At 45.2% G+C, this 111,199-nt stretch overlaps 4 protein-coding genes across 6 annotated transcripts; all 4 read right to left on the reverse strand.

Annotated features, from left to right (window-relative positions):
• Positions 1-11,611: 11,611 nt before the first annotated feature.
• dhx58 (DEXH (Asp-Glu-X-His) box polypeptide 58) lies at positions 11,612-19,395 on the reverse strand. 2 transcript variants are annotated; one of them, XM_084072761.1, is made up of 12 exons: positions 19,293-19,395; positions 18,442-18,632; positions 17,560-17,764; positions 17,112-17,302; positions 16,791-16,904; positions 16,153-16,285; positions 15,056-15,241; positions 14,697-14,947; positions 14,035-14,346; positions 13,510-13,700; positions 13,322-13,421; positions 11,612-13,080 (listed from the first exon to the last, which is right to left on the reverse strand). In XM_084072761.1, the coding sequence occupies exons 2-12, from the start codon at positions 18,616-18,618 to the stop codon at positions 12,889-12,891; spliced, it is 2,052 nt and encodes a 683-aa protein (XP_083928887.1). In that variant the 5' UTR covers positions 18,619-18,632; positions 19,293-19,395; the 3' UTR covers positions 11,612-12,888. The 2 variants fall into 2 exon arrangements, with proteins under 2 accessions (XP_083928887.1, XP_083928886.1); XM_084072760.1 differs by having other exon boundaries at positions 18,442-18,629; positions 19,289-19,393.
• Positions 19,396-19,985: 590 nt separating this feature from the next.
• Positions 19,986-34,868, reverse strand: kat2a (K(lysine) acetyltransferase 2A). The gene is made up of 18 exons (XM_084072749.1): positions 34,548-34,868; positions 33,663-33,786; positions 32,881-33,026; positions 32,660-32,749; positions 31,621-31,802; positions 31,281-31,472; positions 28,898-29,004; positions 27,423-27,527; positions 27,133-27,269; positions 26,799-27,007; positions 26,576-26,702; positions 26,375-26,485; positions 26,105-26,248; positions 25,433-25,547; positions 25,279-25,315; positions 24,480-24,543; positions 23,341-23,425; positions 19,986-21,812 (listed from the first exon to the last, which is right to left on the reverse strand). The coding sequence occupies exons 1-18, from the start codon at positions 34,815-34,817 to the stop codon at positions 21,619-21,621; spliced, it is 2,439 nt and encodes an 812-aa protein (XP_083928875.1). The 5' UTR covers positions 34,818-34,868; the 3' UTR covers positions 19,986-21,618.
• A 1,964-nt stretch (positions 34,869-36,832) lies between these two features.
• rab5c (RAB5C, member RAS oncogene family) lies at positions 36,833-53,898 on the reverse strand. Of its 2 annotated transcripts, none has more exons than XM_084071534.1 (6): positions 53,777-53,898; positions 43,411-43,730; positions 39,190-39,341; positions 38,456-38,578; positions 38,156-38,249; positions 36,833-38,015 (listed from the first exon to the last, which is right to left on the reverse strand). In XM_084071534.1, the coding sequence occupies exons 2-6, from the start codon at positions 43,574-43,576 to the stop codon at positions 37,885-37,887; spliced, it is 666 nt and encodes a 221-aa protein (XP_083927660.1). In that variant the 5' UTR covers positions 43,577-43,730; positions 53,777-53,898; the 3' UTR covers positions 36,833-37,884. The 2 variants fall into 2 exon arrangements, with proteins under 2 accessions (XP_083927660.1, XP_083927661.1); XM_084071535.1 differs by having other exon boundaries at positions 53,787-53,859.
• A 1,824-nt stretch (positions 53,899-55,722) lies between these two features.
• On the reverse strand, positions 55,723-78,903 carry kcnh4a (potassium voltage-gated channel, subfamily H (eag-related), member 4a; the record flags this gene model as incomplete). Its single annotated transcript, XM_084071991.1, has 16 exons — positions 55,723-55,860; positions 56,136-56,960; positions 57,402-57,478; positions 58,045-58,124; positions 58,213-58,580; positions 59,925-60,139; positions 60,244-60,493; positions 61,971-62,170; positions 63,212-63,406; positions 64,991-65,198; positions 65,696-65,853; positions 67,393-67,642; positions 69,162-69,295; positions 69,966-70,100; positions 70,487-70,720; positions 78,828-78,903. The coding sequence occupies 16 exons, from the start codon at positions 78,901-78,903 to the stop codon at positions 55,723-55,725; spliced, it is 3,543 nt and encodes a 1,180-aa protein (XP_083928117.1).
• Positions 78,904-111,199: the final 32,296 nt, after the last annotated feature.

Raw genomic sequence — 111,199 nt, forward strand, 5'->3', positions numbered from 1 at the left:
TGATTCTTAATGGAGTAAAGTGATTTCTTTAATTAGAATAGGGTTTCTGGTGACATATTGGTTGAAAACTGCCAGTATACTTTGAAAATAAATAATACTGTGCATGTGGTAAGGCTTGGTGCATCACAAAGTTGTCTTGCATATATAGGTGTAGAATACCAATTTAGGAGGTCAGATGTCCCTGGGGTAGAAAGCAAAAAAATCTAAAACCAGTTCACTTGCTGATATCAAAGCAAAAACGTTGTCAACACGTCTGTGCTGTTAATACGTGATTTAATAAAAGCCGCAAATGTTTCAGTCCTCGATTTCATAATCAAGGCCTGAAACATGCACTAATCTCAGTATGTGGTCTGGTTTTGTAGGCTTTCTAGCCATTGAAACTAGCCATAGCGTAATTGTGCGCTTGCACATGTGCCCATGTCATAGGTGCGTGGGTTATGTTGTCACATTTATAAATGTATGTTGGTGTACTGTTAATCAGATGTGGGTTTGACATGAATGGTGTAATTTGCTGTGTCTCTCTCCCTCTCTCTCTCTCTCGGTGACGAATTATAAAACAGTCAATAGTGCTGCGATTTGGTGTCAGGTTACTCAAGACTCTCTCGGTTGCTATCGCTCCCTCTCTCATCATCTCTCTTTTTGTCTGTCATGCAAGTGCGTCTAGGCACAGAAGAGACAGATGTAGCAATCTTTATAACCACTATCAATGGGACCAACAGTACTTCACCACAAAAATGTATATTTTTTTTACATGTATCGATAGCCATGGCATTTCAGTGTGGAGCTGACTTGTGCTGGAAGGACAAGTCCATTGTAATTCTGAAATTGGTTAAATGCACTCCATAGCCTTGCGGACACATAATATCTGAGGTTATGTAAAGATTACAGTTGTCGTTTTGAATATTTGGGAATTGAGTTCCTTGATCCACTGGCAGCGTGCACAAGAAATATGTCGCTGATTAATCTACTACTTTGTAAGATCAGCTGAGGAGAGACAAACAGACAGAATGGAGAAGACATACTGTAATTAACCTCATTGGCGTGTTTTTACATTCCCCCCATACAGCCCCCATGTCTGTCCAAAATGACAACAATAATAAAGCATTTAGAGCAGGCAGCCAAAGCACGGCAACCAGCTTATCAGTCAATCTATGAAAGGAAATCAAAGTGTGATAGCCCTGATGCGAGTTGTGGGTTGCAACTGTCGGAACTCGAGGAAGCAGCAGGAAATAGCATTTCTAAGACATATGGTTAAACTTTCTCTCTTGCGGCGCAAGTAGTACCAGCCCTGGCATTGACTGATATAAGCTCAAATTGGCATTTTGTCTTGCAGGGGGCCTCTGTCTGTGCAACAGACAAGCATCAATTTGTCCCATCACTTTGAGATGCCTTTTTATTCTAGCAAGACACTGGCATTACTTCATTGACATTTGTTTTTATGTCGCTCAATATCCAACATACCAAATATGCACTACTATAGGGATTTGCAAGTTCAAATGTATGTCTACAAGGAAGTTAATCACAATTATGATTATAATACTATGTTGGACATCATGATTTCTATGGGCCAGGCACAAAGACGGTAGGAAACTTCAACTGAGTTGCTTGAAGCTTATGCACTGGGTGAGCAAGTGTAATTGAAATGAATAGGCGGCCATTGCCCATACACCATACCTCATCCAGTTCATCATCCCTGGGGCTGACTCTGCATTCTTTGGCTTGGGAATCCTGGTGATCTTCATAAAGGAACCTCCCATGTGGGAAGCCAGTCCTTGCGTCCTTATTGCTGCTCTAGTGTCCCCTACTGGTTGGTTGGTTGCCAGATCAATGTAGAAGGCAACTGGGAGAGATGGCCTGGTGAGCATTGGGCTCTCCTCACTGTCAGGTCAGGTGAAAAGAAAGAACTGTTAATCCATGTGTATCGAAGGAAGCACATGGTTGTTTACACCAGTGGCTCTCAAACTTTTCATGTCAAGGACCCCCAAATTGACACTTATTAGCCCGCGGACCCCCATTTGAAAAGATATGCCAGGGACCCCCATAAGAGAAGATTTTTACGGCTCTAGCAGTGATTCTCAACCATTTTAATTTCAAGGACCCCCAGTTTGACATGCATTAGGGCTACGGACCCCCATTTAATGGCATTTATATCTCTGGGACCCCAATTCATATTGTAAAATCAATGTTAATTTAACTCTGATAGTGTACAAATGGAACCAAATGGACCCGTTAGGGTCACTTTCAGAGTTACAGACCCATATGGGTCCATTTGGTTCCTAACTATCCATCATTTAGCTGGGGACCCCCTGGAACCCCCTCAAGTACCCCTGGGGGTCCCCGGACCCCACTTTGAGAACCAATGGTTTACACCCTCCCTAGACCAACAGAGGAGAGTGACAGGGACTACAATACACACGGGAGAACATTTAAATAATGTAAACAGTAAAGAAATCAAATAAAAAGTTCCTCCTGAACTTAAATTGTCTCTGTCAAGATGCGCATCAGAAGAGGACCAATATGCAGAACCACACAGATCAAGTCCAGTAAAGATTTATTAAACAGAAACTTACTTTGCAGTGAAATTGGCAAACATAGCAGGGAATACAAAGGCAGGAAAACACAGTAACAACATCTCCAAACTGGCAAGGGAACACTAAACACAGAGAGTATTGTTTGAATAGGCCTAAATCAGGACTAACTAGACACAAGAACATAACTACAATCAACACATGATAGGTTAGAACTACACAAGACAAAGGTGAACAACATTTACCAATTACAAGACAGGTGAAACAACACAGGTAGCAGCAAAACAGCGAAACACTAGGACATGACTACAAAATAAAAGTACACAAGCAGTAAAGTAAAACCCTACATACACCACAGAAAACAGGAAACATAAAATATCACTACAAAATAAAACACAGCGACAGTATCCTGCAAGTTTCCATAACTCCATAAAAGTAAATGTAATACAACAAAACCAACACCTAACCCCTCCATCCCCTCACCCCAGCATTAACATGTACACACAGAAAAACACATTATGGTAAGCTAAATGCACACACTCACAGGCAAACAATCAGGTTAATTTAACTTGGTGTACTCTGCACTGTTCCTTTCTGAGAAATAAATGTGGCAAGGCTGCGGTCACTCCATACTACTCTGCTGTGACAGACAATGGCTTTCGACAGCTTGATCGAATTAATTGGCTTGATGTTGGGTGGAAGGGGGATAGATGTACCATTAGCTATTGAAAAGCAAAAAGACTGACAAGTACAGCATTTTTCTCGGAAATAATTGAGAGGGAGGACTGCGGATAGTAGGAGAGTGATTGGTACAAAGGAGAAGGGCTTCAGATGTGGACAAAGAGATATATTTTGTGAAGAAAATGAGACTGCTTTGTTTCCCCTTCCATAGCCAGTGTCAGATGTTCTGCTGTGCTCCGTCTTGTGAAGCGTGACTCCCTTTTCTCCTTTAGACACAAAACCTATCATTTGGACATTTATGGATAGAACAGAGAAAACAGCTTTGCACAGGGACAGGAATAGACCGGTGAAGGATGTGAAGTGTGGGGGTGTGGTGACGGCATGAAAAAGTGTTCAGAATCGGAAACGGAGGACATTTGTCCCAGGGGAAAAGTGTACTGTACTGCTAGGTACATATAAAAAGTCACTGGATGTATAATTGTTATTATAACATACCTTGCCAGGCTGAAACGGAGGGAAAGTGACGCTATGGTGAAGATGGAGAAGGGAGCAGCATGCAAACTGAATATCTTGGGCAGACCACAGGTCTGAAGAATGCTCCATAGAGGTCAAGGCTAAGGACAGAAGGCAAGAGGACGGAGGGCATTCTAATTGGATCTGTCAGATCTCAGTTAATGTAGTGCTTCTATTAAGCAGACCTGCATCTCAAGGCTTGCACAGCCAGAGCCTCCTGCAGCTCGCCAGCCCTGATCGATGGCTTTGTTTTGCTGCTTTGCTGTTGGTATTAATGACTGATGATGGCTGCATTGTTGTCTCTAACCATATCCTCCATTTCTGAATGACCACGCAAATATGAACTTGCTTTAGTGGCCGCAGCTCACTAAAGCTGTGGTCACTAAATAACCTAATAAAGTATTCAATCAGTCTATATTACGCTCCGCCAGAGTCCTACAAATCAATCTGTTGATGGCATTTGACTTCTCTTAACATATCTCTGGTTCCATGCACCGCCCAAGTGGGTTGTGAGATCAGCGGGCCCGTCGAGACCGCTTTGTCATTGTCCATCTCCCGCAGCATCATGTCTCCGTGAGCTTGTCCTGTCCGGACAAGGTCACAGATGACGCATGACATCAGCCAAAACAGCCCTCATAATAAGTCTTTCTCATTCAGCATAATGCTTCTCTTCCTCATTTTCTCTCTCTTTTTCATTCACTCTCTCACCCTTAATCCCCCACTCCTCCTTATAAGCTTCTGCCAAGTCTCTTGATTATTCAACCCTTTTCTCTATTCACCTACCCTACCACTCACTCTTTCCTCATTTCCATCTTTTCCGTCATAATTTTCCCAAATAATTTTCATGGCAGGTATTTTGCAACGTTTTCCTTTCACTTTTGTTTTGTTTGGTCTGTGTGAAAATAATATGCAGCCTCTGACATGCATTTCAGAGGCAGTCCTTTTCAGTGTAGTGATGGCAGGATGTTTTAGTTGCATTATAATGTTGCCTCAGTGCCAGTCTTAGATACTTTTATAGGTTATTTTTCCTTGTTCGCTATTTCACCCCACACAGCCTTGCTTTGAACATCAATCCTCCCACATAGGGAATGGTCCATCCGTGTCTCTCTCTCTCACATGAAACAGTATATAATATACAAACCAAAAAAAACATGTCATTATTACCAATACAACAGGCTATCAAATCATTGAGATGAGTCCACAATAATCCCTGTAAACCTGACTGACTCAACATTTTAACGGATTAATAACAGGGATTAAAGAGACAGAGCTGCAGTCGACGGCAGTATCATTAGATTGGAAGAAATACTTTTTTCAGTATATGAACGAACCACCCACCCACTACGAACATACACACAAACTCATCACACGCATTTATGTGCGCACACACTCACATGTCCCACATTCAAAAAAGTCTGAAATAAAATGATATATAAGATTTTATAGTATTTTGCCCTTTTGATTTTACCTAGCAATCAAAGGTACTATATTGGATTTACGTATATTCAGGTTTGCTTTGGCATTGTCGGGTGAATAAATGGCAGTCAAATATTGCATTACTGTGAAATGAACCAGTAAAGTTAACTTCAAAAACCTGATTACTGTAATTTAATGTAATGAGTTAATCTGTTTCCCACATTAAAGACACAACTCTAATCAAACAAGTGCTCAGTCCAAACAGTGTCAGAGGAAAGGGACCAGAAAGCTAGTGGCAGACAAATGCAAAGTCCCAAAGTGGCAGAGGAAAAAAACTGACAGACATGCTCCTCTTTCATCTGCTCCATTATAGAGCATGAAATAGGCTGGTTAACGCTTGACTCTGGCTCCACACCAACACTGCAGTCGGCTTCACAGAACTACATAGTCAATCAAATAAGACTTGAGAGAACAAAGCTGGACTATAATCACTTTTATGGTACCCTGAAAATAAACATGGAATGAGAGAAAATGTGTTTTCAAGCATGCTTTCTTGATCTATTCTGAAATTGTTTTGTTTGGGGTTTATTTTAAGGAAAAGGCCTGTAACCTTCAGCATTTTCTGTGTTGTGTGCTTGGAGATTTCTGATAACAGACACCGGTTTGGCAGCATGACAAATCAGGATATTTTCTATTTGTATGTTTTTTTTAGATAGGCTACTGATTGAGGTCATGTTGTGTTAGGAAAGAGATATCAAAGACACCCACCCCCTCCCCAGTCCCCTCTTATCCCTATAAACTCCACACCTCCATACATAGATAACTTGAACACTGCACGTCCTCGCGGCCTTGTCGCGTGAGCTGGCAAATCACTTTGAACTAGATGAACACGACAATGGTAATGTCATCAGCTATCTTGACAATGATGGTAACTAGATCCACTGCGGCTGCTGTAAAGAGAAAGACGTACAAGTGCCATCACCTGCCTCCGTCTGCAGGAAGACTGGCCTGAGCCAGTTTACTGCCAGAGAACACCGGCACTGTGCTCAGACAGCATGGGCAGCTGGCTGACAAGTAGGCCTATTCCCTGAGGCACATATATCCCAATGACCGACACAGTTTACACACAAATTGTACAAGGTATTCGTTTGTGTGCGCACGCGCATGTTGAATGAGAGAGAGAGACAGAGAGTGTGTTCCTGTGTTTGGGTCCCAGTGAGAGAATAATGTGAACACTGGTTGAGCAAGTGAATCTGCAGACCGCATGAGACTCTGTGCACGCTGTGTTGTGCGAGACTGGTCTGTCACTCACTGATGTCAGTGTCACATGGGTAACTTGCAGCCTGCAGCCAAGAATTCTAGCTTGCAATGTTATATGCTGTTCTATATAATACCCACTCCCAGTCCCCAGTTTGATCTCTAACCACTTTCATTTCAGTTCTATGTACAGAAATACTATATCGACCGGTGGGTTTCTGCAAGTAGTCATGACAACTTTTGATAGTAGATATTGTTTATTTAGAATTGTCAACGGCAAGGTTGCATGGAGCAAGTGAGAAGAACATTGATATGTGGTCTAACGTTGCAGATAAGATTAAAGACTTGGTTTAAATGATGTATAACAGTGTTATGACCTTGCACAGGTATATGCATAGTGTTTGATCCTTACATTTTGAGACATTGTTGGTCCGGGGAGGGGTGGGTGGGTTTATTTTTATTTTTATTATTATTGTTTCTGTTTTAAGTTGTTTGTATCTTGTTTTTGTTGTTGTTGAAAAATGTATTCATTTAAAAATGTGATTATACTTTTGATATAATAAAAAATATTGATAAAAAAAAAAAAAACTTTTGATAGAAACACTCTTTTATTTGTAATACAATCATAAACTCGTCTCAATCCAACTCACTCTCCCTATGGAGAACTGAAGGGTGGGGCTGCCTGCTTGAAATATCCCTATTGCTAAAGGTGTTAATCACAAAAACAATAAATAAATGGTACCATAAAGCAACATAACACATCAATTCTCCCCATCGCATTACCTTATCAAACAAAACAATAAAACCATACATACCATACATTGTCGAGGTACCAGGACCCTCTTGATCAATTGCTTGGAAGTGGTAGGGGCGTTGACTCAAAACTGATGATAGAGAAACGGTTTTGGGCCGAACCTTGGGCCTTGGGCCTTAACTTGCTGTGGAGGTCCAACATGTTTAACCAGCTGGAGCCTGGTGATGTTGTCAAGGGCGTCATTGATGCAAGGCAGCGTATAGTCTTTGTGGGTCTCCGCTTTCGGCTGCCAGTGATCCACGCAGAACCACTCTTGAGCTGCACAGGCACCTTCTGGCCAGTACGAGGGCCAGTATCTTTGGCAGATCTGGTACCATCACCCGACAGTGAGTGTCTGCTTGCTTGCCTTCAACTACAGTAGCTTTAGCTCAGCCTCTTCGCCAAGACACTGGAGGGCAGTGATTTAATACATCTCATCCAGCTCGGTCATCCCACTCCTGCCACCAATGTAATGACCAGTGGCTTTCTGTTGAGGAAGTAGGCATGACAACAACTTGTTTGTAATCCAATCATAAACTGTCTCCACACAGCTCACTCTCCCTATGAATAACTGAAGGGATGAGGGGTGTTCCTTGTAAACAACCCTGTCATTCAAACACCCCTATCATACAAGAGCAACATGAGGAAGGTAGTGCACGCACATCCGTGGTCCAGGTGGCAGTAAAGCAGCAGTATCACAAAAGAAAGTAGAGGACATCTTCAACAGAACATATATACATGGAGCAACATAACACATTTCTCCCAATGCATTACTACAGCAAACAGCAACTTATTAAAACGACAATACAATCATGCAGAGCCTTGTATTAGAGAGTTGCGCCAATGAGGGGGCAAAAACAGCGCCGGTCAAGTGGTTAATGTAAACTGGAAATAGTGACAAGGAGCCGTAGACTTCAATGCATTCCATGGACTTCCGGTTTAGGGCTTTGTCACTATTCGCCAATAGATGGCTATGTAGAAGACCTGGCCCGAAGAAGTGAACGCTAGTGTCAGAACTCTCTCTCTCTATGGGTCTGAAATCATGTACAAAGTGTGTGTGCCCTGAGGCATGCTGGGAAGTCTGTCCAATGCACATTACCTGAGATGCTACAATACATTGACTCCTCAGTAGCTGTCACATTTTTTGTGTTTAAGTGGCTCGGTGTTGAACCACTTAAACCCTCTATACTTAGTAAACTAATACTTTGTTAACCAGGGTCAACTCTGTACTTGGTGCGATCCTTTTTCCTTCCACACCAAATCTCTTGAGCTTGAAGATCTGCTATTTTCAGCGAATGTTGCCCCAGATTGGGGATGCTATAGGGTTCAAGTGGTTAAGTGGTTTCCCTTGAGGTGGGTACAGTCCTCCTGATAGCCTAACAGACTGAAGAGGTAGGACACTGTTAAGTGAATACAAAATGGGAAAAAAAATAGTAGTTATGGAAAACAATATACGCAATAAAATAATATACATAATGTGAGGTCTGGTGTTACACTTGCTTAAACGGTTAGCATACATGTTTTCAGCCTTACAGAAAAACAGATGTGTGCTGTGCCGCAACACAGATCTGCACATTATGCACACATGCGTGTGCACTCACACACACCCACAGTATGCAGTAGGCTATGCACAGACACACACATCACTTCAACACATACATCACATTCAAGTCTCACACAGAGTGGTTGCTAAACTACTCCAGGCAGCTTTAATTAGCACAGAGCTAATTACAATTAGCATGCACAGAGTGTTCAGCTACACACTAAAAGGAAGTAATCAGCAGTGATTATAGAGCCTGATCACAGTAAATCACACACTGTATGGCCTCCATCCTCTGTCGCTCTCTGAATCTGCAGAAAAGCATGACACCAGAATTACATCCCTTTATACATCCCTCACAGTCACAGCCATTCTGTCTCAGCTCTCTGCTACATTTGAAAGGCTTTAACCATTAAAACCTAAATCTTAACAGTTTTCTGAAAGACCTATGTTTCTATGTCAGTGGTTCAGTGGTTCTCAAACTTCTTCATGTCAAGGACCCCCAAAAGTATATGTATTTGGCCGCGGACCCCCAGGGACCCCCCAGAAGCAAATATTTGAGTTAAAAAGGTTCACTTTAAAAAAAAATATATATATATATATATATTCAAAGATGTGCACACATTTTCACGATTTTTCAAAAATAGCAGTTCTACAAGCTCATGAGCTTGCATATCTGCTATTTTTGAATAGGCAACCAATGTGCTATATTTATATAGCTAAAATCTAAAATGGCACAGATGCTTTCCCGATTTTAATGGGTTAAAAAAAGAGAGAATTAAATCAAAGTGAAACATACCAATAACAACTATGAACATCAAGGGACAAATACAGAATTATTGACAGATTTGAAAGATTATTGGGCCAAAAAGGCCTGTGAATAAAGAATGTCTTTAACCTAGATGTAAAAATGGTGATGGAGGGAGCACACCTAATATCTAAAGCCTGATTTATACTTAGTTGTACGCAACTGCGTTTAAAACAAACATAATGGCAGCAGAAGTTATGCAAAAAGGCTCTGTCACCTTTCAGTTTTGTGAGTGGCTGTCTGACTGAAGATATACACAGGAAGATGTCTGGTAGGTCAGTGACTGAGTCCACCCAACACAGAGAACATTGCCCAACCTGAAATGAACGGTTTCTATGCCAGTTGCCCCTATTTCATAACTTGGGTTTGTTTTGGAAAGTGCTCATTATAGCTGTAGCAAAACTATATTCAGCTTGATTCATGTATGAAAACACACCAGCAGAAATGAAACTGTAAACAGTTTGAGCAAAGCCAAGACCGTGTGTTCTGTAATTAGTTGTCTAAATCTATCCTTTGGGAATTGTTAAAGACCAAACATGTTTATTGTGTGGTTGTAAAGTAGGTTCTAGAAAAGTTATGCAATTGAACAGATTTTTGTTCAAATACATTTTAATAACATAAGCTAGCATGTAGTGTATTAGGGTGTAACCTAATTGTAAGTATTAATACATTATTCATACATAATTGTTGTACAACATTCACTATGATTTAAAAAAAAAATGTTTATGTTGATACTAAATAATTAATTCTTAAGAAATGTTGGTTTCAGTGGCCTAAACATTTATGTAGGGAAAAGGCATGGAGAGCTACACCCATATACAGGTAATTCTTAATGTAGTAGGTTAATTGTGTTGCATGGTCTCCATTTCCATACCATAATATTATCATTAACACCTCGGCAGCAGCAGCAGCACCACCCTGTCTCTCAATCTACTTCTATTATAGACAGAGTAAGGACTGTGACCGTATCCATAACAGAGCAGATAAGCAGAGGAAGAATAATACAAGAGGGGACATTATGATTAAGTGAAATCCCCTTGGTGTGAGCACATATATAGTAAACTACATAGTAGAACCAACAGTGACATCTAGTGGTGTAGTATTTAAGGGCAAGCAAAACAAAAGATCACTTTTGACCACATCCTGTCAACTGCTCCAGTGGAGCTGCTCAGTGGCCAACAGTATAAGACTGTGGTTGTACTGGTCAGCTCCCAGGTTTTAATATATGTCTGTCTGTGTCTGTCTGTCTCTGTGTGTGTCTAATATGTGCAGGCCAGGGCTGAAAATGAGCACTTGTGCTCAGCTACTACCCTGGGTAAATAAAGAACTAAAAAAATACTTGTTGTCTCCGCCAGGCTGATACTGTTTTCGGCCCTGTCCGTCCGTGTGTCAGTGTGTGTGTTCGGCCCTGTCAGTCCGTCCGTGTGTCAGTGTGTGTGCGTGTGTGTGTGTAGCTAATCTCCGGCACCGTTGGACCGATTGGCGGGAAACTTTGCACCCATACTCCTTGGAGGCCAAGTAAAAACCTTTCTCACATCGCCCTGTTATAGCACTACCAGAAGGCAGATCTTTTTTCCCAAACACATATTTTGATAATTCTCCAACATATTTTGTCCAAACATCACCCACATTGGTACGCATAACCTCTATGGTCGTGTCAGTAAGACTTATCTCTCAGATTTTTCATACTCCATCCCGATTGGCTAAGATTGGCTTCCAAACTTTGCAGGAGTGGCTCGTTTTGAACAAAATGCCTCAAATCATGAACGCAGCATCCGAATGCCTTGTAACATTGCTGGCCCACAATAACCTACCTGCCCTGTGTTCTGTTTCTGTGCTTATCTTAGATGGAGCAAAAATGAAAGCCTGCAAAAATGGAGAGAAGCCCTTGGGCATAAACAAATGTGTCATGCTAATTCTAACCCTGATGGAATTGCAATGGTGTTCAGCCTGCCTCTAAATCACTGGCAGCACACAGAAGTGATAGCAACATTTACCACAACAAAAGAAAACTCAACAAATCAAAAATACTATATAAGAATTTATAGAATTTCATTTAGACACTTCAGCTCAGAATTAACCATTTACTGCAATGATATTGCATTCAGTTTGGCGGCGTGACTCTGCTCATGTGATATTACAGATTACCTGCGCAAGCATGACACAGAAGCTGAGATCACAAACCCCCAGGAGCAGAGATACAGCTAATACATGAACATAACATTGAACCTTCAATTGCATAATTAAACAACCACATATCATAGTACAATCCATAGAACCACAGTACAATCCACAGAATCATCCGATCAACAATATGAACTAAGTGCCACAGGGAGGAGGCCTAGGAGGTGGAGGAAATGTGAAAACTGAGAAAGCTGAGACAGCGAAGCACGTAGAATGAACAGTGAACAGAGACTGCTTAAATGAACTGCCCGAGATGCACTGTGGGTATGAGGGCGTGTGTGAGTTAGCTTGTGGCGAACGAGAATGAAGAGAGGTTGAACGTGGAGAGACAGACTGATTTGTAGGTGTATGAATTCATTATCTTATTAGCGAATGAATGGGGGGGGGGGGGGGGGGTGTCCGGGGAGTGAGCTAGCAGCATGTAAACCTCTTGCCTTCCGTGCCTTCATGAACTATCGCTACGCTGAATTAAAGTATAAGGTAAAACATTTGGGAAAATGACAGCAATAAAAAAGACCAAAATGTACTTTCATACTGTATGTCTCTGTGCAGCATAAATTCATAATTTCTTTTTTACTTGTACACATTATGGTGCAAGAGGATAAAGCCTATTTTTATGTAAACTTGGTCGTACAACCATGTTGCTCACCGAAGGTTTTCTCACTGGAAAATCCATCAGTTTTGACAAGCAACATGGACGTACCAGGTGCGATTCATTGGTGTGATTTATTTGCACCTCAATCTTATTTTTAAAACTTATACCCAGAATAAAACACAGTATATACATTACATTTACTTATTTTAGAACAATTACGACTACATTTACCACAGTTAATTAGTCCTCAACATAGGACATGCCGAGGGTATGTGCAAATGTATGTGGTAATAAATACACTTAATCTAACTTAAGAAATGGTTATTATAGTGAAGAATGACTGACTTAGCACTAGAATACAAAGAATGTGTTATTTTTGTTTAGTTTTTTAGGCCTACATAAGGCCCTAGACCAGTGGTTCTCAAAGTGTGGTCCCAGGACCCTCAGGCTTCCTTGAGGGTGTTCTAAATGGACCTTTACAGGTTGGTAACTGAGAGTATACAAATGGGACCAATTCCATTTGTATACCAGTTATGGGAGTGCTTGAAATTAAAAAGTTTGAGAATCACTGCCCTAAATACTGTCGCCAAACAGATCTGGGAACTTGTCTTTGACGTAATCACTTAAGCTAAACTCATCCACAGTGAATGGGACATCCTTCCATTTCTTAGCTGTGATCCTGCCCTCTGGTGTCTCCAGGGCAAAGTTTTTGATGGACATATTGGGCAATATGGCACCCTTCATCTTCATCTCAAATCCCCAGTCCTGTGGAAGCACATATACAAACAATGATGGCCTGATTATCTAAAAGAATCTTACAGTGTCACAACCATCACCATTTATTTTTAAAATATATCTATGGGTCTTTTTCTGAGCCTTTATTTGGTAGGTACAGCGTAGACACAGGAAACACGGAGATAGAGTAGGGGAGTGACATGCAGCAAATGGTCTGGCCAGCTGGGAATCAATCATAGAGTCTATGTGGTATGTGCCATAGGTACCTTACCTTGTTGCAGCTTCTATTATTACAGCTGATCACACGCCCAGGTTGCCAGCTTTCAAAACTCCTTTCTAGGACCACCTGACCACCAGCCTTATAGTACTTTCTGAAAACAAATACAAAGGATAGAAGGTTCTGTTTTTAAAGGCTCTGGATATATTTCTGTTTTGGATCGCTAAAGGAGCACAACTTACTCAAAGTTAGGATTGATGTTGACATAGTGTGCATTTTCAACAAGTTTAATGTCATTTCCATAGGCGACAGGCTCAAAACAGTTTCTGCACAGGAGCTGAATATTGGCAGCGCTGTAGCGACTCTTCTTCTGACTCTTCTTCTGTGCCGCAAGGCGGCTACTTAGCACAGCCTCAAGATGAAGCTCAGTTATCTGGAGAAACAGAAGAGTGTTGGGGTGGGGGGTGGAGGTTGTGTCAGGCAATATGGTAGCAGATCTTCAAAACATTGAACCAGGAACAGGGCTGGCAGGAAGTAGGACTCGACGATATGGACAAAATCAAATTAAATTGTATGTTTTACTACGGTAAGTACCTCAATTAGATTATTGTGATAATAATTTCATATTGTGACATAATACCACATTTTAGAGTTTTTTCCCCAAAATATGATCCCAGATGATATGTATTCTCATATGACGATATCAATATAATAATGATATACTGTATTGCCCAGCCCTGGGATGAAGCTGTGCAGTGCAATCTCACCTTACTGCTGAACTTTTTGGGATCCATGCTTTGGACCTCACTGATGGCTTTGCCAGTCAACTCCTCCAAGTACTCATTAGTGAGTTCCCTTTGCACCTCACGTCCCCCTGCCTGGGCGACCACTGAATAGACACTGTCGCGAGCACGGGCACGCCCACTGGCCTGCTGCTGAGCAATCTCATTTGTAAGCAGCCCATAGCGCACCACCAGGTTGCATTCCGGGATATCGAGGCCTTCTTCGGCCACACTGGTGGAAATCAGGAGGTTGAGATCACCTTCTCGGAATTTGTGGATTGCGCCTCTTTGCTCAGTCTGCAAGCATCCATATAACACAAAGACAGAAATCCATCAGCATTACTAAGACTACACAACATAAACATTTAGGGAAAATTTTCGCAACTCACTTTTTTTTTTACAGCTACAAACATTAGCATTCAGTGTTTTGAACCGTATCGAAACACAGTGAATGATAAAGTTTGAAGCAGTAAAAACTTGAGTTTTTCCTAAATTAATTTACTGTCCTTACAATTTGGTTCAGCACCAAGACAGTGGGATGTACATTGAGCTGAACTTGAATACACAACAAACACCCATAGAGAGAGGTCAAACTGTAAGAATTGTGATAATTGAACATTGAGGATGAACATTAACCTGAAACGTACCTGAGTCATGTGGCTGATGCCATTACCTGCACCAATCAGGATGGCTGACTTGATCCCAGCTTTCTCTAAGGCTGGGTTTTTTTGGACCCAGTCATGCAGGCAATTGGTACTTGTACGTGTTTTAGAGAAGATGATACCCCTGGAATTCTCTGTGGGCCCAAACTGTTCCAGCAGAGTTCTCTGGAGTCGGCCCATTTTGGGGTTCTCAAAGCGAGCATCTCTCGCCAGTCTATTCAGCTCACTCTTGTTTTCTGAATAAAGGGAATGACAAAAACTGTGATTACTTGCGTATAAATCTCGCTCATTTAATAGGTATGAACAGACAGATAGACGATCAAAGAACACTTCAGTGTTCTTACTTTGGAACATCCCCACCAGGAAGACGTCTGTTGCGTCAATGGCTGTGGCATCCTTGGTACTGTAGAAGGCCTCCAGGGAGTGATAGGCATCGCTCATTCGTAAAGTGTCATTGATGAGCAGAGCATCATTGTATTGCCTAAGGTGGAGTGCGCACTGTGCAAGCAGTCTGTTGCGGGCAGTTACACCTAATACCGAAAAAATAAAACATGAAAGTTAGTGACTGGCTGTGAACATTTGTTATTTTTCAAACAGATGGACCCATTGGCTCCCTCTACAGTTTTTTTCAAGCAGCCTTAACCACCAGCCTAGGCCCCATTTTACACTTCAACATACAACAGTGTTGCGTGGCGAAAATATCCAATCTTCAAGCTCACAACGCATCGTGAGTTGTGTTCTTTCAGTTATTTTCGCAAAAAAAGAATATATACTGTACATATTTGAAAAGTAATTGTGACAATTTGTGCAAGTGCACTGGCCTATACCGGCCTATAGTCTTATTGACTGATTCTCTAGTTTGTTATATTCTCAAGGAAGGCATTGGATTTAATTATTTCAGTATAACATGTAAATCAACTTGCTTGAGATAGGTAATCCAAAACAGTGAAGTTATCGTTGTTTTAGTGTATATTAAAGCGCAGATTGATTTGAAATGTCTGGCCAAAAATAGTGCATGGAGGAAAGACTACGTTTACTAAAGAGCTGTGGAGACGGGGAGACCCCTGTTACTGAACAAACACTCTATAGCAATGATTGCCATCAGAATATAAAGCTAGAACACTAATTGTAACTAAAGAAAATAATTTACTGCACATTTAACACCTCTGCTATGCTATACAGTCACAGGATATAGTTTGTGATATGTACTTGTCTCTTTTATGTTGTGACTGTTCTGTGTTTTTTAGAGGACCACAATGGAAATAAGCCTTAGGGCTTTATTGTGTTTTTATCCTCAGTGACATTGTGTTTGCTGTATGTGAGGAAGTGCTGATATGCTCTTTCCTTTTATCACCAAATAAATTCAATCAATCAATCAATATATATGACTGCTGAAGTCTCGATCTTTAATTGCGTGATTAAGAAGAAATGACCCACGGACCCTTCTTCTCTAGTTCAACCACATCTGCCTCGTACTCCTGAGTGCCCATTTCCCTGAGCTCAAAGTCTGGCGGTAACGTCAGGAACTCATGGATCTTTCTCATCATCCGCTTCAGGTGATCTCCAAACGGATCCTGTGGAGATAAACAATGGTGAGTGGTGGACAAAGTATATACTCAAGTAAATACTCAAGTATTCAAATGTACAAATCAAGAAGCACAGTTTATTTCTTTTTTAAATCAATGCACTGCTGTATTGACATTTAGAACCTTTAAAAAAAACAATAATAAAGAAATTGAGAAAAAAGCTCAACGCGTTGTGAGCTTGTAGATCGGCTGTTTTCACCATATTTGAAATAGGGTTCAAGTCAAGTGGTTAATTCATAACTTATTTATGTAAGTTTGGGTCCCAAGAGTCCCTTCCTAGAAATGTAGCGGAGTGAAAGTCATGTTCTTGCACAAAAACCTAAATACTCAAAAAACGTACTTAAGTACAGTACTCAAGTAAATGTCCACCACTGACAATGGTCATACAATGGTGTTGTGTGCTGCAAAGCTGGCAGCCAACAAGGTATAAATGAGGCTCAGTGTCACATCTCCTAATATCAACATCATTATACTTACAACAAAAATGTCTCACCTTAGGTCTTTTGTCCACAATGTCAAACTTTTTGATGGGTCTAGGTACTTTCTTCTTCAGCTCAGGGGCATAGATTTTAGATGAAACAATGGCAGAGTCCAAGTTGGCACAAATCTGAAGGTGACAGAGACAGGGCTGAGGTGGTATACGGACAAATTTGGATGGAGTGTAATGTTACATGTTACGCCACAAAAAAAAGTCATATTTTCAACTGAAAAGGTGTTGATATGAGGCTTTACATTGCGGCCCCACCCCCCACCATGGTTGTGGTTCAAGTTGTCGTTAGGAATTCCACAGATGCAAATAAAAGTAGATACTGACCTGCAGTACGTGTTCCACGGCCTTTTTCAGGGTCCTTCCACCCCCTGTTCCAGGAGATGCAGTGAGGCCCAGGATTTGTGGCAGCGGCCCTTCCTTTTTTAGCTTCTTCTCTATGTACTGCCTCATTATTTTGTTGTAGACACCCTCCTTGTTGGTGTGGTGACACTCATCAAATATTAGCAAAGTGATATCTGTGGTGAACAGACACACACATACTGTATAAGGGATGCGTACACCCGCCAAGCATGATTGACTAGAGGGACGTCTCAGCACACAGTAAAATCCTCAGTGTTCATTTATAGATTATCGATCGTGTACATACAATGTACACTCATTTTATACACTCTCAGAGTTAAATTAACTCTCACGATTTTACAGTGTTGTAATGGGATGCAGAGTGGAAAAGAGAGAATAATGACTTGTCTAGATGCACAAATGTGGTTCAAACCTGAGAGCTCAACATGTTTGCCGTCCTCTTTGTTATTTAAGGCGTTCTCTAATATTTGGGCCGTGCAGATGACCACGTCAGAGTCCTTCACCACTTTGCCAAAGAAGTCCTTCTCGTCACACTCCCCACTGACAAGAACCACCTTGTACTCCCGACCCAGGTGAGGCTGGAACTCGTTTTTGTAATGTTGCTCCACCAGATGAACCTAGAAGACATGACCGCAGGTGATTGGCATCTACACCTCTGTGCCAAACTCACACCACTCAACTACATTTGGCATAATATGCAAGGCAGAGGTGGTGTGAAGCAAGTCATGGCGCAGTGGTGGAAAAAGTACTCAAATGTTTTAAAAGTATCAATACTGCAATGTAGAAGTACTCTGTTACAAGTAAAAGTCCGGAAATCAAAATTTACTTGAGTAAAAGTACATAAGTACAAAAGTATTGGTATCAAAATGTACTTAAAGTACCAAAAGTAAAAGTACTAAAATGTTTGAAAATAGCAGATCTACAAGCTCACAACGCGTCGCGATGCGACGTGTTGTGAGCTTGTAGATCGGCTATTTTCAAATAGCCGAGGTTTAAAATAGGGCTAAATGGGTTGTATGTTTTATAATGTAATCATTTATATCTGCAAAGTAACTAGTAACTAAAGTTTTCAAATTCTTGTAGTGGAGTAAAAGTACAATATTTCCCTCTGAGATGTAGTGGAGTAGAAGTAAAAGTATTGGAAATTGGAAATACTCAAGTAAAGTACAAATACCTCAAAATTGTACTTAAGTGCAGTACTTAAGTAAATGTACTCAGTAACTTTCCACCACTGCATGGCAGTTGATCTGACCTCGTATCTGTGCTATGCCAGGTATCGTGTCTATATCTCTACCTTGTTGACCAGTACCACCACTTTGGCCTTGCGGGTGGTCTCCAGGTGTCTCTTGCTCACATAGACGGCAGCGCGTGTCTTTCCACCTCCGGTGGGCAGCCAAATGATGGTGTTCTCACCCTGTAGAGCACGTTGTACCACTTCCTCCTGGTACTCATAGAGACCCATGTCTGACATCCTGCACTTCACTCCTGTTTTAGACAGAAAACACTCAGATTTACATGAATAGAAGTGACCATCAGGTCTGGTAGAAATATTTCAATGCTCTGGAATTTACCATGCAGGACTGGCTGGAGAGGGAGAAGGTAAATGATTGGGGTAAGACTTTATATTAAGGTCGGTCTATAATTCATTATAACCACATTCATAATGCATTATAATGCACTTATAAGGAATTATAACAATTATGCATAGCAACTTATAACAATTTTATGAAGTATGATAACTTATAATATAATGTATAAGTGCTGATCATAATGCATTATAAACTCAGTGGAATAGCACATTATAATTACCAGGTAACACTTTACTTAAGTCAGGTCTATAATGCATTATGATCACATTCATGATGCATTATATTGCACTTATAAGGCTTCATAACACTCATAATAAATGTTAATGTGTTTATAACTGAGCTTATAATACATTATAACCAGAACTTATGTTATAAATGTTTTAAGTTTATATAAATTATTAACATTTGTAACGAGTCACAAATGGTATGCCTTATAAGCACATTATAATCCATTATAAATGCAATTATAATGCATTATAGACCCGACCTTTAAGTAAAGTGTTTCCTTTCCTTAACAACTGTCATCTAGAATAATCATCAGCCCTTTTCAACTCACCCGACTGGTCCGATGGAGAACGGTGAAGTATCAGCTGAAACGGCTTGTCACTGTTTTGGGAAATGCAGGCTGTGGAGCTTTTAACTTCTGTTTTGATCAGCTGTCGCACACCAAGAAAGGAAAACGAAAGAAAACCTTTGCTCTCTGCCAGAGAAATGGTCCCACCTAGGGAGGCTTTGGAGGGACAACATTGCATTATCCAACGACAGAGTGAGCCTGTTTTGTGCACATAACTGAAAATAACTACTGGCAATGGCCCATTGCAAGTCTTTAAGAACACACCTCTGGTCCATTGCACTTGTGGTTTCAACTTATGTTATGATGGGTCAGTTTTTGTGGCTTAGCAGGGAGAAACAGGCATTGCTTTATGCTTTTCAGTTAGCCTTTGCAGTGCCCTAAAGGGGCCCTATGGTTCTGTTAAACTGGGAAAATGAAACCTACAGCTTGCTGAAGGTTTCATTTGCTTGCTGGGAACACCCTTAAGGCACATCGACAGACTTATCTTGAATGAATAAACCAACTTCATTTACTGTATATGAAATGTACCTAAAAGTAAAAACAGTTTGCAAGAGTTTTTTCTATACATTTTTGCGTATTTACCCATAAGGCAACTCTGGATATATTATATGTAACTGGATAATTAATTGTATAAATATATATTTTGGAAACCTAGAATGAAAACAATTGTTAAAAAAAAAAAAAAAGATTTATTGTAATGAACAGTGTTACCGTTACAGTAAATTGCAATATACCATAATTAGAGACAGTAGCAGACCTCCTATAGTTGAAAGTTTCACTCAGATAGTCCTTACAAGAGAATTTGAAATGCAGCATAGGTAGATTAAGGGAGACATTATGTAAGGGACAACCCTGAATAATGTAACACTGACATCACTTCAGTTAATCAAAGCTAGTCATAAAAAAAGAAAAGAAAAAACACACATACAGAAAACTCAATGGAATACTTAACTAGCAGGCTCAACCACAAATAAATTGCTTCCAGAAATGCCTTAAAAATAAGACTGGAGTTAAGGGCATTGCAGGTACACTTAGGAATCAATCACACACTGACCATCATACAAGGAGTCACTGTTGTCCAACAGTGGAAGTTTGAATACAAGTTTGAGTTTGAGTGTTGTGTAATTTTTTTTATGAATAGGATTCCTATACAGTGTCATGCAACGACAACCATTATAGGTCATGACTCATGGGTATGGAATAAATAGAACAATAAACTACCTATTATTGTGTTATACAGCATGTATCCAACAGAACTAGCAGAGCCACTAGATTTGACTCCTGGTCAGTTTTCCACAAGTTAAAACAGGGCTGGCAAGCTAACAAGTGGAAATGACTGACAGGGTCTATAGACACAACAGAACACAATGTCACCAACTGTCACCTGTCACATCATCGAAAGCAAAGCTACTACACGGCAGCATTGTAACTGGTCCAGAATAAAGACAAGCAGCAAATGACTCCCCATCTATTAAGCTGTCAAAATGTTTCTCATAGGCAAACTTCTCAACTTTAGTTCCCATCTCTTGGGTAACAATTTTGTTTTTCACACGACAGTTGGAAATCTTTGCTGCCCAGTCCAACAATCCAGCCTGGTACCGTCCTGAACTACGAGGAGTCAAGCTGCTGCCTGACTTGTAATGAATGTGAAGAGTAAAAATAAAAATAAAAGACTCTCCCGCTCAAACATAACATCGTTTTTAAATCCTTCAAAGCTGATTGGCATGTTCAAGTGTATTTCAGTAACGGAAGGCAACGGTGGCTAAGGTCCCATGGTCCAGTCTCTAGTGAGAGAACTCAAAGAATATTCACATCAGTTGGTGTGATGAGTTAGGGTCAAGGAGATTGGACTAACAAAAAACATCACTACATGTGACAAAATTGGGTTGGTTACTCTATAATATTAACATGGATGAAACGTGACTGAAACTTCTAAAAGGATAAAGTGATTTTCACTGGGACCTAACACTTTGGTACACTGAATGCAAAAGGTATTATATTTCTTATTATGCAAGTTTGAGTACTGGAAAAGGTGAATGACTGGCCCCTTAGCATTGTCCAAAATCTTAACCATAACTTCCTTAGGCCAAAAATTACTGTCTCTAATTAGTCACTCGCACGCGCGCACACACACACACACACACACACACACACACACACACACACACACACACACACACGTACGAAAATAGCTAGCAATGATTTCCTGGTGACATCTGTTGTTCAGTGTTTGTGTGTAACCACGAATGCCACTTGTCCCTCTGTAAATAAGTCTATTAAAGTCTATCACCATAGTCAATGGCCCATTTCACTTCTCAATCAGGCCGCCGTCCTTCAGCTTGAAGTAGAAGAACTTCTCCAGTGTGTTGGCACATTTGCAGTACTCGCTGTCTGGAGGGTTGTACTCGCGGCAGTTGGTGATAATGCGCTGCAGGTCGGCAATGAAAAGTTTCTTGGTCACATAATATCTATTCTTCAACCTCTCAGTCATTGTCTTCAGGTCTGTGGGAGCAAAGACAGACAAGGCATTGCCGCAGTGCTCAAGTGAAAGTGAATTCCTCAAGTTATGATAAAGGCCACTTCATGTTCTTAATCAAATGATAAGCATGTCTGTGTCACTAGCTCATTAAAGAGCAAAGCACATTACATCACATTCATTTCTAGGCTAAACAAAGTCTGACAATTAAAAGCTATGCACAAATGTTTTTTTTTGTCAGACATTAATATAATAAATACAAGAAATACAAGTTCATCTTTTGTCCATAGAGCTTAAGCACAAACTGATCTGTCAAAGTTATACATTTTGAGTTAGATTTTCTGCATTTATTTCATATCAGTTCTTAGATACCTTTGCTTGCTATTACTATTTTTCTGTTGTAATAGCAATATAACAAATAATCAAGGTGTGTGGCTTTCAAAGACAGTGTGTGTGTGTGTGTGTGTGTGTGTGTGTGTGTGTGTGTGTGTGTGTGTGTGTGTGTGTGTGTGTGTGTACGTACTGTATATTAGTGTGCGTGCAAGATTATAGACACGTGGAGGAGGAAAGTAATAAAAGCGACACTGAAAGTTGAAACTGAAATCTTTTTCAGAGAGACAAGCAAACATCATATTAAACAAAGATCTTTAAATGGAACTGGATAATGGACAATATCGCTGTGCGTAACCGCAAATAATACAATCTAGCAAAGGAGATAGTATGAAATGTATACTATCTGTGTTAGCCTTTTTATATAATGTGACCAATTTCATTTAAAGCAAAACCATGTTTTCTCCTCTTTGCCAAAATAGGGTGAAGAAATATTTGTATTGTCTTTATTGTCGCTGCTGGTGCTTTGAGACTTTTCTTTTTTTTTATATCAGTGGTACGGAATGAGACAGCATGAATTAATGTATGCTGTATTTCTTTGCATTTCATTTTGTGTGACGGAGATGTGCAGCTGATCAGACAAACGTTGAAAACAAGTGAAAAAATCACACCCTGTGTGAAGGTAGCGGCGCCTTTGATACATTTTGTCATCGATATGTGTTTATAATGTGTTTATAGCCATGTGTCACGTGAAGCTTGACCAATCACTTTGTTGACGGGTCTGACCAATCAGAACGTTGACGGGTCTGACCAATCAGAACGTTGACGGTGAACACGGACAAAGTCAGGTATAGAGCAGGATCCGCTCTATACCAAAAGGTATAGAGGGGTCTGACCAATCAGAACGTTGACGGGTCTGACCAATCAGAACGTTGACGGGTCTGACCAATCAGAACGTTGACGGTGAACACGGACAAAGTCAGGTATAGAGCAGGATCCGCTCTATACCTAAAGGTATAGAGCGGCTAGTGCCGCTAAAAAGACGAGTGAGATGAGTTTAAAGAAGCAGCCTATGTGAAGAACACAGCCTTATTCTGTGTATACAACAGCTCCATTCCTCACAGATTGTAAAATGCTTCATAAGGCAACACAAGGCCATGTGAAAAGTGTTGAGTGCAGCAACAGTCAAGGCAGTGGATATAGTTATGTGGTAGGAGTGCTCACCGATGGGGAAACGGATGATCTCATAATAATCTGGAGCCTCTGATTTCTTCACAGGTTCCATGAAGGGCCAGGCGTCTGGATGAGTCTGGTGGAGAGAGACAAATGGTTACTCATCCCTATTGGAACCCCTGCGACATTGTGTATGTATAGCCTGCCCACTCATGAGGGGTGAAAAAGGTGACATGTTCTGAAACTAAACTCCTTCAGGGTGGACCAGGGGCATGACATGATCTACCCTGGCAAATGTAAAGTAACCTATCAGAAGTTAAGTTATTTAATAACAGCAATCTATGAGCCTATTTATCTACATCACGCAAACATCTTGCTAAGTTTTCAGAACTGTCCCGAAACACTTCCTCTTCGGTGTCATGACTTTGCACAGTACCTACAGTACTTGCTGCCCGTCTCTAGGTGTACTCATTTAAGGATGGCTGATATTGTCCCAGTCAGGTCGTGCCATGTGGCTTTTGGTTTGATTGAGAAGGCTGCTTCTTCCTAGTAAGAATCTTACTAAAAAGCAAGCAATAGGCAAGGCGCAGACCCCCACCCTGCCCCAAAGTGATGACATATTTTGAATTGAAAAATAAAATGGAGTCCGCACACTGTAGAAAAAGTAGCTCCCAGTAATTCAAATTTCAACCAAACACAAGGTCTTCTTCAGAATGAAGTTAGACCGTGTGTTTGAATGAGAGCCCTTGTGTTTGGTCAAAACATTATTCAAAACTTATTCAACAGTGTGCACTGTGCAGGCTATTAGTTTATAGTAGAGCAAGCCATCTTTCTTTTTAACATATTTTGAATTCAAAATGGAAATCTTTGCCGAAAAGCAACGTGTATGCAGGTCTGTGTACTTCTTCACTAGATTGATAGGAAACAAATAATTACCAACCAACAAGCCAATCACAGCGTGACTGTCCCTCCAGGTTATGAGACCTGTACGTCCTCAATCAACAATCAATGCCTCAAGCAACAATCAACGGCCATCGACAGAGAGGCAACAAAAAACGGACAAAACTAAATGTCTTTCGCTTGCCTTGCAGATGCTTAAATCACAATGAATGTTCACAGTGATTTATAATATATACATTATAATCGCCCATCCCTGATATGAATACAGTCTGATCATGGGAGTTCCTCACCTTAACCTGAGCCAGGAGGTTCTTCAGCATGTTGTACAAAAGATCAGGGTCCTTCACCTCCTTCCTACAAATAGTTCATAGTTGAACATTATCAAGGAGTCGACACTCCCATACACTGCATAATTAAGGTTGTTGAAAAGATCACCAGCACTCACTTAAAAGTCCTTTTAGGAACCCTTATTTATCAAATGATGGCCCAGCAGCATCAATGACCAACAAACATTTCAGCTCAAAGCCTTCCTCAGTGTGACAATTCATTTATCATGACACAAGATCCTATAAGGACTTTAAGTGCTGGTGAGCTTTTCAGCAACTTGATTCTTTTCGGAGCCGTGCATCCAATAAGAGAACTTAGAGGAGGTCAAACATTCAAGCCAAGTACTGCATATTTTGCATTGACAAACAATACAGCATTCTGAAATCACTTAAAACAATACAGGGTTAATAACAGCGTGGGGTCTCTGTGGATCTCTGATGTCATGATGATGATGTCACATTGATGACCTCAGTCTTGCCCAAATATGGAGGGGCGGCGGGTCTGAGATTATAACTTCACAAAATATGGATTGAAATATTTAACTTTAATGAAATATTTAACTGTAGAATATAAGTTAATGGGGCTCTGATGGGGATGAAACCGTCAAGGTTGTCATACATAATGGATATGTCAGACTGTCAGACAACATCACAGGGTGTCACTTCACAGGCTGTCTGAGATCCACATTGGACCCATGCCCTTCCTTTGTGGATCCTGTGATTCAGTTTTTCATATCATCAGACTAGCGTGCTGAGTGCTTACCCCTTCTCCTTGATACTGGGTTTCCAGCCCGTCTCCCCTGAAAAGAAAAGTAAACCACAACATTTTAAGAAATTGTCTCGAAATTGTCTTAAATAATACAGACCATTGTGATTTTACAATATGATCTTTCCCCAGCCAAAAGCCAAGCACTTACTGATGCCTGGAATGCTCTCCACAGGGATCTGGCGCACGCCCTCTTTGAAGCAAGTGAGACCTGGGTACACCTTCCTGATCTGGGTCTGCTTCCTCTCAATTAGCTTCTTGATGATCTGATATGCCAGCGGAAGACAAATTACTATTATACACACTACACAGACACTAAGAGTGTTACGTATACTTATTTGTACCAAACTGAAAAAAAGGGCGAGGAACTTCAGTCCTGAGTTCCCACACAGACATATTAAGCAATTGCACCATAGATGTTTGTTTTCCCCAGGAGGGATGGGGCAGGAGAGGGCTTGTTGTTGTTACCTAAACATCCTTAAAGCGCTTGACAGGTCAAGGTGGGCAGACAAGGCAGGGATGCAGCCGACACTGCGGCCTTGAGGCTCGCAAGCGGCGTCATAGCGATAAGCAAGCGAACTATTACAGTACGCGGTACATACCGGACGCAGCTGCCTTTGACTTTTTAACAGCCGTTCGCCGGCAATTCAGATAGTGCCAACACAATAACCGCCATTGCCATTTTTATAGCAGCGCATCTACAACCATAGTCTGTTGTTGAGAACACAGGATTTAAACATGCTGAAGGTGAGTCAACATGTGTGACACCAAATCGCCTTTGAGATTTCGTTTTTCGACAAGCGTTTTAGCGACCATCCCATACCTCCTTCTGTCTCTTGATAATGTGGGAGAGCTCCGTGTAGGGGATCCTGGGGTTCAGCTCGCACTCCATGAGTGTCGCACCCTCATAATCCTTGATGTAACCAAGGTAACGACTCTTCGGCACTTTGATGTCTTTGGAAAAGCCCTGGGAAGGAAAATGGGGTGGGGGAAAATAATCAAGTTTACCAGAAAGACTAGACCTGAAGAGGTGTAGGTCAGTTGGATGAAGGAAATGGAATTGGGAGTCTTGGGAGATCATCTTTGCGGGTACCTGCTTCTTGAAGTAGCCAATGGCATATTCGTCGGCGTAGGTGAGAAAATAGAGGATGCTGTGTTTGATGTGGTACTCCTTTAGGTGGTTCATCAGATGGGTTCCGTAGCCCTTATATCAACAAGGACAGTAACGTGACAATCTGGCAGACAGTGCTTTAACACAGACTCTGCTCTTAATGCTTACAGTAACATACTGTACCTTGACTTGCTCGTTGGAAGTGACGGCACAGAAGACGATCTCTGTGAAGCCCTGAGTGGGAAACATCCTAAAACAGATGCCTCCAATGACGCGGCCATCTTTAATGAGGGCTAAGGTCTTGTGCTTCCTGTGTAGGAAGGAGAATTTCAATACTCAAGAAGGCTCTGACCAAGTATTATGTAAGGCATCTCATAGATCTGTGGTGTGAGAAACGTCTACCTACGGGTCAAACACTAGCCGTGTAATGTACTCTTTGGGCATGCGAGGTAACTGATGAGAGAAGACGTTCTGCAGGCCCACCAGCCACATCAGAATCTTTTTGTTAGACTTCTGGGAAAGGGAGTTCCCAATGACATGGAACTCTATGATGCCTCGTCTCTCTTCTAATCGAGCCGTTTCATCACGGGCAGCATTTGGCGTCAGCAAGTTTGTCTAGTGAAATAAAATTAAGAATAGGCACCATGTCAATTGCAAATATTTTATACATTGAACTAAGTACCCAGATCTGATATCTCAAACTGACCAAATGACATGAAATGGCAACTGTCTGTGCTCACCTCCGGCCCCAGCATAGCAGCAGGGTCAGTAATGGTCATCATCACCTCATTGACCAGTTCCATGGGAATGTCTCCCATCACTCTGATCCGCTTGGCATCTTCCAGGGTCAGCGCCTCTGGAAGTTTACGCTTCTCTCCTGGCAACACAGCAAAACACAAATCACTGTGTGTCACAATTTTACCAGACACATTTTGTGAGTGCCCCAAAAATGTTATTTCTCCAAAGAGGTGTACGAGACTCCACTAGCGCGGTATTTGACAAATAAAGAGAGACAGCATTGCTCAAAGACCTGTGATGGGCTCTGATCCCCCGGTGTCCATACTGCCCATTGATGAAACACTGGTGATGCCCTTTGGGAAAGAGGGGGACCTCGACACAGCAGCAGGACTAATCACTGCAATGAGAACAAACACCACAGTCATCAACTAACATGTTACAAACTTGAAACTTACAAGTGAATTGCATTTAAAAAAAATGTTTTTTATGAAAATGTAAATATTGTAAGCTTTACATAGTTTTATTTAAATATCTTGGTATGTACTGGTGTTAATGATCATGTTTTTCACATAAAGAAATTCTACATGCAGTACCATATAATTCCAATGGAGGGCAGAAGGGTGAAAATGATGTATGAATAAATCCCATGCATTTTGAAATATGCCAGGTTCGGTCTTTTCTTTTTTTTCACAAATTCTTAATACTTCGACTTATTAGATGTATATTATATTGTAATCAAAGAAAACTTAGGGTTTAAATCAAATCATGTCTTTATAATTGAATGGTCGATCTCAACAGGCTTTTTGGTCAAACGCAGAGCAATTTCAAAACCCATAGAAAAACAGCCATTCAGACCGTCCGGTCCGCCACAGTCAAGTCTGCTGGTTTTGAATGTGAACCCCAACGAATCATATCAGCAGAGTTGTGCCACACAATCTAACATAGGAATGGCCGTTGCAGCATATCAATGGTCCAGGTATGTAACCCGGTGTTAGTAATCCACAGTTAATGACACGAGACAATGCCCACACAGAACGGGAAGATACTTTTTTGTCATGTTGAATAGAAAATGTAATCGTCTCATCTGTCAAAACTGCGTAGCAATGGTGAAGAAAGGGAACTTGGAACAGCATTTTCTGTAAACCACTAATCATTTGACAAAACCGTTCCAGTCTACAGTGAACTGAGTAAAAGAAAGGTTAAGGAACTGAAATCTCAACACAGTAGTCTGTTGTCACGAAGCCATTTGGTATCCTTAACCTTCAGCTAGGGATAAGTGGATATATATTTTATTATGATAAAAACATTAAAGATAATTTTATCATGAATTTCAATTATTGGGATAAGATTATCCTCACGCTGGAATCCAATTGACAGAAATACAATATATCGTGTTGACTGAAAACCTGAATCCCTGTAAAACGGACTGCTGGGACACCCTACCAATATTTAAAGACTGAATTGTGTCCTAGTATACTTTATAGGAGGGTCACTACAGACGATTGACAAAAATAAAAATGTAATGTAGAATTTAGCTTGTTAAGTTTTCATTTAGTGAAGAAATGCTTTAATAATTCTTTACACATAATTTAACATGGTCATGTGAGCTGATCAATCATTTAAGACACCTGCTGTGTGAACACAAGGTAAACAACAAACATCTTCAACTGAGCAACAACCAATGAGAAAATTCTAAACGTGCATTAGGTGCTTGCCCGCACCCCAACAGCTGCTACAGAAAGAACCACAAGGACACGTTCCCCTGACCTGTTTGGTGTCCAAGCTGTGCTCCATCAGATGCAGGCATGGTGAAGTCAGCCTCCCAGATGGGAGAATTCTCCCCATAGATTTCCTCTTCGAGCATCGACAAGAACCTGCAACATGTACATACATACACTATGACATATCAACAAATACCTTTGATTTTGCAGTGTCCTATTTCAGTGCCAATCCTCCATAGAGGTTGATATGAACAGACAGATGGTGGGCCTGTCGCAATAAGCACAATACTGAAATATTGCGCTATTAATAAGCCAACAACAGGGAATGGAAAACAATCACCACACCTATGTTGTTATGTTCAAATTTGTTCTTTTTTTTCTTTCGTCATGAGGCTAGGGCCCTTCTTGTTTTACACTTCAATGCATGTGTATATTGAATGACATTGTTTGTCAAAAAAATCTGAATATTCTATTATTCACTTAAGGTAGGGTAAGTGATATTTTTTGGTTAAAACAAAAAGCATTTTGTTAAAAGGTTAAAGCACTATATTCTGATAGTAATCATTGCTATAGAGTGTTTGTTCAGTAACCGGAGTCTCCCAGTCTCTCCAGCTCTTTAATAAACACAAAATACATTTTCCGGTAGGTGTCAAAATCTCAGCCAATCAGGAGAAAGTACCCATTTTTAAGCTTCATTTTTATAGAGTTCCTGTTCCAATTTTGCCTGCTCATTTCTTAGTGTCATCACTTCCAATTTCACTTGTTTAATCTACATATATCCTGATTGAGTTCTCTGTCCTGATTGGATAAACTTGGAAATTAAACTGAAATGAAAATGCATTTTCTGTTTTATAAAGAGCTGGAGAGACAAGGAGACTCCTTTTACTGAACAAACACTCTATAGCAATGAGTACTATCAGAATATAGAGCTATTTAACACTTATTTTAACCAAAGAAAATCCCTACCCTACCTTTAAACACCATAACAGAAATTGCTGTTTAAATATGTAACTAATGCATCAAGGAAAAATGTAAATTAAACTACAGCAATGTTTTCTTAACCAAAATATGACTTCCAGTTTGGAAACATCTTTCAACTGAATAGCCCAACAATAAAGCGTATTAATATAGCAGTAAAATCAGGACAAATAGAGTATACAAAAAGAAAACGCACATGAGCAAATACAAAAAATGTGTACTCCTGCATGAATTGCATGTATGTAAAAGCATGTGTAACGTGCGTTTGTCTTTGTTAGTGATGTTTCATGTTAAAGCAGCACTATGTAGTTTGGGGTATCAGTGGCCACTTTGGACACAAATAACATGGCAGCCTTTGACTTCATTACCCAAGAGTCTCTGCAGGCATGTCCGGCGAGGACATGCTGTGATTGGCCAGTCTTCGCTTTGACTGGCAGTTCTGCCTTGGTAAATGCCAGGATGAAACTCATTGTCTCCCCTATACATAGTAATACAGTCAAGCCCCTAGCAGGGACCCTCTTGAGTCTATACATTTATGGAAGGATGATTGTTATAGCTTAAACAAATGTAACTTTGTAATTTTGTGGGACACAATATGCTATATAGTTGTTAAAAAGTTACATAGTGCTGCTTTAATGCATGTGGTAGGTAAAAGCATACACATCTTTTACAAGGTTATTACACTTATTTTATAGCCAGCATATCTGGAAAATGAATCACCCCAACTCGGTTATTTTTAATCAAAGCTATATTCTTTTCTATTTGCTTTTTCCTTTTACTGAGCTTTTTTTTAATATAATTTCTGTTTTATTTTGTGTTTCTTTTGCACTCTTTTAGTGCTGTGCCTTGTTGTTGAAATGTCCTATACAGATAAGACTAAAACACACAGAATGGCCGCAATTATTTGTATATAAAGTATTGGCCTACACACGTGCTGTAATTAATAAAGGGATCTGTAGAATACCGTTTGAACTTAACCCATTTAGACCTGAGGCGGATTCTAAAAACACCTTCTAAATCCTGACCTAGGTTTTCTGAAAAACTTCAAATATGTATTAAAAAATTACAACAAATGTATGTTGCTATATACTGTACATAGCAACAAGAACCCCAAAAGGGGTTCCCATCCTGAAAGGTATAGTTACAAATAGGGGTTCCCGCCCAAAATGGGTTTATAGGTATCGGTTTCAGTGTCAGACCAACCTAAGACCTGATGACAGATAGCGGGTTCAATCTTGGAACTGATGTAACAAATGCAGGGCAGTTGCGGAACCAGAACACAGATCTGTATAGGACTCTACCGCATATGTAGAAATATACAGTATCAGTGCCTAAAGCAATACATTGGTTATGCTTTAGTTTAGATCCTCCTCTTCATAAACTTGACATACATAATTACATATATAACACTACACACACACACACACACATTTCTATGTGGTTGCACTTACTTGGGAAAGTGTGTGAGGATGAGCGTGCGCTTTTCTGGTAAAAGTTTATCCTTCTCTACTCTGAACTTCTCCAGAAGCTGACGACGTGTTACTGTGAAGATTGACTTGAGCAAGCTACGGCCAAAAACCTGAGTGGTTTCATAGCGTGGTAGGCTGTCGTTACTCTGTGGGACATGGCAGTAGCACAACCATCTGAAAATCAAGAGAATCAAATATTCAGCACTTAGAAATACTGCCATTGTGGTGACAATTTGTTTTTACACACACACACCCACACACAGTTATAAAAATCCCACTGGAATTATAAATGTTCTTAAAAAGGTTGAATAAGAACACAGACCTAGTATAGTCCACTTTGTATGCTGTTCCATCATCTTTCTGGGAGCGCTGGCGGAATTGTGAGGGTGTCTCCAACTTCCAGTAGTTCAGGCACAAGAGGAACATCTTTGAAAGTTCAAACATGGTTTGCCTCTCCTTCGGTGCCAGGTGGCTAAACTTGTACTGAACAAAATTCAACACCCCCTGTGGAACAAATAAAAAATAAAATAAAGACTTTAAATATTTCTTGTATAAGTAGGGCAGTGGTTGCCATGTTAAAATGCACCATGGACAACCAGTCAAACCTTCATTTTGTGCGTGTGGGAAGATTTAGCAGGATGGGTAATGATATATTCATCTTCTCCAAAGGGACAACCAATAGGCTTAAGTCTAAAACAGCAGTTAAGTACAGTATGGACACTATCTCACCTGCTGTCTTCTTCTGTCCTACACTATGCAAGCACTGTAGAGGGTGTAGTGTTGTATATTGTATATTTTGGCACATATTGATGGAGTTGCATTGAATGTGATGAATTTTACCCTGCTGCATCTAACTGTATCTTCTTAAATGCTGTGCTGCCTTTATGCGACTGAATTACTCCCGCGAGAATCAATCAATCTTATCTTCAATCAGGAGCCTGTCTCAGACACATTCAATCTTTGGAAAGCATGGAGGTTTAGCTAGACATCACTATAGGAGTAGGCCTATCACAATTATTACATAATCACCTAATCAAAATGATTTGATACTCGTAATTATTCTGCATAATCATGATCGTCATAATCATTTCTATGTTGAAACATTTTCATACATTTTTAAAATATAGCGGATGTGGCAAATCTACAAGCTCACGTGGGCTAATTCCACTATTTTTAAGTTATTAAATGATGTCAGTTATTTCTTACAAAGCCTAACAGAAATATATTTTTTATTTCCATGTTCCAAAGTTTGAATGTTCAAGGCCAAAAGCTCAATTAAATCGTTAATCACAATTATTTGTATGACAGTTGATCGTCAAGCAAAATGTTGTCGTGACAGCCCTAGATGGGAGTTTGTTCACCTGCTCAATGTTGGGCTTTTCAAACGGTGGGCTCCCCAGGGATCCCTCTACGATTGGCTGGCTCATCTGCAGGATACATTTTCTCAGCAGCTACAATAGTAAACCACAAAAGCAAAAGGTCCATGTCGGTGTGTTATTATAACACAGGGAATATATCTGTGATATCTAGGCACAGTGTGTATATGAGTTATTTATATTGATATGAGTTATTGCTTGGTCACCTTGAAGAGGTAGAAGTAGACCTGCTTGGTATCCGTGTCCTCCTCTTTGTGCACAGACATGAAGAGGTTCTCCACATCCACCACCATCCCCAACAGCCTGTTAATCTCCTCTTCTGACACATTCTCCAGGTGGGACACATGGTCAGCTATAATAATAAGTTATAAACAAAATGTTTTGGTTTGGAGTTTTTTGTTTTCCATAAGGAATGCATACTATTGTCTATCTTTAAAGAGATGCCACTGGACTTTGGACTTCCATGCCAGGGATATGAAGGACATAAGGAATACAAATAATAACAGTCTGCTACACCAGGGGTCTTCAACAGGGGGTCCTCAGAGCTACTACAGGGGGGCAACCAAATCTGTGCGATAGGATGTTTTTCTTTTTGATTAACCACTTGAACCCTAGCATCCCTATTCTGAGGAGAACTTTAGCCAAAAACAGCAGATCTACAAGATCTACAAAGCCTTGTGCTGCGAGGTGTTGTGAGCTTGTAGATCACTATTTTTGGTAAAGAGGTTTGGTGTGTGTGTCTAATGTCTAAAAATGCACATGAACATGAATCAACACAACACTGATGGCAGTGCTGTCAAAACAAGCAACGAAACGATGAATAAGCAATCTGCAACACAATTTGATACAATATGTTGTGTGGGGGGGTCCCTGCTTCATCTCTTTCTCAGATAGGGGGTCCTCGGGCTGGAAAAACGTTGAAGACCCCTGCATTAAGAGGGTGTGTGAGCTACGTTAAATTATGTGACATAAAGTTGCTGGTTTGTACCCAGGGCATGTCCACAGCTGCGACAGGGCTCAGTCAGGCTGGCGGCTTGCGGCTGCAGGTCCATACGAGTGGCTGTGGGTGGATTGGGGTTTTTCCAGCCATTGCACTTGCATGTGTCACTTGCCTAAGAAAAGGCACAATGTGCACATTACATTGCTATACATTTTCATTTAATGTATGGCAATACATGTTTTGGACCACTGGCTAGCTAGCTAATTGTAAATCCGTGTTGCAATATTTCACAGTACGTATCGTTGCCTTTAACTTTACATAGCAAGCTGCAAACATGAGCTCATAGGGTTTTCAGTTTTCTGGCTTTTGTTTTGTTTGTGTGCACCGTACGCAGTGTGATAACATTCATTAGCGAATGATTCTAGCGTTAATAACAGTGCTTTGTTGTGCTAAACTTTTAGCTAGCGGAGCCAGTGTTGCCACATTGTGCGAGAGAAATGAGCAACCAGGTCTATGAAAACAAGCCCAAAAGAAGCGACTATATGGGCCACTTGAGCATAAAGCTACTGTATATTCAGCCATTTGAAAATAGCCAATCTACAAGCTCACAACGCGTAGCTATGCAACGCGTTGCAAGCTTGTAGATCGGCTATTTTCAAACAAATCTTGCAAAAAAAAAAGCACAACATAGTTTATTAGATGTAGGGGGTCTGTGGACAAATACATAATAGGGTCCTTGACATGAAAATATTTGAGAAACACTAGTTTAAACTAGATTTAGGAAACAATCCCCAAATAAGCAACTACACTTTAGAAACAAGCCCCAAAAAACACCACTAATCATTTACAAGCAACTTTACAGAATAAACTAAACCCAAAGTGCGCTTATAAATAACCCGGACATGGCAACGCCGAGCGGAGCTATCGAGCTACCTTGCACGCGGAGAATACGCCAAGTTTCTCGAGCTTCTTGGCTCGAGGGAAAGCCCGGACCTGGGCTTTCTTCTGGCTGGCTCTCTGCTGCTGGCTGAGCCCCGGCCTGGCCGGGTCGCTGCTCCCCGAACCGGAGCCTGTCGAGGCAGCAGCGGCGGTGGCGGTGGTGGTGGTGGTGGTCGAACCAGCAGACCCACCACCACTACTACTAGACTGGGCTGCTTGGACAAGCCGGGGTTGTAAGGCCTGCTGCGCCGCCGGGTCCGACATAATATCCTATCCACGCTCGCCGAAACTCTTCTTCCTCTTCGTCTCTTCCCGTTCCCGTGTGTTGGTTCTGGTTGGAGGTACGCGTTGGCTCCTTCAGCGTTGCCAGGTTCGGCGAGAGAAACACGCAACCAGGTCTACGAAAACAAGCCCGAAAGAAGAGACCATAGGCTACGGGCTATTTCAGAAATAAGAAGAACAAATGTTGGAGAGAAAAAAGGTGATTTTGGAATATTTTGTAAACATTTTTAACACAAATCTTGCATGGGGGTCCCACTCCCCGCCTGGCACAACATATTTTCATCTGGGGGTCCTTAACATGAACATGTTTCAGAACCAATGTTTTAAACCACATTAGGAAACAAGGCCAAATAAGCAACTACACTTTAGAAACAAGCCCAAGCCACCCAACTGCAAGCCGCAAATACTAATATTTTACAAGCGACTTTACAGAAAAACAAGACCAACGTCGCTTATAATAAGCGGACATGGCAACCCTGAGCTCCTTCCCCCACCCTTCGCCAGTGAAGTGCATTGTGGGCGCTGTAGTGCAGGGGGTCTCAACGTTGGGTTGGGGGACTCCCAGTAGTCCTCAACGGTGTTCCAGACAGGCCAGGTCAGGGAGAGATCATAGCTTCCCTCTTTCCACTGTGACTATCATGCTAATGCTCTAAATCTAATCTAGACCTATATGAAAACCCTGTCCTAACCTAATAGGCTACATGGACATGAGTGAGAACCACTGCTGTAGGAATAGTGTACTGTTGGCAAGACCCTATAAATGGATCTAACTCAGACTGATGGGGAATTGTATTGATCATTGTGCTGGACCATATCTAATTTCTATAATAGACCCAGTGCAGCCAAGCAAGCTTGATGGGTTTGTTTTAGCATTTTGGCTGCATATTTAGGGCCTCTCTGTACATACATGTCCCTGGACACACCTGGCATTTTAGCTGTTTAAAAACCTAAACCACTAATGGATTTCAAGTCTACAGAGCTGCAAACCCAGTTATACAATGTGTTCATTTCAGTGCCCAACAAAGTGAGACCTCAGACAGACTGACTGGTGAGACCCCGTCGGCCTTGAAATACTGTCACGTGTTAAAGGGTGCCTGGCCTTCTAAATCCTCTAGGATGGGAAAGAAACTGGAGAAGGAATTTATGGAACAGAGCCAGTCCAATGAGACAAATATGCATTGGCACCAGCCATCAACTTTGATTCACAGATCAAACAAATATGTTCATGACATCTCTTGGTTGGTTTAAAATTGTAGAAGATATTGAGGCTGATGCAATGAGAAGCGATTTTCTGTTAAATCCAATCTCTGTGGGACTCTTAACAATATTACATCCAAATGGAAATTGGCCTAGAAGAAAGCCATTGTGTCAACACAATCATTAGGCTTCATCCTGGGATATCTTGTGTGAAGAGATGATATTTTGGCCTGAGGGTGACAATAATACCGGTATAATGTCGATGTTATGATCACTCAAAACACACACACACACACACACACACACACACACACACACACACACAGACAGTATATGAATCAGCTGTCAAGCACATTGACAATATTCTATGTCAATATTTGAGTAAAGTTAAATGACCAGACTTGCAAGCAGCAGCCAATACCTTCCCCTTGTTTATTGGTAAAATTACAATTTATTTTTTCTTTTCTTTTTTTGCATTTTATACCACATGACCCCACCCTCCCCCATATCCCCTGCCTCACAGCAGTGGCTGCTGTGAAGGTACTGTTGTGCTAGTTGTTGATGTCATAACAGAGGATGACAACACTGGTCAAAGCGATCCCTCCCTGATATGAAAAGTAAAAATAAGAGAAAAAAAAAAAGTAAGCATAAAAAGGTAGTTTGAGATAACATCTGAATTCACAAAGATGACAAGACAGAGCCAGTGCACTTAATACCATAGATCAGAGGGAAAAAAGAAAAAAAGAATCGGAAGACAAAAAAAATAACTGAGGATGAGGAAACATCATGTAGAGATTGGGAAGATATTGTACTGACAATAACTATTGATTGGTTACACGTTTGCAAAAAAGGATAATACAAAGACAGCAACATGTTTTCAATACACATTTGTGATTTTGGTCAAGAATACAAATCTTGCTTTACGCATTTGTCATTGTACATGGATGATTCAAAGAACATTACATTAATGCTAAATTGACTTATTGGTGACAATGTTAATAATGCACTATTTACTGTATATTGTTGGATTAATTATAAAGCCTTAGGTGTCCCTATGCTTTGAAATCATACTGAATAACTTGTCAAAAAAGTCAAAGTAATAACAATAGTGATAACAATGTAATAAATCAGTTCATCTATACAGCCGCTATCTAGAAGGAAATAGCTGTCCAGCCCCCCTCTCCTTTTTGGAACCCTCGCTCTTCACTTCTTCCAGGAAGCCGATGGGGAACAAGAAGGAAAAGTGAAGGAACGCTGCATGCACCTTCCACCAAACTAACAGTGACATCAGCTTATGATCAAAATACTGGAGTAATTTATGGTACATAGAAAAACAGTAAGTAGGAAAGAAAGGTGAGGGCCAACAAGCCTGTTTAATTATTTTTTAATTCCCTCCAGATGCGTTTGATTTGATTATTTTTTTCCTTTACAGAAATACAGAGAACCAAAGATGAGTAGATTGCTCCATTAAGTGCGATTGGTACTGATTGATATTTTTTTCTCCTTCCATCAGTAGGGCCTTTTTTTGGTGGTTGTTGTCAAATGTCCATTGTCAATCGAGAGATCTTGAGTTGGTATGTCTTGGGGTGGGGGCTTTTAAACTTCATTCTGTAAATTAGTGCGTTGGTCTATTTCTTTTGTCTGTCGATCGGTTCATCAGTTGTGTCTGGCAGTCTACTGGCCAATAGTACTGGTCTGCCAGACGGTTGGTTGGTTGGTAGGTGCCAGGTGTGTAGAGTAGCTGGTCTGTCCATGGATTGGTTTGACCAATGGGATGTTTGTCAGCTGGTTGATATCTGGTCAGGTTGGTTGATACTGTAGGTCGCTTGGATCAATTGACTCAGTACTTTAATTAGTTTCCACCCCCACAGCACTGGCCACTTCGACCCTGTGGTGCGGCTTCCTGCAGGTCTACACCGCCTCTGGCACGTCCGCCAGAACTACTTGCACCCCCCTGGGGCTCATTCTTCGGAAGCTTCTTGGCTATTTTAAGAGCAAAGACCAGGTAGGAGATGTATGAAAAATTAACATTTATGTACTTCCGAAATATAACATGATGGATCAATGTACGATAGAAATATAACATGATAGATCAATGTCCGATAGTAATGGAAGGCTCTTACCTATGGCCATAAAAATCTCATTGACATTCATAGCAGTCTTGGCTGAGGTCTCCATGAAGAGCAAACTGTTGTCATCTGCGTACGATTGTGCTTCCTAAAACAATGAGGATGCAGATACATTTGGAAACCGATATCAGGCAATTTGAAGACCTTATTGTATAAGAATTTCATTAAAGAAAATGTAGGCCTACGCTTCAGTAGCATTACTATTGCCTGTTAATAGGCATTTCCCAAAACAACTATAGTGTAATGAACATTCTAATTAGATAGCAAATACTGTATGTGGTACGGTTTATGTACCTGGAAATCTACAGCTCTTTTGTTGGCCAAGTCTGCTTTGTTCCCTGCCAATGCAATGACAATATTAGGACTGGCTTGTCGCTGGAGCTCCTTCACCCAGTTCTTTGCACGTGTGAATGTATCCTAAAAAAAAAAAAGGGACAAAAAGCACAACACAAAACACACTCAATACGCATAAACATAAAACTTTGTAGTTTCACATTTAACTTTTGTCACAATTACATGAGCAAAGGTCCTTTGCTCTCTGTATTATTCTGTAATCATCAACCCAAGCTGAAAACCAAGGGTACATTCACAGCTGACAGCTGTTCTTATGTGCGCTAGTCCAGTGGTTCTCAAAGTGGGGTCCAGGGACCCCGGGTGTCCTTTGGGGGGGTTCTAGGGGGTCCCCAGCAAAATGAGTGAATATACGTAGCATCAACATCAGTTAAAACACTTTCAGCCCTATTTTATCTTAGGATATTCGAAAATATCCAATCTACAAGATTCAAAAAGGCAGATTTTCAAGCTCACAATGCATAGCGTCGCATTGTGAGCTTGAAAATCTGTCTTTTTGAATAACAAATTGTTCACAATTTGGAATATTTTTGACAATTTCTAACAAATATTCTCTTATGGGGTCTCTAAAAACATTTCAGACGGGTGTCCAAATAAATATCAATTTAGGTGCCCTTGACATGAAAATGTTTGAAAACCACTGTGTTGGTCAATATGCTACATGCCAGGTAACTTACTGTGTTGGTAATGTCGTAGACCACAATTGCAGCCTGGGCTCCTCTGTAGTACATGGGAGCCAGGCTGTGATACCGCTCCTGTCCTGCTGTGTCCCAGATCTCAAACTTAACTGTTGTGTCATCCAAACATACCGTCTGCGTGAGGAAGGCAGCTGCAGAAAAAGACAATACAAAAACACGGAGTTTAACATGCAATGCAGTCTAGTCTCACAAATAATGTTTCAGGCATTTACGGTAGCTGTTCCTGTAATGTAAACTGATTTACAAGTGAAAGTGCAACTACAGTCAGTAATTATCGATTTCCCTTTTCACCAATGCTAGAAACTACTGAAAGTAAGGTGCACAAGGATCTGGACCAGGAGAATATTCTGTTGATGGTGATTCATATAGGAGAGAAGAACCAGGGCAAAAACACAGGGCACGAGAGCTAAGAAGAGTAGCAGCAAGAGATGTACAACTCGAATTGACCACTAAAGCACATTGTACCTTATTTTACCTGAAGTTCTACCAATTTACCCATAGCAATGCAATGCCCACACAATCGTAATTTTCTTTCGGGTACTTTTGTCTACCTGACAAATCTCTCCAGCTCTTTAATAAAGACTAAATACATTTTCAGGTCAGGATAACACAAACACACATGAAATTGGAAGTGATAAAACATTTGGAACTATATCAAATTGAAGCTGATAAATGGGTTCCAATTCCTGATTGGATGAAATTGATGACCCACCATTCAATGTATTTTCTTTTGATAAAAGAGATGGGGAGACCCCCGTTACTGAACACACACTCTATAGCAATGACTGCTATCAAAATATAGAGCTTTAACCTGGTGAATTGTGTACAATGGACCACAATGGAAACAAGCCCCTGCGTTATCCTTTTAACATACCATTTGACTGTACTACCTGTACTGTTAATGATCATGTTAATAAAGTATTCAATCAATCAAATATTTTGTTTTAAACAAACAAATCACTTACAGCACTTTGAAATGAAATGATTGACATTTGTAATTTAACCTTTTGAATTTAAAAAGCTAGATCATAAATGAGTCCTCCAGGCTGGAAAGGGGAAGAAGAGTCAATGTAATATGTAAACAAGATAATTGCAGATACAGACATGACAAAAACAAAAAACAGAACAGACCTAAGCCAGAGAAAGGAAACATGGTCAGTGTTCCCACTAGCAATGGAATTTGTGGAGTATCACTTTGAGAAGGTGTAGCCTATTCCAGATAGGAGTAACTCATAAAGACATGGAGTAAATACATTTTATTATCTACTTAGCTACTTTACCCCAGAACCATCAATATGGTTTAATACAGAATTTATTTACAATGTAAGAGAAAAAAATGTAAAAATGTCTCAAAGCCAATATCCCTATTCCCTATGAGTGAATTTACCTTTGTATGTGATGAAAATAATAATTTGTGTTTTGGAGGAAAAGGTGTAGCTGACAATCAGCTACACCCTGTTTGTAGCGTAAACAAATGTGTCACTTCTAAACTTTTCTGGGCAGACAAACAGCAGAAACACACCAGAATCAAATCAGTTTGTGGAGTGTATGAAAATGTTATGTGAACACCCCCCCCCCCCCCCCCGCTCCCCATTAAAAAAAGAAGCCCATGAAAATCAGGCTGAGAATGAAAACAGATTGCATAAGAGACAGGCGAGACCACTCCACTGCAGACACTACATGCTTATTCAGCCTGCTGGGTCACATGATAGAGGAAAATGTGAGCTCATTGTACATACTTTAGAGCTTTGTGACCTTTGACCGAGCAGGCAGCTGACCACAAGTTAACTAGAGGAAAGAAATGCTGACTTGTTTCAAGTCTTTGGCTAGTGTAAGCACCAAGCATCCTGCCCCACATCCTCACACCACTATTATTCAAAGATTGTATGATATGGGATTCTAGAGAGAGAGAAAATGTTAGCACAGGTCTCCGCCAGGTTAGGTGGGTTATTGTGGGCTAGCAATGTTCAAAATTCGCCAATCAGGATGGAATATGAAAAATCAGACAGATACGTCTTGATCACATGACTATAGAGGTAATGTGTACCGATTTGCGTGATTTTTTGACAAAATATGTGGGAGTAATATTTAAAAAATTGTTAAGCAAAAATCACCCTACTGGTGGCGCTATAACAGGACAATGTTTAAAGGGTGGCATGTCTTCCTCGCCTAGTGGGAATGTGCGTGCAACGTTTCACTGCAATCGGATGCTGCGTTTATGATTTGAGGCATTTTGTACAAAACAATCTACTCCTGCAAACTTTACATGCCAATCTTAGCCAATCAGGATGGATTATGATAAATCGGACATATCCGTCTTGATCACATAACTATAGAGATATTGTGTACCGATTCGCGTGATGTTTGGACAAAATCTGTAAGAGTAATATCAAGAAATGGGTTTAGCAAAAATCCACTTCCTGGTGGCGCTATAAAAGGCAGGGCAAAATGCAGGGCAAAGGTTTTTCCTTGGCCTCTAGGGAGTGTGAGTACAAAGTTTCAAGCTGATCAGTCCAGTTATAGGTAAAAACACAAATCGGTTATAGTGCCACCATAAGGCTAATTTGAAAAATGTAGGGTGGCATTTCTTCCTTGACCTAGTGGCAATGTGCGTGCAAGGTTTCATGGCAATCCCATGCTGCGTTCATCATTTTGTTCAAAACGGACCACAAAGGTTTTTAGGTCTGCTATTTTTGATGAAATGGAGCGTAAGTTAGGCTAATTTTAACCAGGTAAGTTAACTAGGGACACATTCTTGGAAAGACCACCAGCCTTTTGGGATATCAGTGGGAAATATCAGGGAAAAGAAAAGGGCTAATGCTAATCAATGCCTGGGTCTGCCGCCAGCTTGAGGCCATGACTGATTTGGCATTGGCAACACAAATTGCCCTGTAGCATTGCTGACTTAGTAGTTGTAGGCACTTTGCACAAATGTTATTAATTCAACTCCCCATGAATATGAACTACAAACATAAGGCTACCTTTGCCAGAACGGGATGATTATAGAGAATACTTCCTTTTCGGGTAAAAAAGGAAATTTCTTTGGCCGTCACCACCTAGGCACACAGTTTCACTGGTATACACCAGGTCCAGGAAACCCCCATTGTTATCTCCTTCCTTCCTGTTTGAAGTAACCTCATTCACCACTGCCTTCAAAAGGTAACTTACTAATAACAATCTAAACTTGCACGGTCATTTTATTTTCCAGATTCTTGTGTGAAAAAACAAATACAAAATTCTTGTTTATGCCAATCGGACCAAAACTTTGTTCTGCAGCATCAATTATGATAACATAGGGCCATGCACATACATTACTAAAGGGCACTCACCCCAGCAACATAAAATGTATTATTCCCATGATGTTACCATACCCTATGTGCATAACATGGGACCTGTTTAAATTCAACTGAAACACATTATTTCATCAAGAAAACACATATTTGACATGTTTTCATTAAATGAATGCAGTCAATCAGTGTTCAGTTGTTTAGCCCAATTCAATCTCATTAGAACAGTTGTTTATTTGAGAAACAAAGTTAGGAAGGATGCAATTTAATGTAATTAAAACACTATTTCAAAACCTGTGTAGGCCTACTCTTTTTCTCACACTGAAAATGGATCAGGAATCAATAATGCTAATGACATTGGTGGCATCAATACAATGATCAATTTTCATCCCCAACCGTAACTGAACTAGGGCTGGGGGATGCAGCACTTTTCATGACAAGATGGATTCAGAATGTCAGAAGATGCAACGCTGAATGATTGGAGACAAACCCATTCAGTATGGGGTTGGTTGGAGAGCGGAATACTTAAATGTAATATATACATGAATAATACTATATATTTCCATCTTTACCGTATATTTGATAACATTTCAATAAAAATGTATACAATTAATACCATCCAAAAAGAAAACATTTGACTCAGAGTCAGGCAAAAGGGCCCATCTTGGCCTCCATCTATACACATGCCAGAGAGAGAGGATTTAGCTTGTGAGCTGCTAGTTGCCACTCTGCTTCCATCAAAGGCACTGGTTGTTCTGCTTTAATGCAACCATCACTCATGCAGTGTTCTTTCCTGATTTTGCTTAGAAATTGAGAGATGATGTTAAAGAGGCAAAAAAAAAAAAAAAGCATTAACAGAGAGCAGAGACAGCATTGGCAGGAAGAAGGCACAATAAATTGGGAAGGCGCTCACCTCCGATGGTGCTCTCCTGGTACTCATGGAACTGGCCCTTGACGAAGCGCAGAACCAAGCTTGACTTGCCTACTGCCGACTCTCCCAACAGCACTAGCTTGAACTGGCAGATCTTGTTGCTTGCTGCTGTGCCGTTGGTCCGTGCCTGTCCTCCTCGCCCTGCCATAGTGCTGTGCTTAGAGCTTCACTGGAGGAAGAGAATGGAAGTCCAGTTGACTCTAGGCTAAGGCTTAGTACAGGGGCTGACAAAGCCTGGCTGGTTGAGCTAGGCAAGGCCAGGTATAGTCCAGGCTGCAAACCAGATGCCTCACCGATGAAAGCTGGAAGAAAGAGTACATGAATAAGAGTCCTGTACTCAGCATTCTAACATTGGGCCTCATACACAGATTAGCTTATCCTACTGTGTTATACACTCTGTCATGCGCTCTCAAAGTTTTCTATCTAAAGAAATTTGTGACAATGAGAAAAATCTCTGGCGAGGATGTGCTTAAAAAAGGAGCACATACCTGTGTGGATTTATAATTTGCAAGCAGTGCTTTGGCATCACAGTACCACAAGGGAACACTCTACAACACCCTAAAAGCACCTCTAACGTCACCATGAATTCCAAAATGATTTAGCAATGAACTATAGCACAAAAAAATACATCGCAATACCCCAGCTGCCAGACCACAAGCCTTAATAACGCAAATGTACATTACAGTGCATCACCATATGCATCAAGTTCTTAAAGGCATAAAGAGATTAAAAGCAATCACCCATCACTTTGGATAAAGATATGGCTCTAACACATTTAGGGCGGGAACCCCTATTTGTAACTATACCTTTCAAGAAGGGAACCCCTTTTGGGGTTGATGTTGCTATGTAGAGTAATATAGCAACATATATTTTTTTAAATATTTAAAAACATATTTGACGTTTTCAGAAAACTTCGGTCAGGATTTAGAAGGCGTTATTAGAATCGGCCTCAAGTCTAAATGGGCTAATCAACACCATTCAAAAGGAGGGGTTTAAGATCTTAATAAAACCTAATTATACTCCATAGTAAGTGCCGCTCATCAAAAAGAACAGATCTACAAGCTGACTAGGCTTCACATCGCAACGCCATGTCAGCTTGCAGTGATGTTGCTAGGTTTTCAATGCAATGGGTCCTGGGATGCAAGGGTGGTCTTTTAGATGGGTCCCAGGGACATTTTATGGGTCCCACAAAAATGCACAGCGTTTAACTCGTGTTTCATCTTATATGGTTATATTCATGTAGAACATGTATCTGAAAGAAAAGTACACAATTCCAAATCCGACAACTAGTACTTGTAGTACTTGTAGTACTTGATTTTTTTTTTACATTAACCACTTGAATCCTAGTATCCCTTTTCTGAGGAGAACTTTAGCCAAAAATAGCAGATCTACAAGCTCACACTTGTGAGCTTGTAGATCGGCTATTTTTGGAGTTATAGGTGTGTAAAGGGAAAAAAGAGCAGCAAAAGTTTATCTGAAACACAATTTTATACAATATAGAGGGGGTCCCTGCTTCATCTCTCTCTCAACTAGGGGGTCCTTGGCCTGAAAACACTGAAGACCCCTGCTCTACAGGGAATTATTTGATATCTGGCTGCACGGAAAGACACAAGAATCACAGCTGCCATTAATTAGTGCTGTTCAGTGTTGATTGCCTAGTGGTCAAATTGGGGTCAACGAGCCATCGTTAACTTGCTTAGAAGTTGGGCTGTAAGTTGCGCAGCACTTTCACTCTCTCCCTCTAGCAGCAGCTCGCAATGCCCTGAGACAGAGAGAGAATACTTCTCCATACGGCGGTGTTTTACCGAGATTTTTCTTGTTTCCTGCACTATGCCTTGTAATCCGCGGACGGCTTTGAAATCCACGGATGGCCTTCAAATCCGCGGTAATTTCCGCTAAATTGTAGTGCGTCCCATGGACGCAACGAGGGTGCCGTGAATGCGTCCTTTTTCAATATGGTGCGTCAGAGACGCAGGACGCAGGCCTATGAGCATCTCTGAGCTTGTACATGTTATATTTGGCAAATGAGTCCCTAATATGATGGATGTGTATCAGCTTAAATTGTGTGAGTGAGTAAAGAATTGCTCTCATGTGTTAATAAGAAAAAATGTCTCCCAAAGTTTAAGCAGTAACATCAAATGAATGCTGGAATGCAGTAACGATGCTATCCAATATCAGAGGAGGAAATGCGTCCTTTGCATGAACAATAAACATATCCTAACTATTCTATCTGCTGTCCTGCATTGGGAATGGACAGAGATGTTATCCAGTGTGCATCTTCATCAGATGTTAATATTATGAATGTAGGCCATTGTGTGGTGTTCATGGCATCAAAAAGTGTCATAATCAACTATTAAAGATTGCCAACTACCGAGTTTCAGCATAGAGATGAAGGCTCTATGCCAAAAACCTTAAGTATTGCGTTTTATCTTTTGGAGTGCCGCTATATCAATTCATCTGGTGTTTTTTTATCTGATGACTAATTGACTATCACAGCCTCAGTCAAAACCCAACTCATGAGTCACGATTGGGTCTAGTCGGTAATCCAGAAACCTGACAAACCTTCAAAAGTAGTTCCTCATTCCTTCTTACAAGTAATCCAACACCAAAAGAGTAGAGTACAATATGATAATTATAATCAGTATGTGACAAACCCTGAGCTATCATTTAGCCTACAAATATCTCTTTTTCTAAGCATGGTGGCTGAAACAGATAATTAAACATTTCATCTCTTGAAATGGTATTGACTTAGAAACCTACATTGCAATGCACAAGGGTTAAGTACAGAAGATAAGATGGAGTTATCATTTAATCGTTATTTACTTTGGCAAAGTGTTGCAGCAAAAAGCCACCGCTTGTTTGAAACGGCATGCAGTATAATTGAAACCTTGTCCTCTAGTCACCATCCAATGGTATGGTTATGTGGTGATAGACAAAAAATAAATATCCATCTTGTGAGATCAAGGTTAGCTATATTAGCCCTGGACAAACCCAGAGACTCGCCTCCTACAGAGCCACGTCGTAAATATGTGCATCTTGTATTTGGGAATATTAGACAATGGCAAACCGCTCGGCAAGGAAGATGCTCTACTCACAACCACACAGAGGGTGGTTAAAACAGCACAGCACATCACCAGGATTAGGCTGCTAGCCTGGGACCTTTACAACCAGACGGTAGCGGAGTAAGATTTTGTCATGCTGGCTTTCTCAATCACCATCAACAAAGGTCAGCAACAAGAGAATGATCTTTTCATTCATAGTTGACGTCTACCTGCTTCATAGCCAGCTCTACACTTCCTTATCCAGGGAAAGAGAACCAACAGCGTGAATGTACTTATTGTGGGTGAGGAGGAGGGAAAATGTGATTCATATACACACACATTTGTAATAAGTTTGTTTTGATAATGAAATCACATTCCGCATTCCAGACAAATTCTCTAATGACTTCTGCTTTTCAGAAATGAAACTACATGCTGCCTACATGTATACAATATAGATGATCAATATACCTACATAAGACGAAAAGGTGACAGGGATAGCTGGGAGGAGGGCTGGTAGTGTCAGGGGATACAGATCGGGGGCCCCTTCCTTCACCTTCAGGTAGAAGGGGGCAAAACGCCCTGGACGGCACTTTTTAGTTGCAATGTGTGGTTGTCAAAGATTCAAGAAAGACTGCTCTAGTAGTCTACCACCCAGATTGGTCAAAATAAAATAAAAAAGCAAGGATTTCTGCTTTAAAATCTTGCCCAACTCCATTTCAGTTGAGTGATGCACATGAAGTCCATCAGCTTCTGCTTGGTCAGAGAGACAGGAAACCCGGCTCAGTTCATATCAGGAAGTGAAGATTGCAGAACACATTAGTTGCCTCAACATTTTCACTGGAAAAATAAAATGCAGGCCGATGGCAGATCATGGCACAGAGAGACAATACAATAATCTATGTAAGTGACTAGAAGTAACATCGTAAGTATAAAACAGGTGTCATTACACTTGATCTACACTTTGTTGTACAACGGAGTATAACTTATGTATAACATCAGCTATTCGCAAGGAGGAAATTACAGAGAATGAGAATCAGAGTAAAGATGTCATTACATGCAGGCTAGGTCATAGACATTCAGACCTGAGTTGACTCGCTCTGGGCTTTATCTCAGCCCCATGGCTGGGCTGGGCCTAATCTTTAGCATGTGACAGGAGAGCAAAGCCATGTTTGAAATTACAAAAAAATGCTAAATGTCAGTGTCTACTTTGGGCAAAAATGTATAGTAATTTAGGCTTGATTTATTAACATTTTACAACGTTTAGTTAGTATATTATAATATTAGTAATTTCAGAGTGACTATTTCATAATTCTCTGCTCTGTATCTTTCTGTTTAGTGTAGGGGTAAACTTTAGAAAATATAATCTTGGAGTGACCTGATGGCCGACTAGTTAGGGCGCCTACCACATGAGCGCAAAATGCCTTCTTCAGCATGCCCAGGTTCGACCCCGGGCCGGTACTATTTGTTGTGTCACTGCCCTGCTCTGTGTCCGCTTTTCTCACCGTGGTTATCGAAATACAGCAAATAATCTTCAAAAAAAGAAATATATATATATGATTTTTTGAGAGACAGTAACCACTGAAAGGCTTGGAATATACAGACAGGCAAACACACACACGCACGGTTCAGAGGGAATGCTGACAGAGTTTTTCACACACCACCATAGAGGCAGAAATGAAGAGCAAATAAAGCTATTCTATTTACCGGGTCAACAAACTGCTCATCTGAATGCGAAAGCAGAGCAGACAACATTCTATGGAGGAAGCAAACATGGAAGGAGAGAAACTGTTGTTATTTCCTAATTTCCATAGGGTAGAAAACACTACCCAGGGATTTTCTTAGTTGAATCGAGATCGTTTAGGGAACAAATACGATGGACAGTTGGACAAATTATTATTATTATTAATAATAATAATTGATAATACTAAATAATAATAAAATCAATGTACCTACTACTTCTCACTTGTTTTAGCCAAAAAGACCTGAACAACACTGTGACACTTTTCTGTCATCAAACAGTACTGCTAGCCTTGTGGCCTAGGAGATTTGCCAAACCTGGGTTCTTTTTAAGATAAACTGAAGTCAGCATGTTCACTTTTATGGCTTTAGTTGTGCTCCAGTAGACGTGTAGAAAAACATTTCTGTGCATAGAAATCTGTGAAGACCCATGGATTTACAAATTGTGCGATCATCAAACAGGGATCAATAAATGATCACAGCAATGGGCTGATCACATTACGTCACAGCATTTAATGCAACAGGGAAAAGCAATGAAGGAGCAGCTCTGCGATATATCCAAGCAGTCTCATTCAGATGCACTCATATCGCATTCCAAAATTGTATACCACAAAATAACAAACCGGCATGTCATCAATTTGTTGCAATGTTGCTCAAAATGGTAAAAGCTCGAGACTTTTAGCTGATTATGTTTGTAAAGGTTGAAGGCGATAGAAAGCCAGCAACATGCTTCTTAATTTCTTAGCTTTGTTTTTAAACATGCATTTTGATGCACACATACTATACGTATCTGCATTACACACGCATGGGTATTAATCATGACCATTCCATTTTACACGTCGGCCGGACAACTAAATGGCTAGCAGAAACCCTGGCATAGACACAGTCCACACAGATGATTACTACATCACTGGCTGCTGATAGTGTCTACTAGTGCTCCTCAGCCAATGGCAAGAATGCAAGCGTAGGCCAAGAGCCAAGTCCCTCCATCAGTAGTGTGGAAAAAATAAAGCGGACGCTTACTACAGTCAGCAGGCGAGGGTTCCCTCTAACACAGAGAGAGACAGGCCTGCATGCATCTCAAGCAGCCTGTGACGGACGCTTAATGGTATCCTAATGGGCTCTAGAGCCCTCCACAGGGAAGTGGGTCAGAGAGACAGAGGAGGACATGGATCAGTCACTGAAAGGGGGAGGAAGAGGCAAGATCAAGGAGCCAAAAGCAGGAGTAGACTGAAATATTCATAGAGGCATCGTGTGAGCTCTGTTTTCAGCATAATATCTACTGTAAGCACTTGGCAAGATGTAATGAATTTAAGGCTGTTTATGCTGCAGATAAAATACAAATATAGAAATAAGAGAGAATAACGTCCTCCTCAAATTGTCACAAGCAGAGCTACCTTCATATAAAAAGAAAGTAGAACATATGGGAAAAGACTCAAAATCTCAAGCAAACATTGATTCAGGGACCATTGATTCAGGGACCAGTCCATTATAATAATTATTATAATTTTATATTAATAATAAATGTGGATATCAATATTAAACCAAATGCAAATATTGTCCCAATACATCTGCAGACGATCAGTAAAAAACAAACTTTACATTTTAACAATTCTATACTATCATCTACTGAATGAATGGCTGCGTTTTTTGAATGAATATCAAGTTACTGTTATCACTTGAACCCTAGTGTCCCTATTTTGGGGGCAAGGTAAGAATTCGTTGAAAATAGCAGACCCACAACGCATTGTGTATTTGTAGACCGGCTGTTTTCGACGAAGAGATATGGTGTAGAGGGAAAAAGGAGGACCCCTGGAGGACTCCGGTCAACAATGTATATGGGGTTTTAAGTGGTTAATGCACGCACAGCCTAACTTATCACCTCACTGATAGACCCGCAAAATGTCAATGAATCTGACAGTGACAAACAAATCTACCAATATTGTCAATCCAACAGGATACATTGATTTAACTCACATCAAATATAAATGAGGTGACTCCTTCTGGCCTTCAATAGAAAGTTATTTAGAGTAGGTAAGTTGGTTGACTAAGAACAGTAGGCATAAATTAGCAAAGTTAAGTTATGATTCCTGAACAGGGTGTGTGTCTGTGTGATGTCATAGTGTATTTGAGGACATACATTATTTCCTATATAAGCAAGTAGAGTTGTTCAATACAGCACACGTTCAAACTATGCACAGGCAAAGAACAACAACTACACCCACTTCAGATTCCCTTGTATCACAGTATTTCATTTTTCACACCACATTTCACTCTATATATTTTTTGGGAATCACTTAATAAATTAAGGCTTTGCCTGGCCCATTTTGTCAAGTCTACTGCAACATTTCAAGTCCATGGAGTACAATGCCATATTAATGTGACAACTTGTATTAGTCATCAATGTTATGTAGTTAGCGGCACAACACATGACACTTCTAAGCAGATCTCACTCTACCAGTTACCTAGAAACAAGTGTTGACTTGAGAACTGCTCTCTTCATTCCAAAGGTAGGAGGCCTGAATAAGATGGCGATGTTAATGGCATCTGTCTATCTGCTCATGGTTGTGGGGAGTGTGCACTGGTCTGCATGCTCCGTGTACTAATTAGCTACCAGATAAATCTATTTGCATTGAGCAAATTGGGCTTGGCTTTCATGTTTAAGGAGTTCACCTTGGTCAGGAAGTAGCCAAAGTATGAGTTTGAAATCTCCAAGTACAAAGCCGATCTTAAAAAGGCCCATGTGGTGCTGACTGGTAACAGGCTTTAAGAATGGCAAACTGGTCCAACAGCAGAACGCCGTTTTAAATTCCTGTCCCATCTCTGTTAAAGAGGAGAAATTCAAACAAAATGTGACTTTTGGAAGGAGCGACACTTGTTGTGAGACACTGGTGATAAAGCTGAGGAAAATACAACAGGATACGCATCACCATGAGATAACCCCATAGCAAGTCACAGGCACTTCCAGTGCTTTCTTTTCCTCATCAATTTTGTGTGGAAAATTGGACTTACAACTGGTTGCAGATCTCTAGTAGTATATGTGATTGAAACAGACTAGTACTTGGTTTGTTCTTCTGCAATAAAAACAGGGAAACGCAAAAACATTAAGAACTTTTCAGTATAAAATCTGTAATAAATGTGGAAATTCACATATGGTACCTCAGATCGTGTGACAAGTTATGATAGTTTTGCACCATGATCTGAATGATTTACAGACTATGCCTCCAAATAGTCAAGTTGCACGGGATTTGAGTTATTTCATACCTGACTATTAAAACTGACTATTGACTGACTCTTCTCCAAAAATGTACAACTCATCAATTCTTTCCATTTTCCCCCAAAGTTTGAATATAATATTTTTTACCCCAAGCCCAGATGTAGTCGAGTTTTTGGATTCACCAAAACAACTATTCAAAATACCCCTTTTCCAATTACATTGTTAACATTGTGCTCTTCTCTGCTGCTAAGATAAAGGGAGTGGAGATAGGAGATTAAGAGTCAGGCTGGGTGTCACCACCAGTTTTCACTCACGCACACACTCACACTCACTCACACACACTCACACACTCACACACACACACACACACACACACACACACACACACACACACACACACACACACACACACATCTAATACAACTTTAGACTAGCAGTCCTTTTCGTTATGATATAGCACACTCACAAACTGTTCAGGGTTCCTGTAGAATCTAACATACCAAGTATTTGACACCCCTGCTATGAACCACTACTCTCGCAGGACAAGGTCCACACACCATAAACATAACAGCAGCTTAGGAAAGTTATTGTAAATCCATCTTGTGTCTCAAAGGTCTAAGCTATGTTCCCCTTATGGAACCATAAACACAAACACTATGAGCACTTGCTGTTAAAATCTTGGAGGCACAAGGCCAAGTCCATTGAAATCTGTAAACACATAAACTAGTACCCATACATATGGCTTGCTTAGCATTGATTTGTCACACCTTTTCAAAGCCAGGACAAAATATGACTTATCATGAACTTGGATATAATTACAAGTTAGCACCCTGCACTTGCCTGACTGACTGTCATAAGTAGAGAATGCTAATTAGCTACATTGGTGATCAGATGACAGAGTTGACAGACAAAGGCTGTGTCAAAATTCATATGCAAACCTCACCAGATAACTACCAGCTCATGCCAATTCATAATTTATGGCAAACAAGACATTATACAGTTACACCACTTCTTCCCAAGTTGCCTTAGCTAGCATGATCCATTTTAGAAGGACTAATGCTATGCCAACGTTACTTCCCAGCAGGGTACAGTAACACTAGTGTCATCGACACGGGTTATTAGTTATTATGAAACCAACTGTAATAATACCGTAAAGGTTACATGCCAATCGATAGGGAACAATATAGCGCCAACGTTCATTTCACGTTGGTGTGTTACCGTTTTTAAACAGCAGCTAATGTTGAACACCTCGTTCAGCTAGCGTTAGCTAGCTAACATTTAGTTATTCTATCTGTCGACAACAAAAAGCTCCGAAATCAAAAACAAGGAGTTGGAACATTGAGTCCAGACGGCTGCGTCTAAAAAAGCCCAATTTATACACTCCGTGACAAGACGGTGTCACTTGCCCCAAAAAACATAACAGCTCCTTAAGCTACGCGACATTAGCCAAGTTAGTTAGCAGTGGTGGAAAGTAACTAAGTACATTTACTCAAGTACTGTACTTAAGTACAATTTTGAGGTATTTGTACTTTACTTGAGTATTTCCAATTTCCAATACTTTTACTTCTACTCCACTACATCACAACGCGTCGCGATGCGACGCGTTGTGAGCTTGTAGATCTGCTATTTTCAAATATTTTAATACTTTTACTTTCGGTACTTTAAGTACATTTTTATGCCAATACATTTGTACTTTTACTCAAGTAAATTTTGAATTCCGGACTTTTACTTGTAACAGAGTATTTTTATATTGCAGTATTGGTACTTTCACTTAAGTAAAGAATTTGAGTACTTTTTCCACCACTGCGTACAGGTCGTCAGCTGCTTGACAGCTGAGACACCGAAGAAGAACGTCCATAGACAGACGAACGATCCATTCGGCTCGACACAAATGGACCGTTCTCTCTCCAACGACTTTTGTCTCGTTTGTCTCTATGTTACACAGTTGACAACAACACGTAACGTCTGTCGAAAATACGTCATTTTTTGTTCAACACTTGTCAAAGAGCTCGCGGTTCTTGTTCCCGTTGTTGTTGTTGGTCAGCCCAAATGCCCCCCTTATACATTATATTATTGTCTGTATTATATATGATCTGTCTCTATATGATATTATTATGTGGATTTAAAAGGTCGATCGCTGGACGGAGTGTCAATGCGGGCGGTTTGATCCCTGGACTTGCCTGATGGCTGGTTTGACCAAATTGTTAACTGAGGCAATCTGCCCGACCACTTCTTCTACGATTAACAACAGCTCGCTGGTAGTATGATTTAAACTACAAATACGGCATTCCACTTATTCCCAACGTCCACAAATGTAAACAGTTTTTCTTTCTTTTTTTAAAACAACACTTACACTACTTTACTTGTTTTCGCTGACCACACATCGGTGCCTCTCTGTTCTTGTTCTTCTTCTTCTTCTCGGGCCCTGGCCTTCCCTTCCGGTTAGTGAGGTTTTCCGGGAACCTCCCACTTTTGTCAGCAGGGTTTCTGACCAGCGTTGCCATGTCCGCTTATTATAAGTGACTTTGGGCTTGTTTTTCTGTAAAGTCGCTTGTAAATATTGGTAGTTGCTGGTTGCGGTTCTTTGGGGCTAATGGTCTTGTTTCTAATGTGTAGTTGCTTATTTGGGCTTGCTTCCAAATGTTTTAATTATTATTAAACCAGTGGTTCTCAAATATGTTCATGTCATGGACGCCCAAATTAATATATATTAATAATATATATTTGTCCGCTAACATCTGAAAGTGTTTTGTTCCAGGGAGCCGTACCAGATTTGTGTTGTTGTTAGAATGTTTGAAAAACATTCCAAATTGTCCACATTTTAGAAAATAGCAGATCTACAAGCTCACAACGCGTCACATCGTGACGCGTTTTGAGCTTGTAATCTGCTATTTTCAATGTACATACAGTTTGCTTCTTTTGGGCTTGTTTTCCTAGACCCGGTTGCTTATTTCTCTCAGGAAATCTGGCAACGCTGTTTCTGACCAATGAGATAAACGGGCCTTTAATTTTATTTGGTCCCTCGCAGAGCGGTGTCGCGCGGCGAAAATAGCAGATCTACAAGCTCGCGGCTTGTCGGCGATGCGAAGGGTCGTGAGCTTGTAAAGCTGCTATTTTTCCCGCACGCGACACTGTCATACGACGGATGCTTTTAGTCGTCACTCGTCAGAAGAACTGCCTGGGAACGCACTTTATATTCATGGATGAACATTTTCTGCAAGTCCACATTTTCTAAATCATCCCCCGTTTCATTGATTGATTTATTGAATACTTTATTAACAGTTTGCAAAACAAAAGCACAGAAAGACACAGTTCTATACAAAAGGATGCTAAAAGGATCAAAACCCAAGAAAGGACCATGGCTTTTTATTGGGGTCCTGTGTATTCAATTCATCGAAAAAACGCCTGTTTGTTTTAAATATTTTTTTTGGTCATTTTATTCGTTCAATTTAGCTCTAATCTGTCATTTATATATCTATACACTCTATGATGAGTTGATGACTGACTTTGAACTGAAGTCCTGACTTTGAGAGAGAAAACATTACCTTGGTGAAAGAGTTTGTTTACCTTTTTATTTGATCAATGATATCATGTCCATATTTTCTTTTCTCATTTTGTTGGGGGTCACCACATGATGTGGGGGGAGGGGGGTCCCCAGATGACAGCAAAGTGACAATTTAAGGACTTTTCAGACCTTTTTAATACCTAAAAAACTATTTTTTATTAATGTTGGGAACCACTGGCATAAACCATTGAGCAGTGGACGTTTTTTGCTGTAATTACTTTTCACCACTGAGTGGCGCTACAGACCTACGCAGAGGCCTACGCCACACAAGCCTTTAAAGATGACCAAGAACTATAACATTTTAAAAATCCCACTTGCACAGCTTTACTACAATACATGTGGGAAACAGAAACAGGTAAATTGTGTTCAGCTGTTTATTTTTTTAATTTATGCTCTGTGACTGGCTCAGACAGAAGGGAAACTGAACATGTGAAAGTCATTGTAGTCACTGATGAAGTCATCATTCATGCAGTAATGTTACATCAATAATAATAATAATAATAACACATTTAATTTATATTGCGCTTTACATTTGAAGTAAAGTGCTGCAGTACAGAATAAAAAACATTTTCAAAAAAACAATCTAAAAAAGGAGGGTTTTAAAATAAAAACAATTAAAAAGCAAGGGGGCCAAAGAAAACCCAGGGGGTAAAACCAGAGTAGCTAACCGAATGCTTTAATAAAAAGAAAAGTCTTTAGTCCTCTCTTGAAAGCATTGACAGGCTGTGGAGCTCTTAGCTGGTCCGGGAGTGAGTTCCACAGTCGAGGGGCAGCTGAGCAGAAGGCTCGGTCGCCCATGGTACGGAGCTTGGTGGTGGGGACTTGGAGGCGGTTAGTGTTTCCAGAGCGGAGGTTTGTGGCTCGAGCAGTTCCTTAAGGTAAGGGGGGGAGGCATTTCCGTGGTTGTATTGATACATTAATGTATCAATGCAATAAGTGTCAGGCTTGTGTCACCTCCACGGTCCACACCCTAAATGGGTCCAACTTCTACAGTTGGAGTACTGCTGCTAGTCTCAGAATCTACAACCTCATTATTGTCTGTCCTCACTGGATGCTCAGGAGGTACGCAGTCGCAATCTGTTCCTGTACAAGACCCCAGCACTGTGTGAGTAAGGTTCTCTGTCTGGTGGATAGGGCTGCATCCTACCAGATCATTCTGTCTTGGACCACTGATAGAACCAAGGGGGCCCTGGCTGTGTGTTGTGCTTGCTGTGGTATAGACCCCTGAGGGGGACAGGGAGCTGAATGCCGTGTGGACTTCTGGATGGCCAGTAGGGGTGACAGAGACATGGATGGGTGTTGTTGGGGTGTTGGGAGATTGTGTGAGATCAGAGTTGGCTTGCACACTCAACGAGGGATAGGACTGGCTGAGATTTCTTGCAGAACACATTAGGTGACAGCTGCTGCTCAAAGTGGGAACAGAGGCCTTGCATCCCGCCTGAGGGCCCTGACAAGTCACTGGGAAGCTTTGAAAGGCAGAGCTATGTCCAAGGAGGGATGGGCCTCCCTGACCATGAGTTTGGGTCATGTAGGAAGAGTTGGGTATTGTTCTGGAGGTTTGTAAGGGGCCACATTGACTCTGTAGTCTGTGAGCAGTGGTTGTTTCTCTGTCAGAGCAGCATATGTGTAAACAAGATGACATGGGACTGGGCGGTCCATGCAAATGCTCAAGCCTCTGGCCTTGTGTGGGATTTATGCTATGGCTGGCCACTCCACTGTGACCCCACACATTTCTGGTAGGGTGGCTAATTTGCTTGTGATGGAGATGAGGCCCTGTTGCCATATTAAAAGGCACATGTGTCTGCCAGTCACTGGAAGCAGTCACACTGGCACTGGAAGCCATCTGTATGCTATAGGGGTATGTCGAGACTGGGGTGGTATAGTGCGGCGTGGTCACATGGGTCTGCAAGAAATGCATCATCTCACGGAGCTCCTTGGCCAGGGTTGTTATTTCTTGATTCAAGTTGTTCATCTGAAAAGAAAAAGGATGGAAAAAGGAAGACGGCAATGAAGAATGTCTGCTTTTTAATGCAGTTTAAGCTACTTCTCATTGCTAAGAAATAAACTTGAGAGGAAGGTGTAGAATATGTAGCTGCTTCAAATTACAAATTAAAAATGTCTTCAGTTCATAAAGTGCATTCAACTTTGGCTGTAACAATTTTGTCACGCTCACATACTGTAACCCGAACATTGAACTTGTGTCCTGAAAGTGTCTCAAGAAAAAGTCTGAGTCCTGTTTTTAGATGTAGCCTACCCAGCCCTTGAGGAGCTGTGAAAGTAGAGTAGTGACTATTTGAAGGAGGAACACAATGTTTGACATAAAAATGTTTGTCACCTAGTTAAATATTTCTATTCATAGATTGCGTTATATGTCTGTGTCATTCAGTTGGTCTAAGGTCACTAAATACTGTACCTCATTGTTGAGCTTGCTGATATTCTGTCTCATCTCCTCTGTCTCCAGAAGCAGGTTAGCGCTCACCTGGAAATGGTCTATAAAAGGGTGTAGAACACAAAGTATTGCTGTAAGTTAAGTAAAGTTAAAGTAAGTTAAATAAAAATGAATGTTGCTTATTTTTAAAAGCCTAGTAGCCTGGTGTCTGGTACTTGCGGTAGGCAAATGGGTTTCACTGGGAACAAAAAATGTTTTCAACTAATATTTGGATCTGTGTGAAAGATTTATGAATAATACAAATCTGAGATGAGTTGCCTTGACCTAAGCCGTAAGTAGTGCAATGCTCCTAGATATTTGAGACATACAGTACAGGCTACATGTAGAAGAACCCCCCCCCCCCCCCCCACACACACACACACACACACACACACACACACACACACACACACACACACACACACACACACACACACACACACACACACACACACACACACACACACACACACACACACACACACACACACACACACACACACACAGTGACGCACACACGCATAGTTTTGGGTCACAAAAACCTGAGATATCCTTTTGATCAATATTTTCATTGTTACAAGTAATAGCAGCCACCACTGATGCACCATGAAGCCTGTGAATGAAATACCTTTTCCATTAGTCTTTGCCTCACTCTGCTCCACATTAAAATGAAACGCATGCCCATTATCTTCAATTCCATCCACAACCCTGGAAGAGACAGGAATAAGAGTTACATTATTATAGAGCAATCTGAAAACCAATTAATATCTGGCTAAAACTGATTGGAATAGATTACCTGGGGCTCAAGTCTAAAGGAGTGACACAATGTACGGATGGGATGAGCAGTTTGGCTGGTCTATGGCTCATGTCTGTGTCATGTAGAAGAGTGGGTAATGGAGCGGACAAGAGATTGTCAGTGTTGAGTGGCTGGGGAGATGGGCTACGGCCTCTACATCCCTGAACGGGTGATCGAGGGCGGAGGGCATGGATGTGGTGAAGCTCTTCCCCCAACCGGGTGGTGCTGAGGCTGGGTTGGTGAACAGGGCTGCCCATTGCGTGCAGAAGGGGTACCCTCCTTGGAAGCCAGTGGCCCACGTCTTCCCTGTGTTCCACCTTGTCCGCCTCAACAATGAAGGGTAGTTTGTGATCCATTCCAAGCCGATCCTGGGGAGAGAGAAACATTGTTCATCATGTCTTAGTTAAAAGGATTATTGAAGGAAATTATGTTAGTCAAATAAGTGCTTTCAGAATCAGATCGCTATCTTACTGTATGTAAACAGGGAATAAGACTCCTGAACTTGAAAAAGTGACAAATGGTAATAGGACTATAGTTTACGGACTGTGTAAACTATAGTCCTGAATGTTTCGTATTTAGCATAATGTTTTTGCTACTACAGCTACTGCTGGTTCACAAAATAATCTCTCTTCAGGGCTATATTGGCTATTTAGAGAAGTGTCCTGCCCACCACCGCAGAGGTTGTGGGTTTGAATTCACCGTGGTATATCCAGCTCTGTCGAGCGTCTATACGAACACAATTGGCCCGTGTTAAGGGAGGGAAGCCGGGCGGGGAGGGTGATATTAGTCACTGCACGTATTTCTACGGGCTGGGGCGGCACTTGTCAGCAGGGAGTGTTGGGGGAAGGAGTACAACAGGCTATACGTCTTCCTGGTGGGGGCTCCTCACTGATAGGTGAGTCAGTAGGATAAGACAGCAGTGACAACAGACAAATGTGTGTGGGGAGGAACCAATTGACGTAACAACTAAATTGGAGTGAAAAGGGGGTAAAAAAAAAAGCAAAGGAAAAAAGCTGGTTTGATTAACCTATAGTTTCCAATTTACGAGAGGGGTTCAAATAAGATTTGACATACAGAAAGATATAGTACGGGATGTTGTGACCTTCCTTCTGGTAGTAGGCTATAATCTATGAAATCAAAATCGTACAATCTTGTAATGTCTTGTATCAGAGAACTTCTTCCATTATATGAGAGAACTGACTAATGTATTCGAAATGATCAGGCCTGAATACATACACAAGTGCTACAAGTCTGAAATAGCTTGCACCTTGAAACATTATAATCCTTACAGCTTCGCATTGTTATACCCATTGTTGAATTGTGACATAGATTATGTATACAGTACTGTACACAAATTGCAGCAGATTGGTGAATGTGTCAAATGTACAAAATAAATAGCTCTGTGAGGCAGAAATACCTGAGACAGCCAGGGAGATCTGGAAAGACTTGTTCGTCCCTATAGATATATTATAAAAGTTAGCAGATATACACAACTGTGTTCGCAAAGTATATGGCAACATATAACTAGAAGCATCTGCAGCTAATACTTTACACACTCTTTCTCTATGTATATATATTCTCTGGAGTGTGCAGTCCCTTCCTTATGGAAGGTCCATCCTTTTTTACAGTTAATATGGCTGCTGCCTAGACTTGTGATTCGGCACTATAATAACATTTTATTGATTTAACCTATGAAATTGCACATGTCTTACTTCAGCATCACTGCCTTCTCGCAGGTTGTATGTGAGGTTGTGGTGGATGTCTGAGTTGAAGCGGCTGCCATACTCTGGGTAGAGCCCCAGGACCTCCTGCAGAGCCCTAACACTGATGTACTGCAAGTCACAGTAGGTCAAAGCCTTCACATCTGCATTGGTCTTAATCACTTGATCATTCCCTGGTAGATCAGCCCCAATTAGATCACCTTTGCCTGCACAGATCAGGTAAAAAGCAGACGGGTTACAATGGATTGAAGACAAAAAAATAGACAGGCAATATGTTGCAGACCCACTGCCCAGCACAGCATGCACTAACCCAGGATAGCAAGAACCATGCCGTCCTTCAACACTTCCAGGGATCCGGAGCAGACAAAGTAATTGGCTTGCAGGGCATCTCCCTGACGAATGAGGTACTCCCCAGGTGCACAGAAAGAGGTCTTGACGTGCAGGGAGAGAGAGCGCAGACACCCCCTGCTGGCTCGCTCAAATACAGGCAGCTGCAGAATGTCCTTATTTAAGTGCATGGCAATGTCTGCTCGTAGCTCATCTGGGAAGTCATGCAGCAGCTAAGAGAGGGGAGTTGAAAGACCTCATCAGTCTGAACAAGGCAAATGTCTATAGAATGCCCTTTAGATTCTAGAGAGGTCTCTTTCTAGCCTCTTTTTCTAGAGTCTAGAAAGAGAGTTGTTAAGAGCTGACACAAAATATGTGCCTCTCTCTGTTGACATAGTCAGTGTCTCGTTACGTTGATGACATGTTTTCACACTTAATAGAGAATGGATATCATCAGGTGTACTTGTCTACACAGTCTACTGTCTTGGTGCGTTCCCGAAAAACATGTTTGACCTGGCGTGGTTGTCGTTTCTAGTTTCATTGTTTCATTTGTGCAAATTCTGTCCAAATCTTTGGAGGATTTCAATTGATTTCAATGTAATTAGATTTTTATCCTACAAAATACAGTGCCTAGTATGGAGTAAGAGATGAGAATAACACCAAAATATACAGATCTATTATAACACTTTATATGATAAATGATCAACGACAAAATGAATACATATCTTTTTCACACAGGACATTGCTATTTTGAAAGCATATTATGGGAACGTGACAATATGTTATTCTAATATCTTTACAATACACCTGGAAGAAATCTTCTATATAAAACCAGCATTGTTAGGCAACGTTTTTTGTTGTGTGACGTCAGACCAAAGTGCGATCATAGAGAGACAGAGAGAGAGACAGACAGACTTACAGACAGACAGACAGAGAGACAGAGAGATAGAGAGACAGGGAGGGAGGAGGGAGAAAAAGAGACAGGGAGGGAAAGAGTTGCACTGACATGGCATGCAAGGTTGCACAGTAAAAACAGATACAAGATGCTAAAGGTAGCATGTGTTGACTGTCACACCCTCACACTCATTGACTGTCTCTTAGCTTCAACAGTGAATACATTCTCGGCAGCTAGGGATGGTGAGAGTGTTAATGAGTATTCACTATTCGCTCTTTTTCCACTCTTATCCATATAATTAGACAGGATGCTGCTCCTATAGGACTGATACTGCGTTTGGTGCCAAAGTCCTTCATTTTAAACTTCTAAGCCTGGTTACAGTAAGACACTGTCTTATATTTTAATAATCAAGTTTCTGACTATGGATTCTAGCAACCACTCAAACACCAATAATTGACACTGTAGCCTACTGACAGTCCACACAATGTGTAAACAGCTAATACAGACAGTTAAACGTGTGTTTTACAGAAGACTGAACACGAGAGAAGGTGGCACTTGCCTGACAGGCTTGTAAAAGGTTTATGAATACAATACTCTATCCATATAAACCCTATATACTTAGTTGTATGTCGAATAGCAACCATACCTGATCTACAAGCCCGCGTTGCGATGCATTGTGAGCTTGTAGCTGTCTGCTATTTTCACCAAATGTTTGTCTGTTTTCGCCAAGTGTTTGTGTATTTTATGACATGCCCAGAATTAGAGGGTTGCTGGGGTTCATGAGGTTAAACAGTCAACTTCTTCAGTTCACCAACCTCATTGGCATTGATGCCATTGTTCACAGACCAGGTGGCCTGGAAATATTCCAGCATCCGCTGCTTTAGCAGTTGAGGCAGGCGATGTACGCGGATGAAGTCCTTGAGGTCCTTCATTCTTGTATGGTAGAGTGAGCGTCTAGAGTACATGCGCTGGATGATAGCTGTTACATTACCGAAGACCACCGCGTGCATCAGGGCTAGGTGGGACAGGGGAGCAGAAATATCATTTGGAGCTCGATAGTTTCTCTGGCTAAGTACACTGTAAAATCCTGAGAGTTAAATCTGCAAATGAATTACTAAGTACAGCTGTCAAATAAATGTAGTTGAGTAAAAAGTACAATACCATACTGTACAGTATAAAGTATTAAACAAATGGATATACTCAAGCACAGTAAAAGCACCTTGAAATTGTACTTGAGTAAATGTACTTAGTTACTTTACACTACTGGCTGCAATCCATACATTTTATATCCCAGGATTTCCCAGGATTCAACCACAGGTCCCCTGTGCAAGCGCTGAATTGCTACTGTTGAGCTATAAGGGAGAGCCTTATTTGGGAGGGTGAGACATTTCCCTTTGAATTGTATGCAATACCTCTTATCAACCAGTAGTGATCCTCCTCAACCACAGGATATATCACTATATTACTCAATAGAGCAGAGAGAGAACAAATAGTGTGTGTGTGTGTGTGTGTGTGTGTGTGTGTGTGTGTGTGTGTGTGTGTGTGTGTGTGTGTGTGTGTGTGTGTGTGTGTGTGTGTGTGTGTGTGTGTGCGTGTGTGCGTGCCTGTGTGTGCCTGTGTGTGTGTGAGTGTGTGTGTGTGTGTGTGTGTGTGTGTGTGTGTGTGTGTGTGTGTGTGTGCGTGCCTGTGTGCGTGTGCGTGTGTGTGTGTGTGTGTGTGTGTGCGTGTGTGTGTGTGCGTGTGCGTGCCTGTGTGTGTGTGTGTGTGTGCCTGTGTGTGTGCGTGTGCGTGCCTGTGTGTGTGTGTGTGCCTGTGTGCGTGTGTGTGTTAAATAACCTCCTCTAATCAGTATACCCTAATCAGATTGGTTAAAATATGTTTTATTTACACAAAGTTATGGATTGCAGCTTTAATTTAACTCTGAGAGTGTAGAAATGGAGCCGAATGGACACGTCACGTTAGGGTCCATTTGGTTCCATTTGTACACTCTCTCAGTTTGTTTTTAGTCAGCAAATGAGTCACAAGCGGGAGCGTCAACAGTTTCTGATGAACTCACCACCCATGAGCATGATACAGATGGAGAAGACTTTCTCTGCGTCAGTGTTGGCGCACACGTTGCCAAAACCCACACTGGTGAGGCTACTGAGAGTGAAATAGAGCGAGGCGATGTACGCACTGGGCATGGAGGGACCCCCCACGGTGCTGTTGATGTACGGGGTCTCCAGGCGCTTACCCAGCTCCTGGAGCCAGCCTTGTGGACCAGGGGAGAGACAGAGAGAGAGATTGATTGATTGATTGATTGAATACTATTTTTAGAAAAGACATGGAAACAGTACATGGAAGTACAATTCACAATACAAAGGTCCTCTAAACTGGATCACTCATAAAAGCACAAAGGCTTATTTAAAATGAGATCCCCCAGAGAGAGAGAGATGGGTGGGAGTCAGTAAAACAATGGTGGACAGTAACTTTACTTGAGTACTGTACTTAAGTACAATTAAGAGGTACTTTTACTTTACCTGGATATAAACATTTTAAAAAGTACTTCTTTACTCCACTACCTCTCAGAGAATATTGTGCTTTTGACTTTGTAGGTTTAGATTATATTACAAAACAGACATTATCCACATAAGCCCTATTTTATTTATTTATGATACTACAGAAAAATAACCTGCTATTCTTTTTTTAAGTTAGACAAATTTAGAAATATTTGAGTATTTTTAGTATAGTAAGTATATATTGATGCCAATGCTTTTGTACTTTTACCCAAGTACAATTTTGAATACAGGCCTTTTACTTGTAAGAGAGTATTTTTATATAGTGGTATAGCTGTTTGCACTCAAGTAAGTCGAGTACTGCTTCCACCACTGCATCGTAAAGTGATCGACAGAAAGCTTGCTTTTTTCAGTGTGTCTTTTCAGGCTTAACTGATGACCCGCTGCTCCACGGCCTGTAGAGAGTCTTTTTGTGTGTTAGCGGGAATACATTGGATTCACGCGTGCAGCGGGGGGCATTGCTCTATGCCCATTACTCTGTGACCTGAACTTCCTGGGCTGCCACGGAAGCAGGGTGGGGGTGGCAGCAGGGGAGCTAAGGAGAACCAAAGAGGTTCAAGCGCTGCTGATGCATTCATGCTTGGCTAGAGGTGTGTAGTGCGGGGCCATTCCAATTAGCTGCAAGGGGCTGTCACAGGAACACACAGGAACATGTGCACAGTACAAACCTTGGTGTCAACTTAACTCAGAGTGTACAAATCTACACACACATGCGCAACAATCAATCAATATTTTCCAGCTGAAGTATCCATGTGCATGTCAAAAGAACATCCAGTTTCTAGAATTAAAAAAACATTTTGGTGGACCATTAACCATGATCACATTCAGAGTATTTGTAGAGCTCTTAATAATATAATGAATTGTCACATATATTGATAAGGCAAACCAGCGTGTTTGAACAGTTTTGTTAATATGGAAATGTATTTGTTGTCCAGTGGCACGGCGCAGTTCTTAAGCAATCAAATCCACAATGTGATTTGATTGCTGTATTTATGTGCGTAATGTATTGAGTCCCTTGAAGGCAGGTCAGCTAGTCATATATGTGCAACAGATTCCTGTTCTTGATTATTGTGCAGAAAGCAGTTTGAATCAATGTTGTGACGGGTATACCAGAGGGCAAGGTTGTATTTAGGGGCCCAACTTGCAGTCAGGATTTTATTTCAAACTTGAGAGTGTAATTGTTTATTGTTGAGTTGAGTTTGTTGAGACACTGTGTGGTGTGGTCAGTGTGGTCACACAAACACACGCACGCACACACACACGCTTGTGATTGTTCTCACCTATGTCCCACGTGACAGGGTCAGTGCTCTCTATCTGCTTGCGTCCGATGACATACCAGACGCACGCCATCCAATGGGCCAGCAGTGCAAACACAGACATCAGCAGGGTCAAGACCACAGCGCTGTACTGTGAGTAGCGGTCCAGCTTCTGCAACAAGCGCAGGAGCCGCAGTAGACGCACTGTCTTCAACAAGTGCATTAGAGAGGCCTGGAACGAGAGCACAGAATGCACGGTACAGGTGCACATGTAGTTGCACACAGAGAAGAAAAAAGGAAGACTATTCTACTTGAGAGATATACCAGTCTGAGATCTACTGGCTAATATTCATGACTCAAGGGCTGCCACTGAACAACAAAAAAAGTCTATACATTCTTTAGAAAATAGCTGATCAACAAGCTCACAGAATCTTTTTGTTTTGTTTAGTTTTTCTTCTTCTCCTTTATTATTTTACCCAAAATGGTTAAGCAAAATTCAGGAATGTAGTTATTCTTTCTACATTTGGAGAGAAAGACAGTATAGAGATAGAAGTCTACGTTTCTGACACAGCATTGAAGATATGATAAACACATCCAGAAACAGACACATCCTCACACACACACACACGCACGCACACGCGCACACACGCACACGCACACACACACACACACACACACACACACACACACACACACACACACACACAGAGAGAGAGAGAAAAATCTCACCACTGTAATGTTGAAGGCATAAAGCAGGTCAAAGGGCAGTGCAGCGATCAGATCTATAAAGAACCAGGAGGTGCAGTAATGCAGGTAGATGGAGCGAGCATCGTAGACCACCTGACCCGACTGGCTCACATAGGTGGTCCGGAAATTCAGGACGATATCTGAATATGAACAGTGAAAATACACACGGTAAAATACTGAGAGTGTACAATCATCCATTCGTACACTCTCAGAGTTACAACGGATAAATTAATACTGAGAATGTAATCATGTACATAGAGATATTTAACAAGGACTATCAATAATTGATATGAATTGAGGTGACATGAATTGATGCCAGAATTATACCTAAGTTAAAGCACACCTGAAATTTCAGATTAGATGTAAAGGAATTACAGTGATTTAATAACTAAAAGAAGCTATCCTTATTCTTTTCATTTTACCTGTCTACTTTGTGTATATGTCTGTTTGTTTTTGGAAAAAAAGGAAGCAATCCATGTATATGAACAGAAATGTATAATCCTATCCTGTGCTTCACAATAAAAAAAGATTTGAAACTAAAAGTAGCTATCCTTACCCTCCATCATATTCAATGCTAATCTATTTACAAATAAATATGTTTGATTACTGAAAAATATGTCTGTAGGTGAAAAGGCATTTAGTTTGTGGAAGTACATCTTTAAACAAAACTAATGTAGCTAACTATAAAATCTAAAAATATAATTTTGTAGTACGTTCATACTTCAAAAAAAGAAATCTTCTCAGGCATTTCACTGTGCATAATTGTCACCAGACAAAGTTATTGATAGACGGAACCAGAGCCCGATGACAGCTGTGCTATCACACTCCTCTGGAAGCTGAAAGTGGGACGATGTAAGAATGCTCTAATTATGATCCGTAAGCTGGGGCAACAGAGACGCCCTGCGTGGGTGAGGACAGGTGGGATATATATGGGGTGTATAGTCATTTATTATCCATTGCCACGGCAACCATCACAGTTGCACTGATATGTATAATTATAACACATCAGGTTGGTTATTGGTTTCTCTTTATAGCACTGTTGGTGTGGAGACACGCTGTGGCAAAGTAGATTATTTTGAGTGGATCTGTAGGGGGCGAGCCGTCTAGAAATAGGTCTGTCTGTCTTGTCTTGTCTGTCTGTGTCTGGATAACGTCACACACAACATATTGCATCGCACCGCGTTGTGAGCTTGTAGGTCTGCTATTTTCACTACTTCTTAAAAGTATTTTTTTAATACATTTACACACGACCCATAAAAATGGGTCCGTCGACATCCACAAATGGATCCCGACCGACCCTGGGAAACAGTGTATTAGAGTGTTGGTCTGTCTGTGTGTGTCTGTGTGTCTGGAACAAACCGCTGGACCGATCAGTGCCAAATGTATTTTTCTTTCCACGTATGCTTTATATTAACATTTAACATTTTATAATAGTATCTAATCAAAAGGGCTTGTATCAGGCTGAAACCTTGCCCACATGTGGAGTCATACATCATAGATATGTCATAGGATAGATGACGTCACAGGCTGGCCAAGTCCGAGAGCCACATGAAGCCACGACGTTCCCATGTGGATCTTGAGATCAACATGATTCAATTTGTTTCACATTATGTTTTATATGTTTGTTTAAATATGTATCTTTTATAATGGGAGTCAACAGCGGTTGAATTGTGTCGTACCAAGTATAAACAGTATCTCCACTGCGATGTCACTGCCTATAGTGCCGCGACTGGCACTTTCAGGGTCACCGTCTTCATCGTGACTGACAAAACAGACATCGTAAGGCACAGTGACTGCAACGTAGAAGGTCGCCAGCAGGATTAGCCAGTCCCACAAGGCCTTGGAGATGCTATAGTGGAGCAGGATGAAGCGCGACTTTTTTACAGCGGCCACCTTGTACTCCGGCAGATTGGGCTTCTGGAACACACTCTGACAGAGGGAGGAGAGAGAGCAGACATGAATCATAAAAGCGATCCATCCAGACCATCACATTAGCACGTTGAAAGATGAAGGGCAAGGGCATTCTTCTGCTCATGTACGTACCTCATGTTCATTGTGTTTCAATGGCTTCAGTTTGATAAGCATGCCCAAAAATCTTTTTCTTTGTCAAAGGGATCACGATTTTTCCAAGGTGATCACTAACTATGTGGACAGAGGCTGTCGTGGTGGTGCTGTCAATAACAACATTTTTAGCATTTGTCTGGATGGAAAAGCTCCAGTAAGTAATAGGCCTACTTCTGCCAAGGAACAGCTCTGACTGACTGACTGACTGACTGGATGGCAATTTATTTCTTTACCAATCTAACCATTCAACCTTTCTCTCTGTATGAAGACATACAGCACAGGATATATTGTGGCTGTCAGGTGGAAATCTTTATGTCCCAAACTGTTACTTTTCAGGAAATGGAAAAAAAAATCCTGTGTTCCAATGGATCCAATGTAGTTATTATTTTGTCAAAAGGTCTTTTCATTCATTCAATATTTATAAAACGCACAGAGAGACTTTAATCACTTTCAATACCTATTTTGGCCATGTCATTATAGGCAAACAGTTGAAAACAAGTATAACAATAGCAAATCTACAAGGTACAAGCTTGTAGATCTGCATTCATTAATTCATGAAAAATATAAAAACACGTTTCTGACCATATACAGTACATTGCGTGTGAGCATGTGAATTTGATTGACAGGTAGTGAATAATTTATGACCCCCTGACTCACAGGCCATAATTGAACTATGACTGGGGTCTGAGGCATAAAATCCTCCACCCCCCCTCCTCCTCTCACTTCCTCAAACCACAGAAGCCCCTTGTAGCTCCCATAACAGATCGACAAATAGATACAAATAGATACTAGTCTCGCATAGTCAAACTAACTGATACGTCTGGTGACCTGATCTAAATTCAATGAATGACCTAAAAATGGGTGGAAACAATAACAGAAACGCAGAACCAATGCAAAGAATTTAGGATGGTCCTTCATATTATGACGGTATCAGAATTTATTTTCAAATCAGTGGGTGTAGGTTTGTTATTTTCAAATCAGTGGGCGTAGGTTTGTTATTTTCAAATCAGTGGGTGTAGGTTTGTTAGCGCTGGTTTACTCTGCCATCCAATTCCAAACCCATTCAATGAATGATATAGATTTCCCCAGATGCATCAGTAGGCAGAGATCTCTGAACATCTGGCTACGTACAATAAGAGTACAGTATTTGTACTATTTATACAACACAGTATAGTAGTTATCCATTGGTTTCCAGTTAATTAGAATAATCACATTTCTTTAACCTGTCAGTTTAGCTATTAGAGCAAATGCTCACAGGTCTTTCGTGATTATGAAGACTTGCCAAATCTCATTCGCTAATGCTTTGTCATCATAAGTAATTCATAGCTATAACATGGTGGAGACAGCAGATTGAGCCAGTGCTCTTTAATCCACAGAGACTCACATTAGTGAGCTTCCCTTTGCTTCTCTTAGAGAACATGTTGGTCAGCTGGTACAGAACCGTCCTCCCCCTCTCTTGGGCATGGGAAAAACGGGATTGGTTGCTTTTCCTGTTTTGGCGGGAATCGTCTGACATGCCTGTTTGAAATAAAGGACACAGTACACACTATAATGATAGCTCATTACAAGCTAAATGTTTAGTTGGATACCATGATGCCTTGAAGTTCAAGTTCAGTTCAAGTGCTTTATTGCCATTTGTAGGCATTTTAATTAGGAGCTCTCAACAACGGTTAGAAGGAGGAAATACAAGATGCATTTAAATAGTATAGAATATAAATATTAAAACAAATAAAAACATAGATAAAAAGATTGTCAAGTACATATTACTGCAAGCCGGGGCCACTGCAGGGTCCCAACTCCAGAGGGGAGGGACCTAGCTGTAAAGGGGAGGATTGAAGGGTTTCGCAAATTTCATTACCTGAAAGAAGGGTTTTGGTCATTTCACTGACTGACAGTTTCGCTAACTAGAACCAATTATAACTATTGTGAAAAATATACCAGTGAAAGATTAGACCAAACACAACTTTTGTTTAATTGAAAAAAGTTACACAGAATGACTTTAACTTTTAAAACTAGCTGTGAAATTAATCAATGTTGAACAACGGCATGGCCTATTTCCTAAAATGTTATCAGGAACAGTTTTTGATGGGTTTTTTCGATCGGTGTTTCAGGCTGCACTAATGCCCTTCACTAATGCCCTTCGCTGGGGCTGGGATAGCTAGGATACATGCAGCCGCAATAAGCTCACCATCTCTCTTCTTGCTATTGTGGTGGCCTTTCCCATAGGAATCACTGACATCTTTAAACGAGAACAGGAACAGAACCACCTCGCCTTTCTCATTCTTAATTGGTACAATGTCCAGGAGACACCAGAACGGATTTCCTGAGAATAATGAAAAATACATGATTAAACTGAGGTAATTCACCAATGTGTTCATATAAAAGTGTGTCATATAAACAGGCAGGCATTCAGGCATTCATACATTCATACTGTACATAGAGAAATGTAGGGCTTGTTCCTCCGTCCTTCACCTACCCACTGTGTGTGTGTGTGTGTGTGTGTGTGTGTGTGTGTGTGTGTGTGTGTGTGTGTGTGTGTGTGTGTGTGTGTGTGTGTGTGTGTGTGTGTGTGTGTGTGTGTGTGTGTGTGTGTGTGTGTGTGTGTGTGTGTGTGCGCGCGCGTGCGTACGTGTGTGTACGTGTCATATAAACACGTGTGTCATATACAAACACTTGTGTGTTTATATGAATAGGTTTGTCTCTCCTCACCATTCTTCCTATAGAAGCGGACATGTCCCTGGTACTCCTGTTGACCCTCCAGAGCCTTGTCCACTTGCTCGGTGACCCTCTCACAGGTCTCGCCCCCGTGCAGGAAGCGACACGTGCAGTTCTTCTGCATCACCTCTGTCCTAGCAAAGCCTGTCAGCTCGCAGAACCCATCTGAGCAATACACGATGGGGTAGCCATGGCGGCCGTGGGCGTTTCCCAGCAGAAAGTTACTGTCTGTGAAGGAAAAGAACATGAAAGGACTGAGGTTCAGTGGTGGAAAGTAACTAAGCACATTTACTCAAGTACTGTGTGCAATTTTGAGGTACTATTACTTTACTTGACATTACTTCAGATGTAAACTGACAGAGTGGTCAATTGACATATACTGATATGTTGACACTTTAAGAATCAAAATGACATAAATAAATAAAGTGACATACAGTAGCTTGCAAACCTACAGTAAAACTGGATAATATGATATTTAAGAACAAAAGGCAAAAGTCTGTCCTGATATCAGCCGTCATGCCACAAGCATAGCAATATTGCAAAGGATTGACAAAACCATTTCTAAATGGTTATGTATGTCTATATGTCAGGCATCATTTAGTGCCTGCTGTATGTAGTGTAGATGTAAAGTGTGCTGCATGTACTGTATACAACTTCCAATCATTCAACAAAACAAAGCTTTAGATATGTTATATTTGTTCAGAAGAAGTGTCCTCCCTCCATTTTGAGTATACCAGGTGTAGCTACCATCCTATGCCTGTGTTGTTTGTGTCACGTGTGTGTATCAGTGCCTGACACACTGTATCCAACATAGACCAAGTATGAGTCATCTCCCCTGAAGGTGACAATGACAAAGATCACACCTTGGAATGTTCCAATTACCACAAAAGTGAATCCTTGTGTCACACACCTTTGAACCTTCAACCTTAGCAGTTATAGCAGTATTGGAAAGGATGGGCATTGTGATGGGTACAGTATGTCGGGCGTACAGTATATAAAGGAGTGCAATCACGCATAGGTGAATCAAACCCACCCACAGAATGGGTCCTATGGCCAGCCCTTACAATCTAGTTGGATTGAATTTAAGTTAACTGCTGTCTGGAGAGCCAAGAGGTCTTTTTGTTCACTCAGTCCCTTTATAAAAAATGTTCCAGTGGCAGATACTGACAAAGGATCTTCAACCTTCAAACGAATTGAATAGGACTGCTGTCTGCTCGTGTCAGCAGCCAAAGCAGTATGCGTCAATTACAAAAAACACGATCCAGTCACTCCATGGAAAAAGTGAAGATACCCAAAACCCTGGGGCAAAAAAATACCTTAAATCTGGTCCTAGCCCTGGAGCCTACAAATTCATCAGCAACTTACAATATATTTAGTTTTCTGTTTATTTCTTCCAATATTTCCTCATTAAATATGGCAGGTTCGACAGAGATTTTTATAGCCAGGCGTTGTCAGATTGATCACTCGTGTGAGTGATCCCACGTGATCAGTCTGGCAACGGCAGGCTAGAGATTTTAATGCTGCTAATCCTGCGAAACTTGTAACTAATTACAGATACTATTTTGCAGGCTGTCATGAGACAGGCTGATCTTGACATTTGGTGGTGTGATACCTAACGTACAGTATTGATCCTTCTTTCAGCACTTCACATCATTGAAGCGGTCTAACTACATCACAAGGCATAACGTAAATGCTATCCTCCTGCTGGGTGGATGTAGTCATAATATCCGCATGCATTATTTATACAGGAGATTGATGTCTAAAGCCCATAATGCCCCAAGATAAAAAACATCATGTGGACTCAAGCAACATTTGTGTTTCCATGACAACTCAGTGGTGGTGGTGGTGGTGGTGGTGGTAATATACTGTATGTTACCAGAGCTTCAATAAGTCGTGATTACATAACCGTACACTCGCCCACAAGTTAGATAGCTAGCGTGTTTGTGAGAGAGTATTGCTTTCCTTTGTTTTACGTTCTGAGAAAAGCTAGAATCTTACAGTTTTCCCTTAGCGACATCTTTGGAGAGAAGTCTGGCTTGGAAGGGAGATTCAGAGCTATGCTTATTGCATGCACTGATGTAGAGACTCTCTTTAAATAGATTCTTAGGTGACAGTAATGAAGTGCAGTTACTTGAATACTGTACATAATTTTGAATATCTGTTCTCGAATATTTGTATTTTTGGAAACTTATGACTTTCACTCCACCAGTTCAAAATGAAATATTGTAATTTTGACTCTACTATATTTCTAGGAAGGGAAAAAGTACATGAATTATGAATTAACCACTTAAGCCACATTTCAAATTGAGTGAAAATAGCATATTTTTAAAAGCTCAACTTTCACTTGTAGTCAATAATATTTGACCAGGACTATCTATATTTAGACTCGGGTACTTCTTTGTCCACCACTGCCAAAGAGTCATGGGTTAAGTCAAGTGGACATTCAATTAAACATTCATGCTTGGACCATGACTCTAACAAGAAGCACACTTCATTCTACCCTGGCCTCTTAAGTTACAATTGTCAGAAGGATTGTGCGTCAAAGAAATAATTAAGCCTAGGCTGCTTCATACTTGATCAACCACTTGAAAATCTAATGAAAATTGGCTAGCAACACAGACAAAGTATAAATGAGGCTTTAGCCTTTATTCTCTCCATCCAAGTTTGTAGAAATATATGGTTATAATTAAAATTGATGGCGAGCGGGTAGCTCAGAGTAGCCGTGTCCTCAGCTGTGTCCTGGATGGAACCCTGCACTGAAACACTACTTTAGAATAGGCTAAAACAGGCTTCATTCAGGTCAACACACACGCAGTAAATCTCTCCTAGGATGACAGACAGACAGAAGAAGCATGACAAGAAAAGCCCAACGTACTGTAGACAGCAATAACGCTGAAAGAAATGTCCTCATCCTCAAGTTCCATCATTTATGTAATTTTATTTATTTATTCTGTCTGGGAAGCAAACAATCAAATAACACAACAATGTTGTGTGAGTAATATAATCCAACCCCAATTGCCCAGCCACGATCTTCAAAGTGCCGAACCATCCCCATGCATTTTCAGCCCATCCCTTGTATTGCATTTGCTCTATGTGGGTTCTGCATCCAAGGCCCTGTTGTGAATAACAATGCGTCTCAGCCGTCATTTACTAGCCAATGTGTCTCCTTTCACCGGTCACAAACATGCTATTTTCGGAGCAAGAACATAAATTAGGCATGTCTTTGAATAAACTCCCATTATTGTAATATAAACAAAACGTCCATACTCTGAAAAGAATCCATTACCTGGCAAAGTTGTTTGTTTGAATGTATTAGCCTTCATCATTTTATTAGATTTACATTTTTTTTTGGGAGTCAGACCTGCCTGCCTGTAAAAAATATAATACATTTGCTTTCCCACTGAGGAAAGAGAAATGCTCATTATACCAACAGATAGGAAATCTGCAGTTCGATGACTTTTATGGTTTTATATTGAGGAAAATACACAGACAAAATGTGTCACGACAATGGCTAAATTAAGAAATTATCTACCCGTTGTGTGTGTTGCCATAGCAATTTGTGCAGTAAAATCATATGGCAAAGCTATTTGCATTTATGGGGTTACAAAGATGCTGTTCCTTGTCAGGTGCAAATGTAGGCACTAATTGATCCAATCATTGATTTAATTTGTCGGGATACAGAATTGTTTGTAAAGACAATTCATTGCTGAGATTTACTATAAATGTGTGGTCACAAACACACATATTACCTACCAGACGAAAAATGAGACTACATTTGTTTGGGAAGACAAAACATTCTAATCTCAAACCAAGCTTTGCTATTTTAACCACTTAAACCCATTGAACAGTCTCCCAGGCAGTGTTAATTTTAACAGCAAATTATGATTTAGTCTTAGTCTTAGTCTTTTGAATAACACACCATTTATAGTTTCAGTCCTATTTTAGTCATCTGAAATTGTTTATTCTTAGTCTAGTCTTAGTCGACTAAATATCAAAATCTTAGTCTTAGTCTTAGAAGAGATCAACGCTGGAGAAACACGGACATTGTAAGCCTTTTATTATTTAGGTGCAAGTATACATTGACTGACGTTTTGGTCTTTCGACCTTCCTCAAGGAAGGTCGAAAGACCAAAACGTCAGACAATGTATATACTGAAAATAGCAGATCTACAAACTCATAACGTGTTGCAATGTGTTTCTACGTATTATGAGTGTTGTGAGTTCATAACAAGACACTGTTGTGAATATCTGCTATTTTTGGCAAATGTTCGACTGTTGCCGAATGTTATCCTAATTTTTGACATGCCCAGAATTGGCCTAGGATTCATGTAGTTAAAGGGTGTTCAACGTCGTCAACGGTCATCACACTGTAAAAACCTACAATTAACACTCAGGAGTTCACTCTGTAGACTTGGTTCGTGTCCTACTGTAAATCCACAGACAGTGAGGCAGTTATTATCCCACTCTGAAAATCACCTGTCAGCTCCCCCATTATTAGCTATGCCAAATCCACACTGTTACACTTAGCTTACTTCAGCCAAGAAAGAAATACAGTATTTGTTTTGTTTTTGTTGTGCATCAACTATCTCTCAGCCTTTATTAGACTTGATTGACTTTGTGTGTCTGTAAATGTGGTTTAAATTGTATTAGATACAAACAGAATAACAGAATATTACCATGTACGAAGCAAGACCAAATTGCCTCAGCATAGTGCAGTTATGTAAAAGATGATTAAAAACTATTTTTTTGCCAGTACATGTTGCTACAGTACATTTTAATATTCAAGGTTGCACTGTGAGGAGTGGGAATCATTGCGTAGGTGAAATTCTTTTCTTAGTTATTTCATGTTTTTTTTTACTTTTTCAGGCTTGTCACTAGTTGCTGGCTTATTCTAGTTTGACTCAATCTTTATCGTGCTCCATTCTTCCTTGTACTTTAATACAGCTGCTTCAATTGAATGAAATTAATGAAATGCATCTCTTTTGAAGGGATGCAGGGTGTCGTTTCACAAAATGATCTTTGGCAGAAGCTAAGCGGTCGATAAGCAGCAGCAATTCTGAAGCCTGATTTTTACTTAGTCGTACGATGGTGTCCCGCGCCACAGAAAGCCAATCTACAAGCTCACAATGTGTTGCAATGGGACCTGCTGTGAGCTTGTAGATCAGCTATTTTTGGGCACAGGACACCATCGCACAGCGGAATATAAATTAGGCATAACGCCCACACGGTCAATTACAGTGGTGCAGACCTGCAGGAATGGTGCATAACAAAGAGCTGACAAGCATGCAGTGGGCTTATATCTTCGGAGATATTGGAGTCTGTGACAAAACCTCCTCACTTTGACCCCTATATTGTCCACGTGGTGGCAATTACAACCCCTTTACATGGCTAAACATTCAGTCAATGATTAATTCATGTTAACCTGTATTAGGCCAAATGTCAAGATTATATCTTTAGCTGTCATTAATAACCTATGCTGGGAGTTGGTGATTGAAATGATTAATAATTTAAGTGGGATTTTTTCCCCTCCACACATGTCAAAGAGCATAGCTGAGTAAGATTCATGGGTAATATTTGATTGACTCTTTGCCTCTACATAATTCATTGTAATTATCTTCCCGGCTCACATGTCAGTATGTGTTGGAGATCTGCTCACCAGGGGCGCTCATTCATTTATCATCATTGTCCCCCTTATTCAGGGGGAACATTCGCAGATCTACAAGCTCTACAACGCGTTGCTATTTTCGAGCGAAGACATTTGGTGTAGAGGTGGAAAAAGAGCAGACCAAGTACAGAACTGAACAGTATTAGTAAACACTAAGTAACATTTTCTAAGTATAGAGGGTTTAAGTTTTTTCTTTTTTAGACAGAGTGTTTGAGGAGTGGATTTCATTTCTGTAAACATTTTCTCATGTAAAAGGTATAAACCTCACAGAAAAACTTTAAACCTGCATTTACCCACAGAGATCAATAAAATAAACCCTTTATTATGCACAGGGGTCTATTCTTGGTCCCCTCCTTTTTTCCGTCTACAAATAACAGCTCTACAACCTCAACGCATTGTGAGTGTGTCGATTGGTTATTTTTGCGTAATGTTCGCTTAGTATGACATGCACAGAATAGGGACACTAGGGTTCATGTTAAATTGTGACAAATTCAATATATATTGAATTTGTTTTAATTTGTCCTTGCTCAAAGTCATTTCTTATCAGACAGCCCCTTAATCCACTGTAACATTCAGCTTCTTTGTCTGCACACCCACCCAGACCTCTGTCTGCTGCACTCTGTGTGTGTGTGTGTGTGTGTGTGTGTGTGTGTGTGTGTGAGAGAGAGAGAAAGAGAGAGAGAGAGAGAGAGAGAGAGAGAGAGAGAGGTGTGACTTCATTCTGATTTTGCACATAATTCATATCGTCACTGTCGGGCGGGAACCATGTATCCTACGTCAAAAAACATTACTTTCCAGGAGATGGAAAAAACGTAGTAGAAAATAGTTCAACAATAGAATTGGATCAGTAAAGGGGAACATTGTGAAGTGGCAAAAAGTATGAGGAAAAAGGAAAAAGGAACATTGTCAAAGAAAAGAAGAAAAATAATCAGCTCTGAAATTCAGGTGATGAACTCAATCTTACTGAATACAAACCTATCACAGCTGTAGTGGCTAGAGATCTAGAGAGGAAGAATGAAGGCGCCACACCAGTGGATCTCAACCTGTGGGTGGGGGCCCACTGGTGGTCCGCAAGGATACTGCAAGTGGGACCCCAAATAATTGGCAAAACTAAAGATTTATAGAATTCTTCTTTAAAACATTGTGAAAAAATAGTTTTCATTGTTATACTGATAAATAGATACTTGAAGTATATTATGGAACACAATCGATCGATTGATCATCAAAAAATAAACATCTGAAAATGCACACGGCCCACCCATTCTGAGTGACCGTTCGGTCAGATGGGTGGGCCACAAACGCATTCAAGATTTTCAAGAGAGCCCTGATCCAGAATAGGTTGAGAACCACTTCTCCACACAGCATCCTGTTGATGGGCAGCCCGTAGCTGAGTGGGTAGAGAGAGGCTGTCTGGTAATCACAAGTGTTCCAGAGCAAGACACTTAACCCCACTTCCCCACAGCTCCTAATACGGTAGTTAGGATTATTCAAACCACAGTATTCTACACTCTGGAAAATATAACCCGGCATTTTACAATTGTATGTATCACAATAATGGAGCATCACACTTTTGAGTAACGCGTTGTGAGCTTGTAGATCTGCTATTTTCGAGTATAAATCAAGCACAAGCAACAGCAGGGCCAAATTGACACCTCTTCTTGCAATATGACAGCTATATAACCTCAGTCCCTTTCCCTGACCATCTCAGCTCAGATTTCTAGGCTACAGGCATTACTTTGGGTCAAGCAAGTCTTTCTCTACATCTGGGTCAGAAGTCAAGGTTGGATTGCAGGCTGACTAAAACAGGTCTCAGATTTATACTGGGACCTGTGCTAGATTTACATTTTGTGAGATTAGCTGAGACATTAACTAGCGGCATCCATTTCTATTCTGTCTGCTGTCATTTCATTCTACTTTCTTTCTTCAGTTTTGCGTCAAGCACTTTGTAAGGTAACTTAGTATTGATAAGAGCTACATAAATACATTTTATTATTATTGGTATTATACTTTGGCTCCTTGCACAAAAAGCATTTTAAACACTTACATCCTATGTATGTATTTGACTGGAGCCCCCCTATACTAGGCCACCTTCTTTTCTCCCTCTATATCGAATCTCTTCATTAAAAATAGCCGATCTACAAGCTCACAACGCATCGTAACACGATGCGTTGTGAGCTTGTAGATGTGCAATTTTCGCTCATTGTTCTCCCCAGAATAGGGACTTTAGGGTTCATATATGGCCAATGTACAAAATGTGCGATATAAATAATGTATTTTGAAAGTAGTCTGTAACTCACATTTCTTGAATAATACTCCACTGTGCTGCACCTTTTACCTGGAACTACACAGTAAAATCCTCTGTGTTAATTTATCCATTGGCAGCTCAGAGAGTGTACAAATGTAACCAAATGTACACTCTCAGAGTTAAATTAACATTGGGGATTTTACTGTCTGTGTTACTGTTCTTTCAGTCGTTTCCTCAATTGTAGTTGCAGTGGATGCAGAACCATTGCTGTTTGCTATTCTGTAGCTCAAATACATTCTAAAGTTGTAAAATACACACAGTAGACAACTTTAACACATGCTCCCCTGTAATTTTCCCAAAACATGTACACTGAGTGAGTGAGCAATGACTTACTAATGGAAGTACAGCAGTGTGTACAGTACTTACGGGTCCCATCAAAGTGGTTGGCAATGGTGTCCAGGAAGGTGTTCTGAGGGGCAAGGAGGCCTTTCATCACAGGCATCTTGCCTGGGGAATAAGAGAATATTGTAGACTCTTGTCACTTCATTCCCCAAGAGAATCTGAAAGAGATCACTGGTGAAACTGACCTCCACACAGCGCCAGGTATGGATGGCTTCTAGGTAATAGTTCAGTCAATCAACAATGGCAGACTTTCAAAACAAAGAGTCAGATAGAAATTCTTCTACGGTCTTCTGCCTTCGTTCAAGAGAACCATCACTCAGCTTTGCCTGTTGTAAGAAAGCTTCTCTCTGGTGCATCCCTCTGCTCTCAGCCCTCTGCTCCCATCTGCCTCTTCTCTGAGAGTCTTCCCTCCTGAGCGCGCTCTCTCTCTCTCTCTCTCTCTCTGCGCCCTCCTCCGTTCTACTCTCCTCAATGCATTCTTCTTGGTAGTAGCCTCAGCCCTCTCTCAAGTCGTAACACAGTTTTTTTGCTCTTCCTGTATATGTAAGATATTAATCTGCGTGTCTTAGTGCCTAAATTTAGTGGTTTTACATCAGAGAAGCTAAGGAGTTAGAGTAAATGCAAGCACACACACCTGCACGCACGCTCACGTGCACACGCACACGCACACGCACACACACACACACACACACACACACACACACACACACACACACACACACACACACACACACACACACACACACCTCTGTGCGCATAGTATTTTTAAATGAAGACAAATATTCCTGGAATAAAAAAAAAATATTGTTTTAATATTTACTTTTATTGCTTTCGTGTATATTTAAGAGTGAGTTTAGCATTAGTTACAGCTTTGAAATAATCACCTTCAAGCAAGGGTTGAGGTGGATTTAAAAAATCCCTTGTCCAATATTCTGGAGGAGATACACATGAGTAGGCTACATGGAATGATGTCATCATTGCTCTAACATTTCAGTTAGAACATAGGCTACTGTGGATAGATAGATAAGTACATAATAGTCAGTGGTTCAGAATCAGTGGTTTTCAACCTTTTTAATTTCAAGGATCCCCGTAACTCTGAGAGTGTATAAATGTTTGTACACACAGAGTTACAGACCTGTAAGGGATCATTTGACACCCCCTAAAGGAACCCTGAGGGTCCCTGGACCCCACTTTGAGAACCACTGAGTTGATACCTCTGAACATATGATTTATACCTCCACAGTATTTACCTACTTCAGAAAAGGTTTGTCAGAACTGTTACTTTTTCAAAATGACTTGACCACTCTGCTCCACTTTTAAAAAATATACCCCAACTCCATTCCCAAACCTTTTAGTAATTACTTCCAAACAAATTCTCAAATACAACACTAGCCAGGCTACAACCCCCCCCCCCCCCATTTTTGAGTGGTGCCGAAGGCAACCACTCCTATACGTGGCTTTGTCTGTGTGTCCGTATGTCTGTATGTCCGTGTGCTAACATTGGCTAACATTGGTCAAGCATCTCGTGACAATATGTTGAAAGGGTGTGCTTTGATGGCTAGCGAGACGCATGACGAAATAGAGCCCTATAAATAAGTGTGTCACTTTGAAACATTGACTACATGTTTCAAAGTGACATCATTGCCATCAGCCAAGCTAACTCTGGACATGTTAGCTTGGCTGATTGTACATGTTAGCCAAGCTAAGCAAGGCACCACTCACTTCACACAGGGTGTGATTTTTACGTATAATAGTCATGGTAACAACACCACCGAGCAGCTCGGCCTTCCCCGTCGGCTATTCCAGCTACGCCGCCGAGCCAGCGTTTCAGAAACGGCCACCGCTCGCCTCACGGCTTCCCCGACCTGAGCCACCGAAGCACCCGGACCCGAGCCCGTGGAATCGCCTACCCTCGCTCCACAACCATCGCTTCACTCTCCCCCCCGTGTTCTTTCCTGTCCTCCCCTCAATAACCCCTCCCCCCATCCACACCCCCCCTTTCTCTTTCCACAGCTCGTGCAGCGGACCCACAGGCTAACACACTATCCAGGAACCCGGATCGGTCGGCCACCCTCCTCGGAACCCTTTCCCCTCCCTCCATTAGATTCTATTTATTCAATAACAACCCTAAACTTTCCATAAAGGTGTGTTTCTTTGCATAGTGAAATGGCGTTGCAACAACAGATGTTCAGGAGGCGGAGAAACACACCTTTACTCCGCCCACTTACCAATCTACCTGGCACTATTTATACCCTGTCAGAACTACCCAGACACCCCTACTCGCTTTTGTACATACGTACTTCAAGCTCGTAGCGTTCTGCATCCCTGCCACTCAGCCACAGTGATGGATTATATAATAATGCCATCTAAAGCCTTTTTTGTTTAACAAGGCAGACATGTGTGTGGGACCTGCTTAAATTAAGCATGGAACAAAAATATTTATCCTGGTCTTTCATGTGCAATATCTTCTGTTCCTTCTCATCCTGGGCTTGAACTTTTAGATGAAATGAGGATGCAAGCTGGCACGCAAGGGCTGAGTGAATACACATAATCTGTGCTGTGGACCTTTCAATTTCAATAATCTATTTGCGTAGCATATTTTGACTGAGATGAGGAAATATTCTGCCCTAAACGTCACCTAATTCCTAGATGGAACAGCAGTGGGACCTAAAGCAGCAAGATTGCATCATTTAAATTTCCATTATGAACCAATAATGTGATCCCTCTGACACAGTATAATAGCCAATTACATGGGGACGGGATTTGCTCATAAATTGCACGCCATGCCTAAATTGAATACTTCCCCAAGCCTGCACTCTGGGGATTTGGTTGGATACAAGTTGTGGTTATCAAAGTGGGACTCTCAGGGCCTTCAGGGGGTTCAAAGTTGACCCTTACAAGTCTGTAACTCTGACAGTGTGCAACCATTTGGTTTCATTTTTACACTGTCAGAGTTAAGGGGGGTCCTTGAAATGTAAAAGTTTGAGAAACACTGGGGATTTGGTTGAGTACAAGCATCTTGGGGTCAGTCAGTTTATGGTCAGTAAATAGCGCTGTGGCGCAGAACGCATCTGCTCGCTTTGTTTGCCTTACCTTTATGAGTTTGCACCTGATCTGCGCGGATACCATATGGCTGTTCCGCAGGTTGCCGACGCGGAACATGAGACACAGTTTACCGTCGCGCTGAGAAATCACCGCGTCCTGGCTGAACATCAGCGTCAGATCAGATCCAATCAATGAACGCTGACAACGCCAATGAGCGACGTTGTCTCCCATTCACAGCTACATGCCGTCGGCTATTCCAGCTACGCCGCCGAGCCAGCGTTTCAGAAACGGCCACGGTCGCCTCACGGCTTCCCCGACCTGAGCCACCGAAGCACCCGCACGGGCCGCACCCGAGCCTGTGGAATCGCCTACCCTCGCTCCACAAACATCGCTTCACTCTCCCCCCCGTGTTCTTTCCTGTCCTCCCCTCAATAACCCCTCCCCCCATCCACACCCCCCCTCCATTAGATTCTATTTATTCAATAACAACCCTAAACTTTCCATAAAGGTGTGTTTCTTTGCATTGTGAAATGGCGTTGCAACAACAGATGTTCAGGAGGCGGAGGAACACACCTTTACTCCGCCCACTTACCAATCTACCTGGCACTATTTATACCCTGTCAGAACTACCCAGACACCCCTACTCGCTTTTGTACATCCGTACTTCAAGCTCGTAGCGTTCTGCATCCCTCCACCACCCCGTTTCACCTCCACAGGTTGCGCTTTCCACCACTCCTCTCTTCTTCCCCCTCTGTTCCTCCCTCCGTTGTTCTCTCTCTGTCCCTCTCTCCCTTTTCTCAGGTTCCTGCTGGGGGGTAACAGTCCATGCGTGCCGTGCTGACTACGCTAACGGCCGTCCATGCTCGCCGTGCCGACTACGCTAATGTCCTCCTCCCCAAAGACTCCAGGGTCGGCGACCCTCCCCGGAACCCTTTCCCCCTCCCTCCATAACATTCTATTTATTCAATAAAAACCCTAAACATAGAATGCACGTGGATGAGGAAGAGGAGCGACAGAGTGTATCTTCATGTCAATGGCTTCCATTGAAAATGAATGGTAGGCTGTAACTTTGTAACTAGTGTGGATGCAAAAAACGGTGTTGTTCCACAATGGTTTGTGTTGTGTGTGACATCAGAATAGAGCTCAGAGACAGAAACAAATAAACTAGAAAAAGTGCTCCTCGGAGCACAAGTCTCCGCCAGCAGACTTGTGTTGGGAATGTTGGGAATGTTCTAATTCTTATGTTCTAATTCTTACAAAAAATAGAACATGTTACTGTGTCATAGTAACATGACACAAGTGTCCTATCCGTCTGTATAACTGTCCTATCCGTCCTGTCTGTATAAGTGTCCTATCCGTCCTGTCTGTATAAGTGTCCTATCCGTCCTGTCTGTATAAGTGTCCTATCCGTCCTGTCTATGTAAGTGTCCTATCCGTCCTGTCTGTGTAAGTGTCCTATCCAATTGTTACAGTATCCGCAATTTCTCAGCCATTTCGTGATTATTCCTGTCCTACCTCACTTTGAAAGAGTCTGTGCCTCTTTCAAAGTGAGGTGGGACAGGAATAATCATGAAAGAGTCTGTGCCTCTTTCAAAGTGAGGTAGGACAGGAATAATCACGAAAGAGTCTGTGCCTCTTTCAAAGTGACACATGTATTTATAGGCCGCTATACGTCACTAGCCAATCAGATCACACTATTTCACCGTATTGTCACGTGTCACGTGAGGCTTGACCAACGTTAGCTTGTTTCACGGAAAGTGAAAACAATGTCTCCTGGCGGAGACAACGAGACACACAGAGGCACACAGAGACAAAGCTGAGTGATGGTTCTCTTGAACGAAGGCAGAAGACCGTAGAAGAACTTCTATCTGACTCTTTGTTTTGAAAGTCTGCCATTGTTGATTGACTTAACTATTACCTAGAAGCCATCCATACCTGGCGCTGTGTGGAGGTCAGTTTCACCAGTGATCTCTTTCAGATTCTCTTGGGGGATGAAGTGACAAGAGTCTACAATATTCTCTTATCCCCAGGCAAGATGCCTGTGATGAAAGGCCTCCTTGCCCCTCAGAACACCTTCCTGGACACCATTGCCAACCACTTTGATGGGACCCGTAAGTACTGTACACACTGCTGTACAGTACTTACTGGACAGTGTACATGTTCAAGATGAGAGATGTACAAGACAGAGAGAGAGAGAGAGAGAGAGAGAGAGAATGTTGTGCTGGACGTTTCCCATGAAACATATAGTCTGCCTCTGATCTGCTGTGACCCTATATCCACCACTGCTCCACTCCTGTATCTGAACCTGGACGTCTGCCTCTGCCATCACTGCTGTGATCCACCATTGCTGCATTCGGCTCCACTCAAAGAGTATCTGAATAGATAGATCTATATTCTATAACTGCAACTCCATCCTGTCTGTCTCCGTGTTTGCACCTGGGATCAAGGAAACATACAATATGACACTGGGTCGCGTTTTTTGAGTGGTGCCAACCACTCCTATATCTGACTTTGTCCGTGTGTCCGTATGTATGTATGTATGTCTGTCCAATAAACAAACATTGATGACAACATACAAAATATAGCTGCAAGCAGCAATAATACGGGGCCAGCGATTGCAGAGAGAAGAAAGAAAGAAGCAATGATAAGTAATATGAACAATAAGCCATAAAAACATAGAAGACTGAACTTGAGAGAAAGAAGACCATGCAATTAACAAATGAGCATTTTAAACCCTCACTAACCCTAACCTCAGTAAAACTATGCCTACCCTTAACCTCAAGAAATACTATGCGTAAGCCTACGAATGCCAAATCATGATCACCTCAACACATCATCTGGGACGGGGATCGAACCGGTGACCTCCAGACTCACAGGCTGCCTTTCTTCTCATTGAGCTAGACATATGGTAACCCTGTCAGCGTCTGTTGATATATATAACTCTTTCCGACCCTGATGAACCAAGCCTCTGTTTTGCTAACTACTCTAGATCACTGGTTCCCTAACCATCTACCGATAGAGAAATTGTAATATAAGTCTCCTCGGAACAAACTAGTGAAAGTAGCCGTCTACAAGCTCACAAAACGTTGCGAGATTGTAGATCGGCTATTTTCACAATGAAGTATGTCATACATTGAAAAAACATAATCTCAAATAAGCATTTCATCTCATCTTTAACAATTGCACATGTATTCATTGATAACGTCATGCTGTTTGCAATTCACTTTAAATGAAGTCTGCCTGAAGTGATGTTTGAACTGGCGACCTTGCGGTTGTAAGGCAGTAGCTTTGGCGAGAAGCCATTGGACCAACGGACCTTAACCGGTGAAAAAGGAGCTCAAACAGATAATACAGTTTCATGCAAATAGCTGAAAAATCCTGAGTTTAAGTGTTTTTCAAACTGCTCAGAATTGAGGACAATCTAAGGGCGGAGCTTACTGGTCAAAGTGATAGATGTGTTCCTCATGAGTCAAGGCACAAGTGGAAGCCAGTTTCACGACTTTCGGCCAAACGAGGCATGACTTATGCCTGTTTAAAGTTAGCATTTTCAAAAACAATCTATAGCGCCCCCCTTTGGCCAATTGGAGTAAGATTGGTTTCAGTGATATTTGGAATGACCCTCTACATTACAGCAAAGTTTCAAAGAAATGTGAGTCTTGCATGTATGTGTTAGGGGCAGATGAATAATTTTCATAAAACTGCAATAGTTAAAACCTATCTCTAATCTGCACGAAACATTTTACACATGAACTTATGACCTTTGCCGACAAAACGATAGCGGCGGATTTTCCATAAGTGATAAAATGCAGAAGTTATGAGCCAATGAATATTTTTCATATAATTCGAGATGGTGGGAGATCTAAAGGTCAGAGGTCAAAAGTCAGACCACAAAAGTTGTCGGCATGAAGAGACGCATGTGTGTATCGAAGTTTCATGGCTGTATGTCAAACAGGGCATGAGTTGTACCTGTTCAAAGTTGGCATTTTCAATTGAGTGCTATAGCGCCACCTTTTGACGAAAGATTGTGAGAATTATTTCTTGATAGTTTTTCATGACCCTCTACCATATGGCCGAGTTTCGTAAAAAGCATATGCACGGTTAAGCCAGAACTGGCAAAAACGGCAGAAGAAACAGAATAATGCCAATAATAAAACGGAGCCTTGCTCTGTAGAGCCTGGCCCCATAATATGAAAAAGGTTATGTACAGTACGGCACTCGGCTTTTGCCCGCATGCCACAGCAGACCAACTCCATCTTGTAATGTATATTGGTGCAAGACCTGAGGCCCAAAATTAATCCCAAATTAATTTTTCCAAATTAATATATATTTGGCCACTGACCCCCCCTCCCATCTGAAAATGCTGTGACAGTGGGGGGAGGGGGGGGGGACAAAACAAACTGACGGGACAACATGAAACTTACTGTATGTTACAAACATAAGCAAGCAGATATTACATAAATTACAAACAGAAGAGAGTTTGTAATAGCAGCAAGGACCCGACCGATCGCAGCGTGACGGCACATACTGTACTGATATGCGCGACAATACCGCAGCAATCACCCGACCGATCGCAGCGTGAAGGCAAATACTGTACTGATATGCGAGGCAATACCGCAGCAAGGACCCGAACGATCGCAGTGTGACGGCACATACTGTACTGATATGCGCGACAATACAAGCGCAAGAACCCGACCGACGACGATCGCAGCGTAGCGTGACGGCGCATACTGTACTGACAGGCGCCACAATACCGGTGCAAGGACCCGACCGACGACGATCGCAGTGTGACGGCGCATACTGTACTGACATGCAGCGTAGCGTGACAGCGCATACTGTACTGACATGCGCCACAATACCGGCGCAAGGACCCGACCGACGACGATCGCAGCGTAGCGTGACGGCGCATACTGTACTGACATGCGCCACAATACCGACGCAAGGATCCAACCGACCGACGACGATCGCAGCGTGACGGCGCATACTGTGCATACGCATACCGACGACGATCGCAGCGTAGCGTGACGGCACATACTGTACTGACATGCGCCACAATACCGGCGCAAGGACACGACCGATGACGATCGCAGCGTAGCGTGACGGCGCATACTGTACTGACAGGCGCCACAATACCGGCACAAGGATCCAACCGACCGACGACGACGGCAGCGTAGCGTGACGGCGCATACTGTACTGACATGCGCCACAATACCGGCGCAAGGACCGGACCGACGACGATCGCAGCGTAGCGTGACGGCGCATACTGTACTGACATGCGCCACAATACCGGCGCAAGGATCCAACCGACCGACGACTATCGCAGCGTAGCGTGACGGCGCATACTGTACTGACATGCGCCACAATACCGGCGCAAGGACCCGACCGACGACGATCGCAGCATAGCGTGACGGCGCATACTGTACTGACATGCGCCACAATACCGGCGCAAGGATCCAATCGACCAACGACGATCGCAGCGTAGCGTGACGGCGCATACTGTACTGACATTCGCCAAAATACCGGCGCAAGGATCCAACCGACCGACGACGATCGCAGCGTAGCGTGACGGCGCATACTGTACTGACATGCGCCAAAATACCGGCATAGGACCCGACCGATGACGATTGCAGCGTAGTGTGACGGCGCATACTGTACTGACATGAAAAAGGTTATGTACAGTACGGCACTCGGCTTTTGCCCGCATGCCACAGCAGACCAACTCCATCTTGTACTGTATATTGGTGCAAGACCTGAGGCCCAAAATTAATCCCAAATTAATTTTCCCAAATTAATATATATTTGGCCACTGACCCCCCCTCCCATCTGAAAATGTTGTGCCAGGGACCCCCCCCTCAGATGTTAAAAAGCTCAAAATTATTAAAAATCATTCAAACACTTTTTCCCCCCAAAATCTTTAAAAAAAAAAGATGTGTGCAAGCTTGTATATCTGCTATTTTTGAGAACCAATGTTCTGAAAACTAAAACATTTCTGAAACACTTTATACATACCACACAGACAGAGACAGACAGACAGAAACTTTCCCGGTTTTAATGGGTTAAATGGCCTGTCTTGGTTTAAAGCCCACTCACCACGACAAGGTGCAGGCCGAGAGTGGGGACCCCCCCCCCCCCCCACCAATCAGGGTGGGGGGAGGGGGGGGGGACAAAACAAACTGACGGGACAACATGAAACTTACTGTATGTTACAAACATAAGCAAGCAGATATTACATAAATTACAAACAGAAGAGAGTTTGTAATAGCAGCAAGGACCCGACCGATCGCAGCGTGACGGCACATACTGTACTGATATGCGTGACAATACCGCAGTAAGGACCCGACCAATCGCAGCGCGACGGCACATACTGTACTGATATGCGCGACAATACTGCAGCAAGGACCCGACCGATCGCAGCGTGACGGCACATACTGTACTGATATGCGCGACAATACCGCAGCAATCACCCGACCGATCGCAGCGTGAAGGCGCATACTGTACTGATATGCGAGGCAATACCGCAGCAAGGACCCGAACGATCGCAGTGTGACGGCACATACTGTACTGATATGCGCGACAATACAAGCGCAAGAACCCGACCGACGACGATCGCAGCGTAGCGTGACGGCGCATACTGTACTGACATGCGCCACAATACCGGTGCAAGGACCCGACCGACGACGATCGCAGCGTGATGGCGCATACTGTACTGACATGCAGCGTAGCGTGACAGCGCATACTGTACTGACATGCGCCACAATACCGGCGCAAGGACCCGACCGACGACGATCACAGCGTAGCGGCGCATACTGTACTGACATGCGCCACAATACCGGCGCAAGGATCCAACCGACCGACGACGATCGCAGCGTGACGGCGCATACTGTACTGACATGCGCCACAATACCGGCGCAAGGACCCGACCGACGACGATCGCAGCGTGACGGCGCATACTGTACTAACATGCGGCACAATACCGGCCCAAGGACCCGACGGACAACGATCGCAGCGTAGCGTGACGGCGCATACTGTACTGACATGCAGCGTAGCGTGACAGCGCATACTGTACTGACATGCGCCACAATGCCGGCGCAAGGACCCGACCGACGACGATCGCAGCTTAGCGTGACGGCGCATACTGTACTAACATGCGCCACAATACCGGCGCAAGGATCCAACCGACCGACGACGATCGCAGCGTAGCGTGACGGCGCATACTGTACTGACATGCAGCGTAGCGTGACAGCGCATACTGTACTGACATGCGCCACAATGCCGGCGCAAGGACCCGACCGACGACGATCGCAGCTTAGCGTGACGGCGCATACTGTACTAACATGTGACGGCGCATACTGTACTGACATGCAGCGTAGCGTGACAGCGCATACTGTACTGACATGCGCCACAATGCCGGCGCAAGGACCCGACCGACGACGATCGCAGCTTAGCGTGACGGCGCATACTGTACTAACATGCGCCACAATACCGGCGCAAGGATCCAACCGACCGACGACGATCGCAGCGTAGCGTGACGGCGCATACTGTACTGACATGCGCCACAATACCGGCGCAAGGACCCGACCGACGACGATCGCAGCGTAGCGTGACGGCGCATACTGTACTGACATGCGCCACAATACCGGCACAAGGATCCAACCGACCGACAACGATCGCAGCGTAGCGTGACGGCACATACTGTACTGACATGCGCCACAATACCGGCGCAAGGATCCAACCGACCGACGACGATCGCAGCGTATCGTGACGGCGCATACTGTATTGACAAGCGTCACAATACCGGCGCAAGGATCCAACCGACCGACGATGATCGCAGCGTAGCGTGACGGCGCATACTGTACTGACATTCGCAACAATACCGGCGCAAGGATCCAACCGACCGACGACGATCGCAGCGTAGCGTGACGGCGCATACTGTACTGACATTCGCCACAATACCGGCGCAAGGACCCGACCGACGACGATCGCAGCGTAGCGTGACGGTGCATACTGTACTGACATGCGCCACAATACCGGCGCAAGGACCCGACCGACGACGATCGCAGCGTATCGTGACGGCGCATACTGTACAAACATGCGCCACAATACCGGCGCAAGGACCCGACCGACGACGATATCAGCGTAGCGTGACGGCGCATACTGTACTGATATGCGAGGCAATACCGCAGCAAGGACCCGAACGATCGCAGTGTGACGGCACATACTGTACTGATATGCGCGACAATACCAGCGCAAGAACCCGACCGACGACGATCGCAGCGTAGCGTGACGGCGCATACTGTACTGACAGGCGCCACAATACCGGTGCAAGGACCCGACCGACGATGATCGCAGCGTGATGGCGCATACTGTACTGACATGCAGCGTAGCGTGACAGCGCATACTGTACTGACATGCGCCACAATACCGGCGCAAGGACCCGACCGACGACGATCGCAGCGTAGCGTGACGGCGCATACTGTACTGACATGCGCCACAATACCGGCGCAAGGACCCGACCGACGGCGATCGCAGCGTATCGTGACGGCGCATACTGTACTGACATGCGCCACAATACCGGCGAAAGGATCCAACCAACCGACGATGATCGCAGCGTAGCGTGACGGCGCATACTGTACTGACATTCGCAACAATACCGGCGCAAGGATCCAACCGACCGACGACGATCGCAGCGTAGCGTGACGGCGCATACTGTACTGACATGCGCCACAATACCGGCGCAAGGACCCGACCGACGGCGATCGCAGCGTAGCGTGACGGCGCATACTGTACTGACATGCGCCACAATACCGGCGCAAGGACCCGACCGACGACAATATCAGCGTAGCGTGACGGCGCATACTGTACTGACATGCGCCACAATACCGGCGCAAGGACCCGACCGACGACGATCACAGCGTAGCGTGACGGCGCATACTGTACTCACATGCAGCGTAGCGTGACAGCGCATACTGTACTGACATGCGCCACAATACCGGCGCAAGGACCCGACCGACGACGATCGCAGCGTATCGTGACGGCGCATACTGTACAAACATGCGCCACAATACCGGCGCAAGGGCCCGACCGACGACGATATCAGCGTAGCGTGACGGCGCATACTGTACTGATATGCGCCACAATACCGGCGCAAGGATCCAACCGACCGACGACGATCGCAGCGTAGCGTGACGGCGCATACTGTACTGACATGCGCCACAATACCGGTGCAAGGACCCGACCGACGACGATCGCAGCGTATCGTGCCGGCGCATACTGTACTGACATGCGCCACAATACCGGCGCAAGGATCCAACCAACCGACGACGATCGCAGCGTAGCGCGACGGCGCATACTGTACTGACATTCGCCACAATACCGGCGCAAGGATCCAACCGACCGACGACGATCGCAGCGTAGCGTGACGGCGCATACTGTACTGACTTGCGCCACAATACCGGCGCAAGGATCCAACCGACCGACGACGATCGCAGCGTAGCGTGACGGCGCATACTGTACTGACAAGCGCCACAATACCGGCGCAAGGACACGACCGACGACGATCGCAGCGTATCGTGACGGCGCATACTGTACAAACATGCGCCACAATACCGGCGCAAGGATCCAACCGACCGACGACGATCGCAGCGTAGCGTGACGGCGCATACTGTACTGACATGCGCCACAATACCGGCGCAAGGACACGACCGACGACGATCGCAGCGTATCGTGACGCCGCATACTGTACAAACATGCGCCACAATACCGGCGCAAGGATCCAACAAAACCGGCGACGATCGCAGCGTAGCGTGACGGCGCATACTGTACTGACATGCGGCAAAATACCGGCCCAAGGACCCGACGGACAACGATCGCAGCGTAGCGTGGCGGCGCATACTGTACTGACATGCAGCGTAGCGTGACAGCTTATACTGTACTGACATAAGCCACAATACCGGCGCAAGGACCCGACCGACGACGATCACAGCGTAGCGTGACGGCGCATACTGTACTCACATGCAGCGTAGCGTGACAGCGCATACTGTACTGACATGCGCCACAATACCGGCGCAAGGACCCGACCGACGACGATCGCAGCGTAGCGTGACGGCGCATACTGTACTGACATGCGCCACAATACCGGCGCAAGGATCAAACCGACAAACGACGATCGCAGCGTAGCGTGACGGCGCATACTGTACTGATATGCGCCACAATACCGGCGCAAGGACCCGACCGACGACGATCGCAGCGTAGCGTGACGGCGCATACTGTACTGACATGCGCCACAATACCGGCGCAAGGATCCAACCGACCGACGACGATCGCAGCGTAGCGTGACGGCGCATACTGTACTGACATGCAGCGTGACAGCGCATACTGTACTGACATGCGCCACAATACCGGCGCAAGGACCCGACCGACGACGATCGCAGCGTAGCGTGACGGCGCATATTATACTGACATTCGCCACAATACCGGCGAAGGATCCGACGACGATCGCAGCGTAGCGTGACGGCGCATTGTACTGACATGCGCCACAATACCGGCGCAAGGACCCGACCGACGACGATCGCAGCATAGCGTGACGGCGCATACTGTACTGACATGCGCCACAATACCGGCGCAAGGATCCAACCGACCGACGACAATCGCAGCCCGACCGACGACGATCGCAGCGTAGCGTGACGGCGCATACTGTACTGACATGCGCCACAATACCGGCGCAAGGATCCAACCGACCGACGACGATCGCAGCGTAGCGTGACGGCGCATACTGTACTGACATGCGCCACAATACCGGCGCAAGGACCCGACCGACGACGATCGCAGCGTATCGTGACGGCGCATACTGTACTGACATGCGCCACAATACCGGCAAACGACGATTGCAGCGTAGCGTGACGGCGCATACTGTACTGACATGCGCCACAATACCGGCGCAAGGACCCGACCGACGACAATCGCAGCGTAGCGTGACGGCCCATACTGTACTGACATGCGCCACAATACCGGCGCAAGGATCCAACCGACCGACGACGATCGCAGCGTAGCGTGACGGCGCATACTGTACTGATATGCGCCACAATACCGGCGCAAGGACCTGACCAACGACGATCGCAGCGTATCGTGACGGCGCATACTGTACTAACATAAGGCACAATACCGGCGCAAAGACCCGACCGACGACGATCGCAGCGTAGCGTGACGGCGCATACTGTACTGACATGCAGCGTGACAGCGCATACTGTACTGACATGCGCCACAATACCGGCGCAAGGACCCGACCGACGACGATCGCAGCGTAGCGTGACGGCGCATACTATACTGACATTCGCCACAATACCGGCGCAAGGATCCAACCGACCGACCGACGACGATCGCAGCGTAGCGTGACGGAGCATACTGTACTGACATGCGCCACAATACCGGCGCAAGGACCCGACCGACGACGATCGCAGCATAGCGTGACGGCCCATACACTACTGACATGCGCCACAATACCGGCGCAACGATCCAACCGACCGACGACGATCGCAGCGTAGCGTGACGGCGCATATTGTACTGACATGCGCCACAATACCAGCGCAAGGATCCAACCGACCGACGACGATCGCAGCGTAGCGTGACGGCGGATACTGAACTGACATGCGCCACATTACCGGCGCAAGGATCCAACCGACCGCAGCGTAGTGTGACGGCGCATACTGTACTGACATTCGCCACGATACCGGCGCAAGGATCCAACCGACCGACGACGATCGCAGCGTAGCGTGACGGCGCATACTGTACTGACATGCGCCACAATACCGGCGCAAGGACCCGACCGACGACGATCGCAGCGTAGCGTGACGGCGCATACTGTACTGACATGCGCCACAATACCGGCGCAAGGATCCAACCGACCGACGACGATCGCAGCGTACCGTGACGGAGCATACTGTACTGACATGCGCCACAATACCGGCGCAAGGACCCGACCAACGACGATCGCAGCGTATCGTGACGGCGCATACTGTACTAACATAAGGCACAATACCGGCGCAATCACCCGACCGACGACGATCGCAGCGTGACGGCGCATACTGTACTGACATGCAGCGTGACAGCGCATACTGTACTGACATGCGCCACAATACCGGCGCAAGGACCCGACCGACGACGATCGCAGCGTAGCGTGATGGCGCATACTGTACTGACATGCGCCACAATACCGGCGCAAGGATCCAACCAACCGACGATGATCGCAGCGTAGCGTGACGGCGCATACTGTACTGACATTCGCCACAATACCGGCGCAAGGACCCGACCGACGACTATCGCAGCGTAGCGTGACGGCGCATACTGTACTGACATGAGCCACAATACCGGCGCAAGGACCCGACCGACGACGATCGCAGCGTAGCGTGACGGCGCATACTGTACTGACATGAGCCAAAATACCGGCGTAAGGATCCAACCGACCGACGACGATCGCAGCGTAGCGTGACGGCACATACTGTACTGACATGCGCCACAATACCGGCGCAAGGACCCGACCGACGACGATCGCAGCGTAGCGTGACGGCGCATACTGTACTGACATGCGCCACAATACCGGCGCAACGATCCAACCGACCGACGACGATCGCAGCGTAGCGTGACGGCGCATACTGTACTGACATGCGCCACAATACCAGCGCAAGGATCCAACCGACCGACGACGATCGCAGCGTAGCGTGACGGCGGATACTGAACTGACATGCGCCACATTACCGGCGCAAGGATCCAACCGACCGCAGCGTAGTGTGACGGCGCATACTGTACTGACATTCGCCACGATACCGGCGCAAGGATCCAACCGACCGACGACGATCGCAGCGTAGCGTGACGGCGCATACTGTACTGACATGCGCCACAATACCGGCGCAAGGACCCGACCGACGACGATCGCAGCGTAGCGTGACGGCGCATACTGTACTGACATGCGCCACAATACCGGCGCAAGGATCCAACCGACCGACGACGATCGCAGCGTACCGTGACGGCGCATACTGTACTGACATGCGCCACAATACCGGCGCAAGGACCCGACCAACGACGATCGCAGCGTATCGTGACGGCGCATACTGTACTAACATAAGGCACAATACCGGCGCAATCACCCGACCGACGACGATCGCAGCGTGACGGCGCATACTGTACTGACATGCAGCGTGACAGCGCATACTGTACTGACATGCGCCACAATACCGGCGCAAGGACCCGACCGACGACGATCGCAGCGTAGCGTGATGGCGCATACTGTACTGACATGCGCCACAATACCGGCGCAAGGATCCAACCAACCGACGATGATCGCAGCGTAGCGTGACGGCGCATACTGTACTGACATTCGCCACAATACCGGCGCAAGGACCCGACCGACGACTATCGCAGCGTAGCGTGACGGCGCATACTGTACTGACATGAGCCACAATACCGGCGCAAGGACCCGACCGACGACGATCGCAGCGTAGCGTGACGGCGCATACTGTACTGACATGAGCCAAAATACCGGCGTAAGGATCCAACCGACCGACGACGATCGCAGCGTAGCGTGACGGCACATACTGTACTGACATGCGCCACAATACCGGCGCAAGGACCCGACCGACGACGATCGCAGCGTAGCGTGACGGCGCATACTGTACTGACATGCGCCACAATACCGGCGCAAGGACCCGACCGACGGCGATCGCAGCGTAGCGTGACGGCGCATACTGTACTGACATGCGCCACAATACCGGCGCAAGGACCCGACCGACGGCGATCGCAGCGTATCGTGACGGCGCATACTGTACTGACATGCGCCACAATACCGGCGAAAGGATCCAACCAACCGACGATGATCGCAGCGTAGCGTGACGGCGCATACTGTACTGACATTCGCAACAATACCGGCGCAAGGATCCAACCGACCGACGACGATCGCAGCGTAGCGTGACGGCACATACTGTACTGACATGCGCCACAATACCGGCGCAAGGACCCGACCGACGACGATCGCAGCGTAGCGTGACGGCGCATACTGTACTGACATGAGCCAAAATACCGGCGCAAGGATCCAACCGACCGACGACGATCGCAGCGTAGCGTGACGGCACATACTGTACTGACATGCGCCACAATACCGGCGCAAGGACCCGACCGACGACGATCGCAGCGTAGCGTGACGGCGCATACTGTACTGACATGCGCCACAATACCGGCGCAAGGACCCGACCGACGGCGATCGCAGCGTAGCGTGACGGCGCATACTGTACTGACATGCGCCACAATACCGGCGAAAGGATCCAACCAACCGACGATGATCGCAGCGTAGCGTGACGGCGCATACTGTACTGACATTCGCAACAATACCGGCGCAAGGATCCAACCGACCGACGACGATCGCAGCGTAGCGTGACGGCGCATACTGTACTGACATGCGCCACAATACCGGCGCAAGGACCCGACCGACGGCGATCGCAGCGTAGCGTGACGGCGCATACTGTACTGACATGCGCCACAATACCGGCGCAAGGATCCAACCGACCGACGACGATCGCAGCGTATCGTGACGGCGCATACTGTATTGACAAGCGTCACAATACCGGCGCAAGGATCCAACCGACCGACGATGATCGCAGCGTAGCGTGACGGCGCATACTGTACTGACATTCGCAACAATACCGGCGCAAGGATCCAACCGACCGACGACGATCGCAGCGTAGCGTGACGGCGCATACTGTACTGACATTCGCCACAATACCGGCGCAAGGACCCGACCGACGACGATCGCAGCGTAGCGTGACGGTGCATACTGTACTGACATGCGCCACAATACCGGCGCAAGGACCCGACCGACGACGATCGCAGCGTATCGTGACGGCGCATACTGTACAAACATGCGCCACAATACCGGCGCAAGGACCCGACCGACGACGATATCAGCGTAGCGTGACGGCGCATACTGTACTGATATGCGAGGCAATACCGCAGCAAGGACCCGAACGATCGCAGTGTGACGGCACATACTGTACTGATATGCGCGACAATACCAGCGCAAGAACCCGACCGACGACGATCGCAGCGTAGCGTGACGGCGCATACTGTACTGACAGGCGCCACAATACCGGTGCAAGGACCCGACCGACGATGATCGCAGCGTGATGGCGCATACTGTACTGACATGCAGCGTAGCGTGACAGCGCATACTGTACTGACATGCGCCACAATACCGGCGCAAGGACCCGACCGACGACGATCGCAGCGTAGCGTGACGGCGCATACTGTACTGACATGCGCCACAATACCGGCGCAAGGACCCGACCGACGGCGATCGCAGCGTATCGTGACGGCGCATACTGTACTGACATGCGCCACAATACCGGCGAAAGGATCCAACCAACCGACGATGATCGCAGCGTAGCGTGACGGCGCATACTGTACTGACATTCGCAACAATACCGGCGCAAGGATCCAACCGACCGACGACGATCGCAGCGTAGCGTGACGGCGCATACTGTACTGACATGCGCCACAATACCGGCGCAAGGACCCGACCGACGGCGATCGCAGCGTAGCGTGACGGCGCATACTGTACTGACATGCGCCACAATACCGGCGCAAGGACCCGACCGACGACAATATCAGCGTAGCGTGACGGCGCATACTGTACTGACATGCGCCACAATACCGGCGCAAGGACCCGACCGACGACGATCACAGCGTAGCGTGACGGCGCATACTGTACTCACATGCAGCGTAGCGTGACAGCGCATACTGTACTGACATGCGCCACAATACCGGCGCAAGGACCCGACCGACGACGATCGCAGCGTATCGTGACGGCGCATACTGTACAAACATGCGCCACAATACCGGCGCAAGGGCCCGACCGACGACGATATCAGCGTAGCGTGACGGCGCATACTGTACTGATATGCGCCACAATACCGGCGCAAGGATCCAACCGACCGACGACGATCGCAGCGTAGCGTGACGGCGCATACTGTACTGACATGCGCCACAATACCGGTGCAAGGACCCGACCGACGACGATCGCAGCGTATCGTGCCGGCGCATACTGTACTGACATGCGCCACAATACCGGCGCAAGGATCCAACCAACCGACGACGATCGCAGCGTAGCGCGACGGCGCATACTGTACTGACATTCGCCACAATACCGGCGCAAGGATCCAACCGACCGACGACGATCGCAGCGTAGCGTGACGGCGCATACTGTACTGACTTGCGCCACAATACCGGCGCAAGGATCCAACCGACCGACGACGATCGCAGCGTAGCGTGACGGCGCATACTGTACTGACAAGCGCCACAATACCGGCGCAAGGACACGACCGACGACGATCGCAGCGTATCGTGACGGCGCATACTGTACAAACATGCGCCACAATACCGGCGCAAGGATCCAACCGACCGACGACGATCGCAGCGTAGCGTGACGGCGCATACTGTACTGACATGCGCCACAATACCGGCGCAAGGACACGACCGACGACGATCGCAGCGTATCGTGACGCCGCATACTGTACAAACATGCGCCACAATACCGGCGCAAGGATCCAACAAAACCGGCGACGATCGCAGCGTAGCGTGACGGCGCATACTGTACTGACATGCGGCAAAATACCGGCCCAAGGACCCGACGGACAACGATCGCAGCGTAGCGTGGCGGCGCATACTGTACTGACATGCAGCGTAGCGTGACAGCTTATACTGTACTGACATGCGCCACAATACCGGCGCAAGGACCCGACCGACGACGATCACAGCGTAGCGTGACGGCGCATACTGTACTCACATGCAGCGTAGCGTGACAGCGCATACTGTACTGACATGCGCCACAATACCGGCGCAAGGACCCGACCGACGACGATCGCAGCGTAGCGTGACGGCGCATACTGTACTGACATGCGCCACAATACCGGCGCAAGGATCAAACCGACAAACGACGATCGCAGCGTAGCGTGACGGCGCATACTGTACTGATATGCGCCACAATACCGGCGCAAGGACCCGACCGACGACGATCGCAGCGTAGCGTGACGGCGCATACTGTACTAACATAAGGCACAATACCGGCGCAATCACCCGACCGACGACGATCGCAGCGTGACGGCGCATACTGTACTGACATGCAGCGTGACAGCGCATACTGTACTGACATGCGCCACAATACCGGCGCAAGGACCCGACCGACGACGATCGCAGCGTAGCGTGATGGCGCATACTGTACTGACATGCGCCACAATACCGGCGCAAGGATCCAACCAACCGACGATGATCGCAGCGTAGCGTGACGGCGCATACTGTACTGACATTCGCCACAATACCGGCGCAAGGACCCGACCGACGACTATCGCAGCGTAGCGTGACGGCGCATACTGTACTGACATGAGCCACAATACCGGCGCAAGGACCCGACCGACGACGATCGCAGCGTAGCGTGACGGCGCATACTGTACTGACATGAGCCAAAATACCGGCGTAAGGATCCAACCGACCGACGACGATCGCAGCGTAGCGTGACGGCACATACTGTACTGACATGCGCCACAATACCGGCGCAAGGACCCGACCGACGACGATCGCAGCGTAGCGTGACGGCGCATACTGTACTGACATGCGCCACAATACCGGCGCAACGATCCAACCGACCGACGACGATCGCAGCGTAGCGTGACGGCGCATACTGTACTGACATGCGCCACAATACCAGCGCAAGGATCCAACCGACCGACGACGATCGCAGCGTAGCGTGACGGCGGATACTGAACTGACATGCGCCACATTACCGGCGCAAGGATCCAACCGACCGCAGCGTAGTGTGACGGCGCATACTGTACTGACATTCGCCACGATACCGGCGCAAGGATCCAACCGACCGACGACGATCGCAGCGTAGCGTGACGGCGCATACTGTACTGACATGCGCCACAATACCGGCGCAAGGACCCGACCGACGACGATCGCAGCGTAGCGTGACGGCGCATACTGTACTGACATGCGCCACAATACCGGCGCAAGGATCCAACCGACCGACGACGATCGCAGCGTACCGTGACGGCGCATACTGTACTGACATGCGCCACAATACCGGCGCAAGGACCCGACCAACGACGATCGCAGCGTATCGTGACGGCGCATACTGTACTAACATAAGGCACAATACCGGCGCAATCACCCGACCGACGACGATCGCAGCGTGACGGCGCATACTGTACTGACATGCAGCGTGACAGCGCATACTGTACTGACATGCGCCACAATACCGGCGCAAGGACCCGACCGACGACGATCGCAGCGTAGCGTGATGGCGCATACTGTACTGACATGCGCCACAATACCGGCGCAAGGATCCAACCAACCGACGATGATCGCAGCGTAGCGTGACGGCGCATACTGTACTGACATTCGCCACAATACCGGCGCAAGGACCCGACCGACGACTATCGCAGCGTAGCGTGACGGCGCATACTGTACTGACATGAGCCACAATACCGGCGCAAGGACCCGACCGACGACGATCGCAGCGTAGCGTGACGGCGCATACTGTACTGACATGAGCCAAAATACCGGCGTAAGGATCCAACCGACCGACGACGATCGCAGCGTAGCGTGACGGCACATACTGTACTGACATGCGCCACAATACCGGCGCAAGGACCCGACCGACGACGATCGCAGCGTAGCGTGACGGCGCATACTGTACTGACATGCGCCACAATACCGGCGCAAGGACCCGACCGACGGCGATCGCAGCGTAGCGTGACGGCGCATACTGTACTGACATGCGCCACAATACCGGCGCAAGGACCCGACCGACGGCGATCGCAGCGTATCGTGACGGCGCATACTGTACTGACATGCGCCACAATACCGGCGAAAGGATCCAACCAACCGACGATGATCGCAGCGTAGCGTGACGGCGCATACTGTACTGACATTCGCAACAATACCGGCGCAAGGATCCAACCGACCGACGACGATCGCAGCGTAGCGTGACGGCACATACTGTACTGACATGCGCCACAATACCGGCGCAAGGACCCGACCGACGACGATCGCAGCGTAGCGTGACGGCGCATACTGTACTGACATGAGCCAAAATACCGGCGCAAGGATCCAACCGACCGACGACGATCGCAGCGTAGCGTGACGGCACATACTGTACTGACATGCGCCACAATACCGGCGCAAGGACCCGACCGACGACGATCGCAGCGTAGCGTGACGGCGCATACTGTACTGACATGCGCCACAATACCGGCGCAAGGACCCGACCGACGGCGATCGCAGCGTAGCGTGACGGCGCATACTGTACTGACATGCGCCACAATACCGGCGAAAGGATCCAACCAACCGACGATGATCGCAGCGTAGCGTGACGGCGCATACTGTACTGACATTCGCAACAATACCGGCGCAAGGATCCAACCGACCGACGACGATCGCAGCGTAGCGTGACGGCGCATACTGTACTGACATGCGCCACAATACCGGCGCAAGGACCCGACCGACGGCGATCGCAGCGTAGCGTGACGGCGCATACTGTACTGACATGCGCCACAATACCGGCGCAAGGATCCAACCGACCGACGACGATCGCAGCGTATCGTGACGGCGCATACTGTATTGACAAGCGTCACAATACCGGCGCAAGGATCCAACCGACCGACGATGATCGCAGCGTAGCGTGACGGCGCATACTGTACTGACATTCGCAACAATACCGGCGCAAGGATCCAACCGACCGACGACGATCGCAGCGTAGCGTGACGGCGCATACTGTACTGACATTCGCCACAATACCGGCGCAAGGACCCGACCGACGACGATCGCAGCGTAGCGTGACGGTGCATACTGTACTGACATGCGCCACAATACCGGCGCAAGGACCCGACCGACGACGATCGCAGCGTATCGTGACGGCGCATACTGTACAAACATGCGCCACAATACCGGCGCAAGGACCCGACCGACGACGATATCAGCGTAGCGTGACGGCGCATACTGTACTGATATGCGAGGCAATACCGCAGCAAGGACCCGAACGATCGCAGTGTGACGGCACATACTGTACTGATATGCGCGACAATACCAGCGCAAGAACCCGACCGACGACGATCGCAGCGTAGCGTGACGGCGCATACTGTACTGACAGGCGCCACAATACCGGTGCAAGGACCCGACCGACGATGATCGCAGCGTGATGGCGCATACTGTACTGACATGCAGCGTAGCGTGACAGCGCATACTGTACTGACATGCGCCACAATACCGGCGCAAGGACCCGACCGACGACGATCGCAGCGTAGCGTGACGGCGCATACTGTACTGACATGCGCCACAATACCGGCGCAAGGACCCGACCGACGGCGATCGCAGCGTATCGTGACGGCGCATACTGTACTGACATGCGCCACAATACCGGCGAAAGGATCCAACCAACCGACGATGATCGCAGCGTAGCGTGACGGCGCATACTGTACTGACATTCGCAACAATACCGGCGCAAGGATCCAACCGACCGACGACGATCGCAGCGTAGCGTGACGGCGCATACTGTACTGACATGCGCCACAATACCGGCGCAAGGACCCGACCGACGGCGATCGCAGCGTAGCGTGACGGCGCATACTGTACTGACATGCGCCACAATACCGGCGCAAGGACCCGACCGACGACAATATCAGCGTAGCGTGACGGCGCATACTGTACTGACATGCGCCACAATACCGGCGCAAGGACCCGACCGACGACGATCACAGCGTAGCGTGACGGCGCATACTGTACTCACATGCAGCGTAGCGTGACAGCGCATACTGTACTGACATGCGCCACAATACCGGCGCAAGGACCCGACCGACGACGATCGCAGCGTATCGTGACGGCGCATACTGTACAAACATGCGCCACAATACCGGCGCAAGGGCCCGACCGACGACGATATCAGCGTAGCGTGACGGCGCATACTGTACTGATATGCGCCACAATACCGGCGCAAGGATCCAACCGACCGACGACGATCGCAGCGTAGCGTGACGGCGCATACTGTACTGACATGCGCCACAATACCGGTGCAAGGACCCGACCGACGACGATCGCAGCGTATCGTGCCGGCGCATACTGTACTGACATGCGCCACAATACCGGCGCAAGGATCCAACCAACCGACGACGATCGCAGCGTAGCGCGACGGCGCATACTGTACTGACATTCGCCACAATACCGGCGCAAGGATCCAACCGACCGACGACGATCGCAGCGTAGCGTGACGGCGCATACTGTACTGACTTGCGCCACAATACCGGCGCAAGGATCCAACCGACCGACGACGATCGCAGCGTAGCGTGACGGCGCATACTGTACTGACAAGCGCCACAATACCGGCGCAAGGACACGACCGACGACGATCGCAGCGTATCGTGACGGCGCATACTGTACAAACATGCGCCACAATACCGGCGCAAGGATCCAACCGACCGACGACGATCGCAGCGTAGCGTGACGGCGCATACTGTACTGACATGCGCCACAATACCGGCGCAAGGACACGACCGACGACGATCGCAGCGTATCGTGACGCCGCATACTGTACAAACATGCGCCACAATACCGGCGCAAGGATCCAACAAAACCGGCGACGATCGCAGCGTAGCGTGACGGCGCATACTGTACTGACATGCGGCAAAATACCGGCCCAAGGACCCGACGGACAACGATCGCAGCGTAGCGTGGCGGCGCATACTGTACTGACATGCAGCGTAGCGTGACAGCTTATACTGTACTGACATGCGCCACAATACCGGCGCAAGGACCCGACCGACGACGATCACAGCGTAGCGTGACGGCGCATACTGTACTCACATGCAGCGTAGCGTGACAGCGCATACTGTACTGACATGCGCCACAATACCGGCGCAAGGACCCGACCGACGACGATCGCAGCGTAGCGTGACGGCGCATACTGTACTGACATGCGCCACAATACCGGCGCAAGGATCAAACCGACAAACGACGATCGCAGCGTAGCGTGACGGCGCATACTGTACTGATATGCGCCACAATACCGGCGCAAGGACCCGACCGACGACGATCGCAGCGTAGCGTGACGGCGCATACTGTACTGACATGCGCCACAATACCGGCGCAAGGATCCAACCGACCGACGACGATCGCAGCGTAGCGTGACGGCGCATACTGTACTGACATGCAGCGTGACAGCGCATACTGTACTGACATGCGCCACAATACCGGCGCAAGGACCCGACCGACGACGATCGCAGCGTAGCGTGACGGCGCATATTATACTGACATTCGCCACAATACCGGCGAAGGATCCGACGACGATCGCAGCGTAGCGTGACGGCGCATTGTACTGACATGCGCCACAATACCGGCGCAAGGACCCGACCGACGACGATCGCAGCATAGCGTGACGGCGCATACTGTACTGACATGCGCCACAATACCGGCGCAAGGATCCAACCGACCGACGACAATCGCAGCCCGACCGACGACGATCGCAGCGTAGCGTGACGGCGCATACTGTACTGACATGCGCCACAATACCGGCGCAAGGATCCAACCGACCGACGACGATCGCAGCGTAGCGTGACGGCGCATACTGTACTGACATGCGCCACAATACCGGCGCAAGGACCCGACCGACGACGATCGCAGCGTATCGTGACGGCGCATACTGTACTGACATGCGCCACAATACCGGCAAACGACGATTGCAGCGTAGCGTGACGGCGCATACTGTACTGACATGCGCCACAATACCGGCGCAAGGACCCGACCGACGACAATCGCAGCGTAGCGTGACGGCCCATACTGTACTGACATGCGCCACAATACCGGCGCAAGGATCCAACCGACCGACGACGATCGCAGCGTAGCGTGACGGCGCATACTGTACTGATATGCGCCACAATACCGGCGCAAGGACCTGACCAACGACGATCGCAGCGTATCGTGACGGCGCATACTGTACTAACATAAGGCACAATACCGGCGCAAAGACCCGACCGACGACGATCGCAGCGTAGCGTGACGGCGCATACTGTACTGACATGCAGCGTGACAGCGCATACTGTACTGACATGCGCCACAATACCGGCGCAAGGACCCGACCGACGACGATCGCAGCGTAGCGTGACGGCGCATACTATACTGACATTCGCCACAATACCGGCGCAAGGATCCAACCGACCGACCGACGACGATCGCAGCGTAGCGTGACGGAGCATACTGTACTGACATGCGCCACAATACCGGCGCAAGGACCCGACCGACGACGATCGCAGCATAGCGTGACGGCCCATACACTACTGACATGCGCCACAATACCGGCGCAACGATCCAACCGACCGACGACGATCGCAGCGTAGCGTGACGGCGCATATTGTACTGACATGCGCCACAATACCAGCGCAAGGATCCAACCGACCGACGACGATCGCAGCGTAGCGTGACGGCGGATACTGAACTGACATGCGCCACATTACCGGCGCAAGGATCCAACCGACCGCAGCGTAGTGTGACGGCGCATACTGTACTGACATTCGCCACGATACCGGCGCAAGGATCCAACCGACCGACGACGATCGCAGCGTAGCGTGACGGCGCATACTGTACTGACATGCGCCACAATACCGGCGCAAGGACCCGACCGACGACGATCGCAGCGTAGCGTGACGGCGCATACTGTACTGACATGCGCCACAATACCGGCGCAAGGATCCAACCGACCGACGACGATCGCAGCGTACCGTGACGGAGCATACTGTACTGACATGCGCCACAATACCGGCGCAAGGACCCGACCAACGACGATCGCAGCGTATCGTGACGGCGCATACTGTACTAACATAAGGCACAATACCGGCGCAATCACCCGACCGACGACGATCGCAGCGTGACGGCGCATACTGTACTGACATGCAGCGTGACAGCGCATACTGTACTGACATGCGCCACAATACCGGCGCAAGGACCCGACCGACGACGATCGCAGCGTAGCGTGATGGCGCATACTGTACTGACATGCGCCACAATACCGGCGCAAGGATCCAACCAACCGACGATGATCGCAGCGTAGCGTGACGGCGCATACTGTACTGACATTCGCCACAATACCGGCGCAAGGACCCGACCGACGACTATCGCAGCGTAGCGTGACGGCGCATACTGTACTGACATGAGCCACAATACCGGCGCAAGGACCCGACCGACGACGATCGCAGCGTAGCGTGACGGCGCATACTGTACTGACATGAGCCAAAATACCGGCGTAAGGATCCAACCGACCGACGACGATCGCAGCGTAGCGTGACGGCACATACTGTACTGACATGCGCCACAATACCGGCGCAAGGACCCGACCGACGACGATCGCAGCGTAGCGTGACGGCGCATACTGTACTGACATGCGCCACAATACCGGCGCAACGATCCAACCGACCGACGACGATCGCAGCGTAGCGTGACGGCGCATACTGTACTGACATGCGCCACAATACCAGCGCAAGGATCCAACCGACCGACGACGATCGCAGCGTAGCGTGACGGCGGATACTGAACTGACATGCGCCACATTACCGGCGCAAGGATCCAACCGACCGCAGCGTAGTGTGACGGCGCATACTGTACTGACATTCGCCACGATACCGGCGCAAGGATCCAACCGACCGACGACGATCGCAGCGTAGCGTGACGGCGCATACTGTACTGACATGCGCCACAATACCGGCGCAAGGACCCGACCGACGACGATCGCAGCGTAGCGTGACGGCGCATACTGTACTGACATGCGCCACAATACCGGCGCAAGGATCCAACCGACCGACGACGATCGCAGCGTACCGTGACGGCGCATACTGTACTGACATGCGCCACAATACCGGCGCAAGGACCCGACCAACGACGATCGCAGCGTATCGTGACGGCGCATACTGTACTAACATAAGGCACAATACCGGCGCAATCACCCGACCGACGACGATCGCAGCGTGACGGCGCATACTGTACTGACATGCAGCGTGACAGCGCATACTGTACTGACATGCGCCACAATACCGGCGCAAGGACCCGACCGACGACGATCGCAGCGTAGCGTGATGGCGCATACTGTACTGACATGCGCCACAATACCGGCGCAAGGATCCAACCAACCGACGATGATCGCAGCGTAGCGTGACGGCGCATACTGTACTGACATTCGCCACAATACCGGCGCAAGGACCCGACCGACGACTATCGCAGCGTAGCGTGACGGCGCATACTGTACTGACATGAGCCACAATACCGGCGCAAGGACCCGACCGACGACGATCGCAGCGTAGCGTGACGGCGCATACTGTACTGACATGAGCCAAAATACCGGCGTAAGGATCCAACCGACCGACGACGATCGCAGCGTAGCGTGACGGCACATACTGTACTGACATGCGCCACAATACCGGCGCAAGGACCCGACCGACGACGATCGCAGCGTAGCGTGACGGCGCATACTGTACTGACATGCGCCACAATACCGGCGCAAGGACCCGACCGACGGCGATCGCAGCGTAGCGTGACGGCGCATACTGTACTGACATGCGCCACAATACCGGCGCAAGGACCCGACCGACGGCGATCGCAGCGTATCGTGACGGCGCATACTGTACTGACATGCGCCACAATACCGGCGAAAGGATCCAACCAACCGACGATGATCGCAGCGTAGCGTGACGGCGCATACTGTACTGACATTCGCAACAATACCGGCGCAAGGATCCAACCGACCGACGACGATCGCAGCGTAGCGTGACGGCACATACTGTACTGACATGCGCCACAATACCGGCGCAAGGACCCGACCGACGACGATCGCAGCGTAGCGTGACGGCGCATACTGTACTGACATGAGCCAAAATACCGGCGCAAGGATCCAACCGACCGACGACGATCGCAGCGTAGCGTGACGGCACATACTGTACTGACATGCGCCACAATACCGGCGCAAGGACCCGACCGACGACGATCGCAGCGTAGCGTGACGGCGCATACTGTACTGACATGCGCCACAATACCGGCGCAAGGACCCGACCGACGGCGATCGCAGCGTAGCGTGACGGCGCATACTGTACTGACATGCGCCACAATACCGGCGAAAGGATCCAACCAACCGACGATGATCGCAGCGTAGCGTGACGGCGCATACTGTACTGACATTCGCAACAATACCGGCGCAAGGATCCAACCGACCGACGACGATCGCAGCGTAGCGTGACGGCGCATACTGTACTGACATGCGCCACAATACCGGCGCAAGGACCCGACCGACGGCGATCGCAGCGTAGCGTGACGGCGCATACTGTACTGACATGCGCCACAATACCGGCGCAAGGACCCGACCGACGACAATATCAGCGTAGCATGACGGCGCATACTGTACTGACATGCGCCACAATACCGGCGCAAGGACCCGACCGACGACGATCGCAGCGTATCGTGACGGCGCATACTGTACAAACATGCGCCACAATACCGGCGCAAGGACCCGACCGACGACGATATCAGCGTAGCGTGACGGCGCATACTGTACTGATATGCGCCACAATACCGGCGCAAGGATCCAACCGACCGACGACGATCGCAGCGTAGCGTGACGGCGCATACTGTACTGACATGCGCCACAATACCGGTGCAAGGACCCGACCGACGACGATCGCAGCGTATCGTGCCGGCGCATACTGTACTGACATGCGCCACAATACCGGCGCAAGGATCCAACCAACCGACGACGATCGCAGCGTAGTGCGACGGCGCATACTGTACTGACATTCGCCACAATACCGGCGCAAGGATCCAACCGACCGACGACGATCGCAGCGTAGCGTGACGGCGCATACTGTACTGACTTGCGCCGCAATACCGGCGCAAGGATCCAACCGACCGACGACGATCGCAGCGTAGCGTGACGGCGCATACTGTACTGACATGCGCCACAATACCGGCGCAAGGACACGACCGACGACGATCGCAGCGTATCGTGACGGCGCATACTGTACAAACATGCGCCACAATACCGGCGCAAGGATCCAACCGACCGACGACGATCGCAGCGTAGCGTGACGGCGCATACTGTACTGACATGCGCCACAATACCGGCGCAAGGACACGACCGACGACGATCGCAGCGTATCGTGACGCCGCATACTGTACAAACAAGCGCCACAATACCGGCGCAAGGATCCAACAAAACCGGCGACGATCGCAGCGTAGCGTGACGGCGCATACTGTACTGACATGCGGCAAAATACCGGCCCAAGGACCCGACGGACAACGATCGCAGCGTAGCGTGGCGGCGCATACTGTACTGACATGCAGCGTAGCGTGACAGCTTATACTGTACTGACATGCGCCACAATACCGGCGCAAGGAGCCGACCGACGACGATCGCAGCTTAGCCTGACGGCGCATACTGTACTGACATGCGCCACAATACCGGCGCAAGGACCGACCGACGACGATCACAGCGTAGCGTGACGGCGCATACTGTACTCACATGCAGCGTAGCGTGACAGCGCATACTGTACTGACATGCGCCACAATACCGGCGCAAGGACCCGACCGACGACGATCGCAGCGTAGCGTGACGGCGCATACTGTACTGACATGCGCCACAATACCGGCGCAAGGATCAAACCGACAAACGACGATCACAGCGTAGCGTGACGGCGCATACTGTACTGATATGCGCCACAATACCGGCGCAAGGACCCGACCGACGACGATCGCAGCGTAGCGTGACGGCGCATACTGTACTGACATGCGCCACAATACCGGCGCAAGGATCCAACCGACCGACGACGATCGCAGCGTAGCGTGACGGCGCATACTGTACTGACATGCAGCGTGACAGCGCATACTGTACTGACATGCGCCACAATACCGGCGCAAGGACCCGACCGACGACGATCGCAGCGTAGCGTGACGGCACATACTGTACTGACATGCGCCACAATACCGGCGCAAGGATCCAACCGACCGACGACGATCGCAGCGTAGCGTGACGGCGCATACTGTACTGACATGCAGCGTGACAGCGCATACTGTACTGACATGCGCCACAATACCGGCGCAAGGACCCGACCGACGACGATCGCAGCGTAGCGTGACGGCGCATACTATACTGACATTCGCCACAATACCGGCGCAAGGATCCGACGACGATCGCAGCGTAGCGTGACGGCGCATACTGTACTGACATGCTCCACAATACCGGCGCAAGGACCCGACCGACGACGATCGCAGCATAGCGTGACGGCGCATACTGTACTGACATGCGCCACAATACCGGCGCAAGGATCCAACCGACCGACGACAATCGCAGCCCGACCGACGACGATCGCAGCATAGCGTGACGGCGCATACTGTACTGACATGCGCCACAATACCGGCGCAAGGATCCAACCGACCGACGACGATCGCGGCGTAGCGTGACGGCGCATACTGTACTGACATGCGCCACAATACCGGCGCAAAGACCCGACCGACGACGATCGCAGCGTAGCGTGACGGCGCATACTGTACTGACATGCAGCGTGACAGCGCATACTGTACTGACATGCGCCACAATACCGGCGCAAGGACCCGACCGACGACGATCGCAGCGTAGCGTGATGGCGCATACTGTACTGACATGCACCACAATACCGGCGAAAGGATCCAACCGACCGACGGCGATCGCAGCGTAGCGTGACGGCGCATACTGTACTGACATGCAGCGTGACAGCGCATACTGTACTGACATGCGCCACAATACCGGTGCAAGGACCCGACGACGATCGCAGCGTAGCGTGATGGCGCATACTGTACTGACATGCGCCACATTACCGGCGCAAGGATCCAACCGACCGCAGCGTAGCGTGACGGCGCATACTGTACTGACATTCGCCACAATACCGGCGCAAGGATCCAACCGACCGACGACGATCGCAGCGTAGCGTGACGGCACATACTGTACTGACATGCGCCACATTACCGGCGCAAGGATCCAACCGACCGCAGCGTAGCGTGACGGCGCATACTGTACTGACATTCGCCACAATACCGGCGCAAGGATCCAACCGACCGACGACGATCGCAGCGTAGCGTGACGGCGCATACTGTACTGACATGCGCCACAATACCGGCGCAAGGATCCAACCGACCGACGACGATCGCAGCGTAGCGTGACGGCGCATACTGTACTGACATGCGCCACAATACCGGCGCAAGGACCCGACCGACGACGATCGCAGCGTAGCGTGACGGCGCATACTGTACTGACATGC

This window comes from Gymnoscopelus microlampas (assembly GCF_963454915.1).
Source record: "Gymnoscopelus microlampas genome assembly, chromosome: 11".
NCBI classification, from domain to species: domain Eukaryota; kingdom Metazoa; phylum Chordata; class Actinopteri; order Myctophiformes; family Myctophidae; genus Gymnoscopelus; species Gymnoscopelus microlampas.

Bases quoted from the DNA above. Each gene is read 5' to 3' on its own strand.
- dhx58 (XM_084072760.1), bottom strand. The intron at 16,286-16,790 runs GTGAGACATTTT...TTATCTCCACAG, and splicing joins TTGTGGACAAAAGACCTAAG to GATCCGTTTGGAGATCACCT. The intron at 13,701-14,034 runs GTGAGATTGCAC...CTGTTTCTCCAG, and splicing joins CCAAAAAGTTCAGCAGTAAG to ATAACTGAGCTTCATCTTGA.
- kat2a (XM_084072749.1), bottom strand. From the start codon at position 34,817: ATGTCGGACCCGGCGGCGCAGCAGGCCTTACAACCCCGGCTTGTCCAA. The intron at 25,548-26,104 runs GTATGGGATGGT...CTGGCATATCAG, and splicing joins TTATCAAGAGACAGAAGGAG to ATCATCAAGAAGCTAATTGA. The intron at 24,544-25,278 runs GTAAGCACTCAG...AACTATTTGTAG, and splicing joins CCCAGTATCAAGGAGAAGGG to GAAGGAGGTGAAGGACCCTG.
- rab5c (XM_084071534.1), bottom strand. From the start codon at position 43,576: ATGGCAGGGCGAGGAGGACAGGCACGGACCAACGGCACAGCAGCAAGC. The intron at 38,579-39,189 runs GTAAGTTACCTG...TTTTTTTTTTAG, and splicing joins TCTACGACATTACCAACACA to GATACATTCACACGTGCAAA. The intron at 38,250-38,455 runs GTACATAAACCG...TCATTGTTTTAG, and splicing joins AAAGAGCTGTAGATTTCCAG to GAAGCACAATCGTACGCAGA.